The 111,652-nt window shown below is 52.0% G+C and overlaps 4 protein-coding genes across 10 annotated transcripts; 1 reads left to right on the plus strand and 3 right to left on the minus strand.

Annotated features, from left to right (window-relative positions):
• Window positions 1-1,915: 1,915 nt before the first annotated feature.
• LOC144740554 (MAP kinase-interacting serine/threonine-protein kinase 2-like) lies at window positions 1,916-23,302 on the minus strand. The gene is made up of 9 exons (XM_078623398.1): window positions 22,737-23,302; window positions 21,593-21,731; window positions 16,296-16,403; window positions 15,712-15,809; window positions 7,103-7,182; window positions 5,901-5,974; window positions 5,178-5,282; window positions 4,031-4,086; window positions 1,916-2,854 (listed from the first exon to the last, which is right to left on the minus strand). Exons 1-9 carry the CDS (start codon window positions 22,788-22,790, stop codon window positions 2,519-2,521), a joined length of 1,050 nt encoding a protein of 349 aa, XP_078479524.1. The 5' UTR covers window positions 22,791-23,302; the 3' UTR covers window positions 1,916-2,518.
• Window positions 23,303-35,434: 12,132 nt separating this feature from the next.
• LOC144740552 (MOB kinase activator 3B-like) lies at window positions 35,435-56,586 on the minus strand. 3 transcript variants are annotated; one of them, XM_078623396.1, is made up of 6 exons: window positions 56,338-56,586; window positions 55,484-55,576; window positions 51,946-52,012; window positions 46,361-47,329; window positions 42,532-42,734; window positions 35,435-41,634 (listed from the first exon to the last, which is right to left on the minus strand). In XM_078623396.1, exons 4-6 carry the CDS (start codon window positions 46,776-46,778, stop codon window positions 41,605-41,607), a joined length of 651 nt encoding a protein of 216 aa, XP_078479522.1. In that variant the 5' UTR covers window positions 46,779-47,329; window positions 51,946-52,012; window positions 55,484-55,576; window positions 56,338-56,586; the 3' UTR covers window positions 35,435-41,604. The 3 variants fall into 3 exon arrangements, with proteins under 3 accessions (XP_078479522.1, XP_078479521.1, XP_078479523.1); XM_078623395.1 differs by lacking the exon at window positions 51,946-52,012; XM_078623397.1 differs by lacking the exons at window positions 51,946-52,012; window positions 55,484-55,576.
• Window positions 56,587-58,419: 1,833 nt separating this feature from the next.
• Window positions 58,420-71,200, plus strand: GCDH (glutaryl-CoA dehydrogenase). 4 transcript variants are annotated; one of them, XM_078623391.1, is made up of 13 exons: window positions 58,420-58,547; window positions 59,979-60,085; window positions 61,718-61,816; window positions 62,505-62,546; window positions 63,287-63,430; window positions 63,853-63,915; window positions 64,780-64,950; window positions 66,041-66,170; window positions 66,696-66,915; window positions 67,505-67,608; window positions 67,946-68,071; window positions 68,835-68,995; window positions 69,793-71,200. In XM_078623391.1, the coding sequence occupies exons 3-13, from the start codon at window positions 61,720-61,722 to the stop codon at window positions 69,864-69,866; spliced, it is 1,332 nt and encodes a 443-aa protein (XP_078479517.1). In that variant the 5' UTR covers window positions 58,420-58,547; window positions 59,979-60,085; window positions 61,718-61,719; the 3' UTR covers window positions 69,867-71,200. The 4 variants fall into 4 exon arrangements, with proteins under 4 accessions (XP_078479517.1, XP_078479519.1, XP_078479518.1 ...); XM_078623393.1 differs by having other exon boundaries at window positions 58,484-58,599; XM_078623392.1 differs by having other exon boundaries at window positions 58,492-58,594.
• Window positions 71,201-72,399: 1,199 nt separating this feature from the next.
• Window positions 72,400-96,545, minus strand: FZR1 (fizzy and cell division cycle 20 related 1). 2 transcript variants are annotated; one of them, XM_078623390.1, is made up of 17 exons: window positions 96,321-96,545; window positions 89,702-89,798; window positions 87,814-88,008; window positions 87,269-87,394; window positions 86,195-86,261; window positions 84,257-84,384; window positions 83,400-83,482; window positions 81,235-81,295; window positions 80,543-80,665; window positions 78,984-79,049; window positions 78,566-78,668; window positions 77,714-77,898; window positions 76,812-77,045; window positions 76,158-76,262; window positions 75,116-75,208; window positions 74,015-74,099; window positions 72,400-73,161 (listed from the first exon to the last, which is right to left on the minus strand). In XM_078623390.1, the coding sequence occupies exons 3-16, from the start codon at window positions 87,892-87,894 to the stop codon at window positions 74,058-74,060; spliced, it is 1,497 nt and encodes a 498-aa protein (XP_078479516.1). In that variant the 5' UTR covers window positions 87,895-88,008; window positions 89,702-89,798; window positions 96,321-96,545; the 3' UTR covers window positions 72,400-73,161; window positions 74,015-74,057. The 2 variants fall into 2 exon arrangements, with proteins under 2 accessions (XP_078479516.1, XP_078479515.1); XM_078623389.1 differs by lacking the exon at window positions 89,702-89,798 and having other exon boundaries at window positions 96,321-96,516.
• Window positions 96,546-111,652: the final 15,107 nt, after the last annotated feature.

Genomic DNA, 111,652 nt, shown 5'->3' on the forward strand with positions numbered 1-111,652 from the left:
ATTAAAATCGACTAGTGTGCAGGTGCGAGTTCTAGTGAGCATTGAGTCTCAAATAAATGTACTCTGTGCGTGCCAACCTCTTGTCCTTTCTAGAAAAGGCGTAAAATAAAAAACCCGGCACTTCCTTCCAACGGTGCCCACTCCCCCAAGCACACACACACAAAAGACAAAGACCCCACCCCGTATAGTCTTAACAGCCTCTTGGGGCAAGTGCTGTTAGTGAGCACATATTGAAGGGCAGCACGGTACACGAGGGTTGTGGGTGGCAAGCACCCTGCCCGACTGCCTTTGTCTCCGGAGTGGCAATGTTTACAGCAGACCAGGTACTCAGAGGCTCGGTCAACCAAAGGGAGGCCCCAGGACCGGTTCATATAATCGTCATTGGTTTTGGCCACGAGTGGGAGTCGAACTCGGATGGCCGGATTCATAGTGCAGCACGCTAACCACTGCGCCACCGCTCCTCACACAGACACACGAGCATGAATGCAGCGGTGTTTGCAAGGCTTCACTGTGGAATGGGGAACTCTCGCTGTGGTTTGTGTTTGCGGCTCCGAGCGGACGCTGATCAGTGTTCATCTCGTTTATAGATTCCGGTACGAGCCAGAGAACTCACACACGCACCCATCCATCCTCGCCACACTCGCACCCATCCCTCCTTCCCTCCCCACCACACTCACGCTAAACAACCATCCCTCCTAACAACATATCCTCACACCCATCCCTTCCCACCACACTCACATAAACCGAGACAAGTGTGGTGAGAGCAGGCCCCTATTAAGGCCAACAGCACGTGGGGATTGCAATGCTAGCACAATGCCTGACCACCTTTGAATCCCACCCCCCCCTTCCTGCGCTGACGTTCACACTTCGCAGCAGCGGGTACTTTTCAAGCTGGATAAACTTGGCAAAAGGGCCCGGATAAAAATGTGTGACCAATGCGAGCCTTAGCCATTAGCGTACTGGAAATAAACCTACCAGCCACACACAAGCATGCAAAACACAGAGTGCACATAACGGCCATGTAACAGGCCGAAGTGTTGTTTTACTTATTTTCGTTGTTTTGTTTTTTGGCCGCAGAACTTTTTGACACAAACTTCCATCACTGGCTCCACACAGACTCGTCCACCACCCCCTTTATCCCCCTCCCCTGTCCTCCCCCACCCCAGTCCCTGTTCCACCCACCCAGCTCAGCCATCTGTGCCCAGAGCAGAATCCCCTCCCACTCCTCCCCCCACCAGCAGCAGCAGCAAACACAGGCCACTTGCCCGCCCTCCTGCTTCGACCACCCAATCAGAGGCGCTCGCTGCGAGACACAACAGCGCAGCTGCCAGGACGCACGTACTACACAAGAGCACACACACACAGAGCTCTGGTTCAATCCGGCTGAGATCCAGTCACATCCCAAAGTTTCTCTCCCTCCCCCGTCAGCCCTCACCCCCCTCTCCTCAAGCTGCACGACCACCAATTCAACTCCCGGCCTCCACACAATGCCTGCGGCGTGTGCACTTGCTGGCACAAGTGCCGTGTTGGCGAGCGCCTACCAAAAAAGGCAATTGTGGCGTATGCGATGACAGCGGTGTGGCCAACATCACGCCCGGCCGCATTTGTCTCTCCACCATTCACGTTTACCCACTCGTTTTAAAGCCCGAGTTGACCCGGGAAAAGTAAAATTACGTGCCGCCGATGCAAGCTGTGGCCCGGACTGGAACTCAGGCCTGCAGGTACATTGTGCAGTGCATTAACTATTACACGACTTACCCTCCCCACCACCTCCCTGCACAACTGAATGCCAACGCAGCAATTGACCGACTCCCATTAAATCCTTCCACAGCCACCCCCACGCATCTCCCCCACCCCTCCTCCCTCTCTCCCGCTCTCGCCTGCCTCACCCTCCCCATGGCCCTAGCAGCAGATGTTACGTATTAACGCGACGGGGAAACAAAGAGAGGGGCGCCTGCACAGCTTGCGCATGAGCCGAGGGCTCGTGCGTCACGCGCCCCCTGTGAACGCCTCCCTGTGCTATGCAACATTCCTACAGAAACAAAATATGTTTTTCTCCAGCCAAAGCTATCGGCCATTGGGCGGCTCGCAGGCTGCGAGGGAAAAGTGTCGAGTTGCGAGTAACCGCGGCCTTGACTGGAGACAACGCAAATCCCAGAGAATGTTGCGCGACAGCCTCCCATGATGCACTGCTGCCGATTCACAACGCTGCGCATTTCTAATTTAAATCTCTGTCAGTTTGACCGTTTTTCAATTATTTGATTGACAAAAAAAACGCCCAAATAAACCACATGCAGCTGCACAACCCAGAGCCACACAAACCACGAAGTTCTCCCTGTTGCCCACACGGGTTGCTGAGCAAGTGCGAGCACTTGCCAGCACGGTATGAATGTTGAAAGTCTTTCACACCGTACGTAGTCAACCGTGCTAAAATCGGGCAGTACACAAGGTGGACAGACACCACGACGACCCGGCCACCTTTGTTTCACCAGTGGTGCTGTTACACACAACAGTACACTCATTTATGACCGAGCCGACCTAATGCAGGCCCAGGAACAGTTAAAATATTCCTCAATATTGGGCAAGAGCAGGAATTGAATGTGCCTCGCCAGGTGAGTAGCAGTGCACTGCTAACCACTGCACTACCAAATACACACACCCAAAAGCAAGCGACACACACACAAACGCAGACATGTGATGGTTGGATGGAAGGGATGGTGGCGAGGGAGGCGCATGTGGGAGGGGTGCGTGTGCTCACCGGGGTGAGCAGCTCAGGGGTTGTGACGGGCGAACAGGCACTGCTCAGCTTCATGCTGCTCCCCAGGTCAAAGTCACAAATCTTGACGGGCGAAACCTGCGCCCAGGAAACGCGACGACAACGCGCAGGAGGTGAACAACCGGCAAGAGCAATCGACAAGACTGGGGCGCGCACAGATGAACCACCTGCGTGCCCCATCTCCCAGGAGAGGTCAAATTTGGCATCGCCAAGTGGAGCAGCCGGCGATCGCTGCGATCGACGGTGGCACCCAAACTAGCCGCTCTGCTACAGACAGTAGCCACGCCAACGAGCCGAGGCCGCGCCTTCCTCGCGGGTCACGCACCGCGGCTGCGTGGTCCAGGCTGTCACGAGTATAATTATTATAATAAAACATCAAGTCATGGCTTCGCGAGAGACTTGGCGCCCTGGTGACACCACATTGGTGCGATGTTTGCAAGGCGTTAAATTTGCCAACAAGAGACTGCTTTAATTCTAGATTTGAAGCTTTCGTGACTGCAAGGATTCATACTCTTAGGTTCTTTTGGTAAAGTCACGTAGGTAAAAAATCTAATTAAAAGTTAATAAAAGTAATAATGGAAATATTTATTGCCATTATTACTTTTATTAACTTTTAATTTTTTTTGGTTAAGTTTTTTAGTTAATAAAAGTAATAATGGAACTATTTATTTCCATTATTACTTTTATTAACTTTAAATTTAATTTTTTACCTACGTGACTTTACCGAAAGAACCTTAGAGTAGGAGACTGCTTGCTGCTGCTGTGGTTTTGGTCACGTTAGAACCACCCCACCAAACAGCAATCTGGCAAAGGCAACTGCGGCGCTAGTGGGCGGACGACCGAAATGAAGTTGGCGGTGGCGGCACGTGCATGGAGATTCATTACGATTATGCTGAACGACCCAAGAAAGCCTCACAGCTTTAAGGCCAAGATTTTTCCAGTCGGAGGCGATGTTGCTATGTGCAATCCCAGAGGAAGCCAATGCAGAACAAGGGGGAGAACGTACAAACACAAAGGGCACCCGAGAGTTGGGAACTGAACTCACGCGTGTTACCACTGTGACCCTCTGCCCTCGAAAATACAGAACCATGGGCCAAAAGACGATTTATGATGACGATTGCAAAGTGAAGTCTGTGCCCGACAGTCGATTTAAAAGTTTTAAAGGGATCTCGAACCAAGCACACAGCCTGGGTGTGTGCGGCTACGAGCAGGACGACGGGCGGTTGTGTTTGTACGTGATAGCCGAGCGGGTACCTGGTGGGGATTTTCGCACAGAATGTTCTCCGGTTTAAGGTCACGGTGCGCAATTCCTGGAAACAAGAGCGACGGGGAACGGAACATTAAAATAACATTTTTGTTGCAGGGTCAGCATGGTCAACAAACAGGTGAGAGGTCGACAACTTCAGGCGAATGCGGTCTTGAAAAAGCGACAGCCTTGTGTATCTCCCCCCCCGCCACCCCAGCCCACACTGCTCCAGTTGAATGACTCTTGGCACGATGACAGTGTGAGCTTTGCCCTGCACGCTCTTCTGAATTATCAAAATCATCGTCTCTCTACGCTTTCGCTATCTGCGTTTGCTTCGTCCACTTTGGTCGCGGGACGAAGATTATCCCCCCCCCCCCCCGTTGGCAACTCTCGCAGACCAATCGTGGCAAAATGGCTTCCACGTCACACTGACAGTCGCTCAGCGACTTGCGAGGGTACTTGAATGTCGCCGTCTCTATCCACACTACAATGCCACCACCTTCACTCTCTATGGAGTGTCGGTGACATCACCACAGCGCTTGTGCCAGGCTAGATGCACTGAGGCCACAATAACACTCAAAATACTCACCCACCCCGCTCACCACACTGCAGGTCTCACACCATTTCTCTTTCTGCTTCTACCCTCACCACTGCTCACTTTGGAATTACCTCGAATAGTGACTGGGCTGAAACCATCAACTCCCTGCACGAGAGAACCAGATTCCGATTTAAAGCTTTCATGACTGCAGGGATTCGTCTTCTTGGTTCTTTCGGTAAAGTCACGTAGAGTGGAAATAATAAAATAATAATACAAAATTCCCATTCTACGTGACTTTACCAAAAGAACCAAGAAGAACCAGATTCATTTCTTCAACCTCAGGGTGATGGGCCGAAAATGTAATCGTCACCTTGAGTCAATCTCTGTTAAAATCGGGTGAAACTCTCAAAACTTCTAAGCTGCGAGGTAGCCAGCAGCTGGCAATCAAGCATGTTGAGGGTGGCAACCAATCCCACAAGGATCTTAGAAGGCATCCATGCACACTCCAAGGTGATGTTCTTTTTTCTCTTTCCAGGTTCTCGGCTTTCCTCGTTTAAAAGAAGCTATCGGCTAAACATCGAGGGCAGGACCCTCCTGAAGGACTCGGCGAGACGTACCCTTCTGGTGCAGGAAGTGGAGGGCGGTGGCGATGTCGCGTACCACCTCGCTCGCCTCCTGCTCGCTGAAGTGGCCTCGGCGCTGGATTTGGGCCAAAACGGTTCCTGCAGAGGAGGCCGCACAACCAGGCACAGCATGAACACCACTTGCCAACCACGTGCTGGGTTTCCACAGCCAATATTAAGGGCTATTGCGATTCAATGGACTTTTTGGATGGAATACATGATCTTTCGTCATGTAACGCGCAACCACCCAACATAGCCAAACAAAGTACATCGTCAGCCCAAAATATTTTTTTTTCTAACGCAACAGTAAGTTGGGAGAACACTAACAATTGGCACATTAAAACGCTTGCGCACATTTTTATGTTTGGCTGTCGGGTGATCAAGGGTTACAAGACAAAAATGTGGCCATATAATTAGATGGCCAGAGCCAAAAATAGGATACGAATCATGATGGTTTAGTTTTCATAAAAACTGCTATTCATGCAAATCGCATCTGAAAAACACTGTCCAGTTTGCAACGTGCGCAGTTCCTACGCGGAGGGGGTGGGGGAAACCAGACGCACGCTTGGAGCTGGTCACATATCGGGGCGAGTAATTTGCCAAGAATTTAGGATCCAATTTTTTTTACATTTGGCCAACTCCATCAATCATACAGAACCGCTCTCTAGTTTTAACCACGCACAGCCGTCAGTTGATGCATTACGAATGCTAGCTCACCTCCTCTCATCTTTTCAAACACCAGGTAGAAGCGGTCGTCCTCCTCGAAAAATTCAATCAGCTGCAGGATGTTGCTGCCAAGACAACGTTTACAACATTCATATGGCGGTCGTAATCAAACGCAAGCAAAGAAGTCGAAGCCATTTTCCTGCTCAATTGAGCAGGGGTGGTGCTGCTTCTCTTTCACGTTAATAGCCCTGAGCCATTGGAGGATGTTCCACATTCCTATGGCAGGTGCTAGTCCATCGGTAGAATACCGTTGACTTCCCAGTGTGGTAATAATTTTAATTGAACCCAGAGGAACGATGGGCTGAAATCAACCAAATCAACCCCCAACCAGGGATTTCAACTCACAACCTTCCGATTGAGAGCCACTCTCTACCACAAAGCCATAAACATCTGAATACAACAATGATTTAAATTGGCACAGGAAAGCCTCATTCGAGTCTTAAGGACTCTTTGGAGGGTGCTGCGCAAGGGCATTTCGACACCTTTTTGATCAGGCATTTTAGTTTCAAAATGGGGCAAGCGGCATTTTTTAGTGAACAGCAATCAACACAAATGCAGCAATGTGGGCAATTACATCAAGTGTCAGGAGCTGAAAAGCAGAGCTTAAATTTCGATTTAAAGCTTTCGTGACAGCAAGGATTCATCTTCTTGGTTCTTTCGGCAAAGTTACACATTCCACAAGTAGTGACTAATCCCATATCTGCATTTTCCATAAATATGCAAAATTTATCTTGATATGCAAATCCCTTTGTCAAGGTACTCTTCCTCCCCTAACCCAGCTTAAATATACGCTGCCAAGCCTGGTGGTGCTCATTCAGACGCTGTCTTTCCGACAGCCCTGTTCTTCACCTGAGGACGGCTGCTTGCGTTGTGGCCGAAACGTCGTGAGAATTGTATTTTATTATGTTTAAATTTTATTATTTTATTATTTCCCTTCTACGTGACTTTACCAAAAGAACCAAGAAGATGAAGCCGAGCTTACCGCAGGAGAAACTGTGCATATTAACGAGGGGTGTTAGCGGAAACGGTGACGGAGGATGATGATACGGTCAGTGTAAAGATAAAGATAGCAGCAGGTGATGCAAATTCAAGCGAGATTTAGAAACCAAGCGTTGACACGGGGATTTTCCGGCAACCACCACCACCAGGTCATCGTTATAAAATCAACCAAGCCAGAGTGATGCAACACTCACTCATTGCCTTGGCACTGGTACAAAATCTCCACTTCCTTAAACACCCTATTTCGGCTGTGCCCTGCTGTCTTCTCAATGACCTGGAAGCACAGGGGAGAAAAACGCAAGCTTCGTCACAGCGACTCGCTCACACCGCGCCTCTGTGCGACCCACTCCCTCCCCAGATGCCCATGCCCGTCCACCCAAACCACACAATTATATTCCGACTGGGCTATTATTATCCTGCAGCGATCAAAGACATTTCCATGAGATAAGAAGTTTACATTCGTCGGGGAACGGCTCCCAGTAGAGGGCATGACGGAAACAGTTCTGGAGGTAACTTCACAATTGGCCCTTTTACCCACATGCAAGACAAGACTGCTCTGAAGATAACGTTCGTCATCACACGCCAATCAATATTAAAAACACGAGCTAAACCAGATTTCACTATATTTGCCACAGTAATTCTCATCTGGTGACATATACAATGATATTTCACTCTCACAGCCAGATTCCAGTAAAACAACATTGAACGTCATCATTTGTGCAGTTATTGGTGACCTCAATCGTGATGGAGGCACCGTCCCCCCACGCACGCCTTGCATTCGAGGTGTTTGGCCAAAGTGAATGAAACCAAGTTAATGTGTCGATTTGTCGCCATCGGTGACCGAGCCGTGACTCTGAACTTGCTCAACTCGACACCACGGCTTAAAATCACAGACTAAACCAGGATTCGAACTAGGGAACTTAATTCGGAAGGCTAGCTCCGTGTCCGTGACACGGCCATTAGAAACCTGGACACCCATTCTGTCTTTCTATGGGCGGTTCACCGTTGTTTTTTTTAACCGCACATCCAAGCAAACCCTAAACCCTGATAAATGTCACAGGGCTCGCGGCGACGTTCACAGGCGGAACGGCGCCACAACCAATCGGCTCTTCTCTTGGAGGAGCCGCCACACACCTCGGGCTGCATGTACCGGGCTACGGACGTGTTACCCCCCCCCCTCGCACTGGGTGAGTTTTCGTTGTCCCATTAGTGGAGTTGACCACTCACCTCAAATGGGGAATCAAGAGTTGTTTGGGCAATTGTTGGCAGAAATTAAATCGCTGCCTCCCCACGCGTCTGTGATTTCCCCACGCTTGCGTACGAAAACTATGCACATTACAAATTCTAAAGCACTTGGAGGTGTGATTCACAAAAATAAAACATTACGTTTTTATTACATCTGGATTTACCAGCCACTTCCCTTAAATAATGAATGCCAGTGTGCATTCATTACACAAATCCCTTGCGCGTCACTAAACAAGTCTGGTTTCTTGTTAACCAGGAATGCAGCACAGGTTTCAAATTAAACGACATTGCTGCCACACTAGGAGAAACTTAAATAACTTCACCACCACCACCTACAACCGGCTGCCCTTCAGCAAAATTCTATATTTGTAACAAAAACAAATTTGGGGCAGCAGCACTTCCTGCAACGCCAACGTAAACGCTGACATTTTTATTTTAAGGACAAACGCCCACTCGGATAAAAACAAGCACGCACATGTGCACCGATTGAAAAGGTAATTGTGTCCAGGCATTTCCAAAACATCCGCGCGATTTCTAAGTCGACTCAACACTCCATGTATGTAGAATTTATTTCGCACCGTACGCAGTCATGTATAAAATAAGTACCACTTTGTGAAAAGTCAACGAGAATTATTTTTATTCCTCCGAAAAGCCTCAATAACCCAACGATCAGAAGGGGCCTGCTGCATTGGAATCTTTGGCTAATTCCATGAACTTGTCTGCCTTCCAAAGAAAACTCCACACTGAATACGAGCGATTTCCACTCTGCGTCGCATAGATGGATTTAATCTATTCTTGTAATTGCCGTGTCCTGACCACCTCACAGCCCAAGCCTACAACACCTGGTATTCCCAAACAACCTCCCATCCAAGTACGAGGCAGCTGTCGAGATCTGATGAGACCTGGCGCAATCAAGGAGATTTGATCGCATGCGTTGTGGTCAGTCATCAAGATCCGTGGACAAATCGCCCGTAGGCGTTCACTGCACATTGTCATTTGTTTCCACTTTCCTTTGTCTTGTGCCAATATGCTCAAGTAGCACACAACTTTCTGGCACCAATCGCGTGTCTTCATCAACGCATTCTCTGTTAGGTCTTCCTCTTTCCCGTTCCTTCAATTTTTTCCCAAACACACTTTACATTAATCCTGCTCCCCCCCCCCTCCACTTCACACAAGAGTGCAAAAGTGTGGTCACCACATCTACACCTCTAGGAACTAAACAGATTTCTCCACAAATTTGTCTGTCGTCTGATGAAGCTAGTTGTAATTACTGGTGAAACGTCGTACTCAAATTGTAAATGTTGTGGATTTGCTCTCCAACACACCGGTGTGCTGTACTAGTGACGAATTAGCACGTCCTTCTTACGTGACAACCCTTACTAGTTGGCCGTGTCGGGTTTTAACGACACATTTATATATTTATGCGATCCAACCCAAAAAAACCTCTATTATGGACACTTGACAAATGTTCCTGTTGTCCATCCTATACGTGTCCAAATAGGTCTCCGTTTCCTTCTCATCACTGCCTGCATCAGGTCTTCTTCTATGTAGTGGTCACCACTCAGCCTATGGTTATACCGGCTCCTGGCATGGGAATGTAACATTTTCCACCACCACCCTCAAGGTGGACCCCATTGTATTTTTTCAGCAGGGAGACCGAATGGACCGTGTGGGAGATGCAGCCTCGCTGTGTGCCGAGTAACAACCGCCGAAGGGGCCTTAGGTCTGGCACCGATCCCTGATGATCACAGAAAAATCGGGTCGATAAACCCAGGAGTCGAGAATAGCCAGCACCACCAAGTTTTAGCCGAAGCCCTTCTTTAGCGATATCTGCCTCTTTGGAACTTAAACCTAATGCATACCTTTGTCAACCCACTACTGGTCCTCCTTGTTGTTTGACCATACTTCACCATGTTGGTCAGTGTCCGTTTGTGAAGGGGGGCACCCTTGATTGGGTTAGGCATCACGAGCCACTGTTAAACGTGGCCGGGAACGTAACCCAGGGTCATAACGCTTGCAATAACCACAGTGCCACTATTGCAATACTTAAAACTGTTAACCATGCATTTTTGTTTTTGCTTCACGTTGTGTTTTTTTCTGCATTGCGTCATGGTTTGAGTGTGCATGCTGCTGGTTCTGACCTCGTATCACACGGAGCCTTAATTTGCTTCGGTGGCCCAGGTCTCCCTTTAGAGACCTTTAATCCGTGCCCACAAATATCTTGCCAGTTCTCAGCGTTGGTTCGAGCCAGCCTGGCTCTGCCGATTATCGACACCAAACGTCAAAAAACCAGGTCCATTTACTGGTACTGAAACAATGCTGATGAAATCATGTACTGTACTGCCAAAAGGCGGTAGTAGCTGATGGGATGTGAATAATAAAAGTATTTTAATGTGGACAGGGATGTTAAAGTGGCGATTTTCCCGCTAGTTTATTGCGACTTAACAATTGCCCACGATGAAACCGATGGTGTTTAGTCTCAAACAGCTATCGCCGGGCATTAAACATTATCCAGGTCGTCTGTGCAGGGCCACGGCCTAACAAACCTCACCCGCTCCGTCTCCTCTGCAGCGGAGAAAACGCGGTGAGCCAGTATCGGTGTGTCTCGCGTTCTGGCAGCCAACCAACCCAAGCAGCAAGCGATTCCTCCACCCACCCAAAAGCACACAATTTCACCTTTTTCATGGCGAGTTTAGCATCGCAACGCTTCCAGCGGGCAGCACCCTCCCCCAAAAACCGTGTTGACATTGCTGCGGGGAAGCGTCTGCCACAAAAATAGAAACCGCGGTCCGCCCTTTGACCCCTCCCACGTCCGCCCCCTTGGGCCGCGTCTCGGCCAATCGGAGGCGGCCGCGAGGTGGGGTGATGAAGGGTGGCAGCCAGTTGCGGCTGCCAATAGCCAGGAGACTTTAGCTCTGGTGACGCTGAGAGTTCAACTCGCGACTTGATTCGACCACGTGGTTGTTTTGATTCTAGATTTGAATACTCTTAGGTTTATTTTTTTTACCTACGTGACTTTACCGAAAAAAACTAAGAGGGTGGTTGTTTTGACTTGGAAAAACTTACGCGACTGCGGGCATTCATACGAATTATTTCTTTCGGGTAAAGTCACGCAGATAGAAAATTAAAAAACAGCATTACCAGCGCTTGTGTTACGATGGAAACGTCGTGGGTTATTTTTGTTTTAATTTTCTATCTACGTGACTTTACCGAAAGAACCAAAGAATAACAAGTGGTTGTTATTGCCGTTCAAGCATGACGACACTCGAAATGTTGCACCGACGCCGCATTAGCAGGCCATTTTAAAATCAACCGATTACTAATGTAGCATAATCACAATAAAACACATTCCAAATGATTACTAATCTACAACTCGCATCGTAACAATAGCCTGATTACTAATCTAGTATATAATTACAATAACTCCCCCCTCAAATCTTTGCACATGATGAGTTAATGATGACGTCACCCTGCTGCTGCTCTATACAAGAACGGGAGACACAGCAGAGCCTCACCATTCTGGCGAATTGCCCGATGATGCTGGATGCAATTACCAGCGAAACGTCGTACTCAAATTGTAAATGTTGTGGTTTCGCGCTTCAACACACCGGTGGGCTAAAGCAGTGAACTAATTTGTCTTTTGTCAACGTGACACTTTTTTACTGATTGGCCGTGTCGGGTGGTGGAGGGTTACGACACATTTATAAATAATATATATATCTCTTTAAAGCACTCGCAACAACTTGCAAGTGTTACGGGCCGGAGTATCTGCAAACCACTCATCTCCCGTCTTTATTTCTCGAGTGTGACTGGCACAGCTACAGAGTGGTGCGTGCGTTGTGTGTAGACACTCGGGAGGAGGGGGCATTCCTACCTACACGAGATGCATATCCATCATCAAGGGATTTTCCAAGCTAAATATTTTTTTAAGTTTACCCAAAAAAAACCCCGAAGAGCATTCAAAAGGCGGTGGGTGCCCTTCCCCCCTCCTAGCAGTCCGCAAAAGCCAGGTCCTACGACTCAAAGCACTAATCGACAGTGGTTCCTATTTCAATAAAACTCACCGATGAGAACGCGATGTGCCCAGTCGATACGTCAAAGAGCCTCACACACACAGCGCTACGCATTGACGTGAACCCCCTAACCCTGTTGTGTATAAAGACAGAGCCCCCCACCCCCTGGGCAAGGCATGTTTGCGAGCACCTATTAAGGCAGGCACAGCACATGGGGGGGGGGGTGGTCAGCACCACGCCCGGCCGCCTTTGTCTCCCCAAGTAGCGATGTTTACTACACACCACTGCACCGGGTACTCATTTGAGGCCGAGTCGACCTAGGAGGGAGGGCCTAGTACCGGTAATCGTCACCGGTGTTGGCCACGAGCGGGAATCGAACTCGGCTCGCCGGGGTCCGTAGCGCAGCGCAGCGCGCTAACCGCTACACCCACCGCTCCCTTTACAAAGACAAAATAACCCTCCCCCTGTATAGCCTTAACAGACTTGTCGGGGCAAGTGTTGTTTTTGCCAGCAGCACACCTATGAAGTCAGGCGCACACACACACAAAGCCCTCCCCACCACAGTACGTGCGGGCCAACATTGACTGTCTAAACTTTAACAAACGACCTGGCCCACGTGGGTCACGTGGGCCCTGCACCCCCCCCCCCCATGAGGGAGGAGCTGGCAACGGCGAGCCGCGCACAACCGGATCACACCGGCCACGGTGGGTGGGGGGGGATGGGTGGGAGGGGGAGGAGCTTCCCCTCCACACTCCACCGCTATTGGCCAGTGCCGCGTCACGGCAGGCCGCCGCTGTTGCCAGGCAGAAACAGGCGGACGAGGAGGGGGGTGAGGGAGGGGCGGTACTGGGGACTTTGGCCAATCGCGGTTGCAAAGGGGCGGGGCCGCTGGCACTCGCGCAGCCAATCAGCGCCGTGGCTCTGGGCGGGCGCGCGACCGCTGTGGCACGCGGTCCGTGGCCGGCACACACAGCCACCCACAGCAAATAGCAGCAGCACCACTCCTCCAATATTGAAGACCACCTCCCACTTTAAAAACAAAGTAAACAAAAAAACTTCCCCCCCTCCCTCCCCTCCCCCGATCACATCCAATCCAGCCACACGGGCCTTCTGGGATTTGTTTTCTCTTGCCAGCAGCATTGGTTTTTGATACAGGCAGACCGAATCGGTTTCAACATTTGGCTTCTCATGAGCAGAGTCAGGCTTGATTGAGCCAATGCTGGTGGAATGAGGAATACGGAGAAGCATCGTTGTTGTATGGGACACTCAAAAGCCTCGGACGTTTAAGTGCTCCGACAGATGATTGATGTCAACTCCCTCGCCTGGTATACAGGAGGTCGTGGGTTGGATCCCGACCCTGACGCCTGTTGTATATTTGGAGTGGTCGTGTATTTTTTATTCCCCCCACGTCCTCCGATTTTTCCCCTCCACATTTAGAAATCAACATGCGTTAAGGAGTATTTGTACTGCTATAAATGTCTACATAAGCCACTTCATTGAGCTTATCCATTTGTGGCCAAGTCGCTTCTGAAAAAAAATAGCTACATAGCTCAGGTGGGCCTCACCTGTTGAAATAAAAAGTTTATTTTATTTTTTTAGCTTCAGCTTGACGGGTTTACATTGCGGCGCTGCACACACGCGGATTGTGTGAACGTGTGAACGGAGCCAAGCAAGCACACGCGTTGCAACTCGGATGCCCCTGGCGTGAGCGAATGTTGACGCGAGTGTTTTTCCGAGTGGGGTCATCCACAGGTCAACCCACCCACCAGCAGCCTTGATCAATCTACTGCTGGATGATGGCCTCTACAAGCCGGTCGCCATCAAGATATCCGCCCCAGCCGAGTGAAAATGAGACCCAAAACTTCTTTTTTCAGCTGGTGATAACACATCCGCAGTGGTGCACAAGCGTAATTAACAAACTCACACTCGTCAACTGCACTGCTTAAAAGTAAAACAAAAGATGCATAATTGGTGACGTTTCAGACAATGGCCTTCATTACACATTGCCTGTAATGTTATCTATTTTTTTAATTTTGCTTCGAAGGCAACAGTGAATTTGACGGACGTGTTGATGATCATTTAAAAACACATTCTCAAAAAGAGCTGGAATTCAAATGTGACGGACTTTCTGTGCAGTCATTGGTGACTGTGCCGAGACCATCACCTCAGTCCATGCAAGTCTATGGGTCTCAATGTGAGTTTATGGGTCTCAATGCGAGACAGTTTTGCCTCTACGATGGTATTAGTTGTGTTTAATGTAACAAAAAAACAAGCAACAAGTGGGCTGCGAGAAGGCTACAGCCTCCCACCCGCATTTGGCATTTAAGCTCCTGAACATATTACCACTCAACAATAAAATGAGTCGATGGGTCTATGCGAGTCGGGGTTCGTGTAACACTGCTGCTGCTTTATCGACAAATCTGTTGAGTTTTGCTTCTCAAAACATCGCTAAATACAACACTGCATGCACCCAGAAGGAATGTACTTTCATACAAGAGTATTTCTCAACTCAATGACACTAAACACATGATGTTCTATCGTGCAAGGGGTTGATAAACAATTGCCTGGCTTACATAATACCACATCGCCACGGCCATTGGCTCTCTACACGAGTCCCAACGTTACTGGGTGCAGTCGTCTCTGGTCAAACGCAGCATGGCTTCAACATCCAGGCCCACTCATCCCCTCTCCAGGGTGCTATACTTCTCCCGGGGAATGTACGTACGTGTGCATGCAGGTGGGTGTACGCGCGTAAGATTTGTGTGGTGTGCAATGGAAAAACACAAATCCCATCCAGCAGACGAGCAACTGTTGCCCAGTGCGGCCGATGCTGCCACTCAAGGGCTGACCTCTCATCCCACCAGCGTGCAGGAAAATGCTAGCTGTTATCTGCAGTTATCATCGTTCACAATGGAAAGTAGAAGGTGGGTGTGTACGTGTCGTCTTTGTACGTACGTGTGTATACACACACACTTTTTGCAAGAGTATTGGAGGCTTCACAGGGGACCTTTGTTTAGGAATTTCACAACAAATGTGTCAACTTGAGTTCAATTCCCAGTCATGTTATCCATGGCAGGGAGTGTGTGTGTGAGCATGTGTGAGCTTGTCTGTGTGTGGGTGTAAATGTGCAAAGTGCACCTAGCCTGGCAAGCACTGTGGTGACATCACCGCCACTTAGTGGCGACGTCACCACCACTTAGTGGCGAATGACGTGTTGTTGTTGTTATAGTTGGTGGGCATATGTACCATGTGTGTCCGCGTGGATCGGTAAGTGCAGCGGTTAGCACGCTGCGCTACGAACCTGGCAACACGAGTTTGATTCCTGCTCACGGCCAACACCAGTGACCTATCTGAAACAGTCCTGGGCCTCCCCCAAGCTTGACTCGGCCTCAAATGAGCACCTGGTGTACTGTGCATGTAGCAAGCCACCCACCCCCTTGTGTGCCGTAGCAGCCTTCATTAGGTGTTCGCAAACAGCTTAGCCCCAAAAGTCTGTCAAGGGTATACAGGGCATCGTTGTTCTTGCATGTCCGTGTGCTCTGTACCTTGACCGCATACTCTTTGTTGTTGATGAGGCTGCAGCAAGTCTGCACGCGTGCGTACGCTCCCTCCCCGAGCAGCTCCCCCGTGAGCCGGTACAGGTCTGTGCCGACACGCACGCACCACGCGCCCATCAGTAATCACGCTCACCGCCGCAGGGGCCGTTCTGTGGGGGCGCTGTCCCCCTCCTCTTTTGAATGAGCGTCAGTGCTCCACTTTGTGGCAGAGGTCGCAAACGGGTTTTGATTCCTTACCCGTACCCGGCCGCACCAGGGTCGCAAATGGGTACCTGTACCCGGCCGGGTACGGGTACCCGTTCCCTACCCGTACCCTACCCGAAATGAGTGACAAACGGTTACTCACCAGTGACTCACGGCCTACCCGTACCCGGCCGCACCAGGGTCGCAAACGGGTACCCGTACCCGGCTATCGGGTAGGGTACGGGTATAGGGTACCCGGTTGCGACCTCTGCTTTGTGGGGAAAGATCCAACAGCGGTTGATCTTCCCCACAAAGTTTCCCCCCCCGTGCCAAGCCACCCCATCCAGAGTCGATTGGCCGTGCATTTAGCAGAGTGCACTCCCACTCACCGCCGAATCTCCCCGAGAAGCTGTCGGTCGCACGGGTTCTCTTTTTCTTGTTCTTCTTCCCTCGTTTTGTCGGGTCGATGATGTCGATGGGCTGGCTGCACGGGATATCTGTTGCGTGCACATCAAAAGCATGCGTTCGTTAAGGCGAGAGATAAATACCGTCTCTCTTTCAGGTGCTACCACCGCTGCACCTTCCAAACCGCCTGTGTCACGATGCGTGGTGCATCATGGGAGCCGCCACTAAAATCACCAGGTCAAGGACATGCGCTGCGTTATGCAATTTCACATTAAGCCAATGGAAATTCAAATATGTCAGACAATTAAAAATTCGTCAGGTCAGACGATTTAGGAGAATCGTGCGTGCTGTAATTACAGGAGCGCATTTACTCTGCCACGCCGCTACGGACCACCTCGGGTTTCGAGTTGCGTTATCCTGCAGGCCTCTACACCAGCACCCGGGGTGACCAACAACAACCGTGCACCACACTCCTGGCGCTCGGCCAAGCAAACAGAATGGAGATCGCGCGACGCCGTATCATCCGACACGGGGTGGAAATTTAAACCGTGTGGCGCTAGCGCCAATGGTTGCGGGTCAAGGGATGAGGTCGCATGTGGCACGATGCAATGAAAACTGCCGCTAATTCATGAAACCTGACACCACATGGCGGGGGGCAAGTGGGGCAAGTGGTGACTGTGGCCGCCTGTGTGTTCATTAGTCTGTGAGGGTAGAGGACCTGACGCCACAGACATCCAGAGCGAGAGGCAAGAGCTCATGGATTTGTGCAGGAACTGGTGGTACTCCCAAACCTGCTGGGATGCAGTGGCCAAAAAGGCAGTACAACCAGTGGGTTTGTGAATCCATCTGTGCAGATCTTTGTGTTACCCCCTGCCCCCCCCCCCCCCCAAAATTATCTAGGTTCCTCCCACGTGCCAATAACGCCAAACAAGAATTGACCAAACATTCCATTGTAGCAGAACCGTCATTAGAAATGAGTCCTGAGACTCGACCAAGGTTTCCCCAGATAATTAATAAATGACTTGCACTATTATTCCAAGAAGGCGATCAACTCATCCCATCATCTAGCTGGATTCATAAAATGAGCACCACTTGTGGGATGTCAAAAAACAGCTTTTCTACAGATAAGACTGATCCTGCCACAGTAAATGTGGAATTGCCACCATTGAACATGACCGCCAACAAAAACGTACACGAGCAGGGAAATTATTTTGACAGACTCCACTGCACCGATGCAAATCTGTAAACCCCGTGTGGCCAGAGGCGCCAGTGCTTGCGAATCGGAGTTTTGTTTCCGCAGAGGCTGCGACACAGATCGGTCAGCACCCCCTCCCTCCTCGCCTGATGCAACAGCGTTCACACGACGGCGTTGCAACGCCGCAGGGAACGCACGCGGGATCTATAAACAGGCAGCGTGGGGCGACAGCACCGTCGGCCTCGTGCAAGAGCGCTCGCGTATAAACAGATAACAAGGCCATCATCACATGACCACCACCACCAACAAGCCTGGGAATTATCCACAGCTCTCTTTTCAAGTGCTACGAATTTCAGTTCATATATATGGATACTGTGCAGTCTACACATGTATACTGTACAGTTCGTTGCCGTCAAGTACCCAAACAGCACTAGTATGAAAGTTGAAACGGATAACAGTTAATGCATTGTTGAATCGTGCAAGGTTATTTTAGGAGCTTGGGAAGAGAAAGGCGATGATGGGAGGGAATTTCAAAGTTGAGCAGTGTGGGGGGTGTGTTGTTGTGACCTGCAGTGTGGTGGTGGTGGTGTTGAGTCCTCAACACGGATGACGGAATCAATAAATGAAGTTCACGGAATCATGAACCATAGCAGTAGCAATAGAAGGGAGTGATATGGAGGAGATTCACTTTAGTTCCGAAAACGTTATTTTATTGTATGTTGAACGTCTTTCCCACCGCACGTAGCCAACAGTGCTAACTTGCTGTGCCATGGAAGGACATAAAAAAATAAAGTACAAAAGCAGTTATAGTATTACTCCTGTTTTATTAATGCGAATCAAAATGGTGCACTGTCGGGAGTTATTTATAATTAAAATATCCACAAGAAATGTCTAACAACACCCTTTATTAAGTCTGAGGATTGATTATTCATGAATATGTGTCTGTGTCAATCGTTGCTCACCAACAGAAGATTTGTTTTTGTAAGGAGTTATGTAATTTGTTGATGTGCCGCCCATAAACCTGACCCCACCAGGGAGGGTTCAAACCCCTGGCCATGACACGCACAAAAGAAGGTGGGATCTTTGTGCTCTGCAAGCAAGAATTCAGGCAACAGGCACAGAGCCTTATGGCCCACCAGCCAGGTAAAAAAAGGGCAGCAAACGGGTGGGCAGTGGCGAGCAGTGGTGAGTGGCATTGGTTGGGAAGGTAGGATGGATGTTGCAGTCGGGGTTGAGCGTTGATTCGCTGGCACTGAGAGGGGTGGGCAGCTGCTGCTCGTGGCATCGCAGCACTGCCATGGCGCAAGGTTGCATCAGATTTTGCTAGGAGGCTGCTGTCACGAAGGTGAAAATATCACTACGCATTATCCTAATCACCATCGTCGTCACATTTACACATTGCTGCAGCCAGAATTTAATTTAGTAATTTAATTATGAAACTGGCTACAACAACCATCGTGTGAAAATAGCCCAATTGAATCGTCATTTTGATTCAATTGAGACTAGTTTCTTGACCGCAGGATTTTTTTATGCCATTTCAAGCAAGGAAGAGTACCCGATCACTAATATTTGTCTGAGGATTGTTCTTGAACTCACTGGTGAGTGAGCAGAAACAATAACTGGTGCGATAAACACTTGTACACAAGACAACCTGTGTGGCCTTGGTCGGGTGGTGGAGGGTTTCAGACAATAACTTGGCCCGAACACGACGTGGTGAAACCCACACGTCAATCATGAATCACCATCATGGTTTATTATTACATACACTACCCCGACTCCCATGCAGCAACATTCCAAGGCATCAAAAGACAACCCCCACTACTTCTAAGCGTCTCTCATTCCACATTCTCATGGCAAGGTCACTCCATAAGACTGCAATAAAACAAATTTCTCAAATGGATGATGGGCGTACTCAGAATGACAACATTCACATTCTTTACAGCAGGAACAACAGCTGCAGGGGGGGGGCAAACAAACAACCAACCTCACAATCACCAAGGCCCCACACCACCCACACCAGGTCCAACCACGTGGAGTTGATCTCGCCAGAACTTTGGCGAAATTTCCAGAGGGGGCGGCATGCGTGGAATTTGGTCTGATTTACGATCAGAGACTTGAGCAGCAGCAGAAATGTCCAGACGCTTACAGAATTCAAAGGGAGGCTTTACTCAAGACAAGCACCACCCATCATCATTAGCATCAGCAAAACTGCTTTGTGTAGTTTGCCAACCTTCTCCCGTACCTCCAATTAGCACGGTTGGCTACGTACGATGGAAAATATGTTCAGCATACAAGCAAGACAGATTATACAGCATCGCAAGAAAACCTGCGCCCGTTACAAACTCCACCGCGATTATGAGACGCAGCTTGTATGGTTGGCGCAGTATAAAGTAATGCTATCATACACTGCACACATCAGATTTACCACTTCAACTACCCCTGGGCGATTGGAAGAGTTGCAATTCAGGGTCACGGTTAAACTCAAGAGTCGATCGTTTGACGTCGCCGTGAGTGGTGGTGGGTGCCCCTCGTGGTGCAGCGGCGATGTTCCGAACCCTTTGTTTACGATGCACGAGAAGAATCTCACGATTCTCATGCTCGCGATTCGACCCACGAATCACAGTAGAGATGGACACGGGATGGGTTGTCGCTCTGATGTATTGAACAGTGGATTTTGCGATAAGATTGCCATTACAAAAGGGAGGCCTGGGGACATCCCCATTTTGGAATTAAAACCGTTGAACTCAAACGGCCGTAACGGCCAAACACACAACGTCCAAACAGCATAGGCCGACTATCCTTCACCATAACCACTTGCAAATAGAATTTGGATTCGAGCACGCAGAATGATTGGTCAAGCGCTCGCCATTTCACTCCAGCCACTCGCTCACCGGCGGTCAGTCACCTTGATCGCTCTTCTGTCACTACCACCATCGTAGCCGTGAACTTCACTCGTTGGTCTAGAGCAGTGGTTCTTAACCTGGGGTGCACACCACCCCCTAAGGGTGCGAGATGCCCCTTACTGGGGGTGCGAGACATGGGCAGATTTTTTTTTAGAAGGTAAATCTTCAAAACACAAATTAAGCATGGGGCACGTAAGTACAACTACTTTGTTTCATCAAGCCAATGTATTTATTAAAATATTTTAACGATATGGAACCAAGGGGTGCAAGGCTACAATAAAGGTTACGAACCACTGCTCTCATCCATACTTTGTTCAACCACCACACTGCACGTCACAACTCATTCCACGAGCTCACTCACCAACCCACGAACTCACCACACTGCAGGTCACAACATGTCTTTATGCCTCTACCCTCTCTTACTTGCCCAACTCTGGATGTGTATGCATGTTGAATTGTAACTTTAGTTCTGAAAACGTTATTATTTTATTGTACGTTGAACGTATTTCGCAACTTACGGAGCCAACCGCGCTAATCGGAAGTGCATGGGGGGGTTGGCCCAAACCTAAACACTAAAAATCAGTTAGTTGCCTTTCCATCATCTTTTCCCAAACTTACAATAACCTCACGCTCGTTTCACAATCGCGGCTATTGCAACATTGACGGTGCCGTTTGTTGCTGGCCGCTCGACTCTGTTTAAAAAACCAACAACAAAAATCCATCGCTGGGGCTGCGGGCAGCTTGCGAGCGGAGAGGGAGACAAGCCGACGACCGATCGCAGAGACGAAGTTCACGACGACTGCCGCCGCTGTCCTTGCGATTGGTTTTTGTTGCATCACATCCCATCCCACCCAGGACATCGCAATTCCTGGCAAATTCTCACGCGCGCACACACGCGTGTGCGCGCATTACATAACCTCGCGCAGGGAACATTCCAGATCCCACAATAATCCCGCTCCAGGGTTTCACGTTGCCCAACAATGCCGTGATAGCGCGCACATCCATCCAATCCACGGTGAAGCAATACGCCACCGTGGAAATCAGCGCAAAAGCAAACAACAACCAAAAATAGAAGCAGGAGGAGAGAACAAGAAAATATGGCGACCGACAACAAAAAAAAACGATATCCAACAAAACAAACAAAAACAGCGAGCCGACGTTTCGGGCGATGGGCCACACTCACCAGGCCGCCGGCAGCTCTCCGTGGAGAAGTCCGAGAAGTCGTCGGCATCCAGCTCCGTGGCAGAGAGTTGGCTCCCGGCTCCACGCGCCACGTCAAAACTGAAGTGGAACCCCGAATCGTTGGACATGGAGAGGCCGTGCTGTGGACAGGTGAGGTGGTGTGTGGGAAGAGGGGTCATTAGCGTGGCTCCACGAGTCTGCGCTCAATCACCGGTTGACCATCTGCGGTCCAGGGTACGGGGCCGGTGGTGAAAATTCCAAAAGGCCACGGTATTTGGGGTCTCCATGTAAGTTTATTCGAGCCTGCAAGGTCCTCAGTGGGTTCACTGCAAGTTCTCAAGACGCGGCCCGTGTTGGTTGGTCGTACCCAACCCCCTTGACCTGGTTAACAGTTACGATTCAGGGATGTGACACATGAACATTGCCATCACCTTGCATCATGCCCACTAACAATAACAACCGTCACGGCCACCATCGGCATCCCATCATCATCGCCGTTATCACCTTGACCATCAGAACCATTACACATCAGCACCACCACCAACCAACCAGCCACATCAGTAGCATAAACCACGAAAAAAAAACACAATTTCGGAGGCGAAATGAAATGTCGAAATCGCTCCGGGATGCGTAAAAAGCACCACGTCATTGTGTGATGAGGGGCCGACTCACGCAAGCTCCAGTGTGGTTCAGAGTTTGCCACAACAACAACAACAAAACAACAACAACACTTAACGAGCTTCCCATCAATCGCCAATGAACTCGAAGCGCTGCTGGGGGCAACACGGGCTCCCATCACTCAACGTCACCCCCCCCCCACACCACCACCACACGGGCAGTAGGAACAGCCAAGCCAGAGTTCTAGCACACACACACAGATCGATCCTTGAAGGCGACTGATAACGACGAGATGCTGATGATGCTGATGCTCGTAGAACGTAAATCGTGATACTACAGAACTAGATTTGAACCCACGACCTTCAACTGCTGCTGTGTGTGGGAGGGGGGGGTAGCCGATCGCTCTCTAACCACTGCACCAACAACAACAACACAGAGAGACGGCGCCATGCTAATAAACAAAGTCGCTATAATAATTAGTCACGCACGGGTATGCAAATTTAAGTTTCCTGCTCAACTCCACTCACCTTAAAGGAGCGCCCGAAGTCGTCCATGTCGATGGCTTTGTTTTGCACGACCATCTTGAGGCAAATCGCACTCGAGTTTGTTTTTATTATCAATAAACGAGCGAGCGGCCCTTTGGTGACACACGAGGCCGACTGCGAAAACGACGAAAACGTCGTCGTTGTTGTCGTTGTTGTTGTTGACGAAAACGTCGGCTGCTGCTACTGCTGTCAACACAGAGCCTGGCAGGCCAACGTTGACTATTCGTTCAGATCGATCGCAGGTTGAACGCGTGTTGCGTACAACTGCCGCATCCGATTGTTGTTTATTATTTATCCTGCAATCGATGCACGGGCTCACTCACAATGGGAGCCGTGCGGGTAAAACGAAATAATGGACGAAAACAATATCCCGTTGTTATAATCCCGCTTCCCTCCCCTATCGTGCTCTCCTCAATTTGACTCGTGTTCCTCCAACCTCAATTCCACCTTCTCCTTCTCCACCACCACCACCACCCTTCATCCACCCTCCTCCACTCCTCCTCTTCCACGTCCTCGTCCTCCTCCTTACAACGGGAGCCGCTCTGCGAGGAGTCGTCTCTTGAGCGCGTCCTTTTATAGTCGGGCTCACACCCCCCCCACCCCCCATCCCCCCACTAAAGCTACGTCATTGCGACAGCCCCGCACCCGCGTGGTGACGTCACGACGCCGGTTCCGCCCCTCTCACGGTGTGCGTGATGACGTCACGGCGCTAGTCTCGACTCTCCACCCGCACCTCACACCATCGTGTGCGCGGTGACGTCACCGCGTTTGTTTAATATCGTCATAGATTTGAAGGTTTCGTGAAAAAACAATATTAATAATAGAAATAAATAGATGACGTCACGGCGCTAGTCTCGACTCTCCACCCGCACCTCACACCATCGTGTGCGCGGTGACGTCACCGCGCTTGTTTATTATCGTCATAGATTTGAAGGTTTCGTGAAAAAATAATATTAATAATAGAAATAAATAGAAATAAAATCATTATTTTATTTCTATTATTATTTCTATTATTTTTATTATTATTAAATCGAAAAAGTGAAAATAAAAATAATAGAAATAAAATGATTATTTTATTTATATTTTACTATAAAATAATTCTTTTACTTATATTTTATTATAAAATAATTCTTTTATTTCTATTATTATTTATCTTATTTTTATTATTTTATTTTTATTATTATTATTTCTATTATTTTTATTATTATAACTTTTTACCCACGTGACTTTACCGACAAACCTAAGTGTATCATCATCATCATCTGGCACGTGCCGCGGGATTAGGTCATCGTGCTCCGATTACATTCGGAGCGCGATCCGTTTCGATACTCACGAAATGTACATTTTAGTTTTTCAGTTTCATTTATTAGGTATAGCCCTGTGAGCCATTGGATGCAACCGCAACAAACAAAAACACGAACAAGAAAACATCTTAAAGTGACTTTGCGCAAACAGAAAAATCCAGGAAAAAACTGCAAAGTCTTCCAGAAAAAAACACCGTACACCAACGCTGTGTGCAAAAATCCCAGTGGGATGCAAGTCAAACAACAACAATAACAACCACAAGACAACTTAGATTAAAGCCATCATTCTAACTCCGTACTACAAACAAACAAAACATGGCCAAACCATAAAACGTTTGCGAAATCACCAAAATAAAGCCATAAAAGCAATGAAACAGTGATCATAGGAACTGTGACCGACATTTCACAATAAACGACATAAACAACACGTACCACCAAACCCTGTACATGTTTATAGGCTGCTTGCATCACGCAGCTCGGTACACGAATTCGCAAAGGTCCCAAAATGCCGAGCGACCAGCAACATCCAACACGACGAAAGTTGCAATCAACTTAAGCACGTCATCCAGGCCATCTGCCATTGGCACTATTGATTTATCTGTAAACCGGTTTCAGACCGGTTTTAAACCGGTAACCACTATTTGGGGACTTTAATTCGAGTTTCTTGACTTCCGTGTCGATTTCCATTCCGTTGATGCCGCCACTACCACTACCACCACCCCTTCCTCGCTCATAACAGAATCAGAATCTGTATGTATACTGCAGGAGGAATCCGATGAGCTATGAAGCGCTTTGTTTTTTACAAATGTTATGTGCAGCTGCCTCGCGGCCCTCCAAGATCTGTGCCAACAGGCACTCACCATCTACTCGTAGACTCAGAGACCCATAGACTCGCATAGAGACCCATAGACTCACACAGAGACCCATAGACTCACACAGAGACCCATAGACTCACATAGAGACCCATAGACTCACATAGAGACCCATAGACTCACACAGAGACCCATAGACTCACATAGAGACCCATAGACTCACATAGAGACCCATATACTCACATAGAAACCCATAGACTCACATAGAGACCCATAGAAACCCATATACTCACATAGAGACCCATAGACTCACACAGAGACCCATAGACTCACATAGAAACCCATAGACTCACATAGAGACCCATAGACTCACACAGAGACCCATAGACTCACATAGAGACCCATAGACTCACATAGAGACCCATAGACTCACATAGAGACCCATATACTCACATAGAGACCCATAGACTCACATAGAGACCCATAGACTCACACAGAGACCCATAGACTCACATAGAGACCCATAGAGTCACACAGAGACCCATAGACTCACATAGAGACCGATAGACTCACATAGAGACCCATAGACTCACACAGAGACCCATAGACTCACATAGAGACTCATAGACTCACATAGAGACCCATAGACTCACACAGAGACCCATAGACTCATATAGAGACACATAGACTCACAATAGAGACCCATAGAGTCACATAGAGACCCATAGAGACCCATAGAGTCACATAGAGACCCATAGACTCTTATTGAGAGCTCTATATTTACACAGACACCCACAAATTTATACTCCTTGGTTCTTTCGGTAAAGTCACGTAGGTAGAAATAAAATTAAATTAAACAAATTACGACGTTTCGATTGCAACACAAGCGATTTCCATCAAGTGGAAGAACCACAAATGCTGACCGGTTCAGATAATCCTCACTTGGTGTTGGCCGTGAGCTTCAAATCAAGATTGACCCGCAAATCTGCCAAAACAGTGTACCACAATCTGATGTCCACTTGCTTCACCGCTGCCCGCTTGCTCTGTGTGTGGTTTGTTGTTGATGCGCCGTTGTCATTGTAGCGGTTCCAGGTCTTGTGATCGACACTCACCCCTCGCTGTCTCGAGTCATCCAACTCCCACGGCGACACGAAATCACGAAACTCGACAGCCTCCTCCTCGCCGCTGATGCAGTTTGTTCGTCGCTCGCCCACCGCTCCGTGACTTAATCGGCGTTTAATGATTAACGCAATTCGATTGATTATCACATCACCCCATATACACCGTGTCAACTCATTACGGTTTGACTCCCGTGTTCTTGTACAGGGAAATTGAGTTTTCAGGTTCATACGGTGTGCAGCCGTGTTCATCTCTCGTGATGGGACTTTGTAGGATGAACGTTGAGATTTGTAAGGAGCACGGCGTCACCAATAAAGTCTAGATTGGTCTGTAGTAAGGTAGGGCACTGATAAGGTGTTGACAGGGATGTAATTACCACATCATCCGCGATTACATTCAACCAACCGACGATGTTCATCGTCTCCGTAATCGATTCTTCTCATCAGTTCGTGCTCAGGTCCGCGAGCAAATCGATTTGCGTTTCGTGAGTAAAAAAAAACGAACTCCCATCGGCTTATTATTTGGTTCTTTCGGTAAAGTCACGTCGGTGAAAAATAAGTATATATTTTATTTTAAAATAAATATATATTTTATTTTAAAATAAATAGATATTTTTTTTTTTAAATAAATATTTTATTACCCCCTAGATCGGGAAGGAGGGGGGGGGCAGGGTTCTCTTGAGCTCCCCTCTCGTGGATTGCCCTTCCACCAGCAGTGGCGTGGGAAATTGATTTTAGAGGCTGAACCTTTACTTTAACCAATAATCACCTGACTTGATTCAAGTCAGCTGATTATTGGTGATGATGGACGCTTGTGTTGCGCCCGAAACGTCGTGAATAAATTCATTTTATTTTTCATACCTACGTGACTTTACTGAAAGAACCAAAGAGTATGGATCCATGCAGTGACGAAATCTTCAAATCGAGAATGATCCGACCGCTTACTCACCGCTTACCGAGGATGACGAGCCCAAGTTTGGTCGCGTGACGCTTCGCTTCGTTGCCTCCCGGTTGCATCACGGGGGGGGGTGGGGTGGGTGTCTCTAGGCTCGTGTGTGTGTGTCGGGGGGGGGTTAAAGCGATAGGGCTGTGAGCGAACACCAATTAAAGGTCCCATAGACGACTCAGAAACACCACTCCTCACCGATCTCCCTTCGTCTGCCCAGTGGCGATGTTTCCCCACACCGCAGCGGGTTTCTCATTTGAGGCTGAGTCGACCTAGGGTAGGAGGCCCAGGACCGGTGCAGATAATCGTCTGCCTGGCGTTGGCCGTGAGCGGGAATCGAACTCGGGTGGCCGGGTTCGTAGCAAACCCGCTTACACCACCGCTCCCCACAAAGATAAAGATCCCCCGTATAGCCTGTAACAGACTGTTGGGGCAAGTGCTGTTAGCGAGCACCTACGAAGGCCGGAACGGCACACGAAGGAGTGGGTGGCCAGCACCACAATGTCCACACAGCACCAGGTACTCATTTAAGGCTGAGTCGACCTCTGCTACACTACCGCTCCACTGCTGGAGCGGTAGTGTAGCAGAGCAAGAACTGCAGCAGTTGCCATCATCATCTCCCGCGGGACTGGCCGTTTCCAGGAGGGGTTTCCCTGCTTAACTTTTCGCAGTAGCGGGCGACGATTGAGTGATTTGCATGTTACTGGTAGGAACCTCCTGGTTGCACCAGCCCACAGGGGATTCTTGTGTCCGTCCGTCGTGCATCCAAAAATTGGAGGGGTGGGGCTGGATGGAGAGGGGAGGGTGGGGAGGGGCTGGGTGGGGAGGGGCTGGGTGGGGAGGGTGGGGAGGGGCTGGGTGGGGAGGGTGGGGCTGGGTGGGGCTGGGTGGGGGAGGGGCTGGTCACCCCGTGGTGCCCTTATAAAACTCAACGTTTAACCTACTCACGCCGGCTTGTGCCCGCCCTCACAGTCGGCCATATTTGCGGAATACACCACGCCGCCGTTGACCCTGGCCATTGACCGAGCAACCCAACGTTCCTACCAGCTCCCTCCGCAGGAGGAATGTGTTTAGGTCAATCCATTTGACTCGTGCTGATAATCGCCTAAACACGCCAAGTCCGCTCTGCCAGCGGGTGAAGATCATCGCTCGTTAGCGGACAATGGGGCAGCCTACACAGAGCCACTGTCGGACTGCACGTGCCCACCGTCAATCGTCATCATCGTCATCAGCCATGGTCTATCCACCGCTTGCTAACGGCCTCCATCCCTCTGGGTCCGGTGCTGTCACTGTGCTCCTGGAAGCCCTGCACCGGGGAGGGGGCGGGGGGGCATCTCGCCGTTCCATCTCCGCGGCGGTGGGGCCAGTCGCCTGGTTTGGATCCATTCCATCGGCCACCACCACCACCAACCTCCACCACCACCACAACCACCACCAACCTCCTCCACCACCACCACCACAACCAACCACCACCACCACCAACCTCCTCCTCCACCACCACCACCACCACCAACCTCCACCACCACCACCACAACCAACCACCACCACCACCAACCTCCTCCACCACCACCACCACCAACCTCCTCCTCCACCACCACCACCACCACCAACCTCCTCCACCACCACCACCACCACCACCAACCTCCACCACCAACCTCCTCCACCACCACCAACCTCCTCCACCACCACCACCACCACCAACCTCCACCACCAACCTCCTCCACCACCACCACCACCACCACCAACCTCCACCACCAACCTCCACCACCACCACCAACCTCCACCACCACCAACCTCCACCACCACCACCCCCTTCTCGCCGTGGCGCGCGCGTGGCGCTGACGTCTCCGCAGGAAAACCTCGGCGGAGTGATGCGGGAGGTGGAGTGGGGGATCCTGTGCGGAGGGGCTCCGAGTCGGTGTGATGGGTGGGGGTGATGGTAGGAGGGAGTCGGGGTTGGTGTGTTGATGTTCTGCGGGTGGGTGGGGTGAGAGTGATGGGGTGGTGGGGGTGAGTGTGGGGGTGGTGTTGGGGAGCGGTGGTGTAGCGGTTAGCGCTACGCTGCGCTACGAACCCAGCGACACGAGTTCGATTCCTGCTCACGGCCAACATCAGCGACGATTATCTTGAAACGGTCCTAGGCCTCCCCTAGGTCGACTCAGCCTTAAATAAGTACCTGGTGCGGTGTGTAAACATCGCCACTGGGGAGACAAAGGCGGTCGGGCGTGGTTGCTGGCCACCCACCCCCTCGTGTTCCGTGCCGGCCTTCATAGGTGCTGCTCGCTAACAGCACTTGCCCCTACAGTCTGTTAAGACTACACGGGGGATCTTTGTTGTTTTTGTTGGGAGGTGCGGGAGGGTGAGAGTGATGGGGAAGGGGTGGGTGGGGTCAGTGTGGTGGTGGTGGTGGTGTTGGTGGAGTGGGTGGGGGTGAGTGTGTTGGTGGTGGAGGTGTGGGTGGGTGGGGGTGAGTGTGGTGGTGGTGTTGGTGGTGGAGGTGTGGGTGGGTGGGGGTGAGTGTGGTGGTGTTGGAGGTGTGGGCGGGTGGGGGAGAGTGTGGTGGTGGTGGTGTTGGTGGAGTGGGTGGGGGTGAGTGTGTTGGTGGTGGAGGTGTGGGTGGGTGGGGGTGAGTGTGGTGGTGGTGTTGGTGGTGGAGGTGTGGGTGGGTGGGGGTGAGTGTGGTGGTGTTGGAGGTGTGGGCGGGTGGGGGAGAGTGTGGTGGTGGTGGTGTTGGTGGAGTGGGTGGGGGTGAGTGTGTTGGTGGTGGAGGTGTGGGTGGGTGGGGGTGAGTGTGGTGGTGGTGTTGGTGGTGGAGGTGTGGGTGGGTGGGGGTGAGTGTGGTGGTGTTGGAGGTGTGGGCGGGTGGGGGAGAGTGTGGTGGTGGTGTTGGTGGTGTGGGTGGGTGGGGGTGAGTGTGGTGGAGGAGGTGTGGGTGGGTGGGGGTGAGTGTGTTGGTGGTGGAGGTGTGGGTGGGTGGGGGTGAGTGTGGTGGTGGTGTTGGTGGTGGAGGTGTGGGTGGGGTGAGTGTGGTGGTGGTGTTGGTGGTGGAGGTGTTGGTGGTGGAGGTGTGGGTGGGTGGGTGGGGGAGAGTGCGGGAACACGGTGTCCCTGACGCGAGCGATGTACCCGCAGCTTCCTGCTCCCCGTGTTTTTCGCCCGAATCTGACCCCAATTCTCGGCGTTGCCCTCGCGCGCCCCACTGGAGGAACGGCGGCCGAGGTTGTTGGTTGTTGACGCACAGACACACCCACAGACACACACACATATACATATACACACACAGACACACAGACACACACACATAGACACACACACAGACATATATACACATTGACACACATATACACACACAGACACATACACACAGACACAACACACACAGACACATACACATAGACACACACACATATACACACACAGACACACACACATAGACACACACACATAGACATACAAACACACACAGACACAACACACATACATATACACACAGACACACACACATACGCACACACATACGCACACACATACACACAGACACATACATATATACACACACAGACACAACACACACACATACACACAGACACACACACATAAATACACATACATACACACACAGACACACATACATACAGACACATACACACACACAGAGACACAACCCACTGTAGGAAAGGCGGCCGAGGCTGCTGGTTGTTGACACACGCGGGTTTAACAGTCGCGGTCACAGGCACACACACACATACACACAGACACACACACACACAGACACATACACACAGACACATACACACAGACACACACAGACACATACACACAGACAAACACACAGAAACACAGACAGACACAGTCACACACACACACATATACACTGCCACCATGAGGGGTGGACAGTCCTCTACTCGAAGCTGGAGACTACCAAACAACAGGGTGTGGCTCTTCTTCTGAACAAAAGAATGAAGGGGGCGTGGGAGCGTGGCGGTGAGGTGTGGGAAGCTGTAAGTCCCAGGCTGCTTTGGGCTCGCCTTCCCATCAACCGGAGGCGAGGAGTGGTGGTCGTGGTTACTTATGCCCCCACCGAAGACGAACATCCGTGGAGGGATGCAGGCAAAGCCGATGAGTCAGATGCCTTCTATGACCTCCTGTCACAGGTTCTGGCTAAAGTGGCCACTCGGGATAGAGTCATCTTGTTGGGTGACTTCAATGCCCGAGTTGGTCATGATGCTGGCACCTGGTCTGGAGTGATTGGAGGGCATGGGCCAGATCAGCTCAATAACAACGGTAGGAGGCTGCTAGATTTTTGTGCAGCCCATGGGCTTGTAATTACCAACACGCTCTTCCGGTATCGGCGCATCCACATAACATCATGGATGCATGCCGGGTCCAAGCAAGAACATCTGCTGGGCTACATAGTGACGGACCAGCGGATGCGAGCCCATGTCCTTGACACCAGGACCTAGCGTGGAGCTGATCTGCCCTCTGACCATCGACTAGTCATCTTTAAGATGCGCCTGCCATTCTTCCACTCCGGTGGTGGGTGTACACCCAGGACCCCATTCCAACCTAAAGTGGCCTGGTCTCAGTTAGCTGATGAAAGTTGCAAGCGAGAATTTCATCATTGCTTGCGGCTGGGGTTGGCATCGTCCCCACTCCTCCTGATGTCGAGGATAAATAGGCGAGGTTTAGGACTGTGACTCATGCGGCTGCAATGGCTGCTGACAGAGGTGTTCAGGATAGTTGAGAAAAAGCGACAGGCCCACTCTCATCGGCTACAGCATCCTACGTCAGAGAATGAGGAGGCTTACCGCAGCCTTCGCTCGGAGGTTCGGAGAGCCGTAAGGCGCTGCAAGGATGGGTGGTGGTAGCGGGTTGCTGAGGAGATGGAGTCTGCCTCAGTGGCCCGCGATCACAAATCACTATTTAACTCCATCAAAAAAGTAACCTGCAGCGCCATACCAATTACCATCATTAGGGAAACAAATGGTGATCCAATCTCCGACCCCCAGGAACAGGTTTGCAGATTTGCTGAGCATTTCTGTGAGGTCCTGGGGGAGGGGAAATCCCTCAGCCAGGAAAACATCGTGGCACAAAGTGGGGATGACCCTGCTGAGGCTGCGGTGCCTCAAATATTGGAAGAAGTCACCCCCTGTGAGTGGCTGGCTGAGGTGCCATCTGTTGAGGAAGTACTGAACGCGATCCAGAGTCTGAGACCAGGAAAGGCACCGGGCAGAGATGATCTCCCAAGCGAAATGCTGAGGGAGGGTGGCGTTTGTGCACAGACTGCCCTATATGACATCATAACAACAGTCTGGACCACTGGACGGGTTCCGCAGGATTGGAAGGATGCCCTGGTGGTCCCCCTCTTTAAGAAAGGGGACCGCACAGACTGTAACAACTACAGGGGCATCTCACTCCTCAATGTGCCGGGAAAGGTCCTGGCAAGGATTAGTACAACATCGCCTTGCTAGGCACGCTGAGGAGAGGCTTGCGGAGCTGCAATGCGGTTTCAGGAAAGGGCGGTCCTGCACAGATGCCATATCTTCTGTCCGTCTCCTACAGCAGAGGTGTAGGGAATTCCAACAAGACCTACATCTCTGCTTTATTGACCTGGTCAAGGCCTATGATACCATCAGTAGGCCTGGGCTCTGGGTTGTTTTTTGTGCTTTCGGTGTCCCTGACCCTCTGCTCACGATCATTAAGGACCTTCATGATGGTGAGCGGGCCCGGGTAAAACTACGTGGCCGGGAGTCAGAGCCATTCCCTGTACACCTTGGGGTGCGACAGGGATGTCCTCTGGCTCCAACATTTTTTAACATCTATTTTGACCACGTAGTTCGTGAAGCCTTCAATAGCTGTACCGGGGAAATTTCAATTTGGTACAGATATAATGGGAGGCTGATCGATGCCCAGGTGCGATCAAGGGATGGCTCCCTATTGGTCAACCACGTTATGTATGCCGATGATTTGGAAATAGCTGCTCATTCAGAGGAGGAGTTGGAGATGCTGCTGCTGAGACTGGAGCGTGCCACTAAGAGGTGGGGCCTTACCATCAGCCCCACCAAAACTAAGCACCTGCCTGGGTATTTTGTACCATCGGACACTCCACCCCCACAACTCCCAATCGGTGATGAGGCAAGGGTGGAGAGAGTGGAGAGTTTCACATACCTGGGCAGTGTGCTTATGACCGGCTCCAGTTTAACAGCAGAGGTCTCACTCCGAATCAGTCGAGCGGCAATATCTTTTCATCGGTTGCGCAACGCTGTGTGGAAGCTACCTGGTCTGTCGCTACGCACGAAGCTTCAGGTCTTCTCGGCCACAGTCATTCCCTCCCTTCTCTACGCTTGCGAAACGTGGACCCCCCTAATGAAGCATCTTTGCCAGTTACAAACATTTAGGCTGGCCTGCCTACGATCCATCCTGGGTTTAACCAGGCTGGATTGTGTGAGGAGCTCACAAATCCTTGAAAGAGCTGGGGAAAATCCTATCGGTGAGCTCCTCCGGCAGGCAAGGCGGCATTGGCTGGGTCATGTAGCCCGCATGCCCAGCCACCGCATGCCTAAACAGCTTTTGTTCGGCCGGATCGAGGGGGCTAAACGGGCGTGGCACGGGCTAGAGAAGAGATGGAGTAATGTGGTACAGGAGGACGTGGAGCTCAGTGGACTTGCCGATGACTGGTACCAGCGGTGTCAAGATCGGCCTCTGTGGAGGAGGCTCGTGAAGGACGCTACTACTGGGCAGTTGGAGGCAGTCGCCCTCCAACAACAACGGAGGGCGGAGGAGCGACGCTCACAACAACGAGCGGAGCGCCGGGTGGCTAAAGCACAGCAAGTTAGCACAGTAGGGGGCACAAGGTGGTGCATCGGCCAGTCATCTCGGTCATCTCAGTCAGTCGACCCGTGGCACCTGGGTCTGCCCCGTGACTTCCTGCCAGCGGGCGTTCGACACTTCACGTGGCCTCATGGTGCACATAGCCTGGCACAAACGTCGTGGTGACGTCACCGCCACTTCGTGGCGAATGGCGGTTGGTGTTGTTGTCTGTGTGTCTGTTATGGGGCGCGGTAGTGTAGCGGTTAGCGCGCTGCGCTATGAACCTGGCGACCCGGGTTCGATTCCCGCTCACGGCCAACACCAGTGACGATTATTTGAACCGGTCCTGGGCCTCCCCTAGGTCGACTCAGCCTGAAATGAGTACCTGGTGCGGTGTGTAAACATTGCCACTAGGGAGAAAAAGGCGGTCGGGCGTGGTGCTGGCCACCCACCCCCTCGTGTACCGTTGCGGCCTTCATAGGTGCTCGCTAACAGCACTTGCACCTGCAGTCTTTTAAGGCTATATGGGGGATCTTTGTCTTTATCTTTGTCTGTGTCGCATCAATTCGCCCGAGGTGAACCGCGCTGGGGAGGAGGGCGCCCACGCTTTGGCGCAGTTCTCGCGCGGGGCTGCGGGTTCTATTTGCGTCGCGGTAACTCTAGAACCCGGCCACAGCCAGACCACGCGCTGCGCGGATCACGGCTTCGATTCTAGGAATGAAACGCGACGAGTGAAGGAAGGGGCCTCCTTCCCCTCCCCTCCACCCTCTCGCTCTATATTTTGCCGGGATGCGTGGAGAGTCGCCAGGGCGACCCGCATGTAAGCCACCTTACAAGGGTCGTGGCGGACCGAGTGAATTATGTAAACGCTCATCGTGTTCTAGAAGGGCTAAGAGAGAGAGACGTCATTTATCCTAATGCTCATCGCCTGTTTAAAGCCCTGAGTCAGTCGTGGAAATTCCAAATTTATTTGGCGGGTGGCGGGAGGGGGGTATCTCCATTCACGGGTGACTTCTCTACAAGTTGTTCATTATTTTATCGACCCTGAAGGGATGATAGGCCGAGTCAACCTCCAGCCAATGCTGGTGAACTGCTGGATGATCTCCATCGAGTGTGCGAGGACTCTTTGCGAGATCGGCAAAGGGAGGCCCTCGCTACGAGAGATTTATATATGGGTCCTCGTTCATTCATTCGCACACACTCGCACACAACCCACACGGGCCAGCAAGGTGATGAGCCCCATGGCGCTTGCACGGCACCGCCAGGCTCACGGGACTCTGCGCCAGAGGTCGCAAACGGGTTTTGATTCCTTACCCGTACCCGGCCGCACCAGGGTCGCAAACGGGTACCCGTACCCTACCCGTACCCGGCCGAGTACGGGTAGGGTACGGGTATCGGGTACCTGATTGCGACCTCTGGGATGAAGCCATGTTGCAGGCGCGGGTGGGTTGATTCTAGGAACTTGAATTGTGAGAAGAGACAAGACGTTGGGAAATGAGTGACAGCGACTCACCAGTGACTCACGGTCTACCCGTACCCGTACTCGGCCGCACCAGGGTCGCAAACGGGTACCCGTAACCGTACCCGGCCGGGTATCGGGTAGGGTACGGGTATCGGGTACCCGGTTGCGACCTCTGCTCTGCGCTTCCCAAAGATGAAGCCAAACGCCCGAGGAGGAGGTCTCAAAGAGTTGATCGGCGAGAGTTTTTTTTATTGAACACAAAAGTAGACCTCAGCTCGTATCCGCCTTACAATCTAAACTGACGACCACCGTTTAAAAAGCTTACATCACAGCCATCAGGAGTCCTTAGTTTGCATCTTAACCAGAAACCCCACCTTTTAAAAACAAACAACATCTTCTCAAAACTCTTGTTTGATTTTGTAAAAACAAAAAAACTTCTTTCTGATAAGAATACCGCATTCTCCAGGTTAAAAAGACGCTCACCAAAACCGGTGCCGTTACACAAATCCGGTGACGCACGCCCCGACTGGATTACAAGACGCACCCGCATACGTTTCTTTAAAATACAGGAGGATAGGTCCGTCTTAGGATCCAGAGAATACGGTCACAACCTGTGCGCAGCTTACTGCAAAGTGTGCTCGGAATGCCACCTTCAGATCCTTCCATCTCAGTCGGCCGAGGTCCATCAGAACAGCGCAGGGCACTGCAGCTAAAGTTCAACTCGACACCGGAAGCCGATCTCAGCACAGATGGATTCCTACCACCACCACCACGTGACCACAGCACAGGTGCCAATTTCCCCCCCGAGCTGCCCGGGTGAAATCTGGATGGGTGGCAACGGGGGGGGGGGGGGGTCTGTGTCGTTTGCGAAAACAAGGTTCACATTGATGCGCTCCAGCTGGCCAGCGACTTAAGCAGCACCTCAAAGTAATGCATCCAACTTTGTGTTGCTTCCTTGCATGTAAAAAAGAACATTGGTGCCGACAAAACTGACATTCCATATTTGGTCAATGTGTGTCCAGACATTCAGAGGGCAGAATCAATCCCCCCCCCCTCCTCCTGCTGCCCCATCACGACACAAGGCCACGTGCAGCAGGGGGACACCAGCCCCCCCCCCCCCCCCCACAGCTGACACCATCCTCGGTTTCATTCACTCGGCCCTCTGGAGGGCGGATTACCTCGAGTAGCATCATGAAACAGACGCCGGCGATCGGCACGTCGCCCAAGAGCGAATCCATCGCTAAGAATGTGGAACGCGCGCACAGGCAAGCGAGCGGGGGGGAGGGGGGGGGGCGTAGCCAAAACCGGTGCACAACAACCCCTAACATTGCGATGACTGGTCAACTCGAATAACGTGTGGGAGGAAAACCGGAGTGACCGGACAACGCACACGGCAGGCGAGTGGGATACACCCCATACAGATGGACTGCAGATGGGAAGCAATACACACCAGCTGTGTCGCCACGTCTTGGCAAGACAGGAGTTGGCGATCGCGACGCCCACGGGGAAGGAGCGAGCCTCCACCGCCATCCCGGCCTGGATGACAACGCCCCGTTGATCTGAGCACGTCCGAAGATTTCTCGCTCGGAGATTTCTCGCTCGCCCAAGAGCGGGTGACGATGTGACTGCTTTGGCCGCGTGCGTGATGGGTGACATCCCACGAACGAATGCGGAAATTTGGAATCTGTTTATAAAAACAATAAAAGTCACCGGGACATCAAACCAGGATGGAGGGGCATTAACTTCTGGGGCATTTCTCACCCATCCGCGGATTCGACGATTCAGCAACTCGCGCACATCGCTGCCAATCAACCGCTTGAGGAGCACTCTTAGCGCCGTGCGGGTTTACTGACCGTGCATCACCGCGCTGGGCAGCGTGTGGGTTTGGCGAAACCTGCGCGCAACGCCCCCAGAGCGCGCAGGGTCGCCAAGGGGCAGCCGCCGTGCACTCGGAGGCGTGACGGCGCAGAGAAAGCCCATGCTGCAGCACTGCCCTTGTTGCCAGAGGTCGCAAACGGGTTTTGATTCCTTACCCGAACCCGGCCGCACCAGGGTCGCGAACGGGTACTCGTACCCGTACCCGGCCGGGTACGGGTAGCCGGGTATCGGGTAGGGTACGGGTATCGGGTACCCGATTGCGACCTCTGCCTGTTGCCCACTCCGTAGCCCCGCAGCCGATAACACCGGTGATGCTGCTCACTCGCCGATTTAAATAAACCCTTCCGCTTCGAGACACGCACGATGGGTGCAACAATACAACAACCCCCCCACAAACACCTGAACCGGTGGTGGAAATTTCACATTCTTAAGGCGGGTGCCAGTATAGCCACAAGACAGTCGTTCTTGGCGCCCGAAAAATGTGATGACTCGTATCCACCGGTGATGGGCAGAGTGCCCGCACGGGCAGCGATGAGAAAGCGCGCGACCCTTTTGATTGCGAGCCAAGTGGCTCGGCTGGCGAAGGGATACATGACAGACACAGCTCCTTCTGCTGGGGACGGTTATAAAACGAAAACGTCGACCCCCTTCAGCTAAGATAACAAAATAAACAGAAGAATGTTAAAATTCTTGGCGTTTTGATTCTTGAAGTAAAGTGGCACCCCTTGTGGTACAACCGGGCGACATTGCGTTGATTTTAAATCACAAGTTGCAACTTGGGTAACTGGAATCTCAAAGTGTTTCAAGTTCGTCACTTCCCCAGGCTCAATTTCATTTGGCAGTGCCGAGCCAGTGGTGCAAATTCCACATTCCTATGGCCGGGTTGAGCCTTTCCTTACCGCAACAGCCACTTTCGGCTTCCTGTATGCTGATTTAGCCTCCCAGCTGGGTGATGATGAAGGGGATGATGAAGATGACGTTGATGATAAGTGAACACAAATCTGATAGTGATGATGATAGCGATAACGGAAAGAAGTTATGATAATTAGAAGTGACAACAATAACGACAGTGCTATTGCTCATCAGTGACAACGATGATGATGATGACGACGCTCGCTAGGATTTCTCCGGCATCCTTTGTAAACGTCCGCAAATCTCACAGAACTTTTTGATTTCGTCGACTCAGAAAGCGTCGGCTGCTCGACTCGGCGTGGCTTTCCGTGCGTCACAACGTCGGAGGGGCTTGCTCAGCCGGCGCGGGCGGCCGCCCCCCAACGCACGGCCTACGGACGCACGAATATTATGGCGGCGACTTCTGTAATAAAACGAACGGTGAAATAAAACAAGAAACTCCCGACAAGAGAATCTGCGTCGAGCGTACTCAAGCGCGTCACGAGAAACGAGCGCCGAACTCCGGAGGACCAAACCCCGGAGCCAATGCCGTCCGCACGTCGGGGCCCGGGCAGGGTGGCACGGTGGCCTCGCTTGTGCCCCGCAGGAAGGAGGACCTGGGTTTGACACCTCGAGCTCGTACGTTCTCCCCCGTTCTGCAGAGTGCGAGTGTGTGCGAGTGTGTGCGAGTGTGTGCGAGTGTGTGCGAGTGTGTGCGAGTGTGTGCGAGGGTGTGTGCGAGGGTGTGTGCGAGTGTGTGCGAGTGTGTGCGTGTGCGTGCGAGGGTGTGTGCGAGTGTGTGCGAGTGTGTGCGAGTGTGTGCGAGTGTGTGCGAGTGTGTGTGCGAGGGTGTGTGCGAGAGTGTGTGCGAGTGCGTGCGAGGGTGTGCGAGGGTGTACACGTGTGTGTGCGAGTGTGTGCGAGTGTGTGCGAGTGTGTGCGAGTGTGTGCGAGGGTGTGGAGTGTGTGCGAGTGTGTGCGAGGGTGTGTGCGAGTGTGTGCGAGTGCGTGCGAGGGTGTGTGCGAGGGTGTGTGCGAGGGTGTACACGTGTGTGTGCGAGTGTGTGCGAGTGTGTGTGCGAGTGTGTGCAAGGGTGTGCGAGTGCGTGCGAGTGCGTGCGAGTGTGTACACGTGTGTGTGTGTGTGTGCGAGTGTGTGCGAGTGTGTGTGTGCGAGTGTGTACACGTGTGTGCAAGTGTGCGAGGCTGTGGAGTTTGTACGTTCTCTACCCCTGTACTGCATAGGTTTCCTCCGGGGTTCTCCAAGTTTGCTCCCATATCTAAAATACTCAATGTCACCTGGCGTTGGCAAAATATTCCAATGCGGGACCCTCCTGAAAAAGAGTTCATTGACTCGAAGTGGCTTTCCTGGGTAAATAAGTCATCATCATAATCATTATTATTAGCATAATCATACATCTCACACCGTTCCCCACAAACCCAGGCGCGGGTTCCCCACCGTGTGGTTCCTGGTTTGCGAATCGTGCGATGGCACGAGGCACCAATGCAAACAAAAGTTCCAGCGCCGGGAAAAGAACGAGACACTCAACCCTGCAGCAGCAGCAGCTGCAGCAGCAGCATCAGCAGCAGCTGCAGCAGCAGCAGCAGCAGCAGCTGCAGCTGCCGGCTACAGCAAGCGCCACGGACTTAACCGCCGGCAAACCCGGCGAGTGACATTCAATCCGGAGCGACACCACCACACTGCTGCCACCTCTGTCAGCCAATCCCGTTGGTCCCGAGTGGTGCAGTTATTAGAGTTGTCAAACTGCAAACGTTTTCAAAATCGGTTCCCAGTTCCGTTCAATTCGTGAACTGCTAACCGATTCCAGTGGAATGTTAATTAACGCACCAATTAACGCGCGCGGAAGTACAAACCGCAGGGCGGGCTGAGTCACCTCGCGGTTCTCACTCGCCCTCGTTTCTCCGTTAAGAGGTAAAGGAGCAGCCCTGCAAGTGCTCGCTCGTGCAACTGCTGGCGGAATTGTTGGAGCTCCGTACAGCTCCTCTCTGTCGTATTTGGTCTACTCTTCCACGCCGGGGCAGACGTCTGAAAGAAGTGGACGTACCCACGAGGTCCCATAACGGGGCTTTCATTTCCTCCGCGTCATCGTCCGACCGCTGCGCTGTTTTCCACCAAGATTTCTGGCGGAGAGCAAGTGGACCGCCGCGTGTTGGAAAACCGCCTCTGGAAGAGGACACAAAACTACTTCCGGAGTCGCTTCGATGGCCTCTCGTCTGCACGAGGAGGAGTGGCGGCCGTCTGGCACGCTCTGCTCTCGAGCCGTTAATCCAAATTAGCCAAACGAACGAACGACGCGGCTCAACGTGCCGGCGTCGGTGACCGGGCCGAGACCGTCGGACTCGCTCGACTTAGGAGCCCGGTGTCGCCGCTGCGGTCGAGCGGCCCAAGCCCGAATGATTCGATTCCACGTTAATGACGTGGGCAAAATTTCGGTCGTCAAAATCCTCCGCCAATCCGACGCAGCAGTCGAATTAAACCGTCGTGCGTGCAAGCGTTCTAACGCGCCGACCCGTGACCATTTCAGCTCCCTCACCGGCAATCTCGACGACAATTCTCATGGCCAAGTTGAGCCATTGGATAGGCGACACCTCGTTTGAAACTGCGTCAAGCATCTTCAAGGACAAGTTCCAGGAAGTCGGAACAAAGGCAGCTTCTGGCCGAGTGAGCCGGATCAATAAACACGTCGCGCTGTTAAAACGGTCGCATCGCGTGACAATTCAACATGCAGGACTTTGCCAGGTTGTGGAGGGTGTTGACGACGCAAATTTGGCGAGGACCTTTACGCGGCCTAGCCCAACATACATTTTTAATCCTATTTGTTGACCGCGAAAACCTACGACTGAAATCAACGCACCCTACAACACGTCGTCAGCACGCACGTTGATTCGTTTAAAAACCCATTAAAAATGTGGAAGAGAAGCAGCCTCTCTCCCTTAGGCTGCGTAGCGCACTCACGGAACCACGGCCAAGGGGCACGGTCACGTGACCCCAGTGGTCGTGTGCCGGTCTGTGAGGCCCACAGCTGGAGGCTGCTTGACGGATGTCCAGGACTCAACTCCTCGTATACGCTGGAGTAGGTGGCACGTGACTAAAAGGTAGCGGGCCATAGCCCGTAGCGATAGGTATGCCGGATGCGGTGTGCCGGGTGCATAATTATTTTCCAGATGGCATTAAGCCCTGGGCGTGACTGTCTACAACCGCGGTGATGATCACATTCAAGTGAAGAAGGCACGATGGGTAGAGGATGTGACGAGGAGGACGCGGTGATGAGGAATTATTCGGAAGGTTTGGAAGGCGACAAGGGGGGGGGGGGGAGGGGAGAGAAGCTGCTGGCAGCTACATTCAGTGGCGCGTAGCGACACGAGGTTTGGGTGTCGCTGGCTCTTACTCGCTCTCCGTCCGCGAGCGAGCAAGCGAGCCCGTGAGCGAGTTGCAGAGAGTGCGGGTGAGCGAGTGAGCGAGTGAGCGAGCGAGCGAGTGAGCGGCTGAGGGAGGTCTCATTGTGGTTACAAGGCAGTGAGAGGCTGCAATGTGCAGGAAGGCGACGACGGTGGCAGAGGAGACGCTGGACACCAGAGACGCTGGCACGGCCGTCAGCGGCGCATCTTCAGTGACACATCTTCAGCGTCATCTCCTTCTGCGAACGGCAAAGCAGGAGAGCGGACACGCGGATTCATCGCGGCGAACGACCAAGCAAAGCCCAAGCGCACGACGGGATTCGGTGGGAACGCGTCCCGGTGTGTCGAGAGCCCAGCACACGATGTAATTAGCGGCGGCGACGACGGGGCGGTCCGAGCCGCGTGCGAGGCGACGGCGCATGGAGCTTGACGACGTCTCCTAAGGACGCTACAAAAACGCGTCCGTGTTTTCCTGGGTGGACCGATTGATTACACTGGTCAACACACTTTTTCTGGCATAAGGTATTCCAACGGTTTTGGGGTGCCGATTCCAAATCTGGCATCAGTTTCTGTCTATCACATCAGGTTTTTGAGATATCAAATATTGCATTTTCAATAAAAAACTGCGGAAGAAAAATATTAAATAAATGTGGATATCTACATAAAATGATATTATAAACACACTATCCTAAAAATACAGCACCATATTTTAACACTAAAGCAGTCACTGACTCGCAACAACTTGCAATCATAAGTGACAGAGTTAATTTCGGGTAAAATCCATGAAAATGGGGTATGCCGATAGCATAAAAATGAGATGTGATAGAGCAAATCTGAGATCAGATTTGAAATCAGCACCCCGAAATTAGTCTAAAACAGCTGCAAAAGTCCAGGCCAGCAACAATGTATTTTTTTTGTTGACCAGCGTTATTATTACACAGGAGAGTTTATACCAAGGGGCTTTGGGTTCTCTACAGCACCCACCAATGGCTCAAGATCCTTTATAGCACCCACCAAGGTTCCAAGATCCTACACAGGGCCTGCCAATATTTAAATATCCTTTACAGAGCCTAGCAAGGTATCACGACCCTCTAATAGAGCCGGCTATGGGCTCAAAACTTCACCACAGCGCTTACCAGGGGCTCCAGCTCCCGCCGGTCGATGAGGTTGAACGCCGTGGTGAAGAAGTAGAAGTGCTTGTAGCAGGTGTTCACGTGGGCCTCGGCTCCCATGGCCGAGATGCGGTCAAAGTGGTGGATGTACACGTGGACAAAGACCCGGAACAGACGCGTCAGGATCTTCTTGCAGACCTGCTGGAAGTTCTTGGGGAAGGGGACACCTGGCGAGACGGGAGCCACGGAGGGAGGCGAGGGGAGCGGAGACTCTTTTAATAGCCGTAGCTCCAGGAACATGAATGTGTGTGTGTGTACTTGCCATCAGGGTATGGGTCTCTGTATATGCAGTGCCGCTAGCTTTACTGCCCCAGAATTTCACAGCGCATCTCATCTCAACATATTTCTGGTGGCCACGCTCTGACCATCGGCTCTCGCTGCGCATGAGGACCCGGTTTACCCAGAACGCGGTTTACCCAGAACGCGGTTTAACCAGAACGCGGTTTAATCAGAACGCGGTTTAAGCCGGGTCGGAGGTCTCACGCGCAGATTGGAACCCGCAATCTCAACGCGGCCACGGGGGCCCACTGGCCCCACTGGGCCACCTCTGCACAGCGGGCGTTCGCCCCCCTTTGGCACCCTCCCTCCCCAGCGGCGCCGGGCGACGCGGCGAGGCTGCCCGGCGCTCCGCTCCGCAGGCAGCTGCACGGAATCCCACCACGGCTCACCCCGGTGCTCTCACGCACAACTCACTCCCCCTGGCGAGATACCTCCCCCTGGAAAATCCCTCGAAGGCGTCGACTGAGACGCACGCACACGCACGCACGCGCACTCACACGCACGCACGCACACACGCAGCAGACATGTAAAGACGGGTAGGCACGCACGCACTCGCACGCACGCACGCACACGCGCAGCAGACATGTAAAGACGGGTAGGCACGCACGCACTCACACGCACGCACGCACACGCGCAGCAGACATGTAAAGACGGGTAGGCTCGCACGCACTCACGCGCAAACACTCAAACACAGATATAAACGCATGCAAATACACACACACGCACAGACACGCAAGCACATACACGCCAACATACACCTATGAAGGCCGGCACGGCACACGTGGGGGTGGGTGGCCAACACCAAGCCCGGCCGCCTTTGCCTCCCGAGTGGCGAAGTTTACACACCGCACCAGGTACTCATTTGAGTCGACCTAGGGGAGGCCCAGGATCCGTTCAAATAATCATCACTGTTTGCTGGGAATCGAACTCGGGTCACCGGGTTCAAAGCGCAGCGTAGCGATAACCACTGCACCACCGCTCGCCACAAGTCAAACTACACGCGCGCCCACACACAAGTACACACACACTCACACACACCCATGCGCACGTACATAGGAACATGTTTTAATCTACACCTTACACGGTTTGCATGTATGCGATGAATATCGCACCCAGTCAAACACAAACAAACACGTGCACAATTAAGTGGTGCACAAGGCGACTTCCTCTGCTCTGCGAGCACTGCGTGCGTGCGTCTGCGCGTGCGTGCGTCTGCGTGGGGTTATGAGCGTTTGTTAAAACAGTTTTTTTGCATTTTGCCACGATAACGGCGAGAAGGAAACGCTGTAGAAACCGGCTAATCCCGGTTCTCTGCACCGAAGAAACAACTATGCAAGGGGGTCTTCTACCCACGGCGGTGGCGGTGGAACGGTCGGCACCACACTGGAGTTGCGATGCAGCGGTCGTCGGTTCGATTCCACCTCCCGGCACGGCCGTCCAAACAATGGGGGAAAAGTTTCTAGAATCTCTCCACCGCCTCTGCCCACTCAACAGCGGTGTAAGTGAACTCAGCCGCAGTTGGTCAGTCATCGGTAGGCCGCACGCGGTGGGGTAGAGTATTGGCATGACAACCTCTTCCAAGATGAAGAGTAGGCCAAGGAGTTCAACATACAACTCCCTTGAGTGGAGGGCCCCTTCCACTAGCAGTGTGTGCGTGGAAGCGATTGCAGGACTGCGCCTCGTATGTATGCTGAACTTCTTTTGCGCCGAACGTAGCCAACCGTGCTAATCGGAGGCGGGTCAAAGTGCGGTTCGTATGTCAATCAGTGCGATTATTACTCCCATTCCAATGGAATCGGCTACCGGTTCCCGACTCTGAACCGATAACCGATTCTGAAATCGGTCACCGGTCGTCGTTGAACAGCCCTGGCCGCGGGTAGTGCAAGTTGCCCGGTTGTGCGGCTCGTAGCCAGAACGTGCCGGCTGCATCTACCCCGAGGAAGTTGACGTCATCGCTCAAAACACAACCGGACGCGGCGCGGAAAATTATTTATTTTGTGGCTCATTCTACGATGACCGCCAATGATTTCCCTGCGTTGCGTATTGCGGAGTCTGTGCCGAAACTTGTCTGTAAACATCTGGCATTTCACCAGTGCTGGTTTAAACAAGCCTGACTTTGCCGTTGAGACGTTGAATGTCATAGCCAGTCCAGTGCTTGTATTGAACTAACGCTAACATTCCCAATGGCATCAACAGCAGATTTAGGGCAAGTGGTGTCAGCAAGCACCCATGAAGGTTTAAGTGGCATATGAGTGGGTGGTGTGGCCAGAACCATGCCCGGCCACCTCTTCTCTCCGCCGTGAAGATGATTACACACTGGACCAGGCAATCTTGTGGGGAGGCCAAGACATTTTTTTTTTTAGATATTCGCCACTGATATTTGCTGCGAGCGGAAACCCAACTCAGATCACCATGTTCTAAGTGCAGTCTGCTAATTACTACACTACCACTCCGCACACGCACACACACACAGGCACCTGTACACACCTGCACCTGCTCAGTCAATCGTGGCGATGAGCTCATGGCTGGGAGGCCTGGGCACGTGTGCGACTTGGGTGTGTTGTTTGCACTCCTGCTGCTACAGCGCTACAGCTGCTGGGAGCCTGGGCACGCGTGTGACTCGGGCGTGTTGTTTGCACTCCTGTTGCTACAGCGCTACAGCTGCTGGGAGCCGCACGGCTCTCAGACTCCAGGTGACGGGGGGGGGTGGAAGTGCCCTGTGAAGTGAGCGGCTACTCGACGCCACTCCACGCGCGGCTGTGCGCAATACCTCCCGTGATGACGTCTCGCGTAGCCAGAGTTACATCCTGCTTGCCGGGATGGCCTTGCAAGCGGTGACTCAGCGAGCACGCAAGAAAGCATCGATTCAAATTTGCACGTCGATCAATTCCCCCCCCCCCCCCCCACGTTGTTCCGACCGCGCGAGAAAGGTGTCGCATCGCCACGAGTCAAAAGAATTTGTCCGAAAGCCCAACGTGGCGGTGCGATGCTTCGTGTTGAAGAATGGTCCGCGGAAGGGGATGTCACAGAGCCGCCTTCCGAGAGCGGCACTTACCCACCTCGCTCGCTCTACACGTGCGAGCGAGTTTTCGTCGCACGACGGTCGAAGCAATGTTTTCATTCTCAGAGCTGAAACAAACGTGATGGGGATTTTGTCGTCATTGGTGACCGGCCTGAGACCATCAACGCGCTGCACTCAAGGACCCGGTTCAATCACCGGTAGCCGCTCGGATCGAGCCCAGGACCTCGGCGCTCTGGCCTCCGACCCGGTCACCTCTCGGTCAAAATCAAGTCTCGTGGTTTCACGATACGGGGACGCAATGCCTGCAACAAGTGCAGTTTGCTGCGGGCCGCTTGGCATGCTGGGTCTCTGGGCCTGTGTTCAGCAACTGCGATTACAGCAGCTGCGAACAGCGAGCACTGTGGAGTTGGCAGCGAGCAGTTTGCAGGGAGCAGTTTGTAGTGCACTGCGAGCAGCGGGCAGCGAGGAGTGAGCAGCAGCAGGCGTGCCTACCGGTGCTGGTGGGGAAGATGTGCTCGTTGTTGATCTGCGCCTCGATCCAGTCCATGAGCAGGCTCATGTACTGCGGCGCCGGCACGGCGGTGGGGCGACGGTAGGCGCCGTCGTCCTGCCAGCGGTACTCGTAGCGCGGGCCGCCCGACATGACGGGGCACGTGTGGGCCGTGCAGAACTCCCCCACCGTGCCGTAGATGAGGTTGACGCGGTTGAAGAAGTCGACCACGTGCACCGCCATCCAGTCGTTGGCGTCCTCGTCGGCCGGCAGCTGCACCACGGTGCGCAGGTCGAGGCCCGAGTGCAGCGAGGCCTGTGCCCGCTTGTGCAGCTCGAAGCGCTGCGTGCCCGGCTCGAACTTGCGCTTCGGCCGGAACGTCTTGTCCTTGTTGAACACCTTGTTGAGAGCGAGCGCCATCGCGAGCCGGTTGCGCTGCTGCAGCTGCGGCTGCTGGTGGCAGCAGGTCACTCCGTCTCTCTCTCTCTCTCGAGTCCTCACCTGGTCAAAACAAAATGATCTTGACTTTGCTGCTACTGCCTGCTGCGGTCGCTACTGCGGTTGTAAACACTTGCACCTTGAGATGCGCTACATGGGAGGCGCGGGATTGATATTTAACGATGATGTTGATGTTTTTACTGCGACAGCGTTGACATCCAAGCCCAGCTGTTGGTCTTTGCTGTCGATCGTTTCTCTTTGGTTTCGTTTGGAGCGTCGGTTTTAGCGTAAGGGCTGCGGTGACGTCACCTCCCGCGTCTCCGCTCCGCGGCTTGCGGCGGCGTCAGCCCGCTGGCGAGATTTCCCCGAGAACCGTTGACCTGGGCGGATGCTCGGAACGACGGACATCAGGTGTCGGGTCCAAACCACGTCGGCGACTCCACACTCGCGGTTACGGCAGCAGCGCCGAGGGCATTGCGGGCAGAGCGTTGCCCCGTCCGTACGTGCGTCCGTACGTACAGCCTCGCCACAACCTGCAAGAGAGACGTGGGGATCGGAGTAGGCACGGGCTCCGAAAACAATTGCGATGCTCCTCACCGAGCCGTGAGACACCCGGGCGGGAGGAGACAATTTATTTCAATAGCCACCATCTGTCAAAAGCGCTGTGGATTTTGACAGTGGCCGGGAACGCATCGGCGAGGTTTCAGGCAATGGCCCTTCTCAGAGGACACAAATATACTGAGAGATGGAAGGGAATGATTAATGGGGACGAGATGATATCCCACATACACCATGCGGCATTTGATAAAAACGATTTATTTGGTCAAGTTTCCTGATGAGCAGTCTCAGATTAACATTTTTTGTGCAGTCCAAAATCAAAACAAGAACCAGAATGTGGACTGCCAGCGTCCAGCGTGCTCCACCCTCCATCGGAAGGTTCAGAGTTCAATCCCCGGTGTGGGGTGGGGGGGGGGTTGACTTAAACCATCATCCCCCTACAGGGTTGACGAGACGAGCGAGCAACATTTTGTGGTGACGTCAACAGTGGCTGTGCAATGGACAGACTTCCCCTGCCATAGGAGCGTGGAACTTCCACCAACTGAGCGTGGGGGGGCTGTAAACAGGAGACGGGTATGGCCTCGTTGCTCACTGGAACAGGAAATCGCTTCGACTTGCCAGCCATTATAAATACCCCTGAGCGACACGACCACTTCTCAGCACTTGCTCCACGATAACAGAGAGAGAGGGGGGGGGGACAGCCTCCTCCCTTATCCGACACGCAATCGCGAAAAAACACATCAGGAATCGCGAAAAAACACTCGCAACGGGCATATTGTGAAAGGGCTCCCGCGTTAGGAAATGCAGTTGCCCCGTGGAAAAAAACCACGGGCCAAAAAAACTAAACGCAGGAGCCAAGGCCCCCCCTTGTGGATCCGCTCGCAGCTGCTCCACAAACACAGCGGCCGTGCCGCTTCAAGAGTTGCGAGATCGCCGAAAGCGGAGCGACGTTTGCCCGCGCGAACAAGCCAGCGGGCAAAGGCGGGAGGCAGAGGTCGCAAACGGGTTTTGATTCCTTACCCGTACCCGGCCGCACCAGGGTCGCAAATGGGTACCCGTACCCTACCCGTACCCTACCCGATACCCGGCTACCCGTACCCGGCCGGGTATCGGGTAGGGTACGGGTATCGGGTACCCGATTGCGACCTCTGGGATGAAGCCATGTTGCAGGCGCGGGTGGGTTGATTCTAGGAACTTGAATTGTGAGAAGAAACAAGACGTTGGGAAATGAGTGACAAACGGTGACTCACGGCTTATCCGTACCCGTACCCGGCCGCACCAGGGTCGCAAACGGGTACCCGTACCCGGCCGGGTACGGGTAGCCGGGTATCGGGTAGGGTACGGGTATCAGGTACCCGGTTGCGACCTCTGGCGGGAGGCCAGGGTGGCTCGGAGGTCAGAGCGCCGTGCCAACGCCACCGAGATAGATCCTGGCTTCAAATCCAGGTTTTGGTCGCTGCGAGTAAAACCGGCTCCCAGGTGCGAGCGGATTGATGGTCTCTGCCCAGTAACGGTCCGACTCACATTGAGGTCCATAGATCTACAACAGAATCCGATAAGCTAGGAAGCTCTTTTTCACAGACGTCTACTCGTACATAGACACCGACGGACTCGCACAGAGCAGCCCAAACAACACATGGAGGCTCGCGGACTCGCACGGAGCGAGCTGCGATTTATAAACAGGGTTTCGAAAGTGCAGCGTGTTGATGGTCTCCGATCGCCGCGTTAAAAGGCCATCGCGTAACAATTTGGTTGTGCACGCGGGTCGGAAACAGAACCTGAGAAAGCCGTCGCATGCCGGGGGGGGTGGGGGGGGTCGGAGGGGGGTAACGCTCCATTCCGCTTACAGATGGAAATTAACCCACTCGCTATGCTCGCCGCTCTGGCAACAACAAACGCGACAAGATCCCCCCCCCCGCCCCCAACGCCCTGACCCCTCGTGGCAGCGCAGCGCTTCTAACAAGTAAGGCCTCCGTGTAAGTTTCAGCGAGTTTGAGCCGACGGCAACGTGTGGAGTGATCACTCTCCCACAGCGCGCACGCACGCACGGCCCAGCACTGACAGGACGCAGAGAGAGAGAGAACGGTAAACACCAGCAGATGTGCTGTGACGTGCGTGGGGGTGTGTGTGGGTGGGCGTGTTTACGCCAGTATGTGCAGTTGTGTGTATGATAGGGGGCATGCATTGAATTGTGTGTGTGTTTTGAAGTGTGTGGAGGTATTCACTGCAGGGAGAATGTGTGGATTACGTGCGTATGCGCTGTGCTTGGGTGTGTGTGTGTGTGCGGGGGTACATGCGAGTGTGTCTGTGTGAAGGAGGCAATCTGTCGGCTAAAATGAAGAGTGGGGCACGCAAGTGGTGCATCTGCCAGTCATCTCAGCCAGTCGACTCGTAACACCGGGGCCTGCTCCATGACCTCCTGCCAGCAAGCCTTCCGACACTTCACATGGCCTCAAGTGCACCTAGCCTGGCACAAGTGCTGTGGTGATGTCACCGCCAGCGGTTGCTGTTTTCATTGTATAGAGGTGTGTGTAATAGTCACGTGTGTGCCCGTAATTACATGTGTGTGTCATAGAGATGTGTGTATGGGCTTTGTATGCAGACGGGTGTCTGTTTCATTGTGTGTATGTCTATGTATGAGGGCCTCCCGTTTGTCGACTCAGCCTCAAATGAGTACCTGTGCGGTGTGTAACCATCGCCACTGCGGAGACAAAGGCGGATTGGGTGGAGTGCTGGCCGCCCACCCCTCATGTGCCATGCCACTTCACAGGTGTACGCTAACAGCACTTGACCCAAAAGTATATTAAGTCTATACGGGGGATCTTTGTCTTTGTATGGAGGTGTGTGCATCACTATGGTCGGTATGTATAGAGGTATGTACGGAGGTGTGTCTGTGTGTCTATACGGGTATTTATGAAGGTCATTAAGGACCACCATGATGGTGAGCGGGCCCGGGTAAAACTACGTGGCCGGGAGTCGGAGCCATTCCCTGTTCACCTTGGGGTGTGACAGGGATGTCCTGTCTCCCACATTATTTAACATCTATTTCGACCACGGAGTTCGTGAAGCCTTCAGTAGCTGTACCGGAGGAATTTCCATCTGGTACAGATACAAGGAGAGGCTGATCGATGCCCGTGTGCGGTCAAGGGATGGCTCCCTATTGGTCAACCATGTTATGTATGCCGATGATCTGGTAATTGCAGCTCACTCAGAGGAGGAGTTGGAGACGCTGCTGCTGAACCTGGAGCTTGCCATTAACAGGTGGGACCTTACCATCAGCGCCACCAAAACTAAGCACCTGCTTGGGCATTTTGTACCATCAGACACTCCACCCCCACAACTCCCAATTGGTGATGGGGCAGTTGTGGAGATTGGAGAGTTTCCCATACCTGGGCAGTGTGCACATGACCGGCTCCGGTTAGACAGCAGAAGTCTCACTCCGAATCAGTCGAGCGGCTTTATCTTTTCATCGGTTGCGTAACGCTGTGTGGAAGCTACCTGGTCTGTCGCTCCACGAAGCTTAAGGTCTTCTCGGTTACAGTCATGCCCTTCTCTACGCTTGCAAAACATGGACAAAGTCCCATCGGTGAGTTCCTCTGGCAGGCAAGGCTGCGTTGGCTGGGTCATGTAGCCCGCATGCCCAGCCACTGCATGCCTAAACAGCTTGTGTTCGGCCGGATCGAGGGGGCTAAACGGGCACAGCACGGGTTAGAGAAGAGATGGAGTGATGTGGTACAAAAGGATGTGGAGCTGAGTGGACTTGCCGATGACTGGTACCAGCGGTGTCAAGATCGGCCTCTGTGGAGGAGGCTCGTGAAGGACGCTTACTGGGCAGATGGAGGCAGTCGCCCTCCAGCAACAACGGAGGGCAGAGGAGCGACGCTCACAACGAGCGGAGCGCCGGGTGGCTAAAGCACAGCAAGTTGGCACAGTAGGGGGTACAGGTGGTGTATCGGCCAGTCCTCTCAGGTTGGTCGACCCGTAGCAACTGGGTCTGCCCCGTGACCTCCTGCCAGCGGGCGTTCGACACTTCACGTGGCCTCAACGTGCACATAGCCTGGCACAAGCGCCGTGGTGACATCACCGCCACTTAGTGGCGAATGGCGGTTGTTGTTGTATCTAGGTATGTACGAAAGTGTGTGTGTGTGTCTACAGGGGTATGTATGGAGGTGTGTGCCTGTTTCTGTCTTTGTTTGCGTGTTTATAGAAGGGCTTGCACGCCTGTACTATGCATCACGCCACATCACGCCACCCCGCCCCCCCCCTCCGTCTCACCACGACCGGCCCCCACTGCTCACCGCGCCAGTACAGTCACACTGGGACGTGAATTTACCGGCGTCCAGAATTTATGGCTGCCGCTTGTGTAACGAGGGGCAGCTCCGGCTCACAACAACACTCTGGCGGTGGCACGCAGCAGTGTTTGTGGGTGGGGGGGGTCCTGGCAGCCACACGCAGTCACAAGTCGACCGTCCCTGCCGCCGCAGCCAAGTCTGGCTCCGTGCAGCCAGGCCTGGCCCTCGGCAAACGCGTGCGTGGGATAGCCGCGTCGGGGCCGATCTGCAGTAGAAGTTCACGCGTCGATTTGTTTTACCAAGCGAGAACTTGGGGACGAGCGCGAGACTCGCTTGTAAGAGGCGACCGCACCCTGGGTCGCTACACTGACAAGAGCAACAGCAAGAAAAGAAAGTAATGAGAAGAAAGCAAAATGAAAAATTAGAGCAAATGCAAGCAAATTGGAATCTTGGCCAAAACACATATTACAGGAAATTGAGAATACTCTTATTTGTAAGTTTAAAATACATAAATGTATAAAAGGATGTGGATTATCACTGTAGAGTTTCTCGATGAACAAGCTATTTCGTGAAAAATTTCACTTTTGGTCACAAAGGGCTTTCGTTTTAAGTTAAGGGTTTAACGGATTGAATGAAACTGCCGATTACTAAAAACGTTGCCAATCAGCAAAAGAAACATTTCTGTTGCTGGCGCCACCGATTAGCATGGGACATTAGCTACAAGTACACACTGCATCTAAAGATAAACACAGGGGAAGTTATGGGCGTGGTGGTGGTAGTGGGCGCCTGAAATCTAGAGTTTGTGGATAGAAAACACATTTTATCACCGAGTATGAGACGCCCCCCACACTGTTCTAGATGACAGGACAGCAAGTAGGTCGATGAGCTGCACAAGGGACACTGTGGTGGTGAAATGTTAACTACCTCGCCTGGTATACAGGAGGTCGTGGATTCAATCCCAACCCCGACGCCTGTATATTTGGAGTTTGGGTGCTCTCCCCGTAGTCGCGTGGATTTTTCTCCGGGGTCATCCAGTTTTTCCCTCCACCTTTAGAATTGGCGTACGTTAAGAGCATTGGGCTGCTATAAATTACCACATAAGCCACTTCGTTGAGCTATAATTTGTGGCCAGGTCACTTCTGAAAAAAAGCGACAAAGCTCAGTGGACTGTACCTGATAAAAGATAAATAGTTTATAGTTTTAGAGTGAGCATGATGGTCTCCTCGCATATGTGGGGTTCCTCCTGGTTCTCGAGGTTTCCTCCCACATGAAGCAAAACCCTGATTTAAAAACAAATTAGCCAAACATCCCCAAGCAGCAGGACCCTTCTGAACAGTCTTGAGACTAAATGAGGTTTTCCTGGATGAAAAGGGTAATTTTTTGTTCTTATTAAAAAAATTGCAGCAATGACGGGCTACCCTCTCATGCACTTCTTTATTCGGACAGCTATGAACCTCGCTCACTGACGCCTCCTCGCATGTTAGTGATTCGGTCGGCAGTCTCATCCATCGCGGTCAATCACCACCACCCTGCAGGCCGCAACTCGTTTCCTTTTTGTAAAAACTTTTCGAAATTGAAAAATAATTTCTGCAGAACTGCTTTTTTTTGCGTTCATTGTCCCCGCCGCACCTCTGCTTAGCAAGGTTGGCTACGCACGGTGCGAAAGAAGTCCAACATGAATACCAATAGCCGCCGTTCGCCACTAAGTGACGGTGACATCGCCACGGCGCCTGTGCCAGGCTAAGTGCACTTTGAGGGGTTCCTCCAGGAACATAAATACATACACAACAACACACCCACTCTCAACAAATCTCACCGACTCACTAACTCACTCATCCATCCACTCCTCACCACCGCACTGCAGATCACAACGCTTCTCTTTTTGCATCTTCCTTCACACTGCTCCACTTTGAAATCCCCTCCCATCGTCTCTTTCCCCCAAGTTTGTATAACAATAAAAATAATAACCCTGCTCAATTCAAGCAATTTGTTAGACTATCGATTACGACTTTCACAGTGCTGCTTGATGCTGGCCGCTTGACGTGTTTGGGCCTTTGGGTCTGTGTTGGGCAAGAGTTAAAACTTTATCTTCTAAAATTAGAGTTCACCCATCAGACAATACCGCCTTTGTTGGAACTGGGTCATCGTCAGGGGTGGGCACTCTGATAAGCGCCAGTCCTAACCTGCCTGAGCCCTCTTCTTGCAGAAACAATCCAGTTAAGCCTCATCCGCAAATCACATGCTGGGCTTAATCGCTCGCCAGCATCGGCGGCCAGAAATAAAAGTGCCCGTCGCAAACGCGCTCAGTGGAAACTGGGTGCAGTGTTGGTGGCGGCGGTCGCGCAAATTGCGATTTGGGTCATTAAATTTGGGGTTTTTTTAGCTGACGATAATTGTGCGCAAAAAAATAATTACAAGAAACAGCGGGCGATGGCTTTGCCACACACGCGCACTAGCCAAACATCGCAATACAACAGCAGGGCCCTACTGCAAATAATCTTGAGACTCAGTGAATACGAATCCTGGACAAAAAAAAAAGAGCTAAATTGTTAAATTTATTTACAAGAGCGGGGTTGGCGCCACCATGGGGTTGGCGCCACCACGGGTGGCGAGCGATGTCTGAACCAGTCCTGGGCTCCAGCCCCTTCACCAAGCCGCACCGACCAGCAGAACAACGTTTGGGTCAAGCGGCCCCCCATGAGCGTCACAAAGTGGGGGAGGGGACCTCGATCCAGCAGTGGATGGAACACTGCGTTGTAAAAGGTATTCAGCCCACAGAGTGGCTTACAGGGCTTCATAGCGGTGACACAGAGCAGCACTTCGATGAGACACGAGGAAGGTGGGTGGTGGTTCACTCTCAAGCCGAATTAGGAGAGAAATTACGTAACTTGCGAGCCCCCGCCTGCCTTGGTGATTGTAGCAGGGTACAGGACCCCAGATGGCAACACAATGGCTTTTACACTGGGGCCCCTACATCCTGGGTTCCTTTACGAGGCCGAGTGACCACTGGAACCCTGCCAGTGAGTGTCCTTCGCCTCCCCCTCATCCTCCTCTCTCACATGGGGGGGTTACTGCTTTGCCTTTTCACTCGAATAAGCCATGTTTATTCAAGCGAACGAGATTTGAAGAAACTGACCGGGAGGTTGACGCCCGGTTACTTTGCTTGCTGGCCAGAGAGTGGCAGTACGGTAAATGGGCTGACTGGACCCGGCTTTTCAGGGAGCCGTGTTGGGGTTTTCCTCCCATTACAGTACGATTGGTCTTCTCCTACATGAAGCCACACTCTCGTGAACGGAATTCATGGCCAAACATCTCCATGCAGTAGTGCCCTCATAAAAAAAAAGTCTTATCATTAATTCTAGATTTGAAGCTTTCGTGACTGCAAGGATTGATATTCTGAGGTTTTTTCGGTAAAGTCACGTAGGTAAAAAAATGAAATTAATAAAAGTAAAATAAAAAAATAAAAACAAAAATCACGACGTTTCGGAGGCAACACAAGCTTCCGTCTTCAGGTGGAACCGTCACAGCCCGAAAGCTGTATCAAGTAAATCATTAGTATTAGTATTACCACGACTAGGAAACCACTTTTTTTCACTTTGAGTGATGACTTTTTTTTTCATTCATGCGCTTCAACTGGAATCCCCCCGAACTGAATGGCGATGTTACTGTAACAATGACGAATTGCCGGACAATTGTAACCACAGCGTTGACCCGGGGAAGTTTCGCCGCTTCTCAGAACTCTTCCACAAGAATCCTCAACCGCCGTGTGTTTTCCCCTCAGTTGTATGTTAAAGATGTATTGCTGAGGAACGCTGTGGAACCCCGGAGGAAACCCACCAACACGTGCAGAGGTTCACGGACGCAGTGCCCCCTTCTGCCCACCTCGCAGTCTGACAGCTCACGGTGATCTGCGTGACCCACCTACCCTGCCTTCAGACACCACACACACACAAGCACATTGGTTCATCAACAGGCAGTGCGTGATTATGAATACGATACGAAGAGGGTAAGTGTAGAACATTGTCCTGTACGTCTAAGCTCCTCCAACATATGTTCCTCTGCCTTCACCAACCAGTGTGGTGAAGTATGATTTTTTTAAAGCCCTGTCCTCATCCAGCTGTGGATTGACACACTTGCACAGGCACAGGGCGTTCTGCCACCTACCAAGATGCTCTTTACAGGACTAACAACTCCTGACTTTTGATTTAAAAAAATATATTTATAGTACCTACTCATTTTATCCACCCAGAAATACGACGATGATGGATGTACCGGTATTACTGCCAGTAATTATTTGACACAACGGTCAAATTTCGATTTAAAGCTTTCGTGACTGCAGGGATTCATCTTCTTGGTTCTTTCGGTAAAGTCACGTAGAATGGAAATAATAAAATAAAAATAAAACATAATAAAATAATTCTCACGACGTTTCGGCCACAACGCAAGTAGCCGTCCTCAGGTGGAGAGCAGGTCTGTCGAGGAGACAGTCTGAATGAAACGTCGTGAGAATTATATTATTATGTTTAATTTTTATTATTTTATTATTTCCATTCTACGTGACTTTACCGAAAGAACCAAGAAGATGAATCCCTGCAGTCACGAAAGCTTTAAATCGAAATCATCATCACAGACATCTACACCCGTGCGTGGTGGTGGGTAACGCGAACCATCCTGCGGGCACTAGGCCTCACCTCAAGGGCTCAGCCTGCCCGCGCTGCCCGCCCGCGCTGCCCGCACGGCAGAACCGCGGCGATCGTGGGGAAGGACAGGGCAGGGGTCGAACGAAGGCCCGGGACGCGTTTGTAGCCGCGGTGTGGCCGTGCAAGTGGCCCACTTACTACGGACGCCGTGACGCCGCTGTCATTTAAAGCGAAAGGCGCCGCTCTTGGCAAGTTCCGCCGAATCGTTTCGCGGGTTCCGCTTTCGGGGTGGGGAGGGTGGGGGGGGGTGAAAGGACGAAACCAAGTGCGGACAGAACTCCACACACCCCCCCCCGGGGTAGGGGGAAATGGACTCTACCAAGTCACACACGTGCAGGGGTAGGGGGGAAGTGGACTCTACCAAGTGACACACGTGCAGGGGTAGGGGGGGAAGTGGACTCTATCAAGTCACACACATGCAGGGGTAGGGGGGGAAGTGGACTCTACCAAGTCACACACGTGCAGGGGTAGGGGGGAAGTGGACTCTACCAAGTCGCACACGTGTAGGGGTAGGGGGGGAAGTGGACTCTACCAAGTCACACACGTGCAGGGGTAGGGGGGGGAAGTGGACTCTACCAAGTCGCACACGTGTAGGGGTAGGGGGGGGAAGTGGACTCTATCAAGTCGCACACGTGCAGGGGTAGGGGGGGAAGTGGACTCTACCAAGTCACACACGTGCAGGGGTAGGGGGGGAAGTGGACTCTATCAAGTCGCACACGTGCAGGGGTAGGGGGGGGAAGTGGACTCTACCAAGTCACACACGTGCAGGGGTAGGGGGGGAAGTGGACTCTATCAAGTCGCACACGTGCAGGGGTAGGGGGGGAAGTGGACTCTACCAAGTCGCACACGTGCAGGGGTAGGGGGGGAAGTGGACTCTACCAAGTCGCACACGTGCAGGGGTAGGGGGGAAGTGGACTCTACCAAGTCACACACGTGCAGGGGTAGGGGGGAAGTGGACTCTATCAAGTCACACGCGTGCAGGGGTAGGGGGGGAAGTGGACTCTACCAAGTCACACACGTGCAGGGGTAGGGGGGGAAGTGGACTCTACCAAGTCGCACACGTGCAGGGGTAGGGGGGGAAGTGGACTCTACCAAGTCACACACGTGCAGGGGTAGGGGGGGAAGTGGACTCTACCAATTCACACACGTGCAGGGGTAGGGGGGGGAAGTGGACTCTACCAAGTCGCACACGTGCAGGGGTAGGGAGAAGTGGACTCTACCAAGTCACACACGTGCAGGGGTAGGGGGAAGTGGACTCTACCAAGTCACACACGTGTAGGGGTAGGGGAGGAAGTGGACTCTACCAAGTCACACACGTGCAGGGGTAGGGAGGAAGTGGACTCTACCAAGTCACGCACGTGCAGGGGTAGGGGGGAGTGGACTCTACCAAGTCACACACGTGCAGGGGTAGGGAATAAGTGGACTCTACCAAGTCACACACGTGCAGGGGTAGGGGGGGAGTGGACTCTACCAAGTCGTGCACGTGCAGGGGTAGGGGGGGAGTGGACTCTACCAAGTCGCACACGTGCAGGGGTAGGGGGGGGAGTGGACTCTACCAAGTCACACACGTGTAGGGGTAGGGGGGGAGTGGACTCTACCAAGTCACACACGTGTAGGGGTAGGGGGGGAGTAGACTCTACCAAGCCGGCGTGAGTAGGTTAAACGTTGAGTTTTATAAGGTTCACCACGGGGTGACCAGCCCCTCCCCACCCCCCCCCACCCAGCCCCACCCTCCCTACCCCACCCCCCCACCCAGCCCCACCCCCCACCCGGCTGGGTGGGGAGGGGCTGGGTGGGGAGGGGCTGGTCACCCATATTTGCGGAATACACCACGCCGCAGTTGACCCTGGCCATTGACCGAGCAACCCAACGTTCCTACCAGCTCCCTCCGCAGGAGGAATGTGTTTTACAATCCGAGTTACGAAGTTGTGGACTGAGTTCGCTTAGGACTGTACCACTATAGGGAGGGTGGGGGGGGTGTGAATCACGCGCCATCGAGTTGGTATCGTCCGCCCCCCGCCCCTCGCCCACACCCCCCCGCCTCGACCAATCAGGACGCAGGAGGAGCGCCGTGCAAATTTCCCAGCGCGCATGGGTACCGCAGGGACGAAGGAGCCGCCGCGTATCCGTTGTAGGTAATGTAAAGGAGGCTCTGCCAGTGTCACCAACAGCGCCACCCGCACCGCAGATGCCGTGAAGAGGTGAGGGGGTCTGTCTACACAGGCGAGGGTGGTGTCCTGGTGAAGAGGTGAGGTGAGGTGAGGTGAGGGTAGGTGAGGTGAGGTGAGGGGAGGTGAGGTGAGGGGAGGTGAGGTGAGGGGAGGTGAGGTGAGGGGAGGTGAGGTGAGGGGAGGTGAGGTGAGGTGAGGGGAGGTGAGGTAATGGGAGGGGAGGTGAGGGGAGGTGAGGTGAGGTGAGTGAGGGGAGGGGAGGTGAGGTGAGGGGAGGTGAGGTGAGGGGAGGTGAGGTGAGGGGAGGTGAGGTGAGGGGAGGTGAGGTGAGGTGAGGGGAGGTGAGGTAATGGGAGGGGAGGTGAGGGGAGGTGAGGTGAGGGGAGGTGAGGGGAGGGGAGGTGAGGTGAGGGGAGGTGAGGTGAGGGGAGGTGAGGGGAGGTGAGGTGAGGGGAGGTGGTGAGGTGAGGTGAGGGAGGTGAGGTGAGGTGAGTGAGGGGAGGGGAGGTGAGGGGAGGTGAGGTGAGGGGAGGGGAGGGGAGGTGAGGTGAGGGGAGGTGAGGTGAGGGGAGGGGAGGTGAGGGGAGGTGAGGTGAGGGGAGGTGAGGTGAGGGGAGGTGAAGTGAGGGGAGGTGAGGTGAGGTGAGGTGAGGTGAGGGGAGGTGAGGTGAGGGGAGGTGGTGAGGTGTTGAGGTGTTGAGGTGAGGGGAGGTGAGGTGAGTGAGGTGAGGGGAGGTGAGGGGAGGTGAGGTGAGGGGAGGGGAGGTGAGGTGAGGGGAGGTGAGGTGAGTGAGGGGAGGGGAGGGGAGGGGAGGTGAGGGGAGGTGAGGTGAGCGGAGGTGAGGTGAGCGGAGGTGAGGTGAGGGGAGGGGAGGTGAGGTGAGGGGAGGTGAGGTGAGGGGAGGTGAGGTGAGGTGAGGGGAGGGGAGGGGAGGTGAGGTGAGGGGAGGTGAGGTGAGGTGAGGGGAGGGGAGGGGAGGGGAGGTGAGGTGAGGTGAGGGGAGGTGAGGTGAGGTGGTCTGTCTACACAGTCGAGGGTCGTGTCCTGGTGAAGAGGTGAGGTGAGGTGAGGGGAGGTGAGGGGAGGTGAGGGGAGGTGGTGAGGTGAGGTGAGGGGGTCTGTCTACACAGGCGAGGGTCGTGTCCTGGTGAAGAGGTGAGGGGAGGGGAGGTGAGGGGAGGGGAGGTGAGGGGAGGGGAGGTGAGGGGAGGGGTGTGAGGGGAGGTGAGGGGAGGGGTGTGAGGTGAGCGGAGGGGGGGGTGAGGTGAGGGGAGTCGAGGTTGTCTGTCTCCACAGTCGAGGTTGTCTCGCTAGACGAGGTCTCCCCACACGAGGATCGTGTCGTGAAGAGGTGAGGTGAGGGGGAGTCGAGGTTGTCTTCCTCAGACGAGGTTCGCGAGTAGCTGCTGGGGTCACGGACTCACGATCAGCACCTTCCCCACCACCCCCTATCTCCTCAGAGAGCGATCCAGCTGCTGCTGCTGCTGTGTGGTGATTGGTTGGAGCGGCTACAGTGGTGGAGGAGTGTTCCACGATTTGCCACGAAGGTGACGAGAGTCAACTACAGGTGAAGTGCGCTCCTGTCACGTCTTTGGCGTCATCATAGCCCCTCAACATCATCATCATCATCATCACTGGCATCACCAACATCATCATCATACCCCCTCAACATCATCATCACCATCATCACTGGCATCACCAACATCATCATCATACCCCCTCAACATCATCACCATCATCACTGGCATCACCAACATCATCATCATACCCCCTCAACATCATCATCACCATCATCACGCTGACATCACCAACATCATCATCATAGCCCCTTAACATCATCATCACCATCACGCTAGCATCACGAACATCAGCCACCAACACCATCATCACGCTAGCATCATCAACACCGGTCATCGTCGTTATCGTCACTCTGGCTTCAACATCATCATCACTGGCATCACCAACATCATCATCATCATCATTCTGGCATCATCAACATCATCCACCATCATCGTCATTCTGGCATGACCAACATCAGCCACCAACATCGCCATCCTCAACATCAGCATCCTCAACATCAGCATCCTCAACATCGGCATCGTCATTATCATCATCAGCGGTGGCGTCAATAACATCACCTCCATCCATCGCGCCACTCGTTACTCATTACCCACCACATAATCGCCGTCCTCACCATCACCACCATCACCTGCATCACGTCACCGACTTTACATCACCTAACACCAAACACTTTCACACACGTGTGCTGCTGCGGTGTCTGCAATGTCTGTCTGGGGTGGCATCGCCTCTGGGCGCCGCTTCTATAACCCCGGGGCGCGTGGACGAGGAGAAGGGACGCTGCGGGTATCGAGACCATCGCCTCGATGTTTCCAGGAGAAGCGAGTGTGCAATAAGCCGGCAGTGGGCACGCCAGGGGGTTGCTGGCTGGTGGTGCAGACGGAAACCAAGAGACGGAGCGATGGAGACGGAGCGATGGAATCCGCTCATGTGCGGGTTGAGACGGATGTGGACTGTTGGGGAGCGTGAGAAATCTTCTTGGTTCTTTCGGTAAAGTCACGTAGAATGGAAATAATATTATTTTATTATGTTTTATTTTTATTATTTTATTATTTCCCTTCTACGTGACTTTACCGAAAGAACCAAGAAGATGAATCCCTGCAGTCACGAAAGCTTTAAAGCGTGATAAATGTTGACCGCTTACCGGTAGTGGGACATATCACGGCTGAGGATGAGAAGCACCTAATGGTGGTGATGATGGAGGTGGTGGTGATAGTCGTGGTTTTGATGATGATGGATGGAGGTGGTGATGGTGGTGGTTTTGATGATGGTGGTGATGGATGGAGGTGGTGATGGTGGTGGTTTTGATGATGGTGGTGGTTTTGATGATGGTGGTTGATGGATGATGTAATGGTGGTAGTTTTGATGATGATGATGATGGAAGTGGTGATGGTGGTTTTGATGTTGATGGTGGTGGTTGATGGATGATGTAATGGTGGTAGTTTTGATGATGATGATGATGGAAGTGGTGATGGTGGTTTTGATGTTGATGATGGTAATTGATGGATGATGTAATGGTGGTAGTTTTGATGATAGTGGTGATGGTGGTTGATGGATGGAGGTGTGATGGTGGCGATGTCGGTGGTGGTGGTGATGACGATGGTGCCTCCTGCGTGTGCAGTCATGCTCGCATACCGGGCTAGAGCTCCCGCGCTGTTGGGGCAGCTGCTGAGAGGAGTGACCAGGAGACACGGCACAGCATCCGCTACAGCTATTCAGGGTATGCGAAGAGGGGATCACAGTCATCACCTTGATCGTCATAATCATGTTCAACATTATTGTCCAATGTCGCGGTCATTCACATCCTTGGTGATGATTCTAATTATTAAAAAGTCACCATCATCCTACCATCGCTGACCCCTATTATTATTATCATCATCATCATCACCACAATCATGGCATAACGAACAAAGTGATCCATCTCAACGGGTCATCAACATCCAACATCATCACGGCATCCACTCTGTAACCTTGCTGCCAAGAATAAACGGTGCCGTTACTTAACAGCGTATTTTTAAACCGTTGCCAGGTGATGGCTTTGTCATGGCCCAGCGGTCTAAATCCAGCGGCCGCCCTGGTTATTACTGCGGTGTGCATATTTACTGTAAAAAATAAAAACTACTGGCCGTCTGCTTCACTCGCAGTGAACGTTGAAAGTCCCGTGACACCACGAGGAAGGAGAGTGGAGGCCATGGTGTGCCAGGGGTCATGGTCCACATTTGTTAAATGGGAAACATCGCACCGCGATTGGGAAAGGCAGAGCGGCGATTGCTCCCTGCTGGAAAAAAACACGAGCAAAAATAAATACCCTTGAGTCGTCAATACATTGACGATGTGGCCGGTTGCGTAACGCTGAGGCCGCACATGATTGTTAATCGCTTGTAATGTCCCTAAACTTTTGACCCTAGGAAAATCAGAGGATGGGAAGGCAGGGCAAGGCAAGGCCAAAGGTGAGGACATGACACATCTCACGAGTCTGGTGAGCGAGTGACTGGAGTGAATTAGCGAGTGCTGGGTCATCAAATCACCCCGACTGCCCTACATTGAATTCTGTCAAATACAGAGGTAGGAACTGGGTGGGCAACTGCAATGCATGTCTGTGCGCATGTGTGTGTGGGGAGCGGTAGTGTAGCGGTTAGCGCGCTGCGCTATGAACCTGGCGACCCGGGTTCGATTCCCGCTCACAGCCAACACCAGTTACGATTATCTGAACCGGTCCCGGGCCTCCCCTAGGTCGACTCAGCCTCAAATGAGTACCCGGTGCGGTGTGTAAACATCGCCACTGGGGAGACAAAGGCAGTCGGGCGTGGTGCTGGCCAACCACCCCCTCGTGTACCGTTCCGGCCTTCATAGGTGCTTGCTAACAGCACTTGCCCCTACAGTCTGTTAAGGCTATACAGGGGATCTTTGTCTTTGTGGCGAGCGGTAGTGTCACGAACAGCGCACTGCGTTACGAACCTGACGACCCGAGTTAGATTTGCGCTCACGGCCAACACCGGTGATGATTATCAGAACCGGCCCTGGGCCTCCCCTAAGTTGACTCGGCTTCAAATGAATACCTGGTGCCATGTGTAATCATGGTGCTGGCCACCCACCCCCTCATGTGCTGTTCGGGGCTTCATAGGTGCTACTCGCTAACAGCACTTGCCCCAACAGTTTGTTAAGGCTGTCTTTGTGTGTGTGCGTGTAGACTCGGCCCCGCTGTTCAGCTGGCGCGACGGGCTGTGCATGGAGTCGCTGCTGACGGAGGAGGAGGTGATGATCCGAGATTCGTTCCGCACCTACTGCCAGGACAAGCTCATGCCGCGTGTGCTCATGGCCAACCGCAACGAAGGTGCCCCCCCCCGGCGAAACGTGCTGCGTCACAACTGCTGCGTGACACGTGCCGACTGCGTGACACGGGCAGCACACGAAGCGGCCAGCAAGAAACGGCACCGTGAAAGTCGTGATAGATACGAGTGTCTAGAATGTGTTCGTGCCCGTTTCTAGAATGTGTTTCGTGTATATTATTGGTTCTTTCGGTAAAGTCACGTAGAAGGGAGATAATAAAATAATATAAATATAAAACATAATAAAATAATATAAATATAAAACATTATAAAATAATATAAATACAATAAAAATTCTCAATTTTATTATCTCCCTTCTACGTGACTTTACCGAAAGAACCAAGAATATGAATCTCTGCAGTCACGAAAGCTTTCAATCAAAATGTTCGTGTATGTTTGCATATTTATTGCGGTTATGCGTCTGCAGTGTTCGACCGGGAGATCGTGTCAGAAATGGGTGAGATGGGAGTTCTGGGCCCAACGATCAAAGGTGCGTGCAGCATTTACACAGCGAGTGCACACACGGGGCGATGAGCCCAACCACGCACAGCAAGCGTAGAGAATTCGTACCAACCAATCGCCAGCGCACATGCGAGTGTCTGCACCCCGTGTCCCTGTTCCCTGCGTCTCCATGTCCCCATGTTCTCATTGGTGTCCCTGGGTCCCCGTGTCTCCACATCATCCCCTTATCCCCATGCCCCCTTGATTCCTGCAACTCCAGTCCCCTTGCTCACACATCCGTTTCCACGTCTCTATATCTCCACATCCCTGTGTTCATGTGGGTCTGTGTCCCTGAATTCCCATGTCCACTGCTCTCCTGTCCTCACACCCTCATTGTCCTCTCGTACCCATGTCCCTGTGACTCGCCGAGTCTCTACATCTCCATGTCTTCACGTGTCCCTGTGCATCTCCACGTGTCCCCATACATCTCCCCGTGTGGGCCCCTGTGCATCTTCCCGTGTCCCAGAGGTCGCAAACGGGTTTTGATTCCTTACCCGTACCCGGCCGCACCAGGGTCGCAAACGGGTACCCGTACCCTACCCGATACCCGGCCGGGTACGGGTAGCCGGGTATCGGGTAGGGTACGGGTACCCGATTGCAACCTCTGGGATGAAGCCATGTTGCAGGCGTGGGTGAGTTGATTCGAGGAACTTGAATTGTGAGAAGAGACAAGACGTTGGGAAATGAGTGACAAACGGTTACTCACCAGTGACTCACGGCCTACCCGTACCCGGCCGGGTACGGGTAGGGTATCGGGTACCTGATTGCGACCTCTGCCGTGTCCCCGTTTGTGTCTCAATGTGTCTCTACGTGCATCTCCCCGTGTCCCCATGCATCTCCCCGTGCACCGCAGGCTACGGCTGTGCGGGTGTCTCGTCCGTGGCGTACGGGCTGATCGCGCGCGAGGTGGAGCGGGTGGACAGCGGCTACCGCTCCGTGATGAGCGTGCAGTCCTCCCTCGTCATGCACCCCATCCACGCTTACGGCTCCGAGCAGCAGCGCCTCAAGTACCTGCCGCGGCTCGGTGAGATGTCGCGGCGACCTTGTCGATAGCGAGGACATCGTCGCCTTGCTCGACGCGTGGTGCTTGCATCGGTTTGGCCGGTTCTGTGCGGACGCCAGCAGATGAGCATCGATAATTTGGCTTCATCTTTTTGGTTCTTTCGGTAAAGTCACGTAGAAGGGAAATAATAAAATAAAAAAAATAAAACATAAAATTATTCTTATTTGGGAAATAAAAAATTTTTTTTAACATTATTTTATTGTTTTATTTTTTTTATTTTATTATTTCCCTTCTACATGACTTTACCGAAAGAACCAAGAAGATGAATCCCTGCAGTCACGAAAGCTTTAAATCGAAATTGAATTTGGCTTGTTCGTTGGATATTGCCGTTTTTAGCGATGTTCAGAGCACAAGCGTAAAAACAATGAAAAGCGCTGGTTACTGCGGTAATCGGGCCGTTCGCTTGCTTGCTTAGGACCGTGCAAATGTTTTGGTCGTTTTTTAACCCACTTCCCGTGATCCAATCGAGCTGACATTTTGCACACAGACTCGTTGTGCGTGACAATGCATTTTCGTGAGAAAAAAATTTCGAAATTTTTACACTGTTTAGGGAATTGTTTTTAAATATTTAACTACCAATTGTTTAATGCTGCCAGACAATCATCTGACCCATAGGTAGCCATCTCAAGCCAGAAGACGAGAGGACTCTAGCCGCCCCGATGCCATGCATATAAAGGATTTATAGTGAAAAACTTTGTTTTTACGGGTTTACTTGTTTCTGATGACAATCTACGTTTGGTGTGAGATGGGGTGCGTGTTGCTTTTAAGTGGGGATGGATTGGGACATCGGATCAGGTTCTGCTCTCTCGTCAGCTGTCAGGGTATAACACAATTTGCAAACCTCACCCTGTTAGCACTGGTCCGGGTCACCGAGTTTTGGGCATGGACAGACCGCGACTCGTATGTGGAACTTCTTTCGCACCGTACGTAGCCAACCGTGCGCATCGGAGGTGCAGCAGTGGATAATTCCACAGCTCGCTATGATGAGGATGATGATGGGGAGGGCCTTCATCCGGCAGTTGATAGACCATGGTCCACGTGATCGTTGCAGCGAAGGGAGAGATCATCGGTTGCTTCGGCCTCACGGAGCCGAATCACGGCAGCGACCCTGGCGGCATGGAGACGCGGGCGCGCTACAACGCCAGCAGCAACACCTACACGCTCACCGGCACCAAGACGTGGTGAGGGCAGACGCGCACACACCGCACGCGCCGCGTGGTCATCCCCGCTGCTTGACGCACCGCACGCACACAACATGTTGAGTTTGGAGCAGCCATTAGATGGCGTCTGTAGCCGCCATACGGATTTCGTTTATAACGTCCTGCGCAAGCGGGGCGTGATCGGGATATGGTCGATGATGCGAGTGAAGTGATGGATTACACTTCACTGCAGTCACTACGAGGCTCGCCGTAGACTCACAATGAGGCTTAAACTCACTTGGAGATCCATAGGCTCGCACAGAACCATGCTAAAGAGCACAATGTAGTGCGAGTGATGGATCACGCATCACTGCAGTCGGTGAGGCACGGTCAATTTTACTCCCATCTCATGCAAGCTGTGTCCACTTATCCTGTACATCAATCGAACACAACGCGACACGATGCTTAATATTGGTTCCCAAATGACTTTACGATCGATAGATTTGCTAAACGAATGACTTAATACACTCACGAATGGCGACGTGGTTGACCCACGCTGTACCGCAGGATCACCAACTCGCCAATCGCCGACGTGTTTGTGGTTTGGGCCAAGACGCAAGAGGATGGGCGGGTGAGAGGCTTCGTGCTGGAACGCGGCATGGCGGGCCTCTCGGCGCCGAAAATCAACGGCAAATTCTCCCTGCGAGCGTCGGTCACCGGCATGATCGTCATGGAGGACGTCGAGGTCCCAGCCGAGAACCTCCTGCCCGGCGTGTCGGGGCTCGCGGTGAGTGTCCCGGTGAACGGGGCCACGGGCAGCCGAGCCAAACAAACAAACGAACACGCGGGACGGAGGCTCATGGGGATGAGACCCGAGCGTCTCGATCCAGTGCCCAACACAATTAGACGGTCGTTATGTGCAACGGAATTTCAGGTTTTTCACGAATGTGAGGAAAACCTTCCTTTGTGGCTTAGTACTCTTTGGTGGAACAATGTTAAATGATGTTCATTCTAGATTTAAAGCTTTCGTGACCGCAAGGATTCATACTCTTAGCTTTTTCGGTAAAGTCACGTAGGTAAAAAATGAAATTAAAATTTATAAAAATAAAATAATAAAAATCTAATCTGGCTGTGACGGTCCCACCTGATGACGGAGACTTGTGTTGCCTCCGAAACGTCGTGATATTTATTATTTAATTTTTATTAATTTCATTTTTTACCTACGTGACTTTACCGAAAAAACTAATTGCATTAAATGATGTTAGCCGACATAAGGCGACGTTACGCTCCGTTAAGTGATGTCAAGCTACGAGAGGTGATGTCGGGTGACCTGTCGTTGGGCGACGTGATAAAGAGACACCGTCTCCCGCTCCCAGGGCCCCTTCGGCTGCCTCAACAACGCTCGCTACGGGATCGCGTGGGGGGCTCTGGGCGCCGCCGAGTTCTGCTTCCACACGGCGCGGCAGTACACGCTGGACCGGTGAGTGGGCACCGGCGATTCGAGAGTCCTCTGCAGGGACACCGTGACTCAGGTGGTCACCACCCGGTCCCGGTTTCGCCCGGGCAGTCCGGGAAATTTGGCATCTGTGTTCGGGTTTGCTGGAATTGATTTGTGCCGAGATCTGGTACCGCCGCCGCCGCGTTGAACTTTCTTCCAGGCAAATTCGTGGTGTAGATAGACCGAGAAACCCACCCGGGTTTGGTTTGCAGTGGAAAAAGTGGCGACCCTGGGCATTGACTTTCGCCTACGGAAAGATCGCTGTTGCTCACAGGGGAGCACTACTCTCAGAGCGCCGTGTCACCGTGTCATCACGCAGCATGCAGTTCGGGGTGCCGCTGGCGAGGAACCAGCTGGTGCAGAAGAAGCTGGCCGACATGATCACGGAGATCTCGCTGGGCCTGCAGGCCTGCGTACAGCTGGGACGGCTCAAGGACCAGGGCCTGTGCGTTGACGCTCGCTCACCCACTCAACACGCACACGCTCGCACGCACGCGTCACGGGTGTGTAGTGCGTTCATGTGTGCAAGTGCCCAAGTGTGCAAATGTACAGTTGCTGAGCAAAGGCTCAAAATGCCAAGCGGCCAGCAACGAATGGCACTTTCAAAGTTGCAGTGGATAAGTTAATTGCGTTTTTGGAATCGAGCAAGGTGGTTTATTGTGAGGGCTTCAGGAAAGAGACTGTGGGAGGGAATACCAGAGTGGAGCAGTGCGAGGGAAGAAGCAGAAAGGGGGCAGTGTTGTGACCGGCAGTGTGGTGGCGTCAAACATATTGTGGTTTGGACGAAGCCGTGACTGGTAGACCGAGTGTTCAACATGGGTGGAGCAATCGATGAGTGAAGTTCGTGGGCACGGTAACCATGGTAGTAGCAATAAAAAAGCGCTGATTAGGCCATTGACCACTTGTGAGCGAGTGACTGGAGTATGTATGTCTTTTTGAAGAGCGGTCGTATAGTGATTAGCGCGCTGCGCTACAAACTAGTCGACCCGGGTTCAATTCGTGCTCACGGCCAACACCAGTGACGATTATCCAAACCAGTCCTTGGTCTCTGGTGCAATTTGTAAACATCGCCTTGGCTGTGGTATTGGTCACCCACCCCCTCGTGTGCTGCGCCAGCCTTTCAAGGCGCTCGCGAACATCACTTGCCCCAACAGTCTGTTAAGGTTATACAGGGGATCTTTATCGTGCGTGCGTTTGTGTCGTGTCAGGGCGGCACCGGAGATGATCTCGATGCTGAAGAGGAACTCGTGTGGCAAGTCGCTGGATATCGCCCGCACAGCACGGGACATGCTGGGCGGCAACGGCATTGCTGACGAGTACCACGTCATCCGACACGTCCTCAACCTGGAGGCCGTCAACACCTATGAAGGTATCGCAGCGTGGCAGCCGGAGTACACCAGTGGAATCTCATTTGCCAGTAGCAAAATATGATAATTGGTTTTTTACCCTTTTATCTGGCAACAAAACTGACACCCTTTTTTACAAGGAGTCATGTTTGCATTGACCACAATACCTGCAGTTGTAATGCAAACAAAAAACACAACTTTGATCATGTATGCACTGTCCTTGAAGTTGATTGGTCCACACCCGAGACAGCTTTCCTTAGAGCCTAGTCTCACATGAGTTGGACCAGATGACGCCAAAAGGCGCACAACTCAAAGGCAATGCACCATCAGAGTATGAGAGCTCGGGGTAAGCATTTACACCATTGGAACCTCATTTGCCAGTAAAAAATATAATTGGTTTTTTACCCTTTTATCTGGCAACAAAACTGACACCCTTTTTTACAAGGAGTCATGTTTGCATTGACCACAATACCTGCAGTTGTAATGCAATACTCTGATGGTGCATTGTCTTTGAGTTGTGCGCCTTTTGGCGTCATCTGGTCCAACACCATGTGAGACTAGGCTCTAAGGAAAGCTGTCTCGGGTGTGGACCAATCAACTTCAAGGACAGTGCATGCATTATCAGTTGTTTTTTGTTTGCATTCCGACTGCAGGTATTGTGGTCAATGCAAACATGACTCCTTGTAAAAAAGGTGTCAGTTTTGTTGCCAGATAAAATGGTAAAAAAACAATTATCAGCCGTAGTACAATACAACACCGTTAACGAGACAACACGGCACCGTACACACACGTCAACATTGTGTGTGTGCGCGTCAAACAGGAACGCACGACATCCACGCGCTCATCCTGGGCCGCGCCATCACGGGCCTGCAGTCCTTCACCGTCGGAAAGTGACGCGCCAACAGCACGAGCAGCGCCATCGCCAACAGCACCAGCAGCAGCAGCAGCACCAGACAATCGAATGCTTCGCTGTTGTGTGTCGATGATTCTGTGCAGGCCTCGGCTGCAGTTACTCGACCCCCATCCTCCGCGCTCGGTAACTTCTGCACAAGCGGCAAGTGCTGCTGCTGCAGCCACGTTAGCAGCTGGTGTCGTCACGACAGAAAGGACGCAGGCCTTGCACCCACAGCTGCCGTAGAAGTCTAAAGTCTCGTTTAAAAAAACTAAAACTTAAAATGGTCCCGCACACAATAACAGCCAAGTGAAATAAGCATCTGCACTTTAGCTCGTGGTTGAAATCCCACATTCCTATGGTCGAGGGCGAGTTTATCCATAGGACAACCACTGATGACATCCCCACAAAGAAGTTGGAGAGATGGGTCGTGTGACCCCCCCCCCCCTACCCCCCTCTCAATCAGGATTTGAACTCGTGATTTCTGCGAGCACTGGCTCTGGCGTGGAGCCACGGGGTCGGTCGCGATGGCTTTGCGACGCTTGGTCGCGGTCAATGCCATGACCGCACTAGCGCCACGGTCCTGCGTGGCATTGCCCACACTAATAATGTCGGACAAGCGAGATGCATTGTCACAAGAGACGGGGCCCGTTTGTGTGCCGTCCTTTCACAGTTGCCGCGCGACTAGCGCGGTTCATTTTGCCTTCTGTGCCAGATGGCCGCTGCGTCCAACGCTGTCCGCGCGTCGCTTGGGTCACGTTTTAAACTCTTCGCCGTTACCTTCTCAAAACCTCGAGTTCCAAACGGCGCACAGTCGTTGGAAAAAACGCGGCGACGCAAAAAAAACACACATCGGCATTTCCCCAAGTGCAAAGTGAGGACCACTGCACCAAGTCAGTAATTGCTGCTGGTTTTTGCGAATGCAAAAAAAGGCTGTGTGGTATTTAAGGCGTTTTCCGTTTTGTTTGGTACATGTGCTTTTACAGCAGCCCGGGATTTTTCTCGTATATTACAGATGTGTTGCCCAACCTTGGCGGAGATGCGTGACATGCATTGTTCCCCTAAAAGGGAATGGTGCTCCAAGACCCGAGTGATTTTGCTACACTTTTCAGCCCACGCATTTTTGTTTCACGTTGGGAAAATCCGCGATGCTTTTCTCCCAAACGAGAGGCATGGGGATTCGATGCGGAGGTGTTGATTAAACGTGGTCACGGCACAATGGGTCGCGAGCTATAATCCTTTCCCGTGCCAAGCTGCGTGGGATAACCCCGCTGGTGGTCGAGATGCGTTTGTACCGTGTAGAATTGCACCAAATAAACGCTGCGAGCGACTTTCACCGCCCTCCAGTTTCATTTTGACAGGCCAAGAAACCCGAAATGCCTAAACAGCCTGCAACAAACAGCACCGTTTGAGGTCGCAAGGAATAATGAATTAACGCGCTTCTTGAATCGAGCAAGGTTATTAGAAGGGCCTTGGGGAAAAAGGGACGACGATTGGTGGGGATTCCAAAGTGGAGGATGGAAGCACCCTGGCCACCCCTTTGCGTCACCTCCCTGCCCACCCGCAGGCTCGACACCCATTCCCCTTCTCGCTCATTGCCTAAGATCAACATGCCCCCACCCCCGCCGCTTCTGTGCAGCAGCGGCGTTGAACGCCGTCGCATTTAGATGGAAAATAATCCGCACGGTCGCCGTTGTTTTGGGCTTTGGGACAAAACGTGAAAATCTTGGGAGGGAGGGAATCATCATCGCCAGTCACGGGCAGCGGCGAGGTGTCGCATAGGCAGGGGGAGGATAATACGGGGACAAGGTCGCACGGTTGCAAGAGGGCAGCGGTAATGATGGTGGGGGGGGGGGAAGATGAGGGCGACGATGGGGACAATGATGGAGGGAACGCTGGGGGTAAATGTGCAGCGTGCAGGCGACGAACCGTGAGGATGGGATTGAGAACAGCGTGCAAATGCTGTACGGCAGAGTGGGGACAGTAGGTGGCAAGGGGGAAGATGATGGTGTAAGAGAGCGTTAGCAGAAATATCGGGGAACAAACAATTGCAATGTCCGAGTGGCGGGAGTAACCAGAGGACGGATCCCGGGTGATCTGGGGACAGAGGACCTTGGAGAAGGTGGGCGGGATGAAGGAAGAGGGTGGAGAAGTGGAAGAGGTGAGGGTTTGTGTTGAAGTTGCCGCTTAACGAAGTAGGGGGAGGGGCGGTAAGGGGGAGTGGGGAGGAACCCACAGAACTCTTGAAACGGCGGTGCCAGAGGAGGTTCAATAGGTAAATAACTGACAGGGTTGCACCGAGTTCATGGGCACGCAACAGTCAGAATAACATTACAGTCTCATTCGCGTGGGCCATTGCCCGTCGACACACGCCGAGAAATACGCTCGCTGGTTGCGTCGGTGCAAACGTGGATCTGTGACTGCCGTGCGCACATTCCTGCCACAAACCCGCCCAAGTTGGACCGCGTGCGCCAACTCCAGCCGGCGGCGAACGCGCAACTCGAACGGCAAGATGCGTGCGAGGGAACAAGCGAGCAACATGCACAACCCTTGCGGATATTTATTTTTAACGACCAAACTTAATGGGCAACTGCAGAACTCTTTTTGAACCGTCCGAGCACTTGATAGACCATTTGTAAAAGTCGAACAACACGATGAAAAATTTCAAATCTTTTCACAACTGCCCAACGTGATAAACGCTTAAGTCAATGGACAATCAAAAACGTCAACAGCAACCTTGGTTTAATGAATCTTTTATGTGGGTCCGCTTCTCACGCCCGCCACGACATGGGCCAAACATACAGGGGTTGCTCAGGGTCGGGGGGGAGGGGCAAGGGGGGTCCCCTCATTCACCATCACCACACTCGCCACCCCCCTCTCCAACATACACACACAGGCATGCACCACTACACACACACAACACTTTTGCTTTATCGTTAACACTATTCCTACGTTACGATCGTAACGGTCGGTAAATGTACAGCGGCCAGTGATGGAAATGTGAATGTACAAGTCCAGGTATGAAACCCTATCCCCGTCTTGTGCGCAGCCGTCTTTCACGGGCATCTTCCCCCTCTGCGGGGGACACCAACGGGGCAGTAATAGGAACCGTAACGGAAAGTGCCGGTAGTACACGTCTGGTATTGCGGGAGGCGCCGGTAATGCCGCACCGGCATCTTCACAGCCGGCGGTGTGGTTAATCGAGACTCGAGACACGTGGCGATTTTCCCCACCAGCCAGCACTTCTGTGGCTGTGTGAGGTGCTCTGTGCCAGGTCTTTTAAGTGCTGCCACACACCTGCGGGTGGGAAAAGACACGACCATTAGGACTTGTCACGCAAACCAATCAACACCGCGAGGCTGCATCGCTAAGCAAACTAGATGCTCCCCCTGCACACACACACACACACTCTCTCTCTTACCTCTCACCATCTCATGATTCCCCTCCACACTCCTACCTCTCATCTCATTCCTCCTCTAAACATTCTCATACCTCTCACCTCACTATATTCCCCGACTCATCTCGCTACTCCCCTAAACACATCCCTGCGGAGGGAGCTGGTAGGAACGTTGGGTTGCTCGGTCAATGGCCAGGGTCAATGGCGGCGTGGTGTATTCCGCAAATATGGCCGACTGAGGGCGGGCACAAGCCGGCGTGAGTAGGTTAAACGTTGAGTTTTATAAGGGCACCACGGGGTGACCAGCCCCCCTCCCCACCCAGCCCCTCCCCATCCAGCCCCACCCCTCCCATTTTTGGATGCACGACAGACAGACACAATAATCCCGTGGGCTGGTGGAACCAGGTGGTTCCTACCAGTAACATTCTCCTACCTCTCATCTCACTCGACTCCCCGACACACTCTCCTGCCTCTCCCCCTCTCACGCTATGACCCCTCCAGACACTCTCCCTACATCTCATCTCACTCTCCTACCTCCTGCCCGATTTCTGTTCTGTCGTCTTTGCTCCGATTGCCATTTGCTTCACTGCCGTGACTTTGTTTTCCGTGTCGTTGTCAGTTTGGCGACCCAGTTCACTCCTGGCCTCTCTCTCTCTCTCTTGAGCTCTCAGCCGGCCAAACAAAATCCCAACCTGCAAACTCTCCGCGAGAACAACGCTGCCCCCCCCCTCACCAACTCGCGCGCAGCCTCACCAAGAGTGTGACCATGACAGCTGTCGTCGTCCCCCGCGTGGGTTTATCGTATCCTGGTGAACAGGTTCAACACAGACTTGGATTCCTGTCGAGAGACAGGCAAAACAAAAATGGTCGTCAAAATTCAAACACCTGCAAGGTTTCACATACTCTTTGTTTTTTCGGTAAAGTCACGTAGGTAAAAAAATCAATAAAAATAAATTAAAACAATTTAGTTTTTTTTTATTTATTTTTTTACCTACGTGACTTTACCGAAAAAAACAAAGAGTACGAATCCTTGCAGTCACGAAAACTTCAAATCTAAAACCTGTAATGTTACCTCACCTAGCAGGTCTTCACAGTCCTTATCACGATTAATTTTTATGGGGCTGGGCCACGTAAATGATCCGGGGACATATTTCATCCCGAGGACCCTCCAAATCGCACGACGCAGCCCCAAAGAATACAGCTGTCGCGCGGCGTACAAACGTTTTAACGACTCGTCTATTGTAACCGTGTCATCTTGCCAGCGCGCAACTCTCACGGCCAAACCGAGCACCTTCAGGACAGAATCCAGCAAGTCAGAATAAATGCGTCACTTGACCGGGCTCCTTAATTCGGGTGTCATGGCATCGTGGAAAAAGAGTAACCATTACAAATTAACGTATTTTCACTCTTTTTCTAATGAATCTGGGCCAATAAATAACATTGGTATCTTGTTGAATGCCGTCAACGTTGCCAATAACTCGCACGCACGCCCAGCACGCGGCCTCGCATCACACCGGTAAGAGGTGTGCGTGTGAGCGGCGTCGTCACGTGCTGCTACGCAAGCGCCAAATCACAGCCTGCAAACGAATCCATCCCAAGGGATTTTCCAGGTGAAACATTTTACATTCCCCAGTGCGTCCATAGGACCACCACTGCTGATCATCTCCACAAAGTGACACCCTTTCTGTCGACCCTGAAGGGAGAGACGATGGGCGGCAGAGTCAACCTTCACCAAGAGTTGAAGTCGCAAGCCAGGCGCTCGACCATCGAGACACCCGGCCGGTTAGGAACAGGTTTAACATTTTTTATTGAACGGCAGCCTCGTTAGCGCCCACCCCCACCACCCCTCCGTGCCTTGGTGGAGCGCGTCTTGCTGAAGACGTTCCAGAAGCGGAGCGTCTCGTCTCCAGCTCCCGTCACGATCGCCTCGCCGTCCGGTGACATTGCCTGCAAACGCAAAGATCCCCCGTGTAGCCTCCTTAAACTGTCGGGGCAAGTGCTGTTAGGCGAGCGGAGCCCGTGGGGGGTCGGCACAACACACGAGGAGGATGGTGTGGCCGACAATACACCTGGGTGCCTTTGTTGTCTGCCCAGATGGCGATGTTTAACACACCACAGGCACATGCTGTTTGTGGGACAAGTTAACCTCGGGGGGGAAGTCCCAGGAACAGTTCAGATACTCTTAAGTTTTTTCGGTGAAGTCACGTAGGTAAAAAAATAAATAATACAAATAAATAATCAAAAATAATAGAATAAATAATAGAAATAAAATAATAAATCACGACGTTTCGGAGGCAACACAAGCTTCCGTCTTCAGGTGGAACCGTCACAGCATGATTGCTCGAAGCTTGTGTTGCCTCCGAAACGTCGTGATTTTTTATTTTATTTCTATAATTAAAAAATGTATTTTTATTATTTATTTATTACCTACGTGACTTTACTGAAAAAACTTAAGGGTATGAATTCTTGTAGTCACGAAAGCTTCAAATCTAGCGGTTCAGATATTCATCACCGATGTCGGAGTGGGAATTGAACGTGGGTCGGGGTTTGTAGCGCAGTGCGCAAGCCACTCCTCTCCACGTACACACAAAGACACGTGCACACTCACATGCTCCATACAAACACGTTCACACACACGCATGTACTTAGACACGCACACGCGCACACATGCATGAACGCCCATACACGTACAAACGTGAGAGGTTGGAGAGGCTGAGTTCAACAGGCAAGGAGGCAGACACGGAGGCAATGAGATAACAGAGAAGTAGTGAGGGAAGGCAGTAGAAGGGTGTGGGAGAGAGACTGGGAGGTGACGGACTCAAGCAAGGGCAGACAGGGCAAGTGTTGGTGTGAAATGTGCGCGTATCGGTACGCGCGTATCGGCCGGTGCGCTCACCAGGTAGAGTACGCGGTAGGAGTGCCCCGTGAGCTTGGCGACCTGTGTGAGCGACGGGTACTTCCACACGAGGATCTGGTTCTGCGAGTACCCGTGGGTGCTCACCTGCACAGGGGGACGCGACAGCAACGATCAACGTCAGCCTCTCACAAGTACAGACGCGCGTGCATCCACGCGCGGAGACAGCTAGCGTGCGCGCCGACGCAAAATCTCGGCTGGAATGACGCTGGTGGGGAGGTGGAGGGGCGAGGCAAAACTTCACCAAACATCAGAAGAAACTGAAGCGGAGATTATCCAACGTCGCCGGAGGAGTGACGCTCACAACGAGCGGCTAAACCACTGCACTTTCAATGCAGAGGTGAACAGCAATAAGGAACGTTTATTCATCCTCCCTGCCTCTGTTCACCCAGCTGTATACAAAGGGTACAACGCCACAGTGGGTTGCACGGGCCAGTCATCGCAGACAAACCGTAACACCTGCGTCAATCCGTGACCCCCCACTGCCAGCGAGCCTTTCACACTTCACAATGCGACGGCCTCAAAGCGCACCTAGCCGGGTACGAGTGCCGATGGCGACGTTCGCCATCACTCGGTGGCGAACGGCGACCGTCGTGGTGACGAGCGCGTGCGTGCGTGTGCGGCGCCACCACTCACCAGCTCGTTGGCGTGCTTGGACCAGGCGAGGTTGCACACCTGCGAGCCCGTGTCCACGTACTGCAGCGGCTGCCCCGTCAGCGTGTTCCAGAAGCGGATGCAGCGGTCGGCCGTGCCGCCGCCCGACGCCAGCAGGCCGTGCTGGTGCGGGGACCAGGCGATGGCCTTCACGGCCGCCAGGTGCTCCGTGTACTGCTGCACTGGGCTCAGGCTCGAGCCGTTCCACACAAACAGCTGTACGGGGCGTAAACGGCGGACGTCAGTGGGCACGCGCCCAACGCCTCTGTCAAGACGTCGGCGTGGAGGGACGGGCCAATAACCTCTGGTGCCGCCGCCGCCGCCGCCGCTCGTGGATGCCCTTCCGCCAGCAGTGGCGTGAGCTAGCAGTTGCGGGGTTGCACCTTTACCGTGTAACTGAGAAACTACGGCAACTGGTCGCAATCGTTAATAAAATTCCACTCAATGATTATTGGTTTGTGACTCAAATCAACGACGTGAATGCTTACCGGTTTACCAGTACCGTTTAACAAATGTGGCTCTACAAACACACACACGCAGTCAACACACAGGTACCTTGTTTACACCATTGGAACCTCATTTGCCAGTAAAAATATGATAATTGTTTTTTTACCCTTCTATCTGGCAACAAAACTGACACCTTTTTACAAGGAGTCATGTTTACATAGACCACAATACCTGCAGTCATAATGCAAACAAAAAACACAACTCTGTCTCGGGTGTGGACCAATCAACTTCAAGGACAGTGCATACATTATCAGAGTTGTGTTTTTTGTTTGCATTATGACTGCAGGTATTGTGGTCTATGCAAACATGACTCTTTGTAAAAAGGTGTCAGAGTTTTGTTGCCAGATAGAAGGGTAACAAAAACAATTGTCAGGTACCTTGTTGTCGTTCCCCCCGGACGCCAGGTGCTGGTGGTCGGGCGACCACTTTAGGCCGCACACCTCCTGCCGATGGCCCTGCAGCCGGCGCTCCGTGGTGACGGGCGGCGCCCGCACGTCTCGCTGCACGATCATGCGGTCGCGGCTGCCCGAAGACAGCTGGTCGGCGTTCCACGCTAGCGCTCCTGCACCGGCGGCGAGACAGCGGAGGCGGCGCTCGTTTAGGGGAGCATTTGGTACTTGAGTCTAAGTCCTAGTCTAGCTGACGACAACCTGCGTAAGTTTAGTCGTAGCATCAGTCTGTGGATTTAATTTTGTCATTCTTGAGTTCTTATCGGGCTGGGCGGCCAAGCGGCTCGCAATTGGAAGGTCCACAGTTAAAACGCTGGTTGGGGACTCAGCCCACCATCCCATAATGCCTCTAGGGTCAACAAAACGAGTACCAGTGTGTGCTCAAGTCAACAATGGTTGTGTTATAGATGGACTTACCCCAGTCATCATAGGAATGCTACATTTTCCCTCAGTGGCCAAGGGCTTTACACGGGTGAGCACCGCCTCAACGCTCGACTGAGAAGCACGCCGCTTAGACTCGAGTCCACGACTTCGTCTGCGGATTGACTTTCGTTGCTCACTCGAGTCGACTCAAACAACGAATCCACGCTTTGCTCCAGGTACCTCCCACCCCGGCCCTATGCCTCCCTGCCACCTACCCCCATCGCCATAACCCCCCGCCCCCACCCCGCTGTCGTACTCCCGCCCGCCGTACCCCACCCCCGCCATAACCGCCCCCCATCGTAACTCCCCAACGTAGCCCCCCCCCCTCCCACACTGTACCACCCCCCCCCACCGCACCAACGCGGGCCGTGTGCCCCTCGAGAGTGTTGATCTTCTTGCCGGCGGCCGCGTCCCAGATCTGCACGAGTCCCTTGTGGGTCCCGACGGCCACGTGGTTTCCCTGCGCGGTCAACACGGGGAAGACTTCACTACCGACAACAACAACAACACTAACAACAGCGACGACGACGTTCATCGCGCGTAACTTCAGCGGCACGGCTCGTGCTTCTGCAGTGGGGGACAAAAACCCGGCGCCTCCTGCGTTTGCAGTGGAAGAAGAGGTGTGCATTTGCAATTAGATATTTAGAATGAGATATTTCTTCTGCACGGTGACGACCATGCTGCTGCAGACGGTGGTTAGCGGGAGTTGGAAAGCGGGCGAGCGCGTGCTCGTTCGAGTCAAAAGTGGTGTCGCGGGGAGAGCCAAGTCACCTACCCGCTCTGACCAGCTCACAGATGTCACCGAATCCCCGTCCACCGAAAGGTCACACAGCCTCGTCACCTGAGCACACACAAAGACAAAGATCCACCCGGTTACATCCGATGAGCACGGTTCGCGATGTACGGTCCGAAAGATGTTAAACGTACATTATCCTTTTTGATTTAAAGCTTTCGTGACTGCAGGGATTCATATTCTTGGTTCTTTCGCTAAAGTCATCACGTAGAAGGGAAATAATAAAATTATATAAAAATAAAATAATAACAATTCTCACGACGTTTCCACTGCAACAATTTTTTCAAATTTTCTTGCTGTGGATTTCACACCTGATGATGATTGCGTGTGTTGCAGTCGAAACGTGGTGAGAATTTGTTTTTATTTGTATATTATTTTATTATTTCCCTTCTACGTGACTTTACCGAAAGAACCAAGAATATGTGCATTATCCTATTTCATTTTACCAGGTAAGGCCCACTGAGCTATGAAGCTCGTTTCAGAAGCGACCTGGCCACAAATGATAGCTCAATGAAGTGGCTCATTGCGTAGAAATGCATAGCAGCCAAATGCTCTAAACGCATTTTGATTCTAAATGTGGAGGAAAAAACTGCAGGACCCGGAGAAAATCCACACGACTACAGGGAGAGAGACACGCAAACTCCAAATATAGAGCAGGCGTCAGGGTCGGGATCGAACCCACAACCTCCTGTATACCAGGCGAGGTAGTTAACATCTTGCTACCTTGGCGCCCCTTTACATACACACACGTACACAGCCTTAAGACTGGTGGGGAAAATGCAATCCAGAATTGCTCAGCTTATCGGGGAGCTTAAAAATATAAACTTGGCGCATCAAATGCTTCCACACGTGACATTTCAATTTGTTTGTCTATGTCGGGTTTGGGGATGGTCTTACGGCAGGTATTTGTTCAGATCGTTATGTGGCCTTGCCCAACAAAATCGATTACGAATCATGACAATGGCTGAAAAAAACCTACACGTTAAATTAAAAAAGCGTCTAATGAAGGGGATGCGTCAGTCTCAGACTCAACACAGCCCCCGCAAATCATGATGGCGGGCGGCAGGGCACAAGCAGGTTCTCCCGCCAATAGCAATAGCCGCCATTCGCCACTGAGTGACGTCACCACGGCGCCTGTACCAGGCCAGGTGCAGTTTGAGGCCACGTCAAGTGTCGAAGGCTTGCTGACAGGAGGTCTCGGGAAAGACCCAGGTGACATGGGTTGGCTGACTGAGATGACTGGTAGATGAACCAGCTGTACTCGCTACTGTTTCCAACTTGCTCCGTTTTAGCCGCCCGGCGCTCCGTTCGTCATGAGCGTCGCTCCTCTGCCCTCAGTTGTTGTTGGAGGGCGACTGCCTCAAACTGCCCAGTAGCAGCATCCTTCACGAGCCTCCTCCACAGAGTACCGCATCAGTTCTTCTCTTCTCCAGCCCATGTCGTGACCGTTTAGCCCCCTCTATGCGACCAAACAGAAGCTGCTTGGGCATGCGGTAGCTGGGCATGCGGGCTACATGACCCACACACACGCACGCACATACCTGGCTGGTGCAAGCGCTCCACAGGTAGACGCAGGTGCCCAGCCCGACGCTCAGCACGTTGAGCGACGACCAGTCCACCAGGTTCAGATAGAAGTCGTCCTGCAGCTCCGGGGCGTCCAGTACCTTGGCGGCGAGACAAAACCATACCAACCAAATACAACCGCCGCCCGCTGCCGTTGCTGGCATGGCGGATGCTTGGCATTTTGGGCCTTCGGGCCGTTAAATTTGGATTTAAAGCTTTCGTGACTGCAGGGATTCATCTTCTTGGTTCTTTCGGTAAAGTCACGAAGAAGGGAAATAATAAAAATGAAACAATAAAAAACAATTCTCACGACGTTTCGGCCACAACGCAAGCAGCCGTCCTCAGGTGGAGAACAGGTCTGTCAGACTGTCTTCTCGACAGACCTGTTCTCCACCTGAGGACGGCTGCTTGCGTTGTGGCCGAAACGTCGTGAGAATTATTTTATTATGTTTAATTTTTATTATTTTATTATTTCCATTCTACGTGACTTTACCGAAAGAACCAAGAAGAAGACTTCGGGCCGTTGTTCAGCGGCCAAAAAAAGAAAAAAACGAGGCTTTGTCAAACGCGCCGTGCTCTCGGCACGAGCCACGGTCCCGAGCGGGCCCACGGAGCGCGAGGCGGCGATCCGCCACGCCGCATCGGCGGCAGCACAGGCCGCGGCACAAACCTTGAAGGGGATCTTGGAGATTTTGCGCGTGGGCTTGCGTGGCGATCGCAATAACTTTTGGCTGCCGAGAGAGAGAGCGAGCGAGAGAGACAAGAGGCGTTAATTAGTTTGTTTTTCTGCAAAGGAACCAGCAAGGGTTTTTAATTAATTACCGTGTTATGGAAATTAATTAAAACTCAACAACTGTTTTAAGTACAACAGAGGGTGTTAATTTGAGTGAAAAGACATTTTTTTTCAGAATAGTGTTGATCTTAGTGTTGCATGTCATCATGATCCTAATTTATTCATCCATCATCATCTCCACATTCCAGTAGGGTGGTGATGTTGGTACCTCGACATAATGAGTATCTATCCATCATAAATTCATCATCATCATCTCTAGAAATACGAATCACGGAGCCAATTGAATCCTCTCGCTGGCTCCGAGCTCAGATCCTCTCTTAGCTCAGCGTTCACGATGGCACGACAGATGGCATTATCACTAACACATTCCTGCTGAGGGAGCTGGTAGGAACGTTGGGTTGCTCGGTCAATGGCCAGGGTCAACGGCGGCGTGGTGTATTCCGCAAATATGCCCAACTGAGGGCGGGCACAAGCCGGCGTGAGTAGGTTAAACGTTGAGTTTTATAAGGGCACCACAGGGTGACCAGCCCCTCCCCACCCAGCCCCACCCCTCCCACCCCCCACCCAGCCCCTCCCTACCCAGCCCCTCCCCACCCAGCCCCTCCCCACCCAGCCCCTCCCTCCCCACCCAACACGACAGATGGACAATAATCCCCTGTGGGCTGGTGTAACCAGGAGGTTCCTACCAGTATAACTGCGATCTCTGTTGAGTGCACTCTGCTGCCTCCCAATGCTTTGTTTCACTTGACACTTGGGTTTTTGTCGCTAAATATCATGACTCTCATAGTTGATTTTGGAGAAGGCCACGTGATCTGGCCATACGATGGCTGCATTACCAGTATTTAAATGCGCCTATTACGATTGTTTCAGTTCAGCGGTAAGTTGAAGAACGATTCCCACAACCAACCTCAGCGATTAGATTTGCGACATTTCACTTGAAGCTGCGTCAAGCATCCTCAAGCCATGAAACAGGGAGTCAGGCTTGATTGTTTTCCTGACATTATTTTACAATAACATAAAGCTTTCCCAAGTACAAATGTTTTTTTTCAATATCTTCTCTATTTCTCAATAGCTCAATCTGTGCAATGCATTAGAAATCTTCTTGGTTCTTTCGGTAAAGTCACATAGAAGGGAAATAATAAAATAATAAAAAGACAGCGTCAGACGCTGTCTTTCCGACAGACCTGTTCTTCGCCTGAGGACGGCTGCTTGCGTTGTGGCTGAAACGTCGTGAGAATTGTATTTTATTGGTTTATTTTTATTATTTAATTATTTCCCTTCTACGTGACTTTACCGAAAGAACCAAGAAGATGAATCCCTGCAGTCACGAAAGCTTTAAATCGAAATCTTGGCATTTAGACATGTCAAATGTTGTTAACTCACTGCTGTTGTTGACTAATGCCCGTCGCCATTCAATGCCTTTCCACTCGTGAGGCCTGGGTAAGACTCTATCCAGAGGATCGCTCGTTTGTACTGATGTGTAACCGACTACAGAGGAAGCCCCGTCCCAGCATGCCGTTTGCTCCGAATTGGGCTCGCGATGCTAGAAAAAAACAAGGGGCTCCTTTGATGTGATAATACCGTGTTCCCGCGGGCAACCCAACACCCCACTCATTCGCCTCCACACACACGGCGGGGCCAACACATTCAGTTCCTCAGAGGAAGCCACCTCGGCATGCTTTAAAATCCCCCGAGAATTAAAAACGCGACGGCCGTCGACATCAAAGGGAAAGCGATGACTGGGCAAAACAGACGATGCAAAACGGCGAACGTCCACACTGTTCCTATTATGCAGCGAGAGACACGACCAAAAAATAAATTAAAGAGCGGCTACTTTCCCACATGCAGTGGAGGCTGCGTGTCTCCGACTCTCTGACACCAGCGGTAAGTTTAGCTACAAGACTTGAGTGACTTTCAGCGGCCATACAGCAACCGAGTTGAAGCAGTGTCGTGTGATCGCAGCACATTGCTACATTGCGTGCCACTGCGCTAAGTGTCACCGCACACTTATATGACCACGGCGACGAGTGCCGTCAGCTGACCTCTTGTTGCTGACGGGCGACAGCGAGTAGGGGGAGATGTCGTGGTCCTCGTCGGGGCTGGAGCGCTTGGTGCTGATCGAGTACTGGGCAGAGACCAATGACACCAGGGGCACGGAGGGGGTGAGCGCGCGGCTCGCACGGCGCAAACACACACGCGGCAGGCGCACACAGTCACGCATCTCCCTTGACCGTGCCCGATGCAGCATTGCGAGGTGCAAGGTGGTGATGATGACCACAATGATCATCGTGGTGGTGGTAATGATGAAGGTAGTGGTGGAGGTGGCAATGATGATGGCGGTGGTAGTGGTCATAACGGTGATGATGTTAGCGGTGGTTATGACGGTGATGGTAGCGGTGATGAGGATGATAATGAAGGTAGTGGCGGTGGCGCCGGTGATGATGGTGGTGGCGCCGGTGATGATGATGGTGGCGGTGGTCATGACGGTGATGGTGGCGGTGATGAGGATGATAATGAAGGTAGTGGCGGTGGCGCCGGTGATGATGATGGTGGCGGTGGTCATGACGGTGATGGTGGCGGTGATGAGGATGATAATGAAGGTAGTGGCGGTGGCGCCGGTGATGATGGTGGTGGCGCCGGTGATGATGGTGGTGGCGGTGGTCATGACCGTGATGGTGGCGGTGATGAGGATGATAATGAAGGTAGCGGCGGTGGCGCCGGTGATGATGGTGGCGGTGGTAGTGGTCATAACGGTGACGATGTTAGCGGTGGTCATGACGGTGATGGTGGCGATGATGAGGATGATAATGAAGGTAGCGGTGGTGGCGCCGGTGATGATGATGGTGGCGTTGGTCACAATGACGATGGCAGCGGCGGTCGCGACGGCGCCCGTACGCACGTGAAAGAGGTTGCGCTTCATGGGTGTGGAACTCTGCAGGCGCCGATCCTCGCTCTGCGGGTCCTGCACCTTCTCGATGCCGGCGCCCAGCAGCTCGTTCTTGAGCAGCGCCAGGTACGCCAGGCTGTCTGCGCACACCGGCAATCCCACGGGACGGGGCGGTGGGAGAGATGTCAACACCTAAACGTGGCCCATGCTTTGCGGGGGGGAGGGGGGTGAACCGCTGCGCGCCCGGCCCACCTCTTGACACGGTGACCCTGCCCCTCGAAATATGGTGCGCATTATTGGGCAGGGCAGCCGAGCGGAATGGCTCACAGAGCTATACATAATAAATGAACTTGAACTAGAAGGGGTAGGTGGGCGGTGTGAGGGAGGGGGGGGTGGAGCAGTCTTGCAGGAGTCGTTGCTGAGAGATGGAGGGTCATGTTATTGATCATTTATTTACTCAAGGAAGCCTAACAGAAACTCGTTATTTGAAGGATCCTGCTACACTGGCACGTTTGACCAATTCCAACGTGGAGCGTTTGGCTGTGTATTCATATTCTTAGTTTTTTTCGGTAAAGTCACGTAGGTAAAAAAATTTAATTAATAAAAGTAAAATAAAAATAAAATAAAAATCACGACGTGCGCAATTTTTATTTTATTCTTATTTTACTTTTATTCATTTTAATTTTTTACCTACGTGACTTTACCGAAAAAACCTATGAATATGAATCTTTGCAGTCACGAAAGCTTCAAATCTAGAACGTTTGGCTGTGCACCGGTGGAAACTGGCGGTGATTTCCCAGCGGCAGGGCGTTCGCCCCTCTTTGCACGGGTTCGCGGTTCAAACTGGGCGACCTACCCAGGTTAACAGGGCGGCGTGTGGCGTATTAACCGCAAGATGCTTTTCGCCCGCTGCTCGCTCGCAGTGGATGTTAATGATCCCCGTGACGTAATTCGAGCTGGTTATAAATTAATCGGGTGTGCGCGTCCCGGTCCAAATTTGGCAAATTACACGGCAGAATACTTAGCTTTGGATCACACATGTGGCAGCAATCGTCACCCCTCCCCCGCTGGCTTACTGATGCCCACTTGCAGGCCGTTGCCAAGTCACTTTGTGCTGCACAGGGACAGCTGCCACTGCCCTTCGAATGTTTGATACGAGATGCAATGCAGGGTTGCTTCGAGTTTCTGAGGCATTTCAGCAAACGCAATGTAACTGGCTGTCGCCTGATGATGCTGGTTGCAATTAAGCGAGTCCCTAAATAGCGTCACAACTTCACGCTATGGTTTTGTTCACATTGGATCATTGCAAGCATTGCTTTGACCTCATTTTACAGACAGGCAGATATAATGCATTCACACATTCTCTCGTTCCCCACGTGCGAAGGGGCCACTCTATTCTCCACGTGCGAAGGAGCCACTCTCGTTCTCCACGTGCGAAGGAGCCACTCTCGTTCTCCACGTGCGAAGGAGCCACTCTAGTTCTCCACGTGCGAAGGAGCCACTCTCGTTCTCCACGTGCGAAGGAGCCACTCTCGTTCTCCACGTGCGAAGGGGCCACTCTCGTTCTCCACGTGCGAAGGAGCCACTCTCGTTCTCCACGTGCGAAGGGGCCACTCTATTCTCCACGTGCGAAGGAGCCACTCTATTCTCCACGTGCGAAGGAGCCACTCTATTCTCCACGTGCGAAGGGGCCACTCTCGTTCTCCACGTGCGAAGGGGCCACTCTATTCTCCACGTGCGAAGGAGCCATCTCTCATTCCCCACGTGCGAAGGAGCCACTCTATTCTCCACGTGCGAAGGAGCCACTCTATTCTCCACGTGCGAAGGAGCCACTCTCGTTCTCCACGTGCGAAGGGGCCACTCTCTCGTTCTCCACGTGCGAAGGGGCCACTCTCTCGTTCTCCACGTGCGAAAAATGAAGCGGCAGCTGCACCGCACACTGGACCCTACCTTTGCCGTTGTCAGCACTTGCGTCCTTCGCTTTTCGGTTCTGTCCTGGGGACTTGTTGTTTTCTTCCTACACCAGAAGAAATACCACAAGCACGTTGATTCACGCACTCGCACAGCAACGCCAACGCAGCCCAACCAGCAGCTGACACGGGAACATTGGCAAACATCATTGTCAGAATCGTCAATTCATAATACATTTTTGGGTTAGGCCACGTAATTAACTGGTCAAATGAATGTCGTAAGACCCCCCCAAACAAATCAGACAGTTAAATGTAAACATGTTAAGGTGCCTCCATTATTGTTTCAGCTCACCGGTGAGTTTAAGAACAATTCTAGCCACCTAATTAAGCTAATGGATATGACGTTTAACTTGAAACTGCGTCAAGCAACTTCAGATGCTGAAAACAGGAAGTCAGAGTTAATTGTTTTGCTTAAAATATTTTCAACACCGCACAGTTGTTAGAATTGCAGAATTACGTGGCCTAATACTAAAATAAATTCTGAATCATGACATCGGCTGCGAAAACCTACGTGGCGAATCACCATCATTATCAGTCACGGAGCTGTGAGAGTTTGAATTGGCGTTTAATCTAACGACATGTCACAACGACAGCACCGATGGAATAAAAGCGAGAGAGTAAAAAAACATTCGTCTTTTCGACGCTAGGTGGCTCAGCAGTAGGAAGAGCAGCTCGCCATCGGTAGGTTGCAAGTTCAATTCCAAGCGGGCAGAGGAAGTGGAGTGTTCACTCTGCCCATCATCCCTCCCTCCAGGAATTGACAAAAATCACAACTGCTCTGTGAAGATTAACAGCGGTTCTGCTACGGACAGACTTACCCCCACGGCAATGTGGAATTTACATCACTGGCTCTGCCGTTGAGCGCCAATGCCTCAACGGTCAATCAAGCAGGAAATGGTGATGGGTTTTTCATCAACCCCCCTCACTGTCAATAAACTGCGGCTAAAATCGCCCTCTCCTCCTACCCCTTTCTCCTCTCCGCCCCCCACAACCTCCCGAGACGTTTTGACTGCGAGACGCTGCGACGGGGTCAGGAAGGGGGGCACACACTCACCGACGTGGAGTGAAAACCGATGCCCCAGTTGGCGCCAGCGCGCGTGGGGATGAAGCGGTCTCCGCTCTTGCTGGGGGAGGCGAAGGGGGAACCGCTGGGGGTGAGGGCACGGTGCGACGTCGGGGTCTGTGGTGGTGAGGCGGGGGGGGGGGGTAAGGGGGCGAAGGGGGAAAGGGCAGCAGAGAGAGAGAGTTTGTAGCGGTATTCAAGGCTGCATTTCATCCTTCACATTCTGCGATGTCTCCTGGCAAGGGTTGTTCCCGGATGCAGGGTTGATGAGACAGTGATTTTTTCGATGCAGGTGCAATTGCACAATTAAAATGAACGAGCACCACATTGTGTAAAGATCAACAGTGGTCGTTCCACGGACAACCTCAACCCATCACAGCAATGTGGAACTTCCGCCACTGGGCTCAGGGCTTGGTTTTAATTGTAACAAAACAAGCAAATATAATGCATACGCAGGTGGATTCGGTATGTTTTTTGCATGACTGTGAGTCAAACATCCTGCAGGTTGAACTTGCAAGGCGTATCCCTGCCCGTACCATGCAGGGCGAGGCGACGCCCGTGTTCTGCAGGTTGATCTGCCGCAGCAGCCGGTGTTGGTGCTCGTAGTCTGGGTCCATGACGTCACAGCGAGTTGCTCGACAGCGCTACCAAACTCCCACTCGCTGCCTCTCAGCACGGCCGGTTTGGACCGCTCGCCCGCTCGCTCCTGGCTCCGGGCAGCACCCGGGTCTCTGTGGGGACACATTGCACCTCCGCGCTCAGCTGCTGAATTCGTTTTTATTTCGCGTTAACAGTAAACACAATTAAAACATCCTTTTCTGACTCCACAAATAACACTTACGCGTCGTTGGCACAGTGCGAGTACAATGAGCGCCCGAAGAGCCTACGGAGGCAAGTTCAGGAGCACGCATTGTGAGCGCAACGCCTGGTGTACTGTCGGGACCACACGTCCTAAGAGGTGTTAGAGGTTTGGAGAGTACGTGATGTACATCATGCACCGTTAATCTTGGTTGCTTCATCTGTTCGATGGATTTTATCACTGTAGGTGGCTTGGGATTTTGCGATTGTCGCAGGCACAGAATGACCTACTTGTCTCATTTAATGAGCAAATAATACAAGACGCTAAATAGTTTGTTCTTAAACTTGAATGCCTATTAATTGTATTACTTTCAGTTTTTTTTTTCCAACTACAATTAATTCATTACATCATTCAATTTGCTTGTGAAAGCTTTTAAAAGAGTTTCATGACTTTTACAGGAGGATCAGTCATACTTGGCAAATTATTTGAAAGTCAAAATGATTATTTCCTGCTCAAATGACCAGCCCTGAGCCAGTGGTATACAAAAAAAAAATACACATTTACATTCTAGATTTGAATCTTTCATGACTGCAAGGATTCATACTCTTAGTTTTTTCGGTAAAGTCACATAGGTAAAAAATTAAATTAAAATTAATAAGAATTATTATTATTACTTAATTTTTTATTAATTTTAATTCCATTTTTTACCTACGTGACTTTACTGAAAGAACTAAGAGTACACATTCACATGATGGGGGGGCGGGGGGGGGGGGACAAGTTTATCCATAGGACACAACCACCGTTGATTTCCCCACAAAGTGGAAGTCGTTTTATGCCGCAGCGGGAGGAGATGATGGGCCGAATCAACCCTCAACGAGTATTTGAAATCACGCCCTTCGAATTGCGAGCGAGTGACTCGCAACCGGAAGGTTCCCCCCCCCCTCTGTCGCTTGGCTACCCGATTGATTTATTGTATTTGTTGCCGGCACGTAAGGAACATTCAGCCACATTTACAAAGAAAGTCCCGCGGAGGACGTTGGTGAAAGAAAAAAAAAAGGGAATCGCGTCAAATAAATCAGAACGTTGCAGACAACGAGTAGCAAACACAATCCCGGCAGAACCAGCATTCAAGTCAAGCACCACTCGAGTAGCACTGGCAGCTATAATGCCGACTCGCACGGGGTTTCGCTAACCAATGTACGGGTAAAAAAAGGCGGATCTTAAAATTAAGGAATAATACATATCTTCTAAATGCAGCCAATAAGGGCATTTATCTAACTGCTAAATTTTGGCTGTGAGAATAGTCCTTCAACTTAGCGGAGAGCTGGAACAATGACAACTGGCGTGGTCATCGCTTGCGCTCAGCGATCATTTCATTTGTTTTCCGTCGGCTGGTGGATGTTGGTGGATGGTATCAAGACAGAGATTTGGCCAGACCATTCGGTGACCCGACACAAAAAAAATCAATTATTAATTATGACGGCATGCATTATCCAGAAACGCCTCGCATACTCGCAAGACGTTCACAGGAGGGTCCCACATTGGGATGTTTGGCCAAACATAGACACCTCAGCTGTTAGAAGCAGCTGCTTTTGCTGCCGCTGTGGCTGGGGGAGGGAAGAGACCTGCACAAGCGCTCAGCTGCGGCGTTGCATCAGAGTCAGCGGTGGCGCAGGTGCCACGGCGGAGAGGGCGGCCGTGATGCAAACACCGCCCCTACAGCTGTTCCCAGGCAGAGATGAAAACAAAGAGCCAAATTCGTAATCGTTCTGACACTTACGACACAGATTACATACAACGTACCACATTTAGTCGCGTTTGTCGTTTGCAATCGAATAAAAACAACAACAAAAAATCACCTCCCTCAACGCATCACCCATTTCTCATTTGGTAAACGAGATTAGAGAGTATAGTCCAGCAGCTCAGAGCCAAGCAACCGCCCTTCCCCCATTACCTCAATAGCCCAGACTACAGCCAAGCCATCGATTCAATTATAGCCAATCGCTCACAAATATTAATAAAAGCCAAAACAATTTGCTGCTCAACTGATCACTGCTTAAAGCCCAGAGCCAGTGGTGGAAATTCAACTGTCCTCTGATGGGGGAAAATAATTTATCCATACGACAAATCCTGTTGCTTGCACAATATTGTCATATGGCGCGGGCAAGTCTATCCATAGGACAACCACAAAGTGGTACCAATTGTATTGACCCTCGAAGGATGATGGGCTGAATGTAATCAGCTGATGTAAACGAGGGGTGGGGTTACCTTCAAATTCTAGAGGAACAGAGAGCGGTCGACTGTCTTGCATGCAAACCCACGACTACCGTGGTTACTGTTCCCGATAACTTCAATTAATTCCTCCATCCATGCCGAGCACTCAATCTACCAGACACTCACTCATTCACCAACGTACTCATTGCAGCAGCCACAACACTTGACGTTATGCTTCTTTCCTGGCACCACTCCACTTTGGAATTCCCTCCTATCTGTCTCTTTCCCAAAGCTCTTTTGATACCCTTGCTCAATTAAATAAACTGTGGATTTCACACCTGATGATGATTGCTTGTGTTGCAGTCGAAACGTCGTGAGAATTTTTATTGTTTTATATTTTTACTATTTTATTATTTCCCTTCTACGTGACTTTACCGAAAGAACTAAGAATATAGACTCTTATCTATTACCACTTTGAAAGTGCTGCTTGCTGCTGGCTGTTTGCTATCTTTGGGGGCTTTGGGCCTGTTCTCAGAAACGATGTTTACAACAAACAAACCACCGAGCAATCACGAGTGTGCGGCACTGACGACGGGTGGCAGCAACGCGACACAACTTAGCGGACAAGCGCCAACTGCGTCTCGTCTGGCTCCAAACACAGCATTCCCTGTACGAACCTGCATGCCAATTTCTGAACGACAGGCAGTAAACATTCATCCTCTCCTAAACGTAGTGCTGCAATTACCAGAACGTTAAATGGGACGATTGTTACCGCCCGTTGTTTGGTAATTGGCACGTAGGTGTCTGAGTAGAACCATTAGCCTAAACACAGCCCTGAAACTGCTTACTCATGACACCGCTGATTGTAAAGTCTCCTCCACTTGACAGAGCTCTTGAGAGCCCTTCTGGTGAGAATGTGGCCACAAGTTGATTTTGTTTAACCAGGCGAGAACTCAAGAACGCGCCAGGATACGTCGCATTTTCAAAAGTGACCCGTGGCATCGAAGAGCAAAACGAAACAAAACCAAGTGCAGCAATGAACGAAATGAATCAGAAGACGATTCTTCCAAAACGAAACAAAACCAAGTGCAGCAATGAACGAAATGAATCAGAAGACGATTCTTCCAAAACGAAACAAAACCAAGTGCAGCAATGAACGAAATGAATCAGAAGACGATTCTTCCACCATGGCCAGACCGCCTCGCAAGAGGCGGGAGAGTACCCACAGTAAAGCCAATCTGTCGATTCACTGTGGTGACAATTGTTTTTATACTGCTGGGTGGGAGGGATTTTAAAAACGGTGCCAAACCAAAAAAAATCAACGGCTCTTGTCTTGGAAGCAGTGGCACACGCACGGATTTCAAAGGGGGGGGGGAGCAAACTCGTCCTGCGAATATCGTATTTCAATTTTACTATGCTGAGAGATTTAAAAAAATACCAAAAATGGTCCACTACATAGAACGGCTGTCGCAAACTTAGAGGCGGAGAGGGGGGCGACTTGTCCTTTTTGCCAGAGTGCAAGACCCTACCGACACAGCGGGAGGGAGAGCCACTCGGCACAGCCGCACACAAAGTCGTGGAACAACGCTCCCCCGCGCCACCCCCTCCCAACCTCAGCTGCTCGGTCTCAGCTGCTCGTCTCTCAACAATCGGCTGCTCTTGATTTGGATTCGGTGGTGCGTGCCCGTGACGCGGAAATTTCGACGCAAGGGTCGGTGGAAAACGTAGAGATTTGTGAGATTCCCAAAACCCGCTAGACAAATTAATAGCAATAAGGTTAACGTGCCAATTTTAACAACCGATCACAAATTGTATTCTACATGTAATTCTCATCAGGCACCAAGGTGTTAAGTGCAGTCACCAACCCCTTATTAAACTGTATCTCTGGCTTTTTCTTGGTTCTTTCGGTAAAGTCACGTAGAAGGGAAATAATAAAATAATAAAAATAACAAAAAGTTTATTTTATTTTATTATTTCCCTTTACCAAAAGAACCAAGAAGATGAATCCCTGCAGTCACGAAAGCTTTAAATCGAAATGTATCTCTGGCCTTACTGTTGATGAGCTATGAAGGGTCATTGCCCGAAACGTCGCAGATTGTTTTTTTATCTCTCTTTGATGGCAGTGTTGTTGGCGTGTTTTTTCTTGGAGGTAAATACATCACTAATACCGTGACTCTCCATCTCCCAGCCAACGACTCCTAAACAGATGAATCCCTGCAGTCACGAAAGCTTTAAATCGAAATGTATCTCTGCCCTTACTGTTGATGAGCTATGAAGGGTCATTGCCCGAAACGTCGCAGATTGTTTTTTTATCTCTCTTTGATGGCAGTGTTGTTGGCGTGTTTTTTCTTGGAGGTAAATACATCACTAATACCGTGACTCTCCATCTCCCAGCCAACGACTCCTAAACACGCCTGCTTCGCTCCGTCACGCCCTCTCCCAGGACTGGGCCACTTCTCCGCTCTCTCCCAGCTGCCCTGTCCAATAAACAATGCAGCATCTGTGAGGGCAGTCACCGTGTGGAGAGACGGTCGGACACACAACGGTTCAACCACCCCGCCTACTGCCCCTCTGCCACTACCTTGAATTCAATGAACCGTCACGATTCAAAGTGACTTTGAAAATCAACAATTTACCTCTTAAATTTTGATTTAAAGCTTTCGTGACTGCAGGGATTCATATTCTTGGTTCTTTCGGAAGAGTCAAATTTTCTTGCTGTGGTTTTCCCACCTGATGATGATTGCTTGTGTTGCAATCGAAACGTCGTGAGAATTGTATCGTTTTATTTTTATTTTATTATTTCCCTTCTATGTGACTTTACCGAAAGAACCAACAATATCAATTTACCTCTTCATTCATTTGTCAGTAGCACTCGCTTTTTTTTCAAAATCAAGACCATCCCAGTTTCTTGCGTTTGCCACCTGATCAGGCAGAATTAAACTTTCACTCTTTTGGACTGCCTCTGGTGCTCTATGTCACCCGCAGTTGTTGTTTTGTAATGTCCACCTCACTCGCACCGCTTCACCCGCACTGCCCCGTTCGCGTCTCGTCGTCCGGTCGATCAGCCCTCGCCACGACCGACACGGGATCGGGGGGAGAGCCTCCGCACGGAGTACAAACGCGGTCGCCACCATCGCAAAACCAGAAGTGCTCTAAAGTCGTGACGCCCTGTCAATGTCGATACCAGGGGGAGAGACCAAACGTAGACTGAATAAGGACCACGTTTACACCATTGGAACCGCATTTGCCAGTAAAAAATATGATAATTGTTATGATAAATGCTTACCCCTAGCTCTCATACTCTGATGGTGCATTGTCTTTGAGTTGTGCGCCTTTTGGCGTCATCTGGTCCAACCCATGTGAGACTAGGCTCTAAGGAAAGCTGTCTCGGGTGTGGACCAATCAACTTCAAGGACAGTGCATACATTATCAGAGTTATGTTTTTTGTTTGCATTATGACTGCAGGTATTGTGGTCTATGCAAACATGACTCCTTGTAAAAAGGTGTCAGTTTTGTTGCAAGATAGAAGGGTAAAAAAACAATTATCAAGGACCACGTTTTTTTTTTGCACAAACCATGAGCCACGCGGCCTTCCTGGAGTGCAAATGATTGCAGCGGCATCGGTTCAACGACACGAGAACAACAACAACAAAACCTCTTGGGATCGATGTCGACATTCCGTGTTTCGACAGCAAGTCAGATTGGCTTCACGGGGGGCAGATGTGTGTCGGCATGGACCGTCTGTTATGATGCGTCTCCTTGATTTGAAGCTTTTGTGACTGCAAGGATTCATATTCTTAGGTTTTTTCGGTGAAGTCACGTAGGTAAAAAAATAATTTAAATTTTTAGTCTCTCCGTGTCGAGAACATACCAAAATGATACCGACAAATACAGGGATGGGAGTTGTCCCTCGCCCATGGTTTCCACAACTTCAGATTCTCCCCACGACGCCGGTGTTGAGGAATCTCTCTCTCTCGATGTCTGCACCCTCACGGAGCAAAGCGACTGCCTGCCTTGCGTGCAGGCCTCACACCGACAGCACTTACCCCCTCACCGCCTCTCCCCCCACCGTGGCCCTGCGATTTAAATCCCCCTCGCACCTCCAACTCAGCCGCTGTTTCGGCAAAGTCACGTAGAATGGAAATAATAAAATAATAAAAATAAAACATTATAAAATAGTGAGAATTATTTTATTATGTTTTATTTTTTTATTTCCATTCTACGTGACTTTACCGAAAGAACCAAGAAGATGAATCCCTGCAGTCACGAAAGCTTTAAATCGAAATTCAGCCGCTGTTGTTGTTGTGGTTCTTCTCGCGTAACTCCAAAAAAACTTTGTGCGAGGACAGGGGCCATCCATTTAGTACGTACGCATGGAGGGGGGAGGGGGGGTTAACCCAAATGCGTAGCTTGTGTAATGGGGGTTCTACTGACAATGTACTTACGCATAGGAATTGGGCGGGGTGGTAACGCCTCGATAATAATTTGTCTCCATCGGCCTTCAAATGAGCCACAGTTCAGCGTCTCCAGCTGTCAGACAAGTACTAGCGGGAGAGGTGGGACTGTGGGAGACGTGTCACTTCGTGTGCCACCGTGCCCCTGACTGCAGCTATCATGCAGCATCAGTGGCCAAGGTGCGCAACTTAATTCTTTCATACAGCCGGCGGTGGACTGTTTGCTTAAACACGTTCATATTATTAATCCTTTATCGTTTCTGCGTGGATTACATATCTGCCGTTCTATAGGATTCGGGGGGTGCGTCAGGCGTACGTACGCAGGTGGGAGGTCTAAAAAGTCCGCGTGAGTACACAGGGAGAAGGGGAGGAGGGGTCAAGCTTTGACAGATTTTTGCGTAACCTACTCAATGGATGGCCCCACATCTTCAATAAGGTGCGGACCCATCGCCAACAAGTGACGTGGTTGCGATTTTAAAGACAGCGAAGTTGAACGTCGTGTGTCATCATGTCAAACAGTTGTCTTCTCCCCCCTCGCACGCACTGCAGCTACGATCGCCACGTGGAGATGTTCATTCATCTAGCAGAGGTGGTGAACGTTTCTTCTGCCAATGTGGACATTAATAACACCATTCGCGGGCCATACAAAAACATCAACTTAAAGATTAGCCCGTGATATTTGGTCAAACATTGAATTAACTCACCCCTAATGTGATGTCTGGAACTGCCAAATGATTTCGCGAGCGAGATTGCTTTAAACTTTAAAACTTTAAAGCTTAAAATTTTAAAGCTTTGAACTTTAAAGCGATCTCGCAACAATAATCCACACGACCGTCGCCATGACAGCAGATGTCAATCAGCTCCACTGCTGGATGAGACGCGCGCAACAAAGACAAAGATCTTCTTGGTTCTTTCGGTAAAGTCATGTAGAAGGGAAGTAATACAATAATAAAAATAAAACATAATAAAATAATATAATGATTTTTTTATTCTGTTATTATTATTTTATTATTTCCCTTCTACGTGACTTTACCGAAAGAACCAAGAAGATGAATCCCTGCAGTCACGAAAGTTTTAAATCGAAAAAAAGACAAAGATCCCCCGTGTAGCCTTCACACACTGTAGGTGCAAGTGCTGTTAGCGAGCACCTATTAAGGCCGACGCGGCACATGAGGGGGTGGGTGGCCAGCACCACGCCCGGCCGCCTTTGTCTCCCCAGTGGCGATGTTTACACATCGCACCGGGTACTCATTTGAGGCTGAGTCTACCTAGGGGAGGAGGCCCAGGACCGGTTCAGACAATCGTCGTCGATGTTGAGCCGTGAGAGAGATATCGATCTCGGGTCACCGGGTTCGTAGCGCAGCGCGCTAACCACTACACCCACCGCTCCCCACACACACACAGACACACACACACAGACCTACACCGCCCGTCGCGTTGATAATTGTCACCACAGCACACGTTACCGACCTCAATAACAACAACGACGATGATGATGATGACGACGATGACAGCGCGATGATTGTACAAGGCGAGAGAAGCCGACGTTCGCCGTGTTTGTGGGAGTTTCTCTCACCAGCCCTGACGGATTGCAGCCGCCGCCGCCGCTGCTGCTGCCTCCTCCGCCACACCCGTGACACCACAGCAGCAGTAGTTGTTGTTGTTGCTGCTGCTGTAGTACTCACGATAACCCACCACAGTGATTGTGGTGATGAGTGAGGGGTTTGTTGCGAATCGTCGACCAAGGCAGCCTCAGTTAAAATCCCGAAGATGGCGGCATGGGGGAGGGCTGGGCGGACGCGCGTTGCATCACGGGAGCCCCACGCCCCCCACCCCCCACCGCATCGGGGCCGCGCTCCCATTGGTCGGCAGCGTAAACAGAGGCGGGGCCGCGCGTTCCTAGGCGACGTGACGTCACACAGACGTTAAATTCAAATCGGAGCACGCGGGGCAAGGCAATGATTTTGCCCAGCACGTGGTCAGTAGCTAACAATGATTTTTGTAGTAATAGGTTTTTACTCTTTTACCTGCAAACAAAACTGAGACCTTTATACAAGGGATCGTGTTTGCATTAACCACAACACTTGCGGTCAAAATGCAAACAAAAATACAACTCCTTTTGGCGTCATCTGGTCCATGTGAGACTAGGCTCTAAGAAAAGCTGTCTCGGGTGTGGACCAATCAATTTCAAGGACAGTGCATACATGATCAAAGTTGCCGAGTTGGCGGGAGCGGCGTTTTGGCGGGATCAACGCCACAACCAGCCGCCGATTTGGCGGGAGCGGTATTTTGACGGGAACAGTGCCCCGACCAGCCGCCGATTTGGCGGGAGCCGGGACTTGAGGACCGATGATGTCGTCTTCACTTCGGAGTTCAACAGCCCCGTTCTGCATCCACACCCCGCTTATATTCGCTCCGGCGTAGCCGGCTCTGCCCAGGCCACGCCTCCCTTCCCCCACCTCACGGGAAGGTCTGGGTCCCTCCACCACGTGACCCCCCAGGCACCCCCTTGGGGCCCCCAGCCCTCGTACGGGCCGACACAGTAGTGACGTCCTATGTCACTACACATCGAATGACAATAGCCTATAGCCCTAGTGTCATGGTACGGTTATTCGAAGGCGGTCTAATTGTGAATTGATAGCACTGAAGGCCGAGGTGTAAAAGACACGGCCCGCCACTTGTTAACACTGCGCTACGAATCCAGAAACCCGAGTTCGATTCCAACTCGTTGCCACCACCAGCGACAATTATCTGAACTAGTCCTGGGCCTCCCCTAGGTCGACTCATCCTCAAATGAGTATCTGGTGTGGCGTGTATACATCACCACTGCGGAGACAAAGGTGGCTGGGCGTGGTGTTGGCCATTCACCCCCTCGTGTGCCATGCCGGCTAACAGCGCTTGCCCCAACAGCCTGTTAAGGATATGCAGAGGCTGTTTGTATTCATGCTCGTGTAGTGACATAGCGCCGGCTGCTGGCAGAAAAGGGTAACTGCGGTGTATGGCAGTACTCAACGTCAGCAGGCCACGATATAGACGAGAAGGGGACATTTAGGGGAAGGTCACAGAAGGGGCCCATCGGGAAGCCTCGGGAACCCGCTAGTAGGTTCCAGAAAGGGGGGGTGGTCAGGGCGGAGCGAGGCCACGCTGAGAGTGTAAGAGGGGTCCCCACGGACGCACTCGAAGACGGAGGTAAGTTATGGGCTTTCGCCAGGGTTTATTAAAGGTTAACAATAACACACAAGGGTACACAACTCCCAGGGGCTAGGGGTCCTACTCTGAGTCCGGGTCCCTGCCGGCTAGCTCCGGTCTCTCTCTCTCTCATGTCGGATCGTGGACTCTGCCGACTTCACCGAGCGGAGAGAGAAGCACCTCTACGGCTACCACCGGCTTCTCCCCAGACTCCCTTATTCGATCCCTCTCTCTACCCATGGTTCCCTCTTCACCCTTCTTACTCTACCCGTTCCCACAGTGACCCCGCTTTCGTCACGGGGTCTCCCTTAAGTACCCTAGGAGACGTGACGTCATCGCACTGAACGGCACACCTGACGTCACGTCCCCATTTTACTCCTCTACACCTGTGTGGGACCTTGTGGCTGTTCCTGGAAGTGGGATCCTCGTCGTGTCGTTCAAGATCGCCGTCGTCAACTATCTCGTCGTCGCTGTCGTCTCGTCGCCGTCGTCGCTGTCGTCTTCGCTCGATATTGCGCTGCTGGATAGTTATTGGCTGTCTCCGTCAGCGCAGTCGATGTTAGACGGCGAGAGTTGTGTAGAGGCTAGCGACTGTAGAGTGTGCACCCACGTGGGGTGTGTGCTATCCCGATGGTGCTCGTTAAATATAAAAATACTTTTTTTTAAACACGCTTTAATGAAATGTACCGTACGAGTAATGGCAGAACTCCACGACTCCAGGAAGTGGCCCCGAGGCTTGCCATAACGTGAGGGACCGTGGTGATTTACAGCCAACGTGAGTTGAGCGTGGACAATTAGACCCAAGGCGAAACATAACATATAAAAAAGATGGTTTAATTTTTTTTGTTATTTTCATGATAGAATATAGGATTGTCATCCGTATGACATAAATATACCAAGTCTGCAGTCGATACCACATTGGGAAGTGGGTTAAAATTGAGTTACAAGATTTGAGGATACGACAACAACAACAGAGTTAATAGAAAGCGTGTAAAAAAAGATCGTTTAAAATATATATATATTATTTTTATGATAAAATATAGTATTGTCATCAGTAAGACATAAGTATACGAAGTTTGCAGTCGATACCACATTGGGAAGTGGGTTCAAATTGAGTTGCAAGATTTGAGGATACGACAACAACGACAACAACAATGAGTTAAATGATAATACAAGAAGTGCCTCCAAGTCTTATGTTTTCCGAGTTGAGTCACTACACTTATTTGCGTGAAGTGTTGTAATCGAGCAGCCGCACTTACACGCACACTCGCATGTGGACAGTTATACGATTTAAAGGTTTCGTGACTGCAGGGATTCATATTCTTGGTTCTGTCGGTAAAGTCACGTAGAAGGGAAATAATAAAATAATAAAAATAAAACATAATAAAATAATTCTCACGACGTTTCGGCCACAACGCAAGCAGCCGTCCTCAGGTGAAGAACAGGTCTGTCTGAAAGACGCTGTGAGAATGATTTTATTATGTTTCATGTTTATTATTTTATTATTTCCCTTCTACGTGACTTTACCGAATGAACCAAGAAAAAGTATACCTTCTATAGCCCCTGGGCAACATCGACACGTAATTTGTGTAATATTGGGAGAGACAAAGACGGCCGGGCGTACAGCTTGCAACACCATCCCTGGTGTGCCCCGTTCGGCTTCATAGGTGCTCGCTAAGAGCACACACGCACACATACGTGTCCAAGCGCACACGCACACATACGTATCGAAGCGCACACGCACACGTACGTGTCCAAGCACACACGCATATGTGTCCACGCACACACGCACAAATGTATATGTGTCCACACACACACGCACACATGTATATGTGTTCAAGCGCACACGAAAACCACGCGCGCACCCACAGCTCCGATATTCCAATAAAAAATCCACGCAAGTGGCTGGCGAATCGCAAATGCCGTGGCAGATGCTAATTAAATCCGTGTCAGCCGAGATGAATACCCAAGGGTGGTTTGTGGTGTGCCCTCCACGTATGTCGCGCGTGAACGCTGGGGAAGGAGGAGGGGGTGGGTGCGAGGAAGGGGGTGAGGACAGGGGATGGAGGAGGGGGCTATTTGGTCTGAATTCTATTGGGGGGGGGGGTTCGGGGCGGTTTAGAAGAAGAACATTTTAAAAAGGCGATTTCCAGTTCAAATGCACGTGGGGCATCTCCGGTTTTACAGCCCTGAGCCAGCGGAGAAAAAAAATTAACCCGTAAAAACAAAGTTTTTCACTATAAATCCTTTATATGCGTGGCATCGGGGCGGCTAGAGTCCTCTCGTCCTCTGGCTTGAGATGGCTGCCACCTATGGGTCAGATGATTGTGTGCCATCATTAACCAATTGGTAAATAAATATTTTTAAAAAATTCCCTAAACAGTGTAAAATTTTGGAAACAATTTTTCACGAAAATTCATTGTCACGCACAACGAGTCTGTGTGCAAAATATCAGCTCGATTGGATCACGGGAAGTGGGTTAAAAAACGACCGAAAGATTTGCACGGTCCTAAGCAAGCAAGCAAGCGAACTTAATATAAAGGATTTAAAAATTCCACATTCCTACGGCGGTCATCGTCCGAGATGAGGGTTTTTGACTAGATCGGCGGGCCCATCCCCCCTCGGGTGACTTCGTCCTTGCGTATCCACGCGACTGTCAGCGAGACAGATAACGCGGTTACGATGAACGGGCATTGTTTGCGGGTCAACGTCATTCACGTCTCCCGACGTTTTGTGTTTGAACGACGAATTACAAAGTGGACCAGGCCACCGCGCGCGCCTGGCGAAGCATCTCGCCAAATCCCAGAACCTGCGTCATCACCAGCAGATGCAATTACTTCCGACAAATGCTCAAGGTCGTAATTAAAGTGTAACAGTATATAATCATTATTATTATTAAACGAGTGTGTGTGTGTGATCTGGTACATTTGTGTAATAGAGAGAGAGAGACAGAGAGAGAGAGAGAGTTTCAGGGATGTGATCGGCGAAGTATCTGTGCTGCCTTGGTGGAGCAACGACCGGCTTTCAAATCCCCAAATCGAGGATGGTTTCCTCCTCGAGCTCAATCCCAACGCAGGGGAGCTCAGCTGCCGAGTGCAGAATCAGCGGCACGAAACGAGAAGTTCAAGTTCATGTATTAGGTATAGCCCTGTGAGCCATTCGGCTCTTGAATCGGGTGCAACCGCAACAAACAAAAAACAAAAACATGAACAAGAAAACATCTTCAAGTGAATATGTAAGTGCAAACAGTAAATCCAAGAAAAGACAGCAAAATATTGCGATCGAAACGTCGTAGTTTTTGTTATTTTATTTGAACCTATCCACGTGCCTTTATCGAAAGACCCAAAGAATATGAATTCCTGCCGTCACGAAAAGTAAAGTTTCCTGCTCCCACGTTGAGGATTCGGTCAACCACACTGCGGGGCACAACAACTCACTCACACACTCACAGTCATCCACACCTGCGCGTTACCACCGCGCACCATCTCACTCACCACAACCGCAACAAACAAAAAACAAAAACATGAACAAGAACACATCTTAAAGTGAATATGTGACTAAGTGCCAACAGAAAATCCAAGAAAAGACAGCAAAATATTGCAGAAAAAACAGCGCGCACCAAAGCGACCGGCAAAAAAGAGACGACGGAAGATAAATTCCTGAGCGGAGCAGTGCGAGGGAGAATCGAAGGGCGAATCTGCGGTGTTGGTTGGGCGAGCGAGTGAGTGAGTTAGGAGAGGGCGTTGTGGAATTGCGGGTTGTGGTGAGTGAGATGGTGCGCGGTTGTGACGTGCAGGTGTGGATGACTGTGAGTGTGTGAGTGAGTTGTTGTGCCCTGCAGCAGTGTGTGGTGGTGGTGGTGGTGACCGAATCGTCAACATGGGAGCAGGAATCTTTACTTAAAGCTTTTTGTCACTGCAGGAATTCATATTCTGTGGGTCTTTCGGTAAAGGCACGTGGATAGGTTCAAATAAAATAGCAAAAACTACGACGTTTCGATCGCAACACAAGCGGTCGTCATCATGATGACGATCGCTTGTAGTGCGATCGAAACGTCGTCGTTTTTTTTTGTTATGTTCTTGTTATTTTCTTTGAACCTATCAACGTGCCTTTACCGAAAGACCCATAAGAATATGGGAGCATGAATGAATGAGCGAGATTCACGGTAACGGTGCCCATTGTGGTAGCCAAAGCAGATCGACAAGGAGGCGGCTGAACACTGCTGAACAAGTGGATCGGTGAGTGGAGGCTCTTCCACCAGCAGTGGGGTGAGCAGGCAATTGCGGGGCTGCGCCCTTAGCATCGATTGTAAATAACCGGCTCGGTTCGAACCTCCTTTGAGACTCAGCGAGGTCCTCCTGCTTACACGAAGGATTGTTATGAACGGCGATCGTGATGGCTTTCCGAATCTTAATTAAACCTCCCATCGCCCAATCTCCCCGGCCCTCTCACCCCCCCCCCCACCACGTGCATCGCTCGCTCCCGACTCATTAAGCAGGGAACGGGACCACGTGATTGATGGGGTGGCACGCGTGCGCTAACGACTCCATTAGGGTTGTGTTCACGCACGCGAAGACGCGGGGAGACATCCCCGCTGCTCGTAACGACAACAACGACAGCAACAACACAAATATCAACGTCACTTATCCAGGAAACCCGTGACTATTATAACTCTGATCGTACCGTTTGTTGCTGGCCGCTTGCTATGTTGAGCCTTTAAAGGAGGGGGGTCGCGCGACGTTGGGCAAAAAGATAGAGGCGCAGCCCTGCAAGTGCTCGCTCGCGCCGCTGCTGGCACGAGGGCCTCCACTAGAGAGGGGGGGCTCCTATGGAGCTCGTCTGGAGGGGACTTTGGCGACACTCCGCTCGTAGTTGTGAGCGTCGCTCCTCCACCCAGTTGCGTCCTTCACGAGGAGCCTCCCCCACAGAGGCCCATCTTGACACCTCTGATACCGGTCATCGGCAAGTCCACTCAGCTTCTCGCACTCCATCTCTTCTCCCAGCCCGTGCGGCTCCCGTTTAGCCCCATCTATCCAGTCGAACGGAAGCTGATTGGGCATGCGGTGGCTGGGCATGCGGGCTACACGACCCAGCCAACGCAGCCTCGCCTGCCGGAGGAGCTCACCGATGGGACTGTGTCCGGATCTTTCAAGGATCTGTGACAGAGGTCGCAATCGGGTACCCGATACCCGTACCCTACCCGATACCCGGCTACCCGTACCCGGCCGGGTATCGGGAACGGGACCCGTACCCGGGTACGGGTACCCGTTTGCGACCCTGGTGCGGCAGGATACGGGTAAGGAATCAAAACCCGTTTGCCACCTCTAATCTGTGAGCTCCTCACACGATCCACTCAGGATGGAGAATAGGCAGGCCAGCCTGAATGTTTCAAATCAGCGCAGATGTTTCTTCACATAGGTCCACGTTTCTCAAGCGAAGAGAAGGGAGGGCATAACTGTGGCCGCGAAGACTTGGAGCTCCGTGTGGAGCGGCAGCCGACCTTGACAAATGAAAGCCACGAGCAAAGACCCCCATGTAGTCTTTAGCAGCATGTTGGGCCAAGTGCTGTTAGCGAGCACCTATTAAGGCCGGCACGGCACACGAGGAGTTGGGTGGCCGTCACCACGCCCGGCCCCTGTCGTCTTCCGAGCACGAACATTTACGCATTGCACCAGGCACTGAGTTCAGGCTGAGTCGACCTAGGGGATGCCCAGGACCGGTTCAGATATTCGTCGCCGATGTTGGCCCTTGAGCCGCGCCGACTGCCACAGTCGCAGATGGACGAAGCGCGCGTTGGGGTCAACCGATCAGCTGATTGCTCCCCGTCTCGAATCTGCTTGCCGCGTCTCCACCAGACTCGTCTCGGATCCCGCAATCAACATCGCCCGCGGTGTGGAGGCGCCAGATTCACGCGCTCCCTGATTTTGCGGAGAGCGCGCGAGTCGAGGCGCACTGATTGAGGAGCGGGTAGTGTCGGCGATAAGGGGGGCATGGGTCAAAGTTCACGTGATCGCTACACTCGCAAAACATCCACCTGCTCACTCACCTGCCCACTCACCTGCCCACCAAACTGCCCACTCACCTACTCACTCACCTACTCACTCACCTGCTCGCTCACCTATTGACTGACTTGCTCACTCACCTACCCACTCGCCTGCCAACTCACCTACTCACTCACCTGGCCACTCATTTACTCACTCACCTACCCACTCACCTACTCTCTCAACTACCCACTCACCTACTCTCTCACCTGCCAACTCACCTGACCACCAACCTGCCCACTCACCTACTCACTCACCTGGCCACTCACCTACCCACTCACCTACTCTCTCACCTACCCACTCACCTACTCACTCACCTGCCCACTCACCTGCCCACTCATTTGCCCACCAAACTGCCCACTCACCTACTCACTCACCTGCCCACTCACCTACCCACTCACCTACCCACTCACTCACCTGCCCACTCACCTACTCACTCAACTGCTCTCTCACCCTCTCGGTCACCTACTCATCTGCCCACTCACCTGCTCACCCGCCCGTTAGAGCTATGGAAGATGATGACGAAGTATAAAATGAAACCGAACGAGGTGTGTTGATGATGATATATTTGGTTATTATAACACAGAGCGAGGGATACTGCTGCTGCTGATGATGATGATGAGTGACAGCCGGAGGAGGTATGTGGCTGTGTGAGCGGGCGATGATGATAATGATGCTGATGTACGACGACGTGGCAATGCGCAGCAGGAACAGCTAGAGTTTCTCCACCAATTACCGAAATCCACGTGGAGACACCGGGAGATTTGCCCGCACGTGTTCACGCCGCGTGGACCCATGGGAGGGGCACATTGGTGGAGGGATGGGGGGGGGATAGAGACGGCGGGAGGGGGGGGGTCCAGGCAGGGTCAGGGGGGAGCTATGTTTGACCTCTGTGTGGTTGAGTAATGAGTCAACCGTTGCTCCTACCACCCCCGTCTGATCCGATTAGCAGAGTAGATTGATACTTAAGGGATTGGGAGGGCAGATGTTAATGATCGACGTCGCTAGGCACTCACACTTAAGTACATACACAAACACAAACGTAAATACCAACACCCGCCATTCGCCACTAACGGTGACGTCACCACGGCTCTCGTGCCAGGCTAGGTGCGCGTTGAGGCTGCCACGTGAAGTTGTCGAACGCCCGCTGGCAGGAGGTCGCGGGACAGACCCAGGTGCCATGGGTTGGCTGACTGAGATCACCGGCAGATGCAACAGCTGTGCCCCCCCCCCCCCCCCACTGGGCGAACTTGCTGCGTGTTTATCCGCCCGGCGGTCCGCTCGTTGTTGTGAGCGTCGCTCCTCTGCCCTCCGTTGTTGCTGGAGGGTGACTGCCTCCGACTGCCCAGCAGCAGCAGCAGCGTCCTTCACGAACCTCCTCCACAGAGGCCGATCTTGACACCCCACACACAACAACCACAACAACCACAACAACAACCACAACAACAACCACAACAACAACCACCACCGCTCGCCACGAAGCGGCGGTAACGCCACCACGGCGCCTGTGGCCAGGCAAATGTGCACCTTAAAATATCAGGAGAGAGAGAGAGATGAGAGAGAGGAGAGAGAGATCGGGCTGCGTGCAGAACGAGAGTGAGCGAGAGAGTGACCGAGAGAGTGAGCGAGAGAGTGGGTGTTTTACGTAAAGCTAAGTAAAAAAAAAATTACGAAATGATGAACGAAGCAAAGTGCCGAATACACCGAGCATCTTCTTGTTTCTACTGATCGTAAAAAAAAGAGAGATGAGAGAGAGGAGAGAGAGATCGGGAGAGAGATGAGAGGGAGAGGGAGGAGGAGGGGGAGGCGAGAGGGGGGGGGGTAGAGATGCATCAGCGATGGACAAGAACCGCCGTCTACTCGACGATTCCGAAGCCTGTGGGAGGAATCGCGTGAGATGGGGGGGGGGGTCGGTGCAGATCCGCGCCCGCGAGTTGTTGGATGCAGAGGGGTGAATCGACGCACGTGCCCGGGAGGGATCGCTCGCTGTGGGCTCCTCTTCACCCGACTCCCCCCTCTCGCGTCGTCTCCATCATCCTCACGGCGCAGAGACGCCGTGAGGATGAAGGACGCGCGGGGGGGGGGGGGCTGGGGGGGGGCTGAGGGGGTCTGAGGAGCGCGGCGTGCGGAGCGAGTCGCTGACGGCTCGACGCAGCGAGACAGGCAGAGAGACACACAGAGAGAGAGAGAGACGCAGAGAGACAGAGAGAGACACAGTGAAAACACGCGCAGAGAGACACACACAGAGACAGAGAGAGACACACACAGTGAGTAGCACACACACAGTGATGCACGCGCAGAGACACACACAGAGAGAAACACACAGAGTAGCACACACACAGTGATACACGCGCAGAGAGACACACACAGAGGGAGAGACACACAGAGAGACAGAGAGAAACACACAGTGATACACGCGCAGAGAGACACACAGAGAGACAGAGAGAGACACACACAGTGAGTAGCACACACACAGTGATACACGCGCAGAGACACACACAGAGAGACACACACACAGTGAGTGACACACACAGTGATACACGCGCAGAGAGACAGAGAGAGACACACAGTGAGTGGCACACACACTGTGATACACACAGAGACACACAGCGAGACACACACAGAGCGACAGATACAGGCACACACATAGAGACACAGTGAGACACGATGACACACACAGTGACACACACACAGACACACGTATCGACAAACAGATAAACACACACATAAGCGAGGAATCACAGTGGAACACCGAGATACAGAGAGACACACGGACACACATAGACACACAGACACGCACAGAGACACACAGACGCACAGATGCACATAGACACACAGACACGCACAGAGACACACAGACACACACAGAGACACACAGACACGCACAGATGCAGACAGACACGCACAGAGACGCACAGAGAGTTAGAGACACGCACAGGGACACAGACACGCGGGTTGAGACATGCAGGGAAGAATAAATAGTTGTGTATATACATCCAGGGAGAGACATACAGAGGTACGGCATATCGAGACCGAGAGAGAGAGGGGGGGGGAGAGACAAAGACGGTTTGGGCAATCCTCGCCGACCATGCTTAAGAATCCGGGCCAAGAGACGGATCGGGATTTGGGAGCGGTCAAGGTCAGGAATCTCCATCGCGCTGAACAAATCTCCCGGACAGCCGAGGGGCGGGGCTGAGCCCCCTCCGCCCCCCCCCCCCAAATTAGCCACTTTAAGCATCAATCACGGAAGAGGGAGAGGGGGGGGGGCAGCGACCCGGGGGAGAGAGCTGGTGGGGGGGGGGGGAGAAGCGAGCGCTCGGCATTAACGCGCACAGCGAACAGCGAATCAGAGGCTCCTCCAGATGGCATCCCAACAACAACAATAACAACAACAAACAAACAACAACAACAACAACACACGGACAAGAAGCCGAGGCGTGGGTGGTTTCCCGTGGCGCCGCGGGCGACGATGCGAGTTCCTGGCGAGACCCCGCGGCGCGCGCTCGGCGCGGTGCTGAAACGGACAGCGAGGCGAGCGGCTTCCAACCACAACAACAACAACCACAACAACAACAACCACAACAACAACAACCACAACAACAATCACCGCGGTGGTGCTGCTGCTGCTGCTGCTGGTGTTAGTGGCATTGGCAGCGGCGGTGCTGCAGCGGCGGTGGTGAGGTCGGAGTCATGTCGTTAGCAACACAGCTGCTGCAGTCGCTCCGAGTCGCGCACGCTATGAACTCCTCGGCACCAGCGGGGACTCCTGGTAGCGGCGGTGGTGGTGGTGGTGGTGAGGGTGGTGGTGGCGGTGGTGGCGGTGGTGGCGGTGGTGGTGGTGGTGGTGAGGGTGGTGGTGGCGGTGGTGGCGGTGGTGGCGGTGGTGGTGGTGGTGGTGAGGTTGGTGGTGGCGGTGGTGGCGGTGGTGGCGGTGACGTCGTGGCCGCTGGCGTGTCCTCCCTGTACCCCCTCGGCCACGGCTCCCTCTCCGGAGGCACCACCACCACCACCACCACGCCACTACCCCAGGCCGTGCTCTACCTGCTCATGGCTGCGCTCGTGGTGGTGGGGGTGGCCTACCTGATCGTGGGCCACCTCCTGCGGGACATCGCTCACGATCTTGTGGGTGAGTGCCCTCCGGTGATGCACCGAGTCGGAGTGATGAGCCGTGTCCCCCCACCCCTCCCCATTCCCCTAGAAACACATCGTGGCGTTACGCGCGTGTCTCTCTCTGTGTGTGTGTCGTGTAGCGGTTAGCGCGCCTGGCGACACGGGTTCGATTCCCGCTCACGGCCGGCACCGGTGGCGATTTTCTGAACCGGTTCCGGGCGTCTCCTAGGTCGACTCGGCCTCAAATGAGTACCTGGAGCGGTGCGTAAAAACATCGCCACTGGGGAGACAAAGGCGGCCGGGCGTGGTGCTGGCCACCCACCCCCTCGTGTGCCGTGCTGGCCTTCATAGGTGTTCGCTAACAGCACTTGCCCCAACAGTCTGTTAAGGCTACACCGGGGATCTTTGTCTTTGATTTATATGACTATGGGGAGCGGTGGTGCAGTGGTTTGCGCACTGATTTACGGAACCCGGCAAGCCGAGCTCGATTTTCACTCACGGTAAAATGACAGTGGCAAGTCACATGCTTCTTCTAGGTTGACTCGGCCCTAAATGAATAGCTGACGCGGTGTGTGAACAACAAGATTGGGAAGACAAAGGCGGCGGGCGTGGTGTTGGTCACCCACAACCACCGTACGTGCCACCCTTAAAGTGATCATTGCATTTGTGTATATATATGCGAGTACTGTACTAGCCTTTTGCCCGTCCTAGGACGGAAGCTGTAATATTTACGAAAAAATTGAGCAGAGTATAATTGTATCGTGTGTAAATTTAATGGCAGTGAATCTTGCACGAAAGTACGTCATCAAACACTTCACTGCATTTCACTGTAGCACTGTATTAATGACAGTGATTGTTGCACAAAACGAAGTCATCAAACATCTCACTTCATGTCACTGTAGCACTGTATTTAACTGACCGTCAATTTGTTCAAATTCACTGCTCTGCAACTTTATTCTCTTCTGCTTTCGGTGGCTGGGGTTTAAATAAATTGTAATTCGATACAATATCTGGGAAATCACCGAGAAATGTATATTTTACCACAATGTAGAAGCATAAATTAGACTTGCCTTTTGTCTGAAGTGCTGCAGAAATTTTGACTTAAAACTTTCGTGGCTGTAGGAATTCATAATCTTTGGTTATTTTGGTAAAGTCACGTAGATATAAAAATAAAGTGAATAAAAATCATAAAGGTAAAATAACAATAATAAACAACAACAAAAACACTAATGTAGACTGTAGCATGGTTATTAAGTTTGGTGAGTGTACTGGCAGTCTATAATGTAGACTGTAGCATGGTTCTTAATCGGAGTGAGTGTACTGGCAGTCTACAATGTAGACTGTAGCAATGGTTATTACGCTGGGTGAGTGTACTGACAGTCTATAATGTAGACTGTAGCCTGGTTATTAAGCTGGTTGAGTGTACTCGTAGTCTATAATGTAGACTGTAACCTGGTTATTAAGCTGGTTGAGTGTACTAGCAGTCTATAATGTAGACTGTAGCCTGATTCTCAACCTCGGTGAGCGTACTGCCAGTCTATAATGTAGACTGTAGCCTGGTTCTTAACCTCGGTGAGGGTACTGGCAGTCTATAATGTAGACTGTAGCCTGGTTATTAAGCTGGGTGAGCGTACTGGCAGTCTATAATGTAGCCTGTAGCCTGGTTATTAAGTTTGGTGAGTGTACTGGCAGTCTATAATGTAGACTGTAGCCTGATTCTCAACCTCGGTGAGTGTACTGACAGTCTATAATGTAGACTGTAGCCTGGTTATTAAGCTGGGTGAGCGTACTGCCAGTCTATAATGTAGACTGTAGCCTGGTTATTACGTTTGGTGAGTGTACTGGCAGTCTATAATGTAGACTGTAACCTGGTTATTAAGCTGGCTGCGTGTACTAGCAGTCTATAATGTAGACTGTAGCCTGATTCTCAACCTCGGTGAGCGTACTGACAGTCTATAATGTAGACTGTAGCCTGGTTATTAAGCTGGGTGAGTGTACTGGCAGTCTATAATGTAGACTGTAGCTTGGTTATTAAGTTTGGTGAGTGTACTGGCAGTCTATAATGTAGACTGTAGCCTGGTTATTAAGTTTGGTGAGTGTACTGGCAGTCTATAATGTAGACTGTAGCCTGGTTATTAAGTTTGGTGAGTGTATTGGCAGTATATAATGTAGACTGTAGCCTGGTTATTAAGTTTGGTGAGTGTACTGACAGTCTATAATGTAGACTGTAGCCTGATTCTCAACCTCGGTGAGCGTACTGACAGTCTATAATGTAGACTGTAGCCTGGTTCTTAACCTCGGTGAGGGTACTGGCAGTCTATGTTGAGTGACATCACGCGCGTTACACACAAACATTATTGTCTCATTATAGTCGTAATATGTGTGGACTCCCTTTAAATCAATATCTGCGCCGGTTTGAAACATCCAGGCTGGCCTGCTTACGATCCATCTAGGGTTCAACCAGACTAAATTCTGTGATGAGCTTACAGACCATTGAATGATCTGTCCCCAATCAGTGCGAGGATGTCACGCGGGCTGGGTCACGTAGCCCGCTCGAGCAGCCAGCGCTTGCTCAAGCAGCTTCTGTTTGGCCAGACGGAGGGGCCGGGAGTCGAGATGGGGTCTGATGCGGGGCCCGGGAGAATGGGGAGCCGAGTTGACTTTGCCGGTACCCGGGGCAGCCTCTGTGAACGACGCTACTGAGCAGCAGAGGTCGCAAACGGGTTTTGATTCCTTACCCGTACCCGGCCGCACCAGGGTCGCAAATGGTAGCCGGGTATCGGGTAGGGTACGGGTATCGGGTACCCGGTTGCGACCTCTGCTGAGCAGTGCCAGGCCAGGTGCACCGTGGAGCTACTGGCCAGTTGGAGGGCAGTCACAGGAGGACAGAAGAGAGACGCTCACAACAAAGAGCGGAGTTCGGGGCGCCTAAAATGCAGCGAGGTGCCACAGTGGCAAGTACAGGCGGTGGATCTGCCAGTCATCTCAGGCAGTCAACCCACAGCACCTTGGTTTGTCACGTGACCTCCTGCCAGCGCCCCTTCGACACTTCACGTGTTCGCAAAGTGCATCTTAGTTTCGAGCGGCCGTTGTTTTGGAAGGGGTCGTGTAGCGATTAGCGCGCGGCGCTACGAAGCCAGCGACCCGAGTTCGATTCCCGCTCACGACCACCAACACCGGTGACGATTATCTGAACCGATCCCGGACCTTCCCTAGGTCGACTCAGCCCCAAATTCGTATCTGCAGCGATGTGTAAACATCGCCACGTGGAACACAAAAGGCGAGCGGGCGTGGTGCTATCCACCCCACCGCGATCGTGTGCCGTGTCGGCCTTCACGTGTTTTTGATTTTACAGCACTCGCCCCAACAGTCCGTTAAAGGCCATACGGGTTGATCTTTTGGTCTTTTGTATATGAGCGCGCGTGTGTGTGTGTGTATATGCGCGTGTATGGGGAGCGGTGGTGCAGCGGTTAGCGCTACGCTGCGCTATGAACCTGGCGACCCGGGTTCGATTCCCGCTCACGGCCAACACCCAGCGACGATTATCTGAACCGGTCCCGGGCCTCTC

The sequence above is a fragment of the Lampetra planeri genome, unplaced genomic scaffold (genome assembly GCF_965212315.1).
Source record: "Lampetra planeri unplaced genomic scaffold, kcLamPlan1.2.h2 scaffold_230, whole genome shotgun sequence".
Classification (NCBI taxonomy): Eukaryota; Metazoa; Chordata; class Hyperoartia; order Petromyzontiformes; family Petromyzontidae; genus Lampetra; species Lampetra planeri.

Coding starts and splice junctions, on each gene's coding strand:
- FZR1 (XM_078623390.1), bottom strand. CDS start 87,894: ATGGACCCAGACTACGAGCACCAACACCGGCTGCTGCGGCAGATCAAC. Junction 80,666..81,234: donor TCTCCAAGATCCCCTTCAAG/GTTTGTGCCGCG, acceptor CTCGCCGCCAAG/GTACTGGACGCCCCGGAGCT. Junction 78,669..78,983: donor CTGTGAGCTGGTCAGAGCGG/GTAGGTGACTTG, acceptor TTGACCGCGCAG/GGAAACCACGTGGCCGTCGG.
- GCDH (XM_078623391.1), top strand. CDS start 61,720: ATGCTCGCATACCGGGCTAGAGCTCCCGCGCTGTTGGGGCAGCTGCTG. Junction 61,817..62,504: donor ATCCGCTACAGCTATTCAGG/GTATGCGAAGAG, acceptor TTTTGACCCTAG/GAAAATCAGAGGATGGGAAG. Junction 68,996..69,792: donor GGCCGTCAACACCTATGAAG/GTATCGCAGCGT, acceptor CGCGTCAAACAG/GAACGCACGACATCCACGCG.
- LOC144740554 (XM_078623398.1), bottom strand. CDS start 22,790: ATGGTCGTGCAAAACAAAGCCATCGACATGGACGACTTCGGGCGCTCC. Junction 15,810..16,295: donor CTTCTCGGGGAGATTCGGCG/GTGAGTGGGAGT, acceptor GTGTCGGCACAG/ACCTGTACCGGCTCACGGGG. Junction 7,183..15,711: donor ACAAAGAGTATGCGGTCAAG/GTACAGAGCACA, acceptor CTGTGCTTCCAG/GTCATTGAGAAGACAGCAGG.
- LOC144740552 (XM_078623397.1), bottom strand. CDS start 46,778: ATGGCGCTCGCTCTCAACAAGGTGTTCAACAAGGACAAGACGTTCCGG. Junction 42,735..46,360: donor CATCTTCCCCACCAGCACCG/GTAGGCACGCCT, acceptor CCGTCTCGCCAG/GTGTCCCCTTCCCCAAGAAC. Junction 41,635..42,531: donor GGCGGGAGCTGGAGCCCCTG/GTAAGCGCTGTG, acceptor TGCCGTTCGCAG/AAGGAGATGACGCTGAAGAT.